This window comes from Berghia stephanieae, chromosome 1, assembly GCF_034508935.2.
Source record: "Berghia stephanieae isolate SIO BIC M18660-M18661 chromosome 1, UCSD_Bste_1.3, whole genome shotgun sequence".
In the NCBI taxonomy this organism is placed as follows: Eukaryota; Metazoa; Mollusca; class Gastropoda; order Nudibranchia; family Aeolidiidae; genus Berghia; species Berghia stephanieae.
The window spans coordinates 62,318,136-62,450,635 of record NC_088360.1 but is presented as its reverse complement, the minus strand read 5'-3'; the positions used below and the strand labels follow the sequence as shown (position 1 = coordinate 62,450,635).

The following is a 132,500-nucleotide window of genomic DNA, read 5'->3' as shown; positions in this document are numbered from 1 at the left end:
AGTTTCTGCAGGAGTTTTTTGGTGGGACACAGTATCAAATGCTTTGGAAAAGTCGAGGATGCCGATGTCTGCCTGAGTGTTGGCATTCTGGAGTCTCAACAGGTCGTTTACAGTTATTAGGAGTTGGCTTTCACATGAGTATCCTTTGCGAAACCCGTGGTTCAGGTCAGTTAGGATGTCATTGTTCTCAAAGTGGTTCATCATGTTCTTACAGATTATATGTTCTAATAGTTTGGATATTACAGACGTCAGTGAGATTGGACGGTAGTTCTCTGCTTTATTTTTGTTGCCTTTTTTTTAATACAGGTGCGATGTTTGCCTTCAGCCAGTCATTAGGGAGCATCCCGGTGTCGACCGATTTTTGAAAAATTATGCATAATGAGGGGGCCAAACTCTCAGCACACTCCTTTAGTACTGTGTTGGGGATGTTATCTGGACCTGACGCCTCAGATGGATCGACGTTTTTCAGCAACTTTTCAACTCCTGAGATGTTTATGTTGATATTAGTAAGAGATTGGTCACACCTATGTGATGTCGGTGGGGTGGTTGTATCGTGTGGATCATGAGGGGTAAAGACAGATTTAAATTGATCCAAGAGGATCGTTGCTTTATCCTTCCCCTTAATGTACAGGGTTTCATTTTCTTTCAATGTCATCAGAGATCACAGAACAGCACAAAAACGGTATGGATGTAAATGAAATGTGGAGCCATTTTCAGTTCTTCTTCGAATTTTTAAGCCCTTCTTCGACAGAACGAGGAGAAATGCCTTTCACAAAGACATAACACCCATAACACCAACTGTTGAGCAAGACATCTCACAAAGGTCGGACAAGACATGTCACAAAATCTCACTTGTCACCCATCGGTTACGCTACGTATTCGCCATTCTTGAATTATGTTAGCTAGAAGGGGCGGGGGGGGGGGGGCGTTTTGAATTTATTAATGTGAAATATCACTGAATGTAAACTTCATTAACACCAGATTCCATGTAAGTATTGTACAGTATAACCTTTCAAAGACCGCAGTTTTTAAATACAAGAGATACATAATTAAGATGAGATAAACATTTATTAATTTGACCTCTCCCCTCTGAGTTCCTGGTTGTAAGCCATACTGCTATTTGCCGCATGCCATGAAAAAGAATTCCGCGCTTTCGCCTATCTGGAGAAATACATGTAAATTTTCCTCTGTGACAAATGTGTATGTTTAATCCATATTTTTTTTTTATCAGTTTTTATGAATGTAGAATGGGAGCGATCTATATTCATGTTTTCGTCCAACCGAATCATCAATCACGTGATTTGTTGCTGTCCAACGAATGGACAAATGTAAACATGCTGCTTTGTTTATGAAAGTTGTAAACATACCCATGTGTCAAGCAGAACACAATGACCAATCGTTATATTAGATAGTTCAAAATCTGGGAACACTTTTCACTATGTAGGCCACTTTGAGCACATTTTGCAATGTGACCAATGACCTCGAGCACATGGAAAGGGAATATAGATCATGCCCATTCACAACGTGAAGATGCGAATCTGGATTTCAAATATTAAATTGTAACAATTGCTTATATCAAGTGTGTTCAATGTGTACATTTTGCTGTGTCATTTTGAACTCAAGATGGCAATAATAGTGAATAATTTACATGAATCTCGTGAAATGGAAACCCCTGGTCAAGCCTTTGGACGAGGTTAGCGGTATTGTAAAAGATCAAAATGTTTACTCACCCCAGACCCTTCGTTTTTGATATACCGTAAAGAAGAAAAATTCTGAAGTATGATACTGTAAGCGATGCAAAAAATCGGCTTAATGTCACTAACAATTCGAGTGTTCGAGCCAATTATATTAAAGTCCATCAAAAAGTTGTGAAGATATTCACGTCAACACGTGCACACGGGCTGTGGAATGGACTATAGCACCTTATTGTCACACTCGATAATCGGTTGAGACATAACCCACGTGCTAAAAATGATGGCATGGCGTCTGTTTTCGATGGGATTTGACGCAACATTTCATTTGTCAATAGTATTATCACAACGTATAATTAATCTCATAATATAACTAGCCATCTTTATGTCAATTGTAAACACCATGCAACATTTGGTGATGATTAGCCCAGTGAGTGGTCTCCGAGTCGTACTGTTACCAAAATAATCAAGTGTGCCTAATATATAATAAGATAATATAGGAGTCCATGTTGTTTGTGTTTTTTTGTTTGTTTGTTTTTTGTTGTTTTTTTTTGTTTGTTTGTTTGTTGTTTTTTTTTTGTTTTTTTTTTTTTTTGGGGGGGGGGGGGGTTTCCCCATCTCTTTGTTAAGACCATGTAACAGCGTTCTGTGGCTACATTTTATGAGTATGAAATTAATATAATATTCATTGTGACTGGAATAGGGATTGGCGGCATGTCGGCGTGATGTCCATTAAGGGAAATCCCGATGGCTTTTTTCCATCGCCGTTTATCGTGGGTGGTACCGGAAGCGGCGATCAGGACTTCTGGCATCTGTCAGTGCCAACGACAATAGAGAGCGTCGTATAACAATCATTTCGCATTACCCCTCGCGAAATATTCCATTATTCACATTATAAATGAAGGTGACACTACACCATGAATTCCTCGCAAGGCAATCTCGCTAAGCACCTTTCTAGCACTTTCTATAAATTATATTCTACACCGCCCCAGTATGAAACATCGCTTGTCCCTCTGCCATTCCGGGTAATGGTGTATTCAGGTTGGCACTTGTTAACTCTGACATGACATTGTTAGCAGTTATTGTCCATTTCGATCAATCAATTAAAAAGTACTGTCGCCATTATTTGATACCATCTCTCTCTCTCTCTCTCTCTCTCTCTCTCTCTCTCTCTCTCTCTCTCTCTCTCTCTCTCTCTCTCTCTCTAACCTTTATGTTATTAACATTCTTAAGCTCGTCTCAACTACATAGTTTCATATTTCAAACTTCATCAAGTACGATCAATAAACAAGATATGGATAAATGTGCTTTTCGTACTGTTAGGTCATATCAACACGTAGGTAAAGGAATGTTTCGCTCAATCAACAGGATAGAGAGATATGTAGTCCAATAATAGTCTAGGACAACAGATGCGTTTGTTTGTTGTTGTTTGGGGTTTTTAAAAATATTTTTGTTTGTTTTTGTTTTTAAGAGTTATACGGCGCTTTCGACACATTTAGGTCATTTCAGCGCCAGTAAAAAAGAAGAAAATAGGATAGTGAAAAAAAAAAACCAAAAAAAAGGAAAAAAACCTCTAGATTTACAGTAAAAAGCACACAAGAAAATTAAAATAAGGGGAATGGTACAAATAGGTAGATTCAGATTCCAAGTGTATACTATCATTGTGCATAATTTAAGATCACCTTAAAGTCTTACCAGCCACAAGCACAGGATCCCCTAAGAGGAACACACTCACATGCTTACAATAAAATTTCAAAACAACAAATACCTATAACAATACAAACAGAGAGATGATCGAGAAGCGGAAAAAAAGGAAAACACCATCTCCCAAAACTTTGACTATATTATTTTTTAATAATCACCGACCCTTTCATTCCAATCGAGCACACCGTGTCCATAACACACAGCGGTGTTCAGGGTGTCTGATTGTAGCCGTCGTAAACTTATAGACAGTCCAAGTTGACGTCACTCGGGTCTTTGTTATTGTTTTTTGCCATCCGCGTTTTTGAGTAACTCTCACTAAACTGTATTAACCAGACTATAAACGTTCAAGGTTACGCATAGTTTTGTGTGTTGGTCCGTTATACTTCCGGTGGCAATGTTCTGAACTCCTCAGCCAAGCGCATACTATCTATAGCCTGACACTGACCAAAACAATGACGTCAAACGACAAGTCTTCGACACAAAATGAAACAAATCGTGAGTTGTATTCAATACTTTAACTAGTGGGAACACTATTTTCCTTGAGCATCATTAACGATAACACGCTTTACGGTGCACTAACCTATAAATATAAATCAAAAGACAAGTCACAGTGTCAGGCAAAAGTAAACAAAGGATACGCTATGACTACCAAAACATGTCAACGACACTCACAACAACATGCCAATAGATAACGACACATCAATATCCCAACAAAACACAATGACAATACGCTTCAACAGTCATGACGTCACTTCCCTCGTAATGACGCATAGTAACTTAGCAACTGGCTCTAAACTATCGGAACAATGGCGGAGGCCCTCATGAAATATTTCTCCTGCGAGCATAAAAGTGCATCCAGAGCAGAAACACATTATAAATATGATCATGTTTTGACTTTTATACATTCTGATCACATTACATATGAAACGTTCTAGCCAGCATGAAGAATAAAAAGTACCGATTTTATTTGTTTAGAACCACGCTGCTCGCCGTTGCTGGGCGACGCGACATCAAACTATTTAATCCAATTTCTGATCATATGTATGGTAGGTATTCAGGGATTAAGTAAATATATTGAGAACGTGACATCTGAAAATAAAACAATAACAACTAAGGGGGAAAGAAGGCCAGCATGAGGCAAAGTGAAATAAAAAGAAGCAACAACCAAATCATATCAGATAATTACACCCTTTAACATAGCAAAGAAGCAAACTGACAGTGGCCAAAATGGTAAACTGAGAAATATGTTTAATACTATGACCGTCAACTTTCAAAATGTAACCCCAAAACTACCCAGATTTTGGAAATTAATATCAGTCATAAAACCAGACATAACCACAGGTTACATTCTGACAATTAAATATTTCCAGGAGAAATAGATTTCAACGTTTTCAGAAAAGACAGAGAAGATGTTATATGGTCGGGTGTTGGTTGCAACAACTACAAACCTCTCAGTACTGTACTAAAGGTTGACATTCAAAGAAAATCAGAATCGGTGGTCGTAAACAGACTGCGAATAGTAGATAACGTTCGTATTCGTTATTTGCAGTAGTACTACAAATTGTGGATATCATTCATTTCAGTTATTTGCCGTAGTACTGCAAATGCCGGTTCGTTCTGTATTTCGAGGGGTGCCTGCGCAAAGGCCGTAACGTCAAAAATTTCAATTTTTCGTTTTTTACATAAATCAACTTGGTTTGGAGTAAGGTTTATTTCTACCAAAGAAAATATGCAAAAATATTAATTAATTAATTTTTATTAATTAAAACCCGAACACCGTAACGTTTTTAGACAAATAATGTGACTGCCCAAAAGCCGTAGCTTGAAATACGGCTATAAGATTCTTTAAACAGTGCCTATCAGCCACTGCCCAAAAGCCTTAACAGTAACTACCGTTTTACCGCCTGACGAAAAGGTGGAAATGCAAAGGTAAAGTTGACTGCCCAAAAACCCTATCTAACAATAAGGCGTTTGGGCAGGCATAAAGTTATGCCACCGTGGTTACAATGGCGAGCTCAATGGCCTTGACTGACTTTACGGTCTTAGAGCAGTGAAAAATATGGGGTTGGAAATGAGAGTTAGATCAACTGGAAGACCGTAATGTGACATTGTATGAGATTCTACAATGACTTTGATGCAATATTGTGTTACAATCTTGTAAAATTCGACTTTTAACGTTCAAGATTGATGGTGAAATTCAATTGGGTAACACTTAATCCAAGTCTTGAAATTCCCTACCTGCCAGTATCAATTACAGGATAAGACATCACAACTTAAGGGATGGGTCAAGCTCTGGATTATGAGACGGTTTTTTTTTTTCCTTTGGCCACCAATGAACTTGATAAGTCTAACTATTACTTGATTGAATCTGTGTTTTGATGATTAAGGAAAGCAATCCTGATCATTGCTTTGAAATGTAATTTTCACCTCGTCTGCATAGATCTCATCATAGGGAAAGAGAGAGAGAGAGAGAGAGAGAGAGAGAGAGAGAGAGATAGAGAGAGAGAGGAGACAGAGGGAGAGAGAGAGAGAGAGAGAGAGGGAGAGAGTTAGAAAGGAGAAAAAGAGAGAGAGATAGAAGAGAAAGAGTGAGAGAGATTTAGTGAGAGAGGAGAACGCGAGAGTGAGAGATAAAGAGTTAGTGAGAGAGAAGAGAGAAAGAGAGAGAGAGAGAGAGAGAGAGGGGAGAGAGAGAGAGAGTTGGTTGAGAGAGGAGGAAGGGAGAGAGATATTTGGTTAGCGAGGGGAGAGAGAGTTAGTAAGAGAGGAGCAAGAGAGAGAGAGAGAGAGAGAGAGAGAGAGAGAGAGAGAGAGAGAGAGAGAGAGAGAGGAGTAGTGGTAGCGTATAGCTGCAACTCCAAATTCATTTCATCAACCCATCTTGGGAAGTCTTCCTCCGCCCTAAGAACTTTTTCATAGCCACCTACAGTTCTCGTTACTGGACCGTGGAGGACGCTGTGATTGCTGGTCTCTGGAGCTGCCCGGCACTTTCACAGGCATCACTGTTGCCACTTTTCCATCTGCACATATTTGATGCAGTTCTGCCATGTCCTGTTAAGGCGATTTGAGGAAACCCAGTATTTCCTGGCATTTTGGAATGCAGACATTCTTTTGGTGGGATCTTTTATGATGTATCCTCCTTTTGGTGTTTCCCTGTTCCACATTTCTCTCCAGTTCTCTTTCACTCTGAAGTCTACCATTTTTGTTAAGTGGAAAGGTCTTCTTGATTTGAGTGGTTGTTGTTGAAGGTGCTCCCTTTATGATTATTTGTATAGGAGTGTTATCCGTGGCTTCATCAATTCTTGCATGTATCCTTTGATTAACGTCTTGTCTAAGACTTGGCGATGCAATGACCGCTCAGTGTTGGGAGCCACTGAGTTGGAGTTGACTTGAGACATCCTGTTATTATTCTCATTGATTCTCTTCATCGGATGTCAATGCGGCTTACATGTGGGCTCCTCATCCAAAAGGCATTCTCACACATAGTAGCACAGTGCCAAAGCAGACATTCTCAGTACCTGTGGTGAGGCTCCCCAGGTGGTAGTTGTGAGTTTTCTCAGCAGGCTGTTTCTTCTTGCGATTCTCTTTGCAGTTCCCTCAATGTTTTCGGTAATCAGATGTCTGTCAAATGTGAGGTATTTAGGATTGGGATTTGAAGGTAGTATTGAGTTACCAACTATGATTTTCAATTCATTTGTTGCTTCTCGATTATTCAAGTGGAAGATTGTGGATACTGATTTGGTGGTGTTCATTTTTAGGTACCACCTATCCAAGTATTGTTTCAGGCGGGAGGTGTCTTTGAGTTAAACTTCTTCAATCTCTTTACAGTTTTTCGATTGATAGGCTAAGGCCCAGTCGTCAAGGCATCCAAGTTTGAGTGCTTGGAAGTTTGGCATGTCAGAGATATAAATATTGAAGAAAGTTGTGTTAAAACTGAACCTTGTGGTGCCCTGATTTTAATTTGATATTTTGATTTTGTTTCCCCCAATATGACATGACATTGTCTTGTCCAGTCATGGTAGACAGCAGTTTAAGCGTTTTTCAACAGGGAATCATTTTTGAAAGTTTTAACATCGTCCGCCTATCCAAACAGATTCATGGGCTGCAGTTAAATCTATTAGGACTGCACCAGTTTTCTGGGCTTTTTTCTCTCAAAGCCTGCTTCAATGTATGAGGTCAGTGCAAGGACCTGTTCACGTCTGATTCTTTGTAGTCTAAAGCCCGCTTGTTCTGGTGGTATGCAGGGATTTACAAATGGGTTGATTCACTCTAGTACAATTCTTTCCAGGAGCTTGTATAAGCAACAAAGTAAAGATATTGGTCTGTAGCTGGATGGTTCAGTCATTGGTTTGTCTGGATTTAATATGGCTATTACTTTGGCATGTTTCCAAATTTGTGGATATGTGCCCTTGTCCATGATGTCTGTCATAGTATTTGCCAGCCAGTTTATTGTTTCTGGTTCAAAGTTAGTAATCATGTCGGGGTATAACTCATTAATGCCAGCAGTTTTGCCATTTTTCAGAGAGAGAGAGGGGAGAGAGAGAGAGAGAGAGAGAGAGAGAGAGAGAGAGAGAAACGAGAAAGAGAGGAGAGAGTGAGGGAGAAAACAGAGAGAGGGAGTTAGTGAGAGAGGAGAAAGAGAGAGAGAATTTGTGATAAGGAGAGAGAGAGAGAGAGAGAGAGAGAGTTCGTGAGAGAGAAGAAAGAAAGAAAGAGAGAGAGAGAGAGAGTCAGAGAGGAGAAAGAGAGAGAGAGAGAGAGAAAGAGACTTTGGAGAGAGAGAGAGAGAGAGTTCGTGAGAGAGAAGAAAGAAAGAAATAGAGAGAGAGTTAATGAGAGAAGAGAAAGAGAGAGTCAGTGAGAGAGGAGAAAGAGAGAAAGAGAGATTGTTTGTGGAAGAGGAGAAAGAGAGAGAGAGAGAGAGAGAGAGAGAGAGTGTGTGTGTTAGTGAGAGAGGAGACAGAGATAGGGAGTAAGAGATGAGAAAGAGATAGTTAGTGAATAAGGAGAAAGAAAGAGAGAGAGAGAGAGAGAGAGAGAGAGAGAGAGAGAGAGAATGAAAGAGAGAGATAAAGATAGAGAGAGAGAGGTTGTTAGTGGGAGAGGAGAAAGATAAAGAGAGAGAGAGTTAGTGAGAGAGGAGACAAATGGAGAGAGAGATAGATAGATAGATAGAGAGAGAGAGAGAGAGAGAGAGAGAGAGAGAGAGAGGGGGGGGATTGTTGATTCCCTCTATGGACGAATTACGATTAATTGCATCAGAATGAATATTTACTATAATTTGTAAAGTCAAAAATGTGTTTAGAGCTCTGTTATTTTCTTTATTTTCTCAGTGTTACGGTGTCATTTCGTATTTTTTAAACAAAGTACATCAGTCATTCACTCCTGCCCAAACACCGTATCGCAAGTTACTGTGTTATGGCAGGCCAGAATTACGCTTAGTTGTGGTTTTTATTGCACCGTATCACTAGTTACAGCTTTTGAGCAGAATGTGTTCAGGGTAATTTCTCTTGACAGCTCTGTCTTATTCCCGGTTACGGCTTTTGGGCTGCCAAACCTCCACCTGAGAACGGGATAGGCGGCATGCACTATGCAAGTAACATGATATACGGTAAACGGGCAGAGCGATACTGTGGCATTTTTCAAAAAAATGTCCCTGCACAAAAGCCGTAATGAAAATAGCTACGTAAAATGCGTCGTTTTATTAAAAATGACAATCTAAAAGTGACCGGGGTCCTGACAATCAAGCAGACTATATAATCACGGTTGAATTGGTATAAAAATCATCACGATAGTCTTTGGTTAACTATATAAATTCCATCCGCAAAGTTTTGATTTGCTCTCCTGAAAAATCAACGAAACCATCGTTACGGCTTTTGCGCAGGCACCCCTCGATTTACAGTAGTAGCCTACGATCATAGAGCTTTATTGTATAGAGGATTGGGCGCAAAATATAAATAAACTATATTATTATTATTATTACTATTATTATTATTATTATCATCATCATCATCATCATCATCATCATCATCATCATCATCATCATCATCATTATTATTATCATTATTATTATTATTATTATTATTATTATTATTATTATTATTATTATTATTATTATTATCATTATTATTATTATTATTATTATTATTATTATTATTATTATTATTATTATTATTATTATTATTATTATTATTTTGCGTTTCGTTGACGATGACAATGTGTCTGTCCTTGTGTAGTGATGGTGGTGTTGATGTGATGGCTGTGATAGTAGTTGGGGTGGTAATGATGTAGTTGTGGTAGTGCTGAAGACTATAAGGATAATGATGACGATGTAATGGTGGAGGCGGTGCTGTCGTTTTGATAACGATCGGGTACCTGTGATAGTGGCAGTAATGGTGATGGCGTGATGGTTGTGGTTGTGGGAGTGGAGGTGGTAGCGTTGATGACGAGGGGACGGATGATTATGTAAAGGTGATGGTGGTTGCTATAGTTTTGATAACGATGTGGAGATTGCTATGGTAGTAGTAGTAATGATGGTGCGGTGGTGGCTGTAATAGTAGAGGTAGTTTATTGATGAGAACTTTTATTATTTGCAGGAGCACTGAGATATGAGTCATGAGCAACGGTGAGTGTGTGTGTGAGAGAGAGAGAGAGAGAGAGAGAGAGAGAGAGAAAGAGAGAGAGAGAGAGAGAGAGAGAGAGAGAGAGAGAGAGAGAGAGAGAGAGAGAGAGAGAGAGAGAGAGAGAGATTCCAGGAACTTTATAAAAAAATATTAAACTAACTGTAGATATAACAATATACGGGGACGGAACTATTTTCATGAACGTAATCTGACAGATAAGCTAATAGATTTCAAGATGTGAACGAGTGATCAAGATGGAGAGTTGGGGAAGGGGAAATTTACATGGATTGAATTGGGGTAACAAAAACAAAACAGACTTGAAGGAAAAGTTGAAATGTTCAAAATCTCAATTCGCAGTCACACAAAATGTTTCAATCATCCCTCATTTTCTTTCCCTCTCAAACTAACAAACTCATTCAAATTCAAGCCATTCAACAAACGCCATTTTGAACCGAAAATACAGTTAGGGGACAAAGACTAATTTTCAGAGACGGGAGAGCGCTTCTACTACAGCGAATAGTGATTTCACCGTGAATTCACTATTTGCAGTAGTGCTGCGAATAAGCACATCGTTATATTAATACCTAATCCCTTATATTTTGTATTTATTTCCAATTCCATTGTATTTATTTTCAAAACATAGTCTACACTTTATTTTATTTCACTTTCTATACTGCACTAACACAGTTTCTCCCCGCCTCCCCTCTTTGGACTTAATTAATTCCACAACTTTTACTTTTATAAATATCTAGATATTGTTCTATTTTAATTCGTGCTTCCTTACAAAGGAGCGTACTATTTTCTGCCCATCAATGTTTTTGTTTATTTATCTTAACAACGCCACTACCACATAGTAGTAGCGTATGGCTACACCTCCAAATTTATTTCGTCAACCCAGCTTCTAAAGTCTTCCTCCGCCCTAAGGACGGTTTCGTAGCCACCTTCAAGTTTAGTGACTGGGCAGTGGAGGGCGATGTAATCGCTGGTCTCTGGGGCTGCCTGACATTTCTGGCAGGTATCTCTGTTTCGAAGTTTCCATCTGCACATATTTGATGCAGTTCTGCCATGTCCAGCTAAGAGGCGATTTGAGGAAGTCCAGTATTTCCTGGCGTTATTGAATGCAGTCACTCTTTTGGTTGGATCTTTAATGATGTTTCCTCCTCTTGGTGTTTCCCTATTCCACATTTCCCTCCCGTTTTCCTCCACACTGAAGTCTGCCATTTTTGTTAGGTGGAACGGTCTTCTCGATTTGAGTCTTGTTGTTGAAGGTGCCCCCTTTACGATTGATTTTATGGGAATGTTGTCTGTGGCTTCGTCAATCCTTGCATGCATCCTTTGGTTACCTTCTTGTCATCTAAGACTTGGTGGTGCAATGCCGCTCAGTGTTGGTACTACCACATTATCTCATTCATCTGTACTGTTTCATTAATCCTGTTTTGTTGATAAATGTTAAACCCGAAACGTCCATTTTATCTGTTTTCGTATATTAAATTGAATCTTACATTCAATTTCATATTGTTATTTATTTCTTCGAGCTTCGAGCAGCAATATTTACATTACATGTAATACCCTACAAAATGGGGAGTGATCCTCCATAATATTGAAGGATTCCAGAAGAAGAAGAAGAAGAAATGAACTGTAAAACAATGGAGGTTATCGATTTAAAATGTTTGCTCCATAACGCCGTGCTTATGTATATTCTGTATACACCGACCACCGGCCAACAAGAAAAATAAGATTACGCTCCTGGAAGTGAGAAAGTAATTAAATGAACTTTAAACATTGCAAAATACACGTCCCGGTCAGTCCATCATCCTCTGGGACTTCAATTTTCATTATAACATCGTTAACACAACGAAGATTCGCAACTTATTGTTCCAAAACAAAATTTTCCAAATTGCAACATCACCCACTCATTCTGCTGTTCACATCCTGGATTGGGTTATTGTTGAAAATTCGCGGTCACAAAAAAAAAAAAAAAACAAGAAAAAAACCAAAAAAAAAAACAAAAAAACAAACACAGCGCTCACGTCATTTATCTCCCTTTTTCGGATCATTATTAAATTCATTTTAACCTCGACATTTCGAAACCATCAAAATAAACCATCAAAACATTATCCAGTAACATCAGAGGTATCAATTTTGAAACTTTTGAGGGCGATTTTCAAACAACCGTCAACCACGACTCGATAACACCTGATGAGTGGAATACGTCTCTTCAAAAAATTAAAACAAATAAAAACGCCGGACAAAAATGCCTCTGTCCAACCAAGGACAATTACAAATAGGAAGTATGCTGGTACACCAATGACGTTAAGGAAGCGAAATCAAACTGTCGAAAGGTGGAACGGCAATACTGACAGTACATCGTCAGGCATACTTTTGTCGAACATGGAAAACAGCAGTAAAAAAAAGCAAAGATTTCATATTTCGTAACAAGATTTCAATATTCAAAATCTTGCAAACATGTTCGCATATTATGCAATGACTTACTCGGTCGTGGAAAATACACTGCTTCCCCAATTATTTCAAACGAAAATAATCTACCAGATAAGTTTGTCAATTTCTTTCCGAAAAAAAAATCCAAGACATTCGATTGCAGTTAGAACAACATGACATACTTTTGGATGAACACACCTCAACAGCAACCCTCTCCATCAGTTCCATTGTTTCCACGGATTGTGAGAAAAATCTGATAATGAAGGCGTCGTTCAAATCTTGTGACCTCGACACCTTATCAGCTCATGTATTGGCTGAGTGCATTGATACGCCTATCGCACCAATAATACATACACCACTGCTGACTGGAAATGTTGTATCCCGTAACAAAAGTTCTCTTGTTAAAATTATCGTCCAATGTCAAACTTTCCTTTTTTGTAGAAACTTTGGAAAAACTCGTTCTTTCACGATTAACTCCCACCTCAGTGACAACTTGGAGCAACCTTTCCAGTCAGCCTACAGAGAATTACATAGTACTGAGACAGTGCTTCTCCGAGTTTTTAATGACCTAATAATTAGTGCTGATCAGAACAAAATCAATTTATTATGTCCTTTAGCTGCCTGTGACACAATTGATCATGACATTCTGCTAACAAGAATAGAAAATACGTTTGGTATTGCATTAAAATGGTTTGCATCACACGTAAACGATTGCAGACGGGCTCTTGTGATCAGCAGCGGTATTCGATCGGAACAAAAATTGCTGAATTTCGAAGTGTCACAAGGCTCAGTTCTTGGTCGTGTCCTTTTTACCATTTACATGCAACCACTTTCCAATGTCATCTCAAAATACTATCTTAACTACCTCTTTTATTCGTATGACACCCAAATTTACGATTCTTTCCCTTACAATTGTGTACATTGATTTTCTGATTGTTTTAATGAAATAAGTACAAGGATGTATCAAAATAAATTAAAACGCAATGATGAGAAAACATATCTTGGTGTGTGATAGCCCAAATATTCTTCAGTATGCAAACAGATTACCAATTACTTTCGGCAATAGTACCATTGATTTTTCTTCTCAAGCAAAAAACTAGGTGTTTCAAATGATCAAGATCTCTGTATGCCCACTGATGTAAATAGTACCCTAAAATGTATGTACATAGAAAAGAAGAAAATTAGTAAAATTCGTCATTAAACTACAAAAAGAATATCAGAACTTTCAGTTAACACTTTTGTTTTTATCAAATTTAGATTATTGGAAATCCACAATGGCCATCTTAACGAAAGAAAGTCCAAACGGCATAATTTTATATCACCATATTATCTCCAAAAAGACAGAAAAAATTGCCAGACTCCTCGTAATCACCGCGTCTTCGCGGCCATCCATCGACTGTCATTAAGATCAAAGAACAGGCCTCCAACAAGACATATGACCCGCGCTAGAAACGACGTTCATGACGCCGCTGAAATTACCCAGCTATCCAATTCTACCTAGGATTACCACATTTATAACCTTGCTAGTATCCGACCAGAATGGACTGTCAAAGTCTAAGGTCTAAATCAGTGGTTCGTAAACTTAGTTGGGTCATCGCTCCCCTAGTGCTGAATGGTCCAGTCCACGCCCCCCCCCCCCCCCCCCCCCACCCGTATCCCGCTTTTTCATCATCAACACAAAATGAACAAGGCAGACAAAGACAAAAAGTTATATTAGTTTTGTGCGATATTATTGTTCAAATCTCTCTCTCTCTCTCTCTCTCTCTCTCTCTCTCTCTCTCTCTCTCTCTCTCTCTCTCTCTCTCTCTCTCTCTCACGGATACTGTCTCACTCACTCACACATCAATGGCACTACAAACGAATGTCAACTTGGTGGTCATCCCATTTAATGAGATGATTTTGGTGAGCGTCCGTGAGTTTTTCAAGGTTTGGGGTCATGGATGTCAGCCGTAGTCGCAGATCCCCTCTATATATATTTTGTTGAGACAATTTCGGGACATTGAAAGAATGTGTGTTACAACGATGAAACCCCTCTCCATCATATATGACGTCGGGACAGCGATGAAAAACAATTTAGTCTAGTTCCAAAGTACAGGAAATTTGCAGCAAATTGCTGCTCTCAACCAGATATCTTGATATTTTCCCCGCTTGAACAGGGACCTTAACTCGAAATCATTTTGCAACTCAGGCAGTTGAGTGGTGGATCCAGAAAACTCAGGATACATGCTGGCACGTCGAGACCAATGAGGTCCTGGAAGCGATTTCTCATATTAATTTCAAATTTTTTCAATGTGATATGTGAAGATCCGAATGTTGTCATCAGAGATATGTTCTGCAATGTCGTTGGGGTTTTGATATTTAGTGAAGTCTCTTCGGCAGAGGGAGCGCCTGTAAATAAGATTTGCTATAAAGCTGGATACAGCAGATTTCGCTTGGATAACATTGATGTCATTACCTTGTAACTGTAGGTTTAGTTCGTTGAATTTTCCGTAGACATCAGACATGTAAGTTACTTTGTCTTTGATGTCGATGATTGACTGTAAAAACTTGACAACAGAGTTGAATAGTGCAAATAATCTAGCAAGGCAGTTCGCTTTAGAAAGCCATCGAACCTTTACGTGAAGCAGTAAAATAATATTGAACTCCTTGCCATTCTCCACGCATAGCTGTTTGAAAAGGCGCGTATTGAGCACTTGCACTTTTAACTGTTTATGCAATGGCTGGGTAAGATTTTTAGTTACAAGATGTATGTGAATCACGCAATGTACTGATAAAATGTTCGACACAGACTCTTTCAAAAATGCTGTAAAGCCAAGTTAACGCCCAACCGTGGCAGTTGCCCTATCAGTTACACACGCTACGTTTGGCGTAGTTGCACACATATGGAGTGGCTTATGATCGTATAGTGGCTTTTGATAGATGGTAATGATATTCCTCAAAAAGTTGTGAGAAAAATATTGGTGATAACCGGCAACATATAACTAACTGACATGATAACAATAGTACTAACTGTGATGTATCATTCAGAAACACGGTCAACAATTGATGTATGACATGTCATTTTCAACATCATTCATGCTTGAGAAAGAAAAAAATCAAAATATTACAACAAAAGGAATCGTATCCACGTATTTGTCCAAAAATCGTACTAAAATATGATTAATCGTACCGGTTGACAGGTCTGAAACAACATATACGAGCTCGACACCAGCACCTACAAAAACTCATCCGAAACAGCATCACCCAACTCATAAAAAAGCCCCCGCCAACGCCAAACACAACATCGACTTGGAAGCAAAACAGATTGCAACCAAACTCGACTTAGAAAAGAGGATAGAGTGCATCGCACCCAAAGTGGCTTTCATGACTAATAACACGAAAAGACCACAAAACAGACTTCAACAACAACCCATAATGCAGACTAATAAACCCAACTAAATATGAAAGACATCAACAACACAATCAGACAAAACAAACATACAACAATGGACGAACACACAAGCAGTCGTCAACTGGTTTAAAACCCTTACCAATAAACGCAATCTACAATTTATACAGCCAGACATATAATCTGATTTTTACGCCAGCATAACAGAGAAACATTCACGAGAGCTATCACATTGGCAGCAGAGCACACCGACATAAATGAAAATACCATAACCATAATCAAATACGTAAGGCGTCGCTCCTCTTCCATAACGGAGAAATCTGGACCAAGAAAAAAGGCCAATTTGACGTCACTATCGGTGCACACGACGGCGCTGATTAGAAAGAACCATGGGGGTAGCTGCAGGAGATTGCATTTATTTATTCTCGGTTGTTGTCTACAAAACCACTGTCGTTGCCACTCATGGGATACATATAAAACTCAGGGGATATCAGCAACAGATTGATGCTATTTTTGGTTGTTATACATAAAATGCGCTCATTTATTTAAGTACTTTAATGTCATAAGAGAATGGGTTTGATAGTAATATTCGGGAAAATTCTTGTTGTTTTTAATATACAAGTTGTGTATGATTCGCTCTTGCTTTAAAAGGCAGGTTTTGAATATTAATGTGGGAGGTCAAAATCAGTAGTAGGAGTGGTTTGAAGGAATTGTGGGAATGGTTTATGATAGGGGATAAAATAGAGTGATTCTATTCTCTTCTAATCTATACTATTCTACTGCACAATGAGCTGCACACTTTAAACCTTTTGTGATCACCATCATTGATTGCATTCTAAGGACTTAGAAATATTCCACGTATATTGAAAATGGTTACATAGGTAAAAATGACTTCACATTTGGATTGATTTTTTGATTTGGAATTTATGAAACTGATTGAATTATGACCATACTATTTGATTTGGATTTCGGATTTATCTCAACAAATAAAGCAGTAAGAAATGAAACTTGGAATCTGGACTTTTATTTGAACTCTTTCGTCATTATTAACATCTACAACACATTTAAGCTTTTACTGCTTGTTAAATAGAAAATTTTAAGTGAAAATTAAATTTAACTAGCATCTTCGGTAATAAAGCTTTCAATTAAAAACTGTATTGCTGATAAGCTTAAACATAAATGGATTATTCCCCTTTATAACTAATAAAATTACTCTATTTTGTTTTTAAAAATGTAATGATCTTTTTTTAAGATTTATTATTTTGTATGAGTGATATTTTTTCATTACCAACTGGGCAGCTTTAGGAACAAAATGGTTCAAAATGAATCCTCTAGAAGTAGTTAACTTGCCTGTGATATGTGTGAATTTACCATCATTTGACCAACAGCAATAGTATTAGTATGTAGTAGTAGCAGTAGTAATAGTGGTAGGAGTAGAAGTATTAGTGGTAGTAGTAATAGTACTAGTCTAGTAGTGGTTTAGGAATTGTTGTAGTTGTAGTAGGAACAGTAGTAAATGCTATAAAAAAGGGAGGGAGAGATAGAGAGAGAGAGAGAGAGAGAGAGAGAGAGAGAGAGAGAGAGAGAGAGAGAGAGAGACATGGATCATTTGATAACATAATGGAAACTATCTTGTAACTGCTGCAAATTGTCATCTGAAGACCACTCTCACAAATATTTTATCTCAAAACCTTCAACTGGAAGATGTATATCACCATCACAACTTCATTTGGGACATCAGCATCATCATCTCATACCATCACCACGGTTACAACCACCATCACAGCATTGTCACTGCCACAACCACCACCACATCACTTCTTCCATCACCACCACCACTAGAGCACCATCGCTACAACCACCACCTCCTCTTCTCCAGGCACTAGCATCAATACTACCAACATATTTGGGGTCTTTTGGTCATTTCTTTGAGTGTTTCGAAAACAATATCCTTAGATATTGCAATTCCTGAGCCTTATACTGATTTAAAATGGTCATTAAGTTTTAATTTATCGATAAACCGATAATTTTGTAATTACTAGTGATTGCTGCAAACGAATGTTTGAATGAGGAAGATCGGAGTTTATTTTTGATTTGGGTTTGATGATAGCTTTTACATAAATTTTTGTATTTTGCGCACTTTTATTTTCCACACATGCGGACAAAATACCTACACTTTTTTGCTAAAAAACACACTTATTAGGATCATAGAATACACTTTTCATTCTGGGATGGTTGGCAGGTCTGTTGTTTGTCTTTTCTGCTGATATGAACAGGTTTTTAGATTTCTTAATTTCAGTCACGTCCTTGGTGAGGGTGTTTTGGAATTTAGAGTTGTTGTTTTCTTTTTAATTGATGGTTGGAATTAGGTCGAATAAGTCGTATTAGAGAGCATTTAGGTCTTTGTGGGGTGGTGGGTAGTAGGCTGTGTTAATGTTAAATCCAAAATTTTATTTTATTGGTGGATCGTCATCTTCCTCGTTTTTTTCGAAGTGGAACACCTTCCATCTCATGCATCTCAGGAAATGTTCCATTTTGTTTAGGAGCTCTTTAAGATCAGTGTATTTGTTTGGGTTGGGACGTTTTCATCGAATAGTCTACGGTTTTTTCCTTCAATGTTGTCATGTTGTGAGTGGTGTGTTGGCTACCTGTGTCGAGAATGCTCAACTGTTTGGAGCTTGGTATTTATAAGTGTTGGTGGGTACTTACTTGTAGGTACGAGAGTGATCGAAAATGTTGGTTAGAGCTAATATAAAATATAAATGGAGTCACTCACTTATTTGTGGCCGAAACACATGTTTCTGTGATCTCCATCCACGTCGTCCGTTGGCATATTATGTCCGTAGAATGATTTTGTTCCATTCGGTGGTTCAAAGTTGATGTTCTTGCGTCCTTACTTCCGTTTTGTTGTTGATTAAGCGGTGATTATGTTGATGTGTAGTGACATGTTGTAGTGTGCATTTAATGCGTGCATCTGTATGTGTGTATGATAATAATAATGATAATAATGATGATGATAATAATAATAATAATAATAATAATAATAATAATAATAATAATAATAATAAAATAATAATAATAATAATAAAATAATAATAGTAATAATAGTAATAATAAAATAATAATAATAATAATAATAATAATAATAAAATAATAATAATATATAATAATAATAATGAGTAGTCATAGTATAATAATAAAATGAATGATGATGATGATATAATAATAATAATAATAATAATAATAATAATAATAATAATAATAATAATAATAATAATAATAATAATAATAATAATATAATGATAATAATAATAATGAATATATATGATAGATGATGATGATGATGATGATGATGATATAATATAATATAATAATAATAATAATAATAATAATAATAATAATAATAATAATAATAATAATAATAATAATAATAATAATAATAATAATATAATAATAATAATAATAATAATAATAATAATAATAATAATAATATAATATATAATAATAATAATAATAATAATAATAATAATAATAATAATAATAATAATAATAATAATAAAATAATAATAATAATAATAATAATAATAATAATAATAATATAATAATAATAATAATTAATAATATATAATAATAATAATAATAATAATAATAATAATAATAATATAATAATAATAATATTAATATTAATTATTATTATTATTATTATTATTATTATTATTATTATTATTATTATTATTATTATTATTATTATTATTATTTTATTTGTTTTGTTTTTTTTTATTATTTTTTTATTATTATTATTATTATATTATTATTATTATTATTATTATTATTATTATTATTATTATTATTATTATTATATATAATGGAAATAATAAAAGTAATAATAATTATTATAATAGACACGGGAGGGGCGGGGGGGGGGGTTATTTAACCGTTTTTGTTTTGAGCTTGAATTTTTAGAGTGTCTGCCCATTCAAAACAAGATACAACAATCACAAAGCCTCAATACCACACAAAAGCAAAGCAAAAAGTACCAAATTAGCAATGCACTATTGGGAACAGATAAACATTAATAAAACACCAACAATAACCTGAGAGATTGTCAGGCAAAGCAGCCCCCACAGATGCGGTGCTAGAAAATGCAACCTCTGCCTGGCAGAGAATCTGGAAATACTATTACACAATCGACATAAGTCATATAACTCCACATTGTATTGACACATTGCTTTATAAGATATAACGATAAAAGGCTGCCCGGGCATAATCTGAAAAAATGTCTCTCACAGACCTTGCGAGGGGAGATAACTCTTCCAAATGTCATAGTACACTTCATTAAAAAATTAATTGCAAGAATGTGAGGCATGCTAGAAACAAAATAAAAGCTGTTTTGGAAAGAAGAATGAATGGCCTTTAATTTGATGTATTGTTTTGGACTATTGATTCATATTTTGATTTGAAAAAAAAATGTTAAAGTTGAAAAATATGTAATAATATTAAAACACATGAAACCCATTGTCAATGTCATCAAAATGCGCATCCAACTCAATGTCTGATTCAGTGTCTGAATGAGTACTATCATCATCACTATCCATTAAAAAACGTTGATAACGCCCGAGAATTGAGGAATTCAAACGCCATTTCAGAAAAAAAAAGAAAAAAAAAAGGACGTTACCACAACCGGTTTGGTCGACAAACTTCAAAAAATCACAGCAGACAAACGAATTGAGATAAAAACAATCGGGAAACGGCTAGTTTCGCTTTTACTCTTTCTCTACTTTCGTTTTTCAATTAAAAAGAAGTGGTTCTACACACATTTTTAATATACGGGTTCAATGACACTGGGTACCTTGCGGGCGATATCGGGCGATCCGGACTTATGCAGATGTTTTTTTAGCGGGCGATTACGGGAGATTTGGGCGGCAATGGGTTAAACATACACAATAAGTTGAAATAAGAGAGAGATTTCTAAAAATAGAACAGTTCATTCCAGTAACTGTAAATAAATAAAACAGTCAGTAACAGTATCCTGTCAATATATATTGATAGTTCGAAGATGACGTCACTCGGGTCTTTGTTATTGTTTTTGCCATCCACGTTTATGAGTAATTCTCACTAAACTATATTAAACTGACTATAAACGTTCATGGTTACACACAGTTTTGTGTGTTGATCCGTTATAATTCCGGATGGCAATGTTATGAGCTTCTTAGCCAAACGCATACTATCTATATATAAAATATCGTAGCTGACTTATTGCAACACGGAAGCATATAAAAGATACTTAAGTCTCGCTAAGGACTTGGAAATACCCCAGGAAAGATTATTTTCATGGTGCGAAGAGAAAGTAAAAGAAGAAAAAGACCATGTAGTGGTCGTAGTAGTGGTAGTGTTAGTTGTAGTAGTAGTAGTAGTAGTAGTAGTAGTAGTAGTAGTAGTAGTAGTAGTAGTAGTAGTAGTAGCAGCAGTAGTAGTAGTAGTAGTAGTAGTAGTAGTAGTAGTAGTAGTAGTAGTAGTAGTAGTAGCAGCAGCAGCAATAATATTACTCTTGCATTAAGAATATTTCATGATTATATAAATCTTATGTAAACAAATCTCATTGTACAGTGAAAACAATCATTATCGTCATGTCGTAATTCTCACTAAACTATATTAAACTGACTATAAACGTTCATGGTTACACAGTTTTGTATGTTGATTCATAAAATGTGAATTATTTGAGTTTTTTTTTTTTTTTTTTTTTTTTTTTTTTTTGGAAACGTAACAATGATGGTGATGGTGGTATTGATAATGGTAATGGTGAAAGTAGTGATGGTGGTGGTAGTAATGATGATGGTGTAGCATCTACTTTACTGGAAACAACAATGAAAGCAATGTGTAGTGAATTTTATAAATTTAATGAGTTCTCTCGTGTTTACGTTTTTTCTGATCTGGCGTGTAGAGTAGTCTTGCAGTCAGCAGTATGTGGTAAGTCTTCGTAGTTCGTAGGAAACGGAGATCGCCACACATGCCCCCCCCCCCCCCAAACACGGACTAGTCATCTTCGTAGTACCGAGTTCGTTTAATGGTACGTCCTGAGCGAGATAGCTTCTTAGTAGGCACAACGTTAGTATCATCAGAAGCAGTACGGGAGTTTTATATGTTTCTGTTCGATAACTTTCTGTTCGTATTCGGTGGGCGTCCACGACGAGGTGGGGTGTCAAGGGAAACTGGTTGCGTAGAATCGACAAATGCAGCTTTAAGTCGGTCGATCGAAATCCGTTCTGCTTTGCCACCAACATCGATCAGGAATTGTTTATCTCCAGGGGTTATGACAACATACGGCTTCTGAAGGGGTCCTCGGTGGGTGTCAACACGGATGTAAACATATTTCGCTGACATCAAGTTCTTGGGTAAATTTGTTTGATGATAGCCGTGATGATGTGTTGGCCGTGGTGAATGAAGGGACACATTTTGCCGAAAGGTTGCCAAAAAGTCTTTAGCGTGGAAGTCTGAAGGATGGTCAGGTATAAACTCTCCAGGGATTGTTAAAGGTTCTCCGTATACTAATTCAGCTGAAGAATGACCGATATCATCCTTAGGTGCAGTTCTTAAACCAAGCAGAACCCAAGGTAGCTCATCCACCCAATTTGGAGTTATTAGACGAGCTTTGAGGGATGATTTCAAGGACCGATGAAACCGTTCAATCATGCCGTTGGACTGAGGGTGATACGCAGTTGTGTGATGAATCTGCACACTAAGTTGACTGGCCATCTGTTTCCATAGCGTGGATGTAAATTGTGAGCCCCTGTCAGAAGTTATATCAACAGGAATACCAAACCGCGAGATCCAATTGGAGATCAGGGCTTTTGCACATTCTTCTGTTGTGGTTTGTAACGGTATTGCCTCAGGCCATCGGGTGTTCCTGTCAATTATAGTAAGGAGATGGGTGAACCCCCTTGACTGAGGTAATGGTCCAACGAGGTCAATGTTTATATGTGAGAATCGCTTTCCTGGGACATGGAATGTTTCTAACGGTGCTCGTATATGTATTTGAATTTTCGAAGATTGGCAGTTGTGACATTGCTTAACCCATGCTGACACTTCTTTCTTAAGACCATGTCAGATAAACTTCTTGCTGATAAGTCTGACTGTGGCCTTAACTCCAGGATGACTCATATTGTGAATAATTTCGAAAACCGGTCTTCTGAAGTCGGTAGGAACGATAGGTCTTGGGTAGCCAGTTGAGATGTCACAAATTAACTCTGGACCCGAGTCAACGGATGTTTTGACGATTTTGAGGCTTGTTAATGCAGTTTTGTAAGCCTGTATGTCAATGCTATTTTCTTGGGATTCCGCCATAGCTTGATAGTCGATGCCAATTGAGACTGAGTTTGTAACTGCTCTTGAGAGACAATCTGCGACAGAGTTGTTTTTTTCCAGAAATGTGTCGGATGTCAGTTGTGAACTCGGATATGGCAGATAAGTGCCTTTGTTGACGAGCTGACCATGGTTCAGTTGATTTGGACATGGCATGGATTAATGGTTTATGGTCAGTAAAAATAGCGAATCGTCCCCCTTCAATGATGAAACGGAAATGACGGATGGCTAAGTGAATGCCAAGCAACTCCCTATCAAAGGTACTGTATTTCTGTTCAGGTTTACGTAACTGCCTGCTGAAAAATGCCAATGGTTCCCAATTACCTTGATGATTAAGTTGTTCAAGGACAGCGCCCACAGCTTGGTCGGAGGCGTCAGACGTTAAAGCGAGGGGTGAGTTCAAGCAAGGATGGGCTAACATTGTAGCGTTACTTAGTGCATTTTACCGTCAGTAAAGGCTTTCAACATTTCTTGCGTCCACGTAAGTGCTTGACGTTGTTTTGTTTTTTTGACTTTCAAAGCACTATATAGGGGTCGAAGTATTTCAGCTAGTCTCGGAATGAAACGATGGTAAAAATTCAACATCCCGAGGAACTCTTGAAGTGACTTGATGGTTTTTGGTTGTGGAAATTGTTTAACAGCCTCAATTTTTGTCGCCATTGGGACAGATCCAGAATGCAAGATGTGATGGCCAAGGAAGTTAAGAGATCTCACACCGAAAAGACATTTCTCAAGACGGATAACGAGGCCTTGGTTTCTAAGTCTTTTGAATACGATTTTGAGATGTTCCATGTGTTCTGCCTCAGTTGAACTTGCAACCAGAATGTCGTCTAAATAACAATATACGCAGTCTAAATCTTGTAAAATGGAGTCCATTAAACGTTGGAATGCTTGTGCTGCATTTTTTAATCCAAATGGCATTCTTAAGAACTCCCAAAGGCCGAAAGGGGCTATCACTGCCGTTTTTGGGACGTCTTCTGGAGCGACTGGAATTTGGTGGTATCCTCTGACAAGGTCGATCTCCGAGAAGATGATCATACCGTCTAAGTTTGCTGTAAAATCATGAATGTGTGGGACAGGATATCGATCTGGTATAGTAGCATCGTTAAGTCGACGAAAATCTCCGCAGGGACGCATTGTGCCATCAGCCTTGGGGACCATGTGTAATGGGGAACCCAAGGGCTCTTTGATTTTTGAATTATGCCCATTTTCTCCATTTCCAAAAATTCTTTTTTTTGCACACAAGAGTTTTTCTGGAGCCAGGCGACGAGCACGTGCGAATACTGGGCGACCTTTGGTTGTGATGAAATGTTGCACGCCATGTTTCACAGTTGCCGTTGAAAATGTTGGTTGAAGTAGTTCTGGATAGTTATTCAATAATTTTCTGAATGTATTGCAGTTCGGCTCGAGTGGTGAGAGTTCGGCGTTTGCGCAAACTGAACTTACTGAACAAGGTACGTGCGAAAACGTTTCAGCGTCGATAAGGCGTCGACCACGAATATCCACAAGCAGATTATGATGACGTAGAAAATCTGCTCCAAGTAGGGGATGCTTGACATCAGCTTTGATAAGTCATGCATTGAATGAACGCGATCCAATACGTATGTTAGTTTCGAAGCATCCGTATCTTTTCATTGTAGAACCATTAGCAGCTTGTAATGCGAGATCAGAGGAACCCAAGCTTTTGTCTGGTGCAGAGGCGGGTGTGACAGATACTTGAGCTCCAGTATCTACTAAAAAACGTCGGTTTGAATTTTCATCGACGACGATGAGTTGGAGATTTTTTGATGTGGGCGCGTTGGCTGAGTAAGAATCCGGGTCGACAGCAGGATTTACTGTTGACCCGACTTGGCGTTTCCCTGGTTCTTCTTGTTTTTCTTGAATGAATTGAAGAGTTTGCATGTTTGTGCACATCGACGGGCATTTGAACCAAACCGTTGATGGTACCAGCAGAGGGAATCTATTTCACTGGTCATGGTTGGTGTGTCAACTTCACAAGTAGTATGAGAAATTGAAAAGGAGTTAGAGTTTGAGTGAGCAGCGTAGAAAAAATTGTCAGCTTCTCTGGCAAGTGCCCTGTAATCATCCAGGTTGTACGAGTTTGCTAATGGAAGTCTGATGTTTGCTGGAAGTTGTCTTAAGAATAACTGTCTGAAGAGCAGACAGGGCTTGTGTTTGCCGAGGAGCACTAACATCCTGTCCATTAACTCAGATGGCTTTAAGTCGCCCAAACCATTCATGTTGAGTAGAGATTCCGCTCTCTCTGTTTCCGAAAGGCCGAACGCAGACAGCAGGAAGTTTTTGTTTTTTTTGTTTTTTTGTTTTTAAGGGTTTTACGGCGCTTGCAACACATTTAGGTTATATCAGCGCCAGTAAAAAGGAAGAAAATGGGATAGTCGAAAGATCTAGAATTACAATTAAAGCTCTAAGAAAAAGTAAGACAAAGGGGAATTGGGAACAAATAGGGATCAGATGTAGATTCCAAGAGCATACCATCAATGTACTTAGCTTGAGATCACCTATAAGTCTCATCCGGACACAAGCACAAAATCCAACAAGGAGGAATACACTCAGATGCTTACATCATACATTAAAAATAAATATAATAATACATAACAGAGAGATGATTTACAAGGAAAAAAATATCATCTCTCAAAACAATAACTATGCATTTGACTGTTTCCCTCCCAGCCAGGACTCGGGCCAGGGCAAGGACAAAACCAAGTAATCTCATTCCAAGACAAAGACAGAAAGCATGTTGGAAAACATATATAAGGGGATAGAAGACACAGTATTTACCCCCCTGCCCGCTATGGGAGGTCAGGATCCCCACCCAGCAGGAAGTTTTTCAGTATTTCATATTTACCTTCCTTGGGTGGTGATGATAGAATAGCAAGGGCTCTAGTTGATGTGTCTGAGTCTAAGGCAGCCACTACATAGTAGTACTTTGTTTCATCGCTTGCTATATCGCGTAAGGCAAATTGTGCCTCGCTTTGTGCAAACCACGCTGAAGGACAAGTGGTCCAGAATGTGGGCAATTTCAGTGCTACGGCGTCGATAGACATGTTTATTATTATTATGTTCTTGTGAAGAGTTGAACTGGCAAATAGTAATAATAATAATAATATATACCTATCTCTTAAGTTGTTTTAAGTCGGGGTCATCAATGTAGCATCTACTTTACTGGAAACAACAATGGAAGCAATGTGTAGTGAATTTTATAAATTTAATGAGTTCTCTCGTGTTTACGTTTTTTCTGATCTGGCGTGTAGAGTAGTCTTGCAGTCAGCAGTATGTGGTAAGTCTTCGTAGTTCGTAGGAAACGGAGATCGCCACAATGGTAATATTATTATTGCTATTATTGTTAGTGTTGTTATTATTATTATTATTATTATTATTATTATTATTATTATTATTATTATTATTATTATTATTATTATTATTATTATTATTATTATTATTACTATTATTATTATTATTATTATTATTATTATTATTATTATTATTATTATTATTATTATTATTATTATTATTATTATTATTATTATTATTATTATTATTATACATCATCATCATTATTGTTATTATTGTTGTCATTATTATTATTATTATTATTATTATTATTATTATTATTATTATTATTATTATTATTATTATTATTATTGTACGTATTGGTGGTATCACGATTGTTGTATTTTTATGGTTATTAGTGGTAACAGTTTATTTTTTCGTTCCATTTACCATTCTTTTCCACTTTCATGTATGTTGTCATCAAATTGTGCGATTTATTGGCGAAAGCCTAAGATTGGCACTGGCTTCCGGCGACAACAGACGTGTTGTGAATGTTTACGTATTTTCTACACATAATTTTATTCATTTGTCATTCAATCGCCGGAATTTACGCCTAATTTTTATTCAAAATGGATGTGAAGTATATATTGTTCCTGATTTTTATATCTATTTGTATATTTATAAGCATAAATGGTGTTTTAGCCTGTGATTTTGCTGCAAAAAGCCTATCGATAACATATACTCCAGAGACTCTCCGATCCCTCCAACCCGTGTGACCCCCACCACCCACTATTGACACATCGTTTATTAAAGTAAGAAAGAGGGGTAGAAAAGGAGGAATAAAAACAAAATTCAACAGACGGCCTTTTCGTCCATTTTTATCCTGTGTAGTGACTGGTAATGTAAGATCACTGAAGAATAAAATTGATGAAGTTTTCACTGTGTCGTTACAACAGTGACTATCGTCAAGCCTCCATAATAGCTTTAACAGAGACTTGGCTCTCTCCTCACATACCATCATCATGTTTTGATATTGAACAATATTCAATATTTCGAGGAGATCGGACTAATGTAAATAAACGAACTGGGGGTGGGGTGTGCACATATATTAACAACAAATGGTGCCATCCCAATAACTGTCAGATAAAGAAAATGTATTGTGACGATTACATTGAATTTATTACTGTTTCGTCACGACCATATTATCTACCCCGGGAGTATACTCATGTCATCATCATCATCAACGTCTACTTTCCACCATCATCAGACAACACCACAGCGAAAAATATTTTGAGGAAAGAAACACAGGACATTCAAATTAAGTCACCCGATGCCGTATTGATGGTCACTGGCGATTTTAACCAATGTAACGATTTCACTCTCCCGGGACTTCATCAATACGTGGACTGCGAGACAAGGGACAAAAAAAAACATTAGATTTATTCCTGTGTAATATTTAAAATAGTTATAAATGTTTACAACGTGCCCCATTAGGTTTATCTGACCACTGCATGCTCTTGCTACTCCCCACCTACCGCCCTGTTTTTAAACGTGTAAAACCAGTAAAGAAAAGTGTACAGATCTGGAACGGAAGTGTGTGTGTGTGTGTGAAGATTTGCGTGGTTGTTTTAAATGTACTGACTGGAATGTTTTTATCGAATCATGTGATAGTGTGGATGAGCTGAATGACTGTGTGAGTGAGCATTTAAAATCCTGTGAACAGCTAGTGTCTTGTAAAAAAAGAAATAAAATATTATCCTAACAACAAGCCTTGGATAACAAAAGATCTAAAACTTTTATTGAACCAAAAGAAAACTCTCTTTACTAGTGGAAACAAAAACGATCTGAAAACAAAACAAAAAGAGATAAAGAGAGTAATATCTAGTTGTAGAGACAAGTACAAAAATAAAATTGAAAAATGCTTTTCTTCTGGGGATATACGGGACACGTGGCGGGGGCTTAAAACTGCTGTTAACTATAATCCAAAGCCAACGATTATATCAGAAGATATCGAAATTGAAACTCTAAATAAATTTTATTCATGTTTCGACACAGCAAACAAATTTGATATTGAAAATGAAAAACATATATTAGACAGGGCTTTGGAAGATGAAATGACTATTGAGGTCAGTGAAAAAGAAACGAGATTCGTATTTTCGAAACTAAACGTGAGGAAGGCTGCTGGGCCGGATGGATTGAAAGGAAAATTATTAAAAGAATGTGCCCATCAGCTTTCCCCCATGTATACACATATTTTTAACATGTCCCTCCAATGCGTTTCGATCCCTGAAATTTGGAAAACTTCAAAAATTATTCCTGTTCAAAAAAAAAAAAAAAAGAAAAACTTGAATCTATGAACGATCTCAGACCTGTTGCACTGACTTCAATAGTCATGAAATCTTTAGAAAAACTTGTTCTTGTTAAAATTAGGAACCAGTTTACGCCATTGAGTGATAGTCATCAATTTGCTTACAAACCAGGACGTGGCGTAGAGGATGCCATTTTGCTGTTTACAAACAACATCTACAGGCATCTAGATCACGCTAAGAGCTATTGCAGATTGCTTTTTGCAGATTTTTCTTCAGCGTTCAATGTAATGCAACCTCGGTTGGTTGTTCAAAAATTGACTAGTCTGAATTTAAACAAGTATATAATTGCTTGGGTGCTCGAATTTCTAACGGAGAGAGAACAATATGTTCAATTAGGACAAAACATATCTTCCTGTATAACTACAAATACTGGTGCTCCTCAAGGTTGTGTATAGTCCCCTATATTATTCACAATATACACTTATGACTGTAGAAGTCAAAACCTGAGTGTACCTTTAATAAAGTTTGCAGATGACACCGCTCTTCAAGGCCTCATAACAAATGGCAACGAAGTGGCTTATAGGCAAGAAATTGATAGATTTGTGTCTTGGTGTGATGCCCGCCACCTAGAGCTTAGCATAAGCAAGACAAAGGAGCTAGTGATTGACTTTAGGAGAGTGAAGGAACCGATAGAACCGTTAAAACTAAAGGACCAATTCGTCCAGCGAGTTCCTCACTACAAATACCTTGGTGTAACAATTGATGACAGGCTCAAGTGGGATGAACACTTGAAAATAATTAGGCATAAGATGTGCAGACGTAGATATTTTTATCAAAACTCTCTCAGTTTAGAATAGATAAAAACCTCTGCACATTATTTTATAAAGCAGTAATCGAAAGTGTTTTGTCATTTTGTATAACAGCTTGGGGAGGCAATTGCTTAGCAGTGGAAAGGAACAAAATAAATTCAAATATTTAAAAAATCCATTAAACGCTATATAAATGATGTTGACGATGTAGATCTATTATACGAGAGATTTTGTATAAATAAAATAACTAAAATATTAAATGACCAGTATCATCCACTAAGACCATCAATTATTATGTCAGAAAGAAGTGGTCGCCCTTTCTCTATTTCAACGAAAACAGAGAGACACCGAAACATTTTTCTGCCGTCCAGTATTAGGCTTTATAACAACAAACAATAATCATTTTATATAATTATTTCGCATTTTTACTTTCAAAAAATGTAAATATTAATTTATTAATTTATTTGTTTTGCAATCTTTTCAATTTTCAATTTATAGTGACAGTTTTAACTATTTTACAGTGTTGAAATTATTCATATTATAAAGCGCAGCTCTTGGTTATGGAGCTGCTCCTTTTTTATATATACATCCTATTTCCATTGTATTTTTTATCTTATTGTGTAAATTTTAACACGTCTGAAGAAAAATTTCCTTTTTGGGATGCAATAAAGTATTATTATTATATATTATTATTATTATTATTATTATTATTATTATTATTATTATCATTATTATTATTATTATTATTATTATCATTATTATTATTATTATTATATTATTATTATTATTATTATTATTATTATTATTATTATATATTATTATTATTATTATTATTATTATTATTGAATAAACTTTGAACATTTTAAAATTAATAACAATAATACAGATAATATAAACCAGCAGAACAGCAGAAATCTGGCTCTAAAGAAATAATCTATTTGCTTGAGCACCAATTAGTATCAAAATTAAACGAAAGAGTGAAAATGGAGCGGCTTCGTATAGGAACTATACAGACAATGGACGTTTCGGGTTCAAACCCTTCGTCATCACAACAATACACAAATTAACGTGGAAAACAAAATAAAATAAAATGCAAAATAACTTGTATCGTCGGGACTCAATGGTGGTTGCAGTAGTATGAATGAAACGTTAGCGTGGCGTGGGTAGTCGGTAGGGTTTTCCAGGGGAGTGATCGGGGTGGAAAGAGAAGTCAGCGTGTGAAGGAACAGGAATCTACTAGAAAATAATGGAAGAGAAAAGACATACAGTGCAACCCCTGGATTATGACATCGCCCGAGACCGGAAAATTATGTCGTTAACCAGGGGTTTCAAGATGGCGTGTCGAGACCCGCGATTATAGTGCCTAGGGGAAATACGTCTAAAAAAAACACGTTAGAATGCGTATTTCTCCTGTTTACAAAGGGTACACCAGTTACTCTTTAACTCTCCAATGTGTATTGTCATCATTTTGATCGTAAACAGTGCCCGAACACCATTTGACGAAACTAAAAATAAATAATAAAAATCAAGTGCCAGCACGATAATACCACACAAGAACACAATTTAATTTTGATTTTAACTCAAGTCAAAGTCATGCGATACTGTTGATGAGTTTTGAATACCAAAAAAATTATTTAAGTGCATCAAAATTCACAACCACTTAAAAATTAGTAAATCTACATCTTGCGATATTTTTTAAAAAAAACAAAAAACAAAAAACAAAACAACCTAGTATTAACCACAATAAGATAAAATTTGGACTGATGATTTTAGAGAAACAACTGACTTTTCAAATGAAAATAATAACAGTGAAAGAGGTTGTTATTTTCTCCGCTATTCCAACATACCATTAGACCATAAATATCCATAATTGTCCCCATTGGACACGGCATTGCCTGATATCAGTTCACCTCCACTGACCTCAGACAGGTAGCTAACTTTTAATCTTGATATCACTGGAAATTGATATTGTAATATCGATCTTACAGTTTTAATGACATTTTAATATACATATCGTCCTATTTTAAATTTTTATTCACAACAGTATAAATTGTCTTTACCTATAAATTCGGTGACACGGCGATATTACATCGACGACCATTCTATTATTATTGAGTCGAGTTCACGCATATGAGAGACCTTACCTTAAGATTGAAAAGCCTAAACAAGTCCCACCCACCCGCTGACACCATCTCTCTCCTAAAGCAATACTCTTCAACAGTCGTAACGTCACTTCCTTCCTAATGACGCATGGTAACTTAGTAACACTGGCTCTAAACTATTGGAACAATGGCGGACGCCCGTATGAAATATTTCTCCAGCGAGCATAAAAGCGTATCCAGAGGAAAAAAAACCCCATAAATTTGATTATGTTTTGACTTTTACACATTCTGATCACTCGGCATATGAAATGTTCTAGTCAGCATGAAGAATAAAAAGTAATGATTTTCTTTGTTTAGAACCAAGATGGCCGCCGTTGCCGGGCGGCGTGACATCAGACTACTGAATCCAATTATGAATATATAAGAGATCACATGTCAAAAGAGGAAAGAGGGGAGGGCGCAAACAACAACAACCCGTTAGTGACACTGACTAACTAACCATTTTATCACGGAGCCCAAACATTACTCAGTCAGACAGTTGTGAGGCCACCAAAGCACAACCGGTAACTAAAACAAAGAGTGTAGAACAACTCAAAATCTTGATAATAAATTTCCAAAGTTTAATGAGAAAACAAGGGGAGTTTACAGTTATGTTAGAAACGATTAAACCTGACATCGTATTTGGAACTGAAACCTGGCTGTATGAAGCAGTGCTTAATACCGAACTGCTTTTTCATGACCACTACAAAATATACAGAAAGACAGGAAAACGAAAGGGGGATGAGTAATTATCTTGGTCAAAAACACAATAAAAAGTACCCTTGTCGGAGAAGGCAAAGATCACGAATCTGTGTCTTGTAAAATTGGCGGACACAACAGTCCAGCAGCAGTCATAGTTGTTGTTTACAGGCCTCCTGACAATTCAAACGAGGAAAATAATAACATCTGTAACCACATACATAAACTCAAAATCAAATTAAAACAAAAAAAAAAAAAACAAAAAAATTCGATCAGGGGCGAGTTTAATCTCCCAGATATAGATTGGACAGGAAACCAAATCATCGGCAACCAGTATCCAAAGCATCTCAATGAATTGTTCCTTGTTACTTTCAAATATGTCGGTCTTCAACAACTTAACTTCGAGCCATCCCGAAAGAAAGTGACCCTTGACCTTTACCTCACGAATGAGCCAGACATGGTAAAACAATGCACAACAGTACCCGGACTAGGTAACCATGACTCAGCAATTGTTGTCACCTTTCCGCACCTCTATACCAAAACAAAAGGCACCAAAACGCACAATCCATTTATGGAAATCGGCAGATATGAATAAAATTAGAGATGACTGTAATGTCTTTTGTCAAAAATTTCTGAAAAATCACAAATCAACAGACTCGGTCGAAGACACGTGGGCTAAAGCAAAGAAAGAATTATTAAACATCATAGAAAACAATGTTGCGTCAAAAACAACATCGCCAAACTGGAGTAAACCTTGGATTGACGGTAGATTAAAACGTCTGATTAGACAGAAGCAAAACTGGTACAGAAAGATGAAGAGAACAAAGTCAGATAAAGCAAGCTCAAAATTCCAAGAATTGAAAAGGATAGTACAAATAGAATGCTGGAAAGCACATATCGACCAGGTGACAAATCTTATTAATGGAGGCAATAAAAAATGTTTGTTTTTGTTTTTAAGGTTTTTACGGCACTTGCAACACATTTAGGTTATATCAGCCCCAGTAAAAAGGAAGAAAATGGGATAGTAAAAAGTTCTGGAATTACAATTAAAGCACCCAAGAAAAAGTAAGAATAGGGGAACTGGGAACAAATGGGGATCAGATATAGAATCCAAGAGCATACCACCGATGTACTTAGTTTGAGATCACCTATAAGTCTCATCCGGACACAAGCACAAAATCCAACAAAGAGGAAAACACTCAAATGCTTACATTATACATTAAAAATAAATATAATGATACATAACAGAGAGATGATTTACAAGGAAAAAAATATCATCTCCCAAAACAATAACTATGCATTCGACTGTTCCCCCCCCCCCCCCCCCCCCCCCAAAGCCAGGGCTCCGAACAGGGCCAAGTAATCTCATTCCAAGACAAAGACAGAAAGCATGTTGGAAAATAGATATAAGGGGATAGAGGACACAGTATGTACCTCCCTGCCCACTATGGGAGGTCAGGATCCCCACCCAGGCAATAAAAAACAACTTTTTGGATACATTAAGGCGAAATCGAAGGGCGGAAACAACACCATTGCCGAATTGAAAGGCAAGCACGGATATTACCATCAAGACGCTTTAAAAAGTGCAAATATCCTCAATGAACAATCTTGCTCCGTCTTTTCTTGAGATTCACACGACGATCTACCTTATTAATATTACTAATATTATTACTAATATTATTACTATTATTATTATTATTATTATTATTATTATTATTAGTAGTAGTAGTAGTAGTAGTAGTAGTAGTAGTAGTAGTAGTAGTAGTAGTAGTAGTAGTAGTAGTAGAAAGTTGTTGTGGAACAGTAGGGGGGGGGGAGAGTGGAAAGGTCACGGGGTGGGGGGGGGGGGGGGTAAATGGGCAAGGTGTTAGAGCAGCGGTCGAATCTTCGCGAAGGAAATACAAAAATACCGAACGGTCGGGTATCGATGTGACAGGAAAGTGGAGTAGATAGATAGATAGATAGATAGATAGATAGATAGATAGATAGATAGATAGATAGATAGATAGATAGATAGATAGATAGATAGTTTGTTTTTAAGAGTTTACGGCGCTTGCAACACATTTAGGTTATATCAGCGCCAGTAAAAAGTAAGAATATGGGATAGTAAAAAGTTCTAGAATTACAATTAAAGCACCCAAGAAAAAGTAAGAATAGGGGAACTGGGAACAAATGGGGATCAGATGTAGATTCCAAGAGCATACCATCAATGTAGTTAGTTTGAGATCACCTATAAGTCTCACCCGGACACAAGCACAAAATCCAACAAAGAGGAATACACTCAAATGTTTACATTATACATTCCAAATAACAAATATAATAAAATAATACATAATACATAACAGAGAGATGATTTACAAGGAAAAAAATATCATCTCCCAAAACAATAATAAGCATTTGACTGTGTCCCTCCCAGCTAGGACTCCGGCCAGGGCCAAGACAAAACCGAGTAATCTCATTCCAAGACAAAGACAGAATGCATGTTGGAAAACAGATATAAGGGGATAGAAGACACAGTATGTACCTCCCTGCCCACTATGGGAGGTCAGAAACCCCACCCAGATAGATAGATAGATAGATAGATAGATAGATAGATAGATAGATAGATAGATAGATAGATAGACAGGGGGTGGGGGAGGAAGTGGGGGGGGAGAGGGGGAAAGGTTTTGAGAGAGAGAGAGAGAGAGAGAGAGAGAGAGAGAGAGAGAAAGAGAGAGAGAGAGAGAGAGAGAGAGGGAGAGAGAGAGAGAGAGAGGGGGGGGGGAAGCGAGAAAACAGTCGGGTCTTGGTCTATATGTATATAAATGGGTAAATAAGTGGACGAGTAGACACAATAGAATATGAAAACGATAGATAGCTAGAAAGGTAGATGATTATGAATTAGTAGATAATCAGTAGAGGCAGCCCCTACCGTTTTCTATCAAAATTGAACACAACTTAGGTTATAGACATCTGGATTACAATAGCTGAAAAAAAAGATGGAGAGGCGGTTTATTTTCCTCCAGCGAGCTTTAATCATAAAAATTTATCATAAAACAAAATCACTCAAATTGATGTGCAGATTGCAAGAAAGCTGAATTGACATTTCAAGTGAACACCAACTGCCCAGTATATCATGTCAATAACATCCAACTTTTCAAAAATGAAATAAGAACGCCCCTTTGGTCCAGGACGAGTGGACGACTATCATGATGATCAATGTGTAGAAAAATCCTACCTATATGGCATGAAGTCATCCAAATATGTAAAAAATACACCTGCTCATTCATTTGGAAATCATCATTGTGACTTTCCATTGAAACGCAACATATAAAAGTCAGCCTTTTAAAGTACAACTACTAATACTAATAAGTTTAAGATGACAGAGGATAGTCCAAATGTTGCTTAATTATCAGGTTTAGTCCAGCATATTTGAATCGTTATGAAATAACACTTTGTAAAATGAGAGCAAAACGTCAGAACAAAGAATCCAACTGCTTAAATTGTTTGTTTTTATGTTTTTAAGGGTTTTACGGCGCTTGCAAAACATGAAGGTCATATCAGCGCCAGTAAAAAGGAAGAAAATTAGATAGTAAAAAGTTATAGTTAGAATTATAATTAAAACACCCAAGAAAAAGTAAGACAACGGGGAATTGGTTCAAATAGGAATAAGACGTAGATTCTAAGAGCACAATATCAAAGTACTTCGTTTGAGATCACATAAAAGTCTCATCCAGACACAAGCATAGGTCCCCACTAAGAGGAATACACTCAACTGTTTACAAATCAAATATAGTATGTTAATAGAACATAATGCAGTGCATAAGAGAGATATGATTTACAAGGAAAACAATATCATCTCCCAAAACTACTATACATTTGACTGTTTCCCTCCCAGCCAGGACCAGGACAAAACCAAGTAATCTCATTCCAAGACAAAGACAGAAAGCAAGTTGGAAAACAGATATAGGGGGATAGAAGACACAGTAAGTGCCTCCCTGCAGACTCTGGGAGGTCAGGAACCCCACCCAGAGGTGCTTAAATTAGATAAGGACCAAAACACAAGCACAATTGTAAAATAAATTAAATAACTTAGGATATTTAGAATGCATAATGCCAACCCTGGTACATCAATTTAGAAAGGGATTTTGGGATAAAAATTTAGGAAGATCGGCCAAAAAATTGCATAATTATTTTCTTTGATGTAGTTCAATGGTCTTTCAGTATGTGTTCAGCGCTGGAAGGCTGCTTTTCACAGAGCTCTTAAAATTACTTCATTTTACGGCTGTTGTAAGTGTTATTTCTATACAGGACGAATTTTATTTCATATTCAGAGGATTTCGTATGACTTTATGCTGCTTTTGACGAAAATTCGTGGATTTTAAACAATTAATTTAGCAATACTTTAAAGTTTTATACATTTTTGCAAGGATTATACCATCTATAAAGACCATTTTTGTTTACGTTTTACGATTTTAAGGAAAAACACAGTGAGCTATTTTAATCTTATTACAACGGTCGACGATGAACACCGAGAATGACAACATCTAATTATTGTTATAACTATTCACCCCAACACCAACGTACAATACGACACACAATTAATAATACACCGAATTTAGAAATAGTGAACCTTTTGAGATCTATTAAATTATTCAAGGCATACAGAAAAAAAACAAAAAGAGGAAATAAAGGTGGAAGGAAACAAAAACAAAAACAAATAGAGGCCAAAGAAAACACCATAAACAACGCAGTCAAATTAAAATGCAATAATTTAAATTCTACTAATAACAATCAAAAAATTCTAACAGTGAACTGTTGTAGCATTGTATACAAGTTTCAAAGTTTTCAGAGTTTATTCAATCTTAGGCTTTCGCCAATAGATCAACAATTTGATGCCAACATACATGAAAGTGGAAAAAGAGAAGAAAAAAAAAAGGTAAATGGAACCAAAAAATAAACTGATACACCACACAAAAATACAACAATCGTAATAACATCAATACGTTCAATAATAATAATAATAATAATAATAATAATAATAATAATAATAATAATAATAATAATAATAATAATAATAATAATAATAATAATGATAATAATAATAATAATAATAATATATACTAATAATAATAATAATAATAATAATAATAATAATAATAATAATAATAATAATAATAATAATAATAATAATAATAATATGATGATGATGATGATGATGATGATGATGATAATAATAATAATAAAAATAATAATAATAATAATAATAATAATAATAATAATAATAATAATAATAATAATAATAATAAGAAGAAGAAGAAAAAGAAGAAGAAAGAAGAAAGAAGAAGAAGAAGAAGAAGAAGAAGAAGAGAAGAAGAAGAAAGAAGAAGAAGAGAAGAACAACAACAACAACAACAACAAGAATATCAATAATAATAACAATAATAATAGTACCATCATCCCTACACCCCGATCATCACCGTTACCACCACCACTATTACCATTATCACTACCACTATCACCATCACTTTTACATTTCCAATCAGTTTTTCTCATTTAAAAAAAAAAAAAAATGATAATAATAATAAAAATAAAACATTGATACCCATCACAACAGACCTCCTCACTACCACGAAAATTCCCGTAGTACTACGGCTAAATCCCGGGCTGGATATAATAAAGGTTCTTAATTAAATGTCATTTCTTGAAAACGAAGTTCTGGTGCCAGAGCTATCACTATCACATAGAGTTAATATTTTTCCCCACGCATTATAAGGACAAACTGGTGGTTTTTAAGGGTAGTTAAAATGTCTACGATGTTATTTACCCTGAAAACTACTTATTACATTGTCCTATTTCAAGTAGGCAGGTCTGCTATGATAAGTATCAGTTACATAGTCAAAATAAGACAAACAAAAAAACTTTTATTTTAATCAATAATCCATACAATTTGATGACAACAGACATGAAAGTGAGAAAAAAAGGTAAATGAAACCAAAGCATAAAATGATACCATAAATAATCATAAACATACAACATTGTAATACCACCAATACTTACAATAATAGTAATAATAATAATAATAATTAATAATAATAAATAATAAATAATAATAATAATAATAATATATAATAATAATAATAATAATAATAATAATAATAATAATAATAATTGTAAAAATAACAGAAGCGCCGCAGCAATAATATCTAGTATTGTATTTGTAAATGAGGACCACGCTTATATCCCATTCGTTGACAATTAAGAAGTTTGGGATTATATCATGGTAATTCTGTTTTGGATAATAAAGTTATTGACTTTTAGTAATACTAGGTGCTCCAAAATGCTTTGGTCTGGGTGATCTTTATCTTCGGGGAAATTCCAATATAATAAATAGCCCACCACTTATTTAACTCATTTCTATCGTTGATTAAAGTTCTAGAAGAATGGGATTTTGCGAACATTGCCTAGAAGTTACAGACATATTAGTTTAACGTATTGTTTGGTAGAATTACAGAATGAACTCCCAAAGACAAATAATTGAATCTTTTAGAATATCACAAACATTTAAGTAATTTTCCGTACTGATATAGTCTAGAGCGAAACAAGCTTGCGTACTTCAATTATTCCATGTCAAGGGTTGGTGTCTGTGTTTTTAAGAATTTTACGGCGTTTGTGACGCATTGAAAGAACAGAAAATGTATAAGGTAGTCTAAAAGTATACTTTTCTCAAAGGCACCTGAGGATAAATAAGGCAAAGGTAAATGGTGCGGATAGGGCACCAAGAGCACCCCTCGGTGTACTTATGTTATGTTTTTAAGGGTTTTACGGCGCTTGCAACACATTAAGGTCATATCAGCGCCAGTAAAAAGGAATAAAGTGGGATAGTAAAAAGTTCTAGAATTACAATTAAAGCACCCAAGAAAAAGTAAGACATAGGGGAACTGGGAACAAATTGGGATCAGATGTAGATTCCAAGAGCATACCACCAATGTACTTAGTTTGAGATCACCTATAAGTCTCATCCAGACACAAGCAAAGTTCCCCACTAATCATATATAATACAAAGAAAACATAATACAGTGCATAACAGAGAGATGATTTACAATGAAAATAATATCATCTCCCAAAACAATAACTATGCATTCGACTGTTTCCCTCTCAGCCAGGGCATCTGGCCAGGACCAGGACAAAACCAAGTAATCTCATTCCAAGACAAAGACAGAAAGCAAGTTGGAAAACAGATATAAGGGGATAGAAGACACAGTATGTACCTCCCTGCCCGCTATGGGAGGTCAGGATCCCCACCCAGTCGGTGTACTTAGATTGAAATCGCTTAGAAGTCAAAGATACAAGCAAAGGGTCCTAACAAGTGAAATACAACACTTCTTTTACAAATCACATCAAAACAGAAGAACCAAGAAAGAAATATATATATATATATATATATATATATATATATATATATATATATATATTTATATACATGGTTATATATAATGTTGATAATACAACTTATGATATCAATAGCTATAATAAAACAATAAAAAAAAATAATAATAATAATAATTAATAATAATATAATAATAATAATAATAATAATAATAATAATAATAATAATAATAATAATAATAATAATAATAATAATAATAATAATAATAATAATAATAATTAATAATAATAATAAGCCAATTGTGCAATCGCAACTAATCTTTATCATGGTAAACTATAATACAATATTTTAATATCAATGCCCAATTCCCCCCCCCCCCCCCCCACTTTCTCACACAAATACACACTCACACACAGACACACACACACTTAATTATATATATATATATATATATATATATATATATATATATATATATATATATATATATATATATATATAACATGTCATATTTTGTATAATATACCACATCTTAGTATCAGAACTGCAGTTACTAAACAGACAAAAACAAATGAAAACAAACAAACAATCGCATTATTCCCTCTATCATCAATTTTAATTAGTTTTCCTTGCCGTGGAAACCACAATTATACTTGTAAATATTTCTTGTGTTCGATCTGTACCTTAAAGCAAAGTCTACCTAAATCACCTTGCTGTCTACTGTCTCTGCATTTCAAAATTTGATAAATTCAAACATACTTGGTCTATTTTTCACTGTTTCCGGCAGGCAATTTCTACTCTCATGCGTATACCTCGAACATTCAATTAGACAATGGTATTCGTCTTCTATTACGTCACAAGTAGGACATTTACGATCATTTCTATCTACTTTTCTTGTGCCCCATCTACCCCTTTCTATATAAAACAAATGAGAACTCAATCTGATTTTTGAGATGGCAACTCTGTAAGATTTATTACACAGTTTCATATATGGTTCTAACTCAAAGGTGTCTTTAATGTGTTTATACAGCCGTCCAGACGTCGTCATCGACATCTCAGCGTGCCACTCTTGTAGAAACATGTCATCCAAGCGTTGTTTTAAAACCGCCAGAAAGTAATTTTCATTTTTCACATTTTGTTTAACCCAATAATGGCCCATTCCACTCCTATCCAGCAACTGCTTCACCAGGCTTACCCAAGTTGTTGTGTTTGGTTCATTAATATTCAATTGCACAAGTTCTTTGTATACTGCATGAGTGAATGAGCAATCATTACTTCCTGGGCGAATAAGTTTCAACCAATACTTAATAACTTTCATTTTTCTTTCAATATGCAAAGGATACACCCCCAATTCCCCATAAACAAAACAGTTTGGTGTGCTGTGCTTAACACATAGAATGGATTTAAGAAAACCGAGGTGAAATCTTTCAATTGGATCAGCTCTTCTTAAACCCCATATTTCTGCCCCATAATTCAGTATGGGTAAGACAGTACTATTGAACAGTTTCATTTGCCTCTGTGGTAAAATTTCTGTGTTAGTGTTAACATACTTTCTAAGTGAAAATAGTGCTCTTCTGGCTGAGTTTGTTACTTCTTGTGTACATTTTGTAAGAGATCCCGATGCGCTAAAATGACAGCCTAGATACTTGAATGACGAGATTACTTCAATACTTTTACCCTGATATGACCATTTGTCTTGTTGCCCAGTTTTCCCTCCCTTTTTAAATACTACGATTTTTGTTTTACTGATATTTACCTTTATTCCCCATTGCATGCAATATTCTTGTAAAGAGTCTAAACCGTTCTGCAAACCTTCTTTTGTTTCACTGATTATTGCCATATCGTCTGCAAACATGAGCAATTTAATTGTAATATCCTGTATTTGTAATCCTATGGAATCGTCACTTAATTTACTTTCAAGATCATTAACAAACAGCGAAAACAAAAGTGGCGAAGTGCTTTCACCCTGTAATAATCCGCTGTTTGATTAAAAAAATTGTTGTTGACCTTTACCTCCTGTGGCCAGTCAACCTTTGAATACATGTTTCTAAATAGCTTGACAAATTTTGAGCTCACACCGGATTTGATCAATTTTGTAAAGAATGCGGATCTGTCAATAAGGTCAAATGCTTTTTCATAGTCGATAAACGCACAATGTAGCTTCTTCCCTTTAGATAGCAATATCTCGATAATTCAATGTAGAATAAAATGGCAATCTGCTGTGCTCCTTCCCTTTCTAAATCCATATTGAACCTCGTTTAACACATTCTCTCCCTCCACCCATACATTTAGTCTTTCATTCATCACTCTTGTAAACAGTTTTCCTATACAACTCATTATTGTTATCCCTCTATAATTGTTCACATCTCTTTCATCTCCCTTGTTAAAAATCGGCACAATTCTACCCTGACTCCATATCAAGGGGAAATATTCCAATTCCAGTATCTTATTGAAAATCGATAAAATCAGTAATTTGATTTCTGAAGTTGCATTAATAATAAATTCATTTAACATATTATCCACTCCAGTAGCTTTGCCGCGTTTAAGAGCCTTAATTGCTTTGTGTAGTTCCCCCATCTCGATTGGCTTATCTACAATTCTATATCTATAATATTCCTTCCCACTTCCTTTTCTACCTCTGCAATCTCCGCCCTACCCATCTCTCCAACCCCTGATTCTTTATTAGCTAAAGTTTTAAAATGGTCGTAGAAGTTTATATCTGGCAGCTCTCTTCGTGATACTGAATTTCTTTTTATTTCCTTCCAAAAGTTCTGGGGTTCATGCTTACTTAAATCCAATAAATGCTGCGCTTTTTTGCGACTGTTGTTTCTTTTGTTAATCCTACATACCTTCCTGTATTTATTCCTTTCCTTACACATCAATGTCCTGTTTTCGCCTGTCCCCATCTCTATAAACGTATGTGCTCGCTCAGTGAATACTTTGCGTTGGATCTGACAAGCTTCGATATACCATGGTGCTTTCTTTCTTCTCCCTTTCCTTTGTTTATCCCCTCTCCCCTCTATCCTAACTACATGATCTATCCCTGCTTCTGTTAAAATATCTGTTAACTCGACTATATTACCCTCTAATACCTCTGGATCTGTGTTAGTTTGTACCAAATATATTAGATTTCTCACCTTATTATGACACACTTCTGTATTTAATAATGTAACGTAATTCTCCTCCTTATCCTCTTTCCACTTTGTCAACATAACCCCATCTAAACCGTCACTTACCTCCCGTTTATGCTCACTATTATTTAATTTCAAAATAAACGATATTATCTTATGATCTGACATTTCATTTGTTTCATGGACGTTAAAACCACACACATTTCCTATAACCCGCTTCTTGCAAATAACATAGTCGATTGTACTCTCCCCTTTTTTTATTGTCAAACGTTGTGCATCCCTTCATTTTATCCTCCCCTGTTCTCCCATTTAATATTGCAAGGTCACATGTGTAACATAATTGGAGTAATTTCAGTCCATAGTCATTTACTTTTTTGTCCTTATTAAAACGTCTAACTGTCATGTCATTACATAAGAAATCTCTTTCACATAAAACATTCTATACCGAAAGCTCTTCTGTCTGGTTCTCTCTAATGTCAACAGTCAAACAATCCTCTCTCTCCGCCGTCCTTGCATTCATGTCTCCTGCTACTATAATCCATCCCTGATCGGTCACTTTTGTCAATTGATTTAACAGTTCATCAAAACAACTTACATTATCGTCAAAATCGCTACGCGTTGATCCATACGGCCTCATGTAGACAAATAATAAATATACACTTTCATTCCATCCAAAATGTTCCTTATCTAATTTAAAACACATACCATCTTCATACTCCCAATCTACAACTGACACACCCTTTTCCAAACGCTTCCTGAAATAACACACTAACCCATCCGAATCCCGTTTGGCCCTTGATTTTCTTTTACGGTGTTTGCAGAACGGTTCACAGTAGCCATCTAACATTAAATTACTTCTCTCATTCGTCCACGTCTCACTTAACAAAATTACATCAAATTTATAAATACTTTCAACAAATTCAGGACATTCTTTCTCATTTCCAAACTACCATTGATATTAAAAACACAAAAGGACACATTTGAAAGGTGGCTCCGCGGCGCATCTTCCTATTGTCGATCTGTTGTCGTCGTCGGTCTCACTGTCCGCACTTCCCTGCCGTCCACAATCAGCCTGGCTGGGTATGCTATCCAGGCGTCTCTTCCGGCATTCTTGGCTGCCTTCAAATCCGCCATCAATTGGCGTCTTGCCTCCCGGATCTCAGACGGAAAGTCTTCACTTACTCCAAGTCCAGGAGGCAGATGCTTCCTCCCCAGTTTGACTCGTTGCCTGTCATTGAAGTCAAGGAATTTGGCAATGACAGGCCTTCTTTTGTCACTCGTTCTTCTACCCATCCTGTGCGCTCTTTCTATCACCACCCTTCCTTCCACTTTGCACTTTCGCACCAACTCCGCCACCAGTTCAAAACAATTCTCTCCCTCCCTCTCCTCGACACCGTGAAACACCAAGTTGCTCCTCCTGCTTCTGGCCTCACTCTCAATCGCCCTCGCCTCTACAACCTCCACTCGCCTTCTCAACACCCCCACATCTTCCTTGACAATTCTCGCCTCACTACGTTGCATCTTTACCTCCTCCTCTATCCTGTCTAACCTCTCCTCTTGTCCTTTCATATTTTCTAATATCCTGTCCATTTGATCTTTAATGGTACTGAGCTGTCCCAACACCGCTAAAACCGAGCTAACGCTGTCTTTAACTCCATCAATTACATTCCTCAATTCTATGAATTCCCTTCTCAATTCACACATCTCGTCAGTAACACTCGGTAGGTAGATCGTCGCTATCCCCTCTTAATCTCTTTGCATTGGAAGCTGGGGTAGACATGGTTTGGTTACTTATTATCAAATATGTACGTTGAAGAGAGAGAGAAGGTTGGGGGGGGGGGGGGGGGGGGGAGGGGGGTTACGGTTGGGAGAAAACAGTTCACGATTCTTGTCACAGAGTGACAAAACAAACAGTGACACGGAATGTTTACACAAAAATCACAATCCAGATAATCAAAACAACCAGGGTTTACAGGTGAACAGCGACGATGACGGTGACGGTGATAGTGAATAATAATAATAATAATAATAATAATAATAATAATAATAATAATAATAATAATAATAATAATAAAATATAATAATATAATAATAAAATAATAATAATAATACAATGATGAGATGATTTAATGTCTCGAATGGTGAAATAATGGCAGAAGTTGAAGAATTTTTTACTACCTTCAGTTTCAATTGAAAATCCTGAAAACACAATACACTTAAACAGTCCGGAATATAGTCCAAAAAATAAAGGGAAATGAGACGAACAGACCAATATAAATTTCAATCCAAGACAACAACAATTACTTGAGAAATATAGGATAATATGCACGATAACACCACAGCAGATAGAAAGACGTCTTGACACCTTGACACACAAAACAACTCACCTGAATTCTGAATTCTGTGCACTCATTGACAAACATGAACCAGACATTGTCTGTGGACAAGAGTCGTGGCTAAATGACAATATTAAGTCATGTGAAATCTTCCCCAAAGAATACGAGGTATTCCGAAATGAAAGAAAACTACCTAGAGAAGAAGCAGAAGATGAAGGAAGTGGTGTCAAGACGTCTTTCTATCTGCTGTGGTGTTATCGTGCATATTATCCTATATTTCTCAAGTAATTGTTGTTGTCTTGGATTGAAATTTATATTGGTCTGTTCGTCTCATTTCCCTTTATTTTTTGGACTATATTCCGGACTGTTTAAGTGTATTGTGTTTTCAGGAAATGAAGACGATGAGACCAGGCGACCGGGAGGTGGAGTATTCATACTCGTTGATAGAAAGCTCACAGGCAATGTTCAAAACTGACTGTGAGATAATTTGGGTAAGCGTGAAAATCCAAGGCCATAAAAACATCCTTGTTGGATCGTTCTACATGCCCCATCGAAACGAAACTGACATCGTAGAAATGCAAAAATCGCTTGAAATAATCAACTCAGAAAAAACTCCAAACCAAAAGATTCTAACAGGAGACTTTAACTGTTTGTTTGTTTGTTTTGTCGTTTGTTTTTTTTTTTTTTGTTTTTAAGATTTTTACGGCGCTTGGAACACATTTAGGTTATACATATCAGCGCCAGTAAAAAGGAAGAAAATGGGATAGTAAAAAGTTATAGAATTACAATTAAAGCACCCAAGAAAAAGTAAGACATGGGGGAACTGGGAATAAATAGGGATCAGATGTAGATTCCAAGAGCTTACCACCAATGTACTTAGTTTGAGATCATCTAAAAGTCTCATCCAGATACAAGCACAGGTCCCAACTAAGAGGAATACACTCAAATGTTTACCAATCATATAATATAATATGTAAACTAAACATAATAAAATGCATAACAGAGAGATGATTTACAAGGAAAAAAAATATAATCTCCCAAAACTATTAACTATACATTCGACTGTTTCCCTCCCAGCCAAGGAGCTCCGGCAAGGATCAGGACAAAACTAAGTAATTTCATTCCAAGACAATGACAGGAAACAATTGGGAAACGGGTATGGGGGGATAGAAGACACAGCATGTACTTCCCTGCCTACTATGGGAGGTCAGGATCCCCACCCAGACTTGAATCGCTTGAAATAATCAACTCAGAAAAAACTCTAAACCAAATGATTCTAACGGGAGACTTTAACTGTCCTGATATAAACTGGGGCGGTTCAAAAACGTTATCTGTCTGTCCACAACGTGCAATTGTTTGTTTGTTTTTAAGGGTTTTACGGCGCTTGCAACACATTTAGGTTATATAAGCGCCAGTAAAAAGGAAGAAAATGGGATAGTCAAAAGTTCTAGAATTACAATTAAAGCACCCAAGAAAAAGTAAGACAAAGGGGATCTGATAACAAATAGGGATCAGATGTAGATTCCAAGAGCATACCACCAATGTACTTAGTTTGAAACCACCTATAAGTCTCATCCAGACACAAGCACAAAATCCAACAAACAGGAACACACTCAAATGCTTACATTATACATTCAAAATAAAAATAATAATACATAACAGAGAGATGATTTACAAGGAAAAAAATATCATCTCCCAAAACAATAACTATGCATTTGACTGTTTCCCTCCCAGTCAAGGACTCCGGCCAGGGTCGGGACAAAACCGAACAATTTCACACCAAGACAAAGACAGAAAGCAAGTTGGAAAACAGATATAAGGGGATAGAAGACACACAACGTGCAATATAACAAAGCCTCGTCGACATTACAGCAGTAGCGCACCTCACACAAATTCACGAAGAATGCACACGCGGTGACAATATTGTAGATCTTGTTTTCGTATCCAATCCATCACTGATCCATTCAACAACATCACAACCAGGAATATCAGATCATGCCTGCGTTGTTACTGAAACGACACTAAACCCCAATTATATGAACCAACCCCCAAAAACACGATACCTTTTCAAAAAGGCCAACTGGGCCGCACTACGAAAACGAATCGAGGGACTGTCATCAGAGATCACAGAACAGCACAAAAGCGGTATGGATGTAAATGAAATGTGGAGCCATTTTCACTCCTGCCTACTCAGTGCAATCAAGGAGTCAATTTGCCAAAAAGTAAATAAAAATACAAGAACGCCGCCGTGGATGAACAGGAAAATACGAGCATTACTAAGACGCAAAGCAAAAGCATTCAAGCGGGCTTAACTGAGCGGAACCTGGGATACATACAAATCGTTGCAGCGTCAAAGAAGGGGTGAAATAAGGCAAGCAGAATAGACTCACATTAACAATGTTATAGAAAAAGGACTTGAAACAAACAATACCAAGCGATTTTGGAACTATAAAAAGCAAGAAAAACGATTCCATTGGTGTAGCCCATTGAAAGAAAATGAAACCCTGTACATTGAGGGGAAGGATAAAGCAACGATTCTCTTGGATCAATTTAAATCTGTCTTTACCCCCCATGATCCACACGATACAACCACCCCACCGACATCACAGAGGTGTGACCAATCTCTTACTAATAACTAATATCAACATAAACATCTCAGGAGTTGAAAAGTTGCTGAAAAACGTCGACCCATCTAAGGCGTCAGGTCCAGATAGCATCCCCAACACAGTACTAAAGGAGTGTGCTGAGAGTTTGGCCCCCTCATTATTCATAATTTTCCAAAAATCGGTCGACACCGGGATGCTCCCTAATGACTGGCTGAAGGCAAACATCGCACCTGTATTAAAAAAAGGGCAACAAAAATAAAGCAGAGAACTACCGTCCAATCTCACTGACGTCTGTAATATCCAAACTATTAGAGCATATAATCTGTAAGAACATGATGAACCACTTTGAGAACAATGACACCCTAACTGACCTGAACCACGGGTTTCGCAAAGGATACTCATGTGAAAGCCAACTCCTAATAACGGTAAACGACCTGTTGAGACTCCAGAATGCCAACATTCAGGCAGACATCGGCATCCTCGACTTTTCCAAAGCATTTGATACTGTGCCCCACCAAAAACTCCTGCAGAAACTAGAAAATTACATAATTCGTGGCTCTCTACACACATGGCTTTGTAATTTCCTCACAAAACGTACCATGAAAGTAGTCCTAGACGGCACGTCATCGGATGAATGCCCAGTCATATCAGGAGTACCACAAGGAACGGTGCTAGGACCCATACTATTTCTTTGTTTTATCAATGACCTACCTCTACGAGTAAAATCTCAGATTAGGTTATTCGCCGATGACTGTCTAATATACTGACCAATAAAATCTGCAAATGATCAAAAATTGCTACAAGAGAATAGTCTCGAACAGTGGGCTAATGATTACTTACTTACTTAATCCTCTTCGGGCCTTGAGGCACATAGGGCATCCACCAGACATCACCATTTTTTGCGATCGGCTGCTTTTGCGGTGGCTGTATTCCAGGACAGGCCTGCTTCCTTTAATTCTTTCTCCATGGTCCTTCGCCAGGTTTCTTTGGGTCTTCCCCGCTTTCTCTTCCCATCTGCTGTCCAGTACAAGGCTGTCTTGGGAAGTGACCCTTTTTCCATTCTGGCCACATGACCCAGCCAACGCCATCTTCTTCTTTTTATTTGGCTTTCAATGCTAGTGCAGTCAGCTTTCTTTAATAGATCGACTGTTTTTATTTTTGAAGGCCAAAATAAATTTAAAATTCTTTTTAAACAGTTGTTCTGAAAGGCTTCTAGTTTCTGTATTAAGGAGGATGTCATTTTCCAGCTTTCACTTCCATAAAGCAGTACACTTAAAACATTGCTCTTTCTCATTATTTGCTTTGATTTCCAAAAGTTTTTCAGCATGGTTTGCCTTTTGAATTCTGTGCTTGATATCATGTTCTGCATTTCCGTCATCTGTTATTTTGGATCCGAGGTAGGAGAACTCTGTTATATGTTCATCTATCCTAATTTCACTGTCATGTTTTGGGTTCACCCTAATGTACACAATCTTATCGAAATTTATTTTCAGTCCATTTTTCGAGGTGTTCTTGTGTAGTACGTTTAGTTTCTCTGAGGTGTCTCTGTGTGTACTGGAAACTAACGCGATATCATCAGCGTAGTCTATATCTTCCAGAAAGGATGTCAGTGTCCAGCGAATGCCTCTCTTCTTACCATCAATTGTATTTTTCATGAGCCAGTCTAGAGCCAGGATAAACAGAAGCGGGGAGAGTATGCAGCCTTGTTGTACACCAGTTGTTACATTAAAGCTGTCTATTAAATTGTTACCACAGATCACTTGGCATTGGTAGTTGCTGTACATTGCTTTTATTAAGTTGACTATCTTCATCGGTATACCATAATGGCGGAGTATTTTCCACAGGGACTCTCTGTGTAAGCTGTCAAAGGCTTTTTCAAAATCGACAAAAATGGTGTAGAGGGGGCTGTTCCATTCAATGCTTTGCTCCAGGATTTGTCTCAGGGAAAATATGTGGTCACTGCATGACTTCCCTTTTCTGAACCCTGCCTGCTCTTTTCTAAGAATGTTTTCAAAATGAGGTGGATGATGCCTCTCTGCCAATCCTCTGGTATTTCTTCCTTTTCCCAAATGTTGGTGAACAATTTACTGAGCATTTTGGACATTTCTTGCGAGTTCGCTTTAAGCATTTCCGTACTGATTTTGTCAATACTTGGGGCCTTGCCATTTTTTTGTTGTTGTATTGCCTCGTGCACCTCATGCTCAGTGATTGGACCAAGATTAACCTCTACGTCCATTTCTGCTTCTGGGATATCTGTGTAAGAAGATGGGTCTGGTCTGTTCAGAAGGTTTGCGAAATATTCTCTCCATCTTTCAATTTTCTCCTTTTCGTCTGTTATGACACTACCATCTTGGGATTTTAATGGTTTCTCTTGACCATAACTTCTGTTTCCAGAGAGCTTTTTTGTGATTTTGTATAGCGTTTGTGCGTCTTGTCTTACAGCTGCATTTTCTGCTTCAGTTGCTAAATTTTCTGCAACATCTCTTTTGTCTTTCCTTGTGGATTTTTTCACTTCTTTATCCTTCAATGAGTATTCACTGGATAGCCTTTCTTTCCGTTGTGGGGATTTAGCGTTCAAGAGATTTAGTTTGATTGATTTTCTTTGGTTTTTGAGCTCCCATGACCTTGCTGATATCCAAGTCTCTGTATTGGATTTATTGTGTCCTAAGTGTTCAGTGGCAATTTCCTGCATGATGTGGTTGAAATCTTGGATTGTCATGTTTGTAATATCTTGTATTGCACTGAATTTGTTTCTTACTGAGATATTGAAATTGTTTTGGATATCTGAATATCTGTTTTGCTATCTTTGTTTTCATCAATTAAGTAGAGATTTTGGCTGTGACAAGATGGTGGTCACTTCCAATGTCTGGCAATCGTCTGACTCTGACATCGTTTAAGCTGCTCATCTTGTTGATAATTATATGGTCTATCTGGCTTTCTGTTTTTCCATCTGGTGATTTCCAGGTCAATTTGTGTATGTTTTTGTGTGGGAAGAAAGTTCCACCAATACTGAGGTTGTGTTCTTCGCAAAATTCTGCCAGTCTGCTTCCATTGTTGTTCATCACCCCTATGCCTTCCTTTCCAACGGACTGATTTGTTTGTTCTTCAACTGTATTGCCAACTCTTGCATTAAGGTCTCCGATGATCATGAGCATATCATATCTTGGAATGTTTTCAACGGCCATTCTTAAAATATCGTAAAATTCTTCTTTGTTTTCTTCATCTGAATCCTCTGTAGGTGCGTAACATGTGAGGATTGATAGTTTGGTGTATTTTGAGTTGTGTCTTGTGTATAAAATTCTTTCACTTATCGGTTTCCATTCCAATAGTGACTTGTTGTTTTGCCTGGCTATCAAGAGGGCAACACCTTCTCTGTGTTGGTCATCCTTTCGTCCTGACCAAATGATCAGGTCACCATTAGAGAGTTGGCGCTTCCCAGCTCCTGTCCATCTTGCCTCTGATATGCCTAGTAAATCGATCTTGTAGTTCAACATCTCGCACTGGGCTTGTGCCAGTTTTCCTGTTTGATATAGGGTCCTAACATTCCAGCACGAGACATTGATCTTGCGTTTTGGTGACAACAGATCTGCAATCTGGTCGGGGGCGTCCTTTCGGCTTTGACCTCCTACCGTCATGAAGCCAGTATTCTGGTCCCCTTCTCTGCTGCTGCCGGTTGTGGATTTACGTCTGGTTTCTGTTTCTGTAACAGTTTGCTTTTTATGAGGTGGGTTGTTAACCCTACGCTCAACCCCCATTCCTGGAGGGCCGGTGGATTACTCTTCGTCTGATCTCTCTCCTTTTTCTCTTATTGGAGGTCCGAGGTTCGAGATACGCAAGCCCTCCCACCACGACAAGGTGATAATCTATCGGGAGGGGGGCTAATGATTGGGGAATGAAATTTAACGCAAACAAATGCTACATCCTCAGCACAGCTAAAAAGTACAATGTGACCTACAAGTTAAACAACACCATCCTGAAACAAGTCGACGATAACCCATACCTTGGCATCACCTTCTCAAAAGACTTGAAATGGGGGAAACACATTAACAAAATAACCCAAAAGGCAAGCTGCACCCTCGCGTTTCTCCGCCGAAATCTTAGCCACGCCCCAACTTCATGCAAACAAAACGCCTACCTCACACTTGTGCGATCACAATTGGAATATGGAGCAGTTGCTTGGGACCCCTACCTGAAAGAGGATATTCAAAAACTTGAGAGAGTCCAGAGACAAGGCACCCGGTTCATAACTGGGAACTATAAGAGCAGAACCCCAGGATGCATGACAAAAATGTTATAAGAAAGAAACCTCATCAGCCTCCAACAAAGAAGAAAAGAAACCCGTCTGTCATTCATGTTCAAGATTATAACAGATCAAATACCATCAATAAAGGCAGACTCCTTTTTCACGCCACGACCAAACAAAAGAAAAATCCGAGCACTCACTTTTGCCAACCACATAACCGAAAACCCCATTGAGAGATACGCCACAAACAATTCGAACTGCTTCAAAATCCCACAGACAAGAACACAAAACTACAGAAATTCTTTCTTCATTAGAACTATCTCAGAGTGGAATGGCCTGGATGAACTGGTCATCATGGCACCACACCTAAATGATTTCAAGGCCCGACTGACATGGGCCCGCGCCCAATGAGGACGCCGCTGAAATACAACCAGATCATTGGTTTCTTCAGCGCCAACCATACAGATACAGATACAGATAATAGTAGTTGTGGTAAATTGAACCCCTAAACATTGAAGAATTCCTACCTATTTACTTTGACAAGATAAACACACCTAAAAATGGACTATACTTATTTCTTTTGAATCTAAACTGTTATAAATGCTCGGTTTAAGAAAAAAAAAATCTGAATCAGATCAATTTTTTTTTAAAGGATCAAATTTATATTTCATAGATCAATAAAGGGAAATAATCATTTTAATGCTCAATCTTTATAAGCAACTAATTTCTTTATTAATACCTTCCATTCAAAGATGTTGATTTAATTTTATTTTTAATTAACACAATATTTGTAACAATTAGTGAAAGTATGAATGCTATCTGGAGAAAACTAAAAGTATATTCGATGCTAATAAGCATATCATGGAAAGTTTTAGTAAAAAATCAGGCATCATATAATCAACTGAAATTTTAAATGTTGTTGAAAATCATTTAAGATAGAAAGGTATGATTCAAATTAAAGAGCATTCAATGCCTGCTCATCATCTCTGACCTCGTTGAACACCCTGAATTATAATAATAATAATAATAATAATAATAATAATAATAATAATAATAATAATAATAATAATAATAATAATAATAATATTAATAATAATAATAATAATAATAATAATAATAATAATAATAATAATAATAATAATAATAATAATAATAATAATAATAATAATAATAATATTAATAATAATAATAATTCATTAGGCTTGATTACCACAAACCAGTCAAAAATTACAAAATACAGATTTTGAGCTAAATACAGACTTACGGACCCAGGAAGCCAAATACAGAACAAATTCCAGTTTTTACTGAATGGTTAGTAGTGGCTATGGAATAATCTAAAATTAGGCTACAACATTCTGCTCAGCAGAAAACCAGAATGCAAAATCGAAGCTCATAATTGTTAGTGAGTAAAGCAATATAAAGAGGAAAATATTGAAAATGGTGCATCAGTCTGTTGTTAAGAAATCGACACAGGACCCCCGTAGCCTTGGGATTGGTATTCCCAGGAAATCTCTTAGAACTGGTCAAGAACAAGTATTTTGACATCATCAGGACCAAAGTAAATTGTCGATAAAAGCATCATACCAATTACAGTGATGATAATGACAATTTGTCAAAAAGTAGGAAAATCTATCGGCCCATCTGTCAAGCCCAAATCTAATGTAAAAAATAACATAGCTATTCATTGTTACTTAATATTACGTAATATATTACTAACTTCTAAAACACATTTATTCTGATCATTAGGTACAAAGTAATTTTTTGTATATATAATTTAACGAAATGTCATTTCCAATTAACCATTTTAGAGCCATATAAGGTCACACACTATATCAAGAGATGACAAACTTTTGGCCAAAAGGAGATATTTGTTTTTATATTACAAACCCGGCTAGTGTGTGCATTACTGGAAGCTTGTGGTTAGGCAACTCATAAATAATCTTTAAACAATTTCAAAACATATTCCACCAAAAGAGCGTATTTACATTAAGCCTTTTAAAAAAATTATTACTTAATTATTACTATACTATATTATACTTTTTGTTTTATGTTTTTAAGGGTTTTACGGCGCTTGCAACACATTGAGGTCATATCAGCACCAGTAAAAAGGAAGAAACTGGGATAGTAAAAAGTTCTAGAATTGCAATAAAGCATCCAAGAAAAGGGAAGACAAAGGGGAATTGGTTCAAATAAGAAACAGGTGTAGATTCCAAAAGCACTCTATCAAAGTACATCTCGTCCAGATACAAGCACAGGTCCCCGCTAAGAGGAACACACTCAAATGTTTTACAAATCATATAGAATATAAAGAAAGCATAATACAGTGCATAACAGAGAGATGATTTACAATGAAAAAAATATCATCTCCTAAAACTAACTATACATTCCACTGTTTCCCTCTCAGCCAGGGCATCTGGCCAGGACCAGAACAAAACCAAGTAATCTCATTCCAAGACAAAGACAGAAAGCATGTTGGAAAACAGATATAAGGGGATAGAAGACACAGTATGTACCCCCCTGCCCACTCAGCCTAACTTACTGTTACATTATATCCCCAAGTGATATCTATAAATATAATTTGAAGTTAGAAGATTGGATGAGTAAAAAAAAACATGGAAAAAAAAAAAGAGAGAGAGAGAGAGAGAAGAGAGAGAGAGAGAGAGAGAGAGAGAGAGAGAGAGAGAGAGAGAGAGAGAGAGAGAGAGAGAGAAAGAGAGAGAGACCATTCTGAATGACTTTTTTTGGTTGTAATTGGACATAAGTTGTAATGAATTCAAAACAAAGCTAAAGGGTACAAAAATATTTACACCCATTTGCTCCATCCCCTTCCCTTTCGATCATCTTTTCATCCAAGGCCATCATGGGAATTGTGCCACTTGGCACATTTGGCTCCAGTGTGTTTAGACTAACATCATGGGCATGGGAGTATTCACCAAAAATCATGCAGCTGAGCACAGGTGTCAAAAAAATGACACAAGACAGAACGGTGATTTTTCAGCTGAATTACCACTTGGCAGAAAATGTTTGACACAGCAAAAACAGCGGGAAATTTCTGAAGAAATCCTAAAATCCTGGAATTCCGCGGATCCGCGGAAGATTATCATCACTGCAATTATCAGTCCTTCCAAAAATAGAAAGGGAAACAAATGGAACATGCAAGATATCAACAAGGGAAGTTAGTATGGATGATTTGGTAGTCATTAAAATGGCCGATTTTGAAATTATCACATCTCATTGTATTTGAGTTTTAAAAAGTCAGTTATTATATTATCTCCTTTCATGGAATCTTAAAATAACAGCTACCAGTAATCAACATGTAAAGCAGACATTAACATATTTCACTGAATCATACAATTTTTAAAATAAAAAAGAATCACAGATTTTAACTTCCAACAGAATTCTACTTGCAAAAAGAAATATAACAGCATGTTTTGACAAACAAAGTCACGAAAGATTAAAACCCATATCTTAAAACATTAAACAAAAAATAAAAAAGACAAAAAAAATATACAAAATAATAACTTTCTCATAACAACAGCACTGAATGTTTAAAAATGTGGTTTGAAAAAAAAAAATTGCAAGGGAAGTAAAAAAAAAGACCCAGCAAAATATTAAAGAATAAGTTCAAGATTCACTTTTGTTTGTTTGTTGCTTTAGGTCTCTTCCAACACAATTGAGGTTATATGAGAGACCGCTGAAACAAAAAAAACAAGCAATCTAACAAAAATAGTACAAATGTCAATCAAAAGCATAACCTAAAGATATCATAAGCTAAATTATAAATAACCAAGAACAAACAGGCAGAGGATTTACAGGAAAAAAAATATCCCCTGTCAAAAATACAATCACAAACCAAAGAAGCGTGATAGGCTAGTAAAGAGAAGAAGAAACGACATCACTATCGGATCGTACACCCATGCGAACATCATAGGTATATGATTCAAGGGTGATGCTCCCATCCAACCACCCGCTCATCAATCACTAACACGATAATAATAATAATAATCAGGTAGTGAAGCGGATAGATAAATTTTCATTTATGTACAGTGCCGGCCTCACTAGTTTCTCGTCTTCACAACAACAACAAAAGCAAACAAAACAAAAAAAAAACAAAAAAAAAACAAGCTCCTCTTAATGATTAACTGGTGGCTAAAGTTCAAAATAACCAAATTTGTGTGGTGTGGGGGGATCGCAGGTCCAGATTCAAATGAAAATAGAAGAGGATCCTGTCCACCAAACAGTGATTTGGTAGCTGGGTCTGTTAGAGCTAGATGAAAGTACTCTGTGATGGACCAGTGTCTATCCAAAGGATAGAAAGCAATTGTCATTGTCCAATAAAAACTCCTGCCCTATGGCTCCGAAGGATTTTTTTAATTGTTCCCAACAAACACATAATAATAACAATGAGGGTTGATAACTTTGCTACTTGATAATATCACAAAGCCGTAATTGTTCACAACAAGCACATAATAATAATAATGAGGGTTGATAACTTTGCTACTTGATTATATCATAAAGCCGTTAACTTGACACTACATGCTTTTGTAGTTATTTTGTGTTTGAATGCCTATGACAGGACCGGAGTAAGATGGGAGGGGGTTACTTAAGCAACTGATGTGTTACTGGCAATCACCTCCCTACCCATTGTCACAATTGATTTTGTTTCTCAATATCTTTTTTTTTTTCAAAATGATACAATTGATAAAATTGCTAAGCATGCCGTTAATAAGGTCCATGAGCTTTAATAGTGATTGTACAATATTTCAAATTCTCTTATGTGAAGATGGATTAGCTAATTTAATAGGGTAAAAGTTATTGAATGACATTATGTATACAAAGACCCGAAATGTTTTTGTTTTTATTGTTTTTAAGGAAAGGTTGGGGATAAAGTGAGAAAGGGGATGGGACTAGACTAATTGTTTTACGGCACTTGCAACACATTTGGGTCATATCAGTGCCAGTAAAAAGAAGAAAATGGAATAGTCAAAATATTCTAGATTTACAACCCTAGAAAAGGTAAGACAAAGGGGAATTGGTTCAAATAGTTTGTTTTAGTTTTTAAGGATTTTACGGCGCTTGCAGCACAAAAGTTCTAGAATTACAATTAAATTGAATTACAATTAAAACACCCAAGAAAAAGTAAGACATAAGGGAACTGAGAACAAATAGGGATCCGATGTAGATTCCAAGAGCACACCACCAATGTACTTAGTTTGAGATTCCTTAAACTCATCCAGACACCAGCACAGGGTCCCACTAAGAGGAACAAACTCAAATGTTTATAGAATACATAACAGAGAGATGATTTACAAGGAAAAAAATATCATCTCCCAAAACTTTAACTTTACATTTGACTGTTTCCCTCCCAGTCAAGGACTCCAGCCAGGGCTGATACAAAACTAAGTAATCCCATTCCAAGACAAAGGCAGGAAGCAATTCGAAAAACAGATGTAAGGGGATAGAAGAAACAGCGTGACCTCCCGCCCACCATGGAAGGTCAAAGGACCCCACCCAGGGGACTAACTAAATAAGAAATAATATTTTGTAAGATCAAAACTTCATTATATTCACATTGATGAGAAGAATCAACAGTTGACTGAATATATGCCTGGTGGAAACTCAAGTAGGAAGATGCATAGCTAGATTGGACTCACAGTTAAGAAGATGGAAAGGGTTCTTGCAATAAAAAATAATTGAAAAGAGGTAAAGATGCTGGTAACCCTAAAACATTTTTTTAACACAAAATCTACATATCCGTCATTAATGAAGACAATAATATTAGCAATGACTTTCTGCTCCTTTTTTTGTTTGTTTGTTGCTTTAGGTCTCTTCCAACACAATTGAGGTTATATGAGAGACCGCTGAAACAAAAAAACAAGCAATCTAACACTAACAAAAATAGTACAAATGTAAATCAAAATCATAACCTAAAGATATCATAAGCTAAATTATAAATAACCAAGAACAAACAGGCAGAAGATTTACAGAAAAAAAAATATCCCCTGTCAAAAATACAATCACAAACCAAAGAGGCAGGATAGGCTAGTAAAGAGAAGAAGAAACGACATCACCATCGGATCGTACACCCATGCTAACATCATAGGTATACGATTCAAGGGTGATGCTCCCATCCAACCACCCGCCTTTCTGCTCCTAGACGCCAAGCTTAAATCAAATTGCTAATATATAAAAACAAAACAAATCCCGAGATTTTGGAAGAATAGCATTTCACTTTCACTTTAAGATGACAACCAGCTAACCTGAAAATGGCTAAACTAAAAAGATAGATTAAACTTAAACAATTGCCTTGACATTTGTTCCACTTTTTTACTGTTGACAAACTTATAATAATGCTAATATTTTAATCTCATACTATGGCAAACAAAGTGAAAAAAACAACCCAAAAAACCCCATAAATTCAGTTTAAATGTAATGCTTCAAAAGCCAGCTATCAGTAACAATAGAGAGGGACCCTGGACACACAGTGGTATTAAGTGGAATAAGCATATTGACAACACAGCTACTAAGGCAAATAGAACCATGGCCTTGCTCAACAGACAAATCCGCCACTGCCACCAATCTGTGAGAAAGAAATGCTATGAAGCATGTGTCGGGCCCCTACTGGAATATAGTAGCTCAGTGTGTAACCCACACACATCACAAGAAATCAACAAGCTAGAAAAAGTCCAACAACAGGTGGCCAGATTTGTCAGTGGAAACTATGAGTGGGATACGAGCGTAACCCAGCTCATAAACGATCTCCAATGGAAACCGCTACATGAAAGAAAATCCATCAACAAACTCCTTGTATTCCACAAAGCACAAAACGAAAAACTCGAAAATTCAAACTAGCCATTTGAAATGGAACAACGAAACAAGAAACTTAGCAGTTAATTTTGAAATTCCACACTCAAGAACAAACCAGCATCTTTACTCTTCTTTCTTCCCGATCCCCTTCACCATAGGTGTCTGGAACTCACTACCAACCACTTGTAAATAAGGCCTTTCGATATAAGACTTTAAAAACTCGCTCCCTACATCCCTCTAAAACCCCTGTTACTGAAAAAAAAACAGCCGTTCAATCTTCAGCCTGAAGCTTTGGCCTTAATGGAAGAAGAAGAAGAAGAAGAAGAAGAAGAAGAAGAAGAAGAAGAAGAAGAAGAAGAAGAAGAAGAAGAAGAAGAAGAAGAAGAAGAAGAAGAAGAAGAAGAAGAAGAAGAAGAAGAAGAAGAAGAAGGGAGGAAATTCAGTAATTAAAAAATAACTGCTGATCACCCTTGAATCGTATACCTATGATGTTAGCATGGGTGTACGATCCGATGGTGATGTCGTTTCTTCTTCTCTTTACTAGCCTATCCTGCCTCTTTGGTTTGTGATTGTATTTTTGACAGGGGATATTTTTTTTTCTGTAAATCTTCTGCCTGTTTGTTCTTGGTTATTTATAATTTAGCTTATGAGTTAGCAACATCTTTTGATATTCTTGATATTTTCAGTTAATATTAATTAAAAACATGTCTAAACTGAGAAAGATAATCAAGTCTCTTGAATTTCAGTTTGACTGGTTTCTATTATAGATGTGAAAAAAAAAACCCAGCCTGAAAATGCCATTCAGAGAATTGATAATGTAGCTTCACAAATAAACAAAGATCATCAAGGCAATGCATACTGATCATAAATAAATGTGAGGTGGTGCTGAAAAAAAACACTCAAAAGTCACACATGGTGTAACAAATATACAGGCAATTGTTTTGTTTTTAAGGGTTTTACGGCACTTGCAACACATTTAGGTTATATCAGCGCCAGTAAAAAGGAAGAAAATGGGATAGTAAAAAGTTCTAGAATTACAAATAAAGCACCCAAGAAAAAATAAGACATAGGGGAACGGGGAACAAATAGGGATCAGATGTAGATTCCAAGAGCACACTATCAAAGTACTTAGTTTAAGACCACCTATAAGTCTCATCTGGACAAAAGCACAAAATCTAACAAAGAAGAATACCCTCAAATGCTTACATTATAAATTCAAAATAACAAATATAACAATACATAACAGAGAGATGATTTACAGGGAAAAAAATATCATCTCCCAAAACAATAACTATGCACTTGACTGTTTCCCTCCCAGCTAGGACTCTGGCCACGGCCAGGACAAAACCAAGTAATCTCATTCCAAGACAAAGACAGAAAGCATGTTGGAAAACAGATATAAGGGGATAGAAGACACAGTATGTACCCCCTGCCCACTATGGGAGGTCAGGAAACCCACCCAGAAATATACAGGCAAAAGATAAATTCCATGGAACTGGGCTAGCAAAAGTTTACAGCCTATCTCAAGAATAAAACAACTCATAAATCCTTCTATTAATTCATTAACAAAAATTACAGGTAAATTCGGAGCACAAACACCAGTCTTGAAATATGCTCTTTTCCAGCTTCTATGCCATTTTCTCACCAACCTTATAAACTATAGATAAATAAAATACAAAATATTAGCCATTAAAGTAGGAATATCACCCAATATTTAGCTATAAGCCATTTTTGGGACTTTTGAGAGGGCACATATGCCACCTAACAAATATAAGAAATTTATTTGATGCAAATTTAAAACAGTGAAAAGGATTCTAAAAATAAAAATCACATCTATTGCACTTATTAATAAATAACTCTCTCTATGCTGTTTCAAAATCACATGTTTCTGGCATACTTCCACCTGATTGGAAAGAGGCTCAGGTAGCACCAATATTCAAGAAAGGAGAAAAGACCAAATTAGGAAACTAACGTGCTTCTGTTATATATAATGTCATGGAAAGTAATGTCAGAGACATGCTTGTTTTTAAGGGTTTTACAGCGGTTTGCAACACATTAAGGTCACATCAGCACCAGTAAAAAGGAAGAAAAAAAAATGGGATGGTAAAAATTTCTAGAATTACAATGAAAGCACCCAAGAAAAGGTGATAAAGGGGAATTGGTTTTGTTTTTGTTTTGTTTTTTAACGGTTTTACGGGACTTGCAACACATAAAGGTCATATCAGCGCCATAAAAAAGGAAGAAAATGCAATAGTAAAAATTTCTAGAATTACAATTAAAGCAACCAAGAAAAGGGAAGACAAAGATCAATTGGTTCAAATAGGAATAGGAAAAAGATGTAGATTCCAAGAGCACACCACCAAATAACTTAGTTTGAGATCAGCTAAATGTCTCATCCTGACGTTAAGAACAGGTCTCCACACCAAATAACTTAGTTTGAGATCAGCTAAATGTCTCATCCTGACGTTAAGAACAGGTCTCCACTAAGAGGAAGACTCAAATGTTTACAATCATATAAAACATGTAAACAACACATAATACAGTGCATAACAGAGACTGTCTCCCTCTCAGCCAGGGTATCTGGCCAGGCCAGGACAAAACCATGTAATCTCATTCCAAAACAAAGGCGGAAAGCACGTTGGAAAAAAGATATAGGGTGATAGAAGACACAGTAAGTACCTCCCTGCCCACTATGTCAGAGACAGCATAAAAAAACATTTTAGTCAACAAACTAAGACCTGCCAAATTGAAAACTTCAAATTTAGTCATTTCTAGTCTATGTCAATTATTAGTAATTTGACAAGGAAATTAGTAATTTCTCAAATCGTATAAGAACAACCACAATTTGATATTGATGATCACTTCAACATTGCATTGCCATGCTTATGCACTGTAAAAATTCTTTATTATTGTTATTATTATCATCATCATCTTAATTATCATATTTATTACTGTAGTCATTATTATTATTATAATCATCATCATATAATCTAAAGGTGAATTTGTGTGCCTTTATTCGACTTGTTAGTGATGTAATTTGTGTTAGATAATAATCTGATTGCATGTTCTTCCGAACAAATGGTGTTTTTCGTAGAAGGAATGAATAGAATAGACAGTATTCCCGCAGAGATGCTCCAATGCTGGTGAGTGACTAGTTATTGATATATTTTTTCACCAGTGTTTACATTAAAACCAGAACTGAACACCCATTTAATTTTCGCTGTATGGAAAACGTGAAATCATCGCAAATTAATATTGCGAGGACTATCTTCGAATATTAAGACAACCAATCTTATCAAGGATTTAAAGAAAGAAATCTCAATATCGTATGCCTTCAAGAAACGAAACGACCCGAAACAGACCAGATCATTAAAGGCAATAGACTAATAACCTTTCAACATGAAAACAGACAGGAGGGCTTAGGATTTCTAATAACTCAGGCATGGCTACCACATCTAGAAACATATGGGATCATTCATGATAGGCTAGCAGTATTAAAAATTAAGAACTCTGCAAATATATTAAATAACAACAGATCTACAATAGTAATCAACACTCATATGCCCATCGCAGTATCAACAGTTATTAACGCTGATGAGAAAGAAAAAATTTAAGGTGAAATAGAAAACCTCATAAACAAAAATAAAAAAGAAGATGTCATACTAGTGGGGGATTTTAACTCAAACATAGGCCAGAAATCTGAAGGTGAATGTTGTTTAGGCAGCTATTCCAAAGGCAAAAGAAATGATAATGGTCAACACCTCATTGATTTTTGCACAGAAAACCTAATGTTCATTGCCAATTCGGCATTCAAGCATCCATCTAGACATATAACCACATGGGAAGGATCAATAAAAGTGGATGACAATATCGTAAAGATTTATAACCAAATTGACTATGTTGTTGTCCCAGAACATTACAAAAAACACCTAAACAATGCAAGGACATATTCTGGAACAAACGTAAACACTGACCACAGGCTGTTAGTAATTACTTTCAAGCAGTCAGTTAGTAAAATAAGATTTTATAAACCCAGACCAAAACCAGCAACAGACTTTACTGGCCTAAAAGATGAAGATATACGTAATACATTCAAAAACAAACTGACAAACAAACTTGAGCTTATACATATCAATGTGGAAACAGACCCTGTCCTACAACACCAGAAATTGATCGACAGTATTATTTCGGTAAGAAATGAAACTCTTCCAAATACAACAATTTCAAAAGGAACTTCTGTCCAATCATGCAACAACTTTCAGAAGAACAAAAGCAACTTAGACTCAATATTAACAGTAGCCACGATGAAGAACTAAAACGAGAATGAAAAACACAGAGAAATCATATGATGCATAAAATCAAAGCACAATCTATTGTCAATTATAAAAGCAAAATCGACAACATAGCAATGGAAATAGAAACAGCCCCAGACAGCATGAAAATATTCAAAGCTGTTAAAAACATTAAAAAGAAACATAAAGGTCATCTTATAATATCTGATGATGAGAGTAAAGTAATCTGTGATGACAAACAAATAGTTGCAAGAGTTAAAAACTTCTTAGAGAATAAGTACAAAGGGGACCAACAGATAGAACCATTCGAATACCCCGAATCAAGACTGGAAGAACCAATAACCGATCTTGAGGTTAGTGCAGCTATTTACCAACTTAACAATCATAAGGCACCGGGAATTGACACCATCAAAGCAGAGGAGCTAAAATGTCAAACTGAACCACACCTAGTGGCCATTGCTAATATGTTTAATGGAATGTTCGAACATAAAACACATCTTGATCTCGGCTCTGGTAAACTAATTTTGTTGAATAAACCAAACAAGAAAAAAGGACCACTAGAAAATCTAAGACCAATTGTTCTTCTTTCAACACTTAGAAAACTGCTCAGCGTATTAACACTCAACAGAATAAGATCGCAATGACTATGAAAATTTTTGTATTCTATTTTTGTAGTAAATACTACTCTTAAATAAAAGCCTTATCTCCAACGAGTAAAAATCTTTTTGAATTTTGAAAATCCATTAATATATAACAAAGTTATGCAGTTTCAAAGGTGTCATTTATTTGGATGACTCACAAAGAGAAAGAAAAATATGGAAAATATGGGACGCTTTTTCTGCATTTTATTCTGGTTTGTGGCTGTATCTCGTTTAATACTTGGAATTAGATATCAAAACTTGGCAATTTTATGGCAAAATTATCAGAAAATATGATGAAGAAATCAGAAGAGTTCTAACTTGTATAATTTTAGAGCTGTACTGTATGGCTAGGGTCAACTATAATTTTGTTTTATAATATACATAATATTGATCATTTGGAACTATTCCGAAGTGTAATTTTGTGTCTACAACCCATACACAAATGACATGAAAAATGCCTGCTAAATTATTATCAATCAGTCCCGTGAGACCATGGCTTATGTTATTTCTAGTATTTATTTGAGAGAGAGAGAGAGAGAGAGAGAGAGAGAGAGAGAGAGAGAGAGAGAGAGAGAGAGAGAGAGAGAGAGAGAGAGAGAGAGAGAGTTAATCCCTATGACATAACAATGAAACAATACCTTAATTTTTTTTAAGCGCGCAAGGATTTGTGTCATCAGTCATCGCGAACAAAGTTGCCAGATGGCCACGTGTGTGGTCAAATATATAATGTTGTTTCTTTTATTAAATTTTATTCATCTATTTTTGTCTCAGTGACATTTATCCTAGTCTAATCAATTTTCTGTTTGTTAAAATTTAGTTCATTTTAAGTGGGCCAGTCTTAATAGTGAAAGCCATATGATTTTCTATTTAGCCACGTGCGATGGGGGAGCAAGATGGCCGTCCCATATTTTCACTCATTGAAATGCAAATTGGGTTGATGTTTTTTGAGCATACGGGAAAAGTACTTATCATAATCCAATGAAATTTGAAATATAAATAGAAGAAATGTGCATATATAACTTTATGAGTGACAAAATCTCTCCTCTTTGTAGTTTTAGAAATATTGTACTCCAAAGAGTAAAAATCTATTTTTAACGGTCTTCTGGTAATCGCACAAGTTTTGTCGCATGACATAATCTAAAATGACCTCTTTTCTAACTGTGTGCCAACTTTCAGTCATATTCATCGATAAACAGCGTCGTAATTAATTTTTTAAAATAGCATGTATGGAACGGCTTCGTCCCATATTTTGTCGCAAATTTGGGCACTTCGTGAGCAAAAAAGAGGCCCAAAGATTTGTGCGGGATAGTCATTGCTAAATAAGATCAAAGGTGGAGGAATATCTGTCTCCGGCAGAGAGCGGATTCAGAAAAGATATGAGTACCAGTGACATTGTATGGGCTCATAGGTGGTTGAAAGTCAGAACTGAAAAATTCAAAGGAGAGTTCATTATATTGGGCATTGACATGATCTCTGCCTTTGATACAATCTGCAGAACAAAACTTTGAAGGTACTAAATTCATTTCTCGAAAAAGATGATATCCGACTAATAAGATCACTACTGGCAAACACTACAATTACGTTTACATCTGGTGTGGAAACAGACATAATTTCTACAATGTCCAGAATTAACTATTTATGTTCGCTGACAACAATGCCAGATGCCATCAATATCCTAAGTTAAATAAATCAAGATGTAACACATCACTCAGACAGCATTTCTTCAGTCATATGGAGATTGATCGTTGGAACACACTCAGTTTCAGTCGCTGAAGCTCCAGTCAGTGGCGCCTTCAGAAATTGTTTAAACAGCCTTTTGTCAGATTATATGTTCAATTAAGTTGAGATTCCAATCAAACTGAAAGTGATCAAGGAACCAATGGAAGGAAAATTATGTAACTGCAAAAGACAAAGTTCAAAGGAGCTGTCAAGGATACGAAATGGTACATGAAGTTGGACACCCAAGACCAGCAAAGGCATTAAAAGCTTAAGTCGCTATACTTTACTAAAACAGTATGAAAACATATGAATTTGAAGATTTGAGCATTTAAAAAATATCAAAGTTACACTCAACCTCCCGTGTAATTTTTTGAGAAACTTTCTCACGACTTATGTTTTGAAGACATCAATAATGGATGTTGACAAAATTTATTTTGAAACAGAGAAATGAAAAACATCCGACTCGGATAGAAGTGATAAATAGAGAACTTGAATAGTATGTCATTTTATGATATTATCCCACATGATACATCGTTGCTCATGGTTGTATATATATACAGTGCAGCACAAAAATCTTGAAATCATGGAAATCTAGAACAAATCTCAATTCCCTGTTTTAATCTCTCTATTATCATAGTACCAGCAAAACGAAAATCTCGAACATTGTTGAAGGCAAACACGGAAATCTCGAACAGAATAGACCTTAACATTCACATACGTAGATAAAATTCATTTGCATCTGTTTCTATTGAATGGAAACGAAAGCTGTCATCGCACTCCCTTAACTGTACTAATGTGTCTTCACGTATATTTGTGCATAGAGCATGAGTGTGTATGTGTGTGAATGGAGGGAGGGGTTATGGGAAGTATGTTTGACCAGTATCTTATGCATACGGCACTTCACTCTATCTAATGTGTACCAGTACCAGCATGAGACTGACCAATATGTATTAAAATCAAGGAAGTGATCAGGGATGGGGAAGATAGGGTGAAAAGAGGGGTGCCGGGGAGATGAGTGGCAGTGGTAGTGATAAGGGGGCTGCCAGAATCGTAAAGATAAAGGTGTCAAGTGCTGCGTGTGTAATCAACAATACTGACTTTGTATTTTTATTATTGTACACTGAAAGGGGAACATAATGCCATCTGTTATTGAATGAAACAAGACGCACTAAATGCTGCAACTCATTATAATGAGAACTTTAAGTTACCAAAGTCCATGTGTGCCAGCAACTGAGGGTGCCGAAACCTGAAATCCAGATTTGGTCAACTCTCGAAACTTCAAAATACTTCCCTTCATAAAGGGGATCTAAAACCTACTTTTCATTGTATCCTTTGCTACGTAGCTGTGCCATGCATGCAGGGTTGTATATACTGTACAAAGCCTAGAAAAATCTGAGATTTCAGAATAATAAATCATAACAAACTATAATAAATAGGTTGTGGTGGTTTTTGTAATAGTGGTTGCAGAGATGATGATGTGGTGGTGGTTGTTGTGGTAGTGGTGGTAAAGATGATGTGGTGGTGGTTGTTGTAGTAGTGGTGGTAGAGATGATGTGGTGGTTGTTGTAGCAGTGGTGGCAGGAATGATGACAATTGTATTAGTATTGGTGGTGGGGATGATGATGTGGTGTTGGTGGTGGTGGTTGTCGTATTGGTGGTAGAGATGATGATGATGATGATGATGATGATGATGTGGAGGCGGTTGTTTTAGTAGTGGTGGTATAGATGATGTGGTGGTGGTTGTTGTAGTACTGGTGGTAGGAATGGTGATGTGCTGGTGGTTGTTATTGTAGTGGTGGTAGAGATGGTGTGGTGGTTGCTGTAGCAGTGGTGTCAGGAATGATGACGGTTGTATTAGTATTGGTGGTGGGGATGATGATGTGGTGGTTCGTGTCATATTGGTGGTAGAGATGATGATGATGTGGAGGTGGTTGTTTTAGTAGTGGTGGTATAGATGATGTGGTGGTGGTTGTTGTTGTAGTACTGGTGGTAGGAATGATGATGTGGCGGTGGTTGTTACTGTAGTGGTGGTAGAGATGAGGTGGTGGTTGTTGTAGCAGTGGTGGCAGGAATGATGACGGTTGTATTAGTAATGGTGGTGGTGGTTGTTGTCGTATTGGTGGTAGAGATGATCTGGCCCTCCAGAAAAATGCGCGCCATGCGCATATTTCGCCTTCCATCACATAGTTTTGCATTTTTATGTTCCTCTGCATATGCACACATATTGCTTTAAAAAAACGAAATAATTTTAACAATAAATGCTAAAATTATAATAAACAAAGCAAAAAGGTAATTGCGAGTGGCTTCCCTTGCCAAAATGACTTAGTTTAAAGACGCCTTGCCTAGCCGCTGAATACTGAGAATAGGTTCTATTTCATAAAAATGTCTAAGAACGGACAAAAAACAAGTGCTGGGGATCGCCACAGGCAATTTCCGAACGACACGTTCGTTTCGTCAAACAGGAAATTACTTTTCTGTAAGGCGTGTAATTCGGTGTTGGATCACCCTAGAAAATCCAGCATTGACCAGCACATGGAGACCGAAAAACACAAGAAAAGGAAGGAGGCTTATGAAGTTGAGTCGACGTCTAAGAAGAGACAGTGCGTCATTGACTTGACCCAAAGTCAATCTCGTGCCTCTACTGTCGCATCGAAAGGTAAGTAGAATAGAAATTAATCAAGTCCCTCCCACTCCCGCCCAAGCCCAATCCCCCCTGTCCCTGTTCCCATCTAACTCAAACTCTAATTCTAACCACTTCTAACGTCCACTTTTTCTAGATCTAGATCTATGCATATTAGATCTAGATACAGATATATTTCTAGATCCAGATTCTACTAAGCCTCATGTCTGGTAGAAGTTGAGGAATGATGGTTTTAATTATTTTATGCATTGCTTTGCTATTCGGATGACCTACTACTAGATCTACTAGTCTACTGCTACTGCTACTACAACTGCACTAGACTACTATTACTTACTAAAGTTTCATTTGTGCTTTTACTTGATTTATGATTAAAGATTAGCATTCACTTTCAGTCCTTTTTTTCTCTTTACCATGTACAGTAGTTAAGTTTAGTGAAATAGAAAAAAAAAGCTTTTGGACTGGCATTCTGTAGGCCTGTACTGTATGGAATGTTATCCACCTTTTTTACTATATGACGAAACACAGTGTATTCTTCTTTCAGAACGAACTGAAGTATGCCAAGAATGGGTGGCAATGTGTGCGGCTGCCACTATTCCGTTATCTAAAACAGACCATCCTGCTGTGCAGCGCTTCCTCCAGCAAAGAGTGGTGAATTGAGGATCCATCCCTCACTCCGAGCAACTGCGAGAATGCTACCTTGCACGTGAATATGGAGCTAGAGTTGCCGAGATGAAAAATTTGCTCAAGGACAAGCCTGTAGCAATAATTACTGATGAGATGTCAGATGATAATGGAAGGTAAGAATATTTTTATTATTATTTTTTATATGCAGGACTTGTAGGCACATTTGCTCTAGCATATACTAACTATACTGACAAGATCCTCCTCCGAGGATTCAGTGGGGAGGAACTGTGTGGGTGGAGGAAAGGAGTGGGATCAATTTTAATTTACTGACACTTTTGTTATTAACTTCTACAGGTATGCCCTAAACATTCTGGCTGCCCCACTGGAGCTGATTGGAAATGAAGAGGTAGTGAAAAGTATGTTGATTGAGACGGTCTTCCTGGAAAATACAAATCACTCATCAGTGTCCCAAGCTGTTGTTGCTGTCGTCACAGCATTTGGTATCAGTTACAACAACATTTTGATCATCAATACAGACAACGCAGCTTATACTTATATATGCGGAAGGCATTTAAAATTGTGCTGAGTGGCCTCTTTCCCAACCCAGTACACATCACTTGCCTGGCCCATGTCATGAATTTGTTGGGTGATGCATTTAAGAAACCATTCAAGCTAGTCAACACGTTTGTGAAGAACATGAACGCTATGTTCTATAAAGCTGGTTCACGGAAATCAAGGTTCCTCGCCCACATGAAGAATTGCATGCCAGGGAAGACTGTGACGATGCCCCCCAATCCGATATCCACAAGGTAGGTTTATAATATCGTGCAGGGAGTTTATCAAAGTAGAGCAGTAAATTTGGTGGTGTTCTAGGTCATATTGTGTGTCATTAGTAATGTCAGCTAGGCATGCTGGTCCCTCATGATCAGCTCTGTATTTCTGAAATGCAAGGCAGAACTCCTACCATCTCATCTCCTACATTCTGAATTTGTGTTCTACAGCATTCCAGAGATCTAGACAATAATAAGAAATGGTCTTTTACTAATGTTACTTTATAAAATACAGTAGAATTACTTTAATTCAAAATATGCTAAACTAAAAAATATTATACACCGCAAAGAAATTAAAAAATTGTACGAGTTGGTTTTAAGCCTTCGTGCAAGGTGTGTGGTCTTGGCCTTAGCACTGAAATAATCAGTGACAAAGCTGAATAAGCAAATTCTTCACATTACCGTCCGTGAAAAACAGGGAGAGAAAAAACTTCCTTAAACTGAAATCATTTGCAAGGTCTCCAAAATTTCAGTTTAAAGTAAATATACTGTAGTTTATTGACTGACTGATTGTAAGAGGTTGTCAACTATTTTTTTTTCTCCTGGTATAGGTGGAACTGCTGGTTTGATTGTGTCAAATACCATGTTTTGCACTTCAACCATTACGATACCTTTGTGTCATCAGAGATTAATCTGAGCAAGTCGTTGGCACCTGACTCTCTCAAGCAGCTGATGGACATGTTTGCAGACGACCGCAAGGCAGCACTTCTCCTTCAGCAGATGAAGTTTGTGGTTGAATAGAGTGAAATTTTCGTCACAGCTTTGAACATATTTCAGAGTCAGCAGCCTTGAAGGTATGCATTGTTATATCCTTGTGCGTGGTAACCATGAACTATAAATTCCAATTACTTCACTTCTGAGCTGGCAGTTTAATGCGGCCGCAATGGCATAATGTGGTCGCATAATCTGTTATTTTCCTCACATTTCAGCATAATTTAGACAATTCACCATGGTTTTATGCATTTTAGAAGTGAAAAATATGCGTAAAGATTTAGTTTTAGAAGGTTGAAGGTAACGGGTCATAGGTAAATCAAACCGTAATGCGCACCGTTAGTGTTGCATTCCTTCTTGCCAATGCGATCAGCATCAGATTTCAAATAAGAAAAACAGAAAACAATAATGATCTCTCTCTCTCTATCTATTTATACATCTCTCTTTCTCACTCTCTCCACCCTTTCTCTTTCTATACTATGTGTGTGTGTGTGAACTCTCTCTCATTCACAATTGGTTGGATGGGAGCATCACCCTTGGATCATATACCTATGTAAATCTTCTGCTTGTTTGTTCTCAGTTATTTATAATTTAGTTTAAGATATCTTTAGGTTATGATTTTGATTTATATTTGTCCTTTTTAAAAATCTTTTCCTATTTTAGGCATGGTCTATGCTGCAAGATCTTGACAGCCAGTTTGGTGCTGGGGGTTTGACCGCAAGAGAGTTGTCAACGTTTTTGCAGGAGGATTTCACCATGACAGAAAAAGTTGCCCTCCAAAACCTCTTCAGCCAGGCTTATGCATTTGTAAATGCAAAACTGGAGAAGTATATGACTGCTGAAGGACAACCAGGCATGGAGTTTCTGCAGCAGATCAGGTTTTTCAGCCCTTCTAAGCTTTTATTTTTCTCAGAAGTTGAAGAGTTAAGGGAACTGAAGCTCCTGCAGGATGTTCCCCAGTCGGAAATAAATAAGTATTTCAGAAACCTTGGCCCGGAAGCTTTGAAAAAAGCTGTTGGTCCAGTGAATATCCATCATTTTTGGAATTCTGTGGCAGAGGAAGTTAATGCTCTTGCATCAGTTGCAAAATAGTATATATGCGCCACCATCAACTCCGCTGATGCTGAGAGGAGTTTTTCAATATACAATTTTATTTTGTCAGACAGACGTCGTAGCCTGAATAATGACTCGATGAAAAACCTGACATTCTTGTGCTACAACAACTTTGTGGGTAGTGATTTTTTGTTGTAATTTTTTTTTTGTCATTGACTTCTTTTCGGACCACTTGTAGCATTGTGGCAATTTTTTAATTTATTTTTTTTTTTTGTCGTTTCTCCTGATTATGGGATTTTTGTACTAGGGAACATATTGATATCTTAGAATTATAAAAACATCGTACATTTCACATAAAAATCAACAGAAATGTCTAAAATTCGAACATTTATGACCCTCTACTAGCCATTGAAAAAAAAAAAAATTTCCCCAATTCAATTGCATATTTTCCATTTTTCGCTCGATTTTTAGGACTTCGCTTTTTTTAATTGTTCTAAAAATATTAGAATGGAATGCAATATACTAAGCATTTTCTTGTTTGCAACAATATATAAAATGTATGTTTCATCAATATGAACCCAGTTTATTGATATAAACGCATATTTCTCAAATAGCATTGTTGTTCAATCTTTGGAATTGATTTTCTCGAAACTTCGAAGCTAGAGCTTTGAGATTTGGCATATGTATGCTCCCACTACTGTTACAAATAACTGGCTATTTAGGTTTGTGATAAATGGCTTCTTTCTTTTTTTTTTAAAAAAATGGTTATATTCAGAAAGTTTTCACATTTTTGCATCTTTTTGGAGCAAATTATTCAAAATTTTCATAAAATGAAAAATCAATGAACTATATACGATTTAACTAGCCAGCTATTTGTAACAACACTACCAAGTATATTCCAAGTTAAATGGATCAGATTGGACAAAAGATGTTGAAATGGTGGAATTGTCTCTGGGTGTCGAGCCCCCTTAACCTTTGATGTCTGGTTGAACCCGCATGCAATTTTTTTGGCAATTTTTAGGTCGAGTGATTTGCATATTTTTTGCATATTTTGCTCCTTTTTGCATGCATATTCACTTAATCTTGACGCATATTTTTCACTTTTAAAATGCATAAAACCGCGGGGCCAGGATGATGATGATGATGAGTAGGTGGTGGTTGTTGCCGTAGTGATGATGTGGTGGTCGTTGCAATTGTATTGGTGGTGGGGACGATGGTGTGGTGGTGGTTGTTGTAGTAGTAGTAGTGGTGGTGGTGGTAGGAATGATGATGCGGTGGTGGTAGAAATGATGATGTGGTGGTAGTTGTTGTAGTAGTGGTGGTAGGAATGATGATGTGGTGGTGGTGGTTGTTGTAGTGGTGGTAGGAATGATGATGTGGTGGTGGTGATTGTAGTAGTGGTTGTAGAGATGATGATGTGGTGGTGGTGGTTGTTGTAGTGGTGGTAGGAATGATGATGTGGTGGTGGTTGTTGTTCTTGTAGTTGTGGTGGTAGGAATAATGACTGTTGTAATAGTATTAAGTGGTAAGGATGCTGATGTGATGGTGGTTGTTGTACTAATGGTGCTAGATAGATGTGCCGGACATAGTGGTTGCAGTTGTGGTGGTAGAGATGATGATGTGGTGGTGAATGTTGTTGTAGTGGTGGTAGGGATGATGACGGCTGTAATAGTATTGGTGCTGGGGATAATGATGATGTTGTGGTTGTAGTAGTGGTGATAGAGATGATGATGATGATGATGTCACAGTAGTTCATGATTGCATAAACTTCTTAATTCCAAGTAGTAATATTTTGGTAATTTTAAAAATTTCGGGACAATGAGTAAACTACCGTATTTACCAGGACATTACTTATTTTTCAAATCTCTGGTTTCGCAGACCTGTTGAATAACACTTGAAAAGTAGAGCAAATTTCCTTCCTCTTAAATTTACTAGAATTATTTTTTTTTCTTTTCATATATTATAAAACTTGAAACTGGAATCAACCCACTTTGGGAGCTGTGAAACTGGATTTCCGGCATATGCAAAGCCACCCATATTTACCCCCTCTCACATTCTTGATATTCTTTGTAATATACTCAACACAAAAAACTCGAAAACACAATCTTTAACAAATAAGCCTAGTCCCAACTTGTTCGAAATTCCCATGCTGCACTGTATATAAAACATTAAAAAACATGTATTACACAGCATAATTAGACTGGTATACTTCGATCTCTTTTATTTTAGGATATAAAGAATATCCCTACTTTTTTGTTGATGTTTTAAAGCTAAAATATTATCTTATTTCTCAATCAAATCCAACTCAAATTAAGATCCAAGAGGGTAGTGCAGATTGCAATAACATAGAAATTGATGATGATGTGATTGATCACCAGTTATTGGTTCAATAAATGTGTAATCAAGAAATGAAAGCAATATCAGAGACAGAAGAAGCAAAAATGAAACTGAATAAGATGAGTTCAGGAGGATGTCCATCCCAGAAATTGTATGAATAAATCTTTTACCTGGTGATATTAAGCCAGTAATTTAATATTTATTTGAAAAGTGTTTGTTGAGTAAGTTATAAAATAAATGATCAATTTCAATTAGTTTTTTTTAATTAACAACTAAAAAGCAACATAAGTTATGCCCACTCCCTTTTTTTTACTATTTTATCTTTTAAATCAAACCAATTAGTTTTCGTCATGAGGGGCATGGTAGATTAAGGGCTAATATAGTTCAGCTTTCTTTGACTTGATCCACTTTCTTATATCCAATGTGTGATAAAATACCACATAGCCAGTGATATGACATAAACTTAATAACAATAATAAAACAGAAATTTAGCATAAGTCATGCCAGATTATATAGGCCAGTAATTGGATATACATCAGTTGGCAGTCATCACATGGTCAACAGGTCTTTTTCTTTTGATTAAAACATTCAATTTACAACAATTTACAATTTACGACTTTACAACCAAAAAAAATTAATATCTGAATGGGTAAGAACTACAGAATTTCATCATTAAATCTATACTTGGAATATAGATCGAGAATGTAAATTTGATGAAGAATTGTTGGTGCTTTTATTTGAATTAGATCTTAACACTCCTGATTGTCTATCAGTTCTAGACTGCTCTTTAGGGGGAATCAGTGTAAAACTGTCCACTTGAGAATGTTGCCAATTTTGAAAGAGAAGGTGTCCATTTCCTGTATTCTTATTATTATCCCTTTCATCACCTTGGTATACGTGGCCATTACTGAGAAAATTGGCATCACTCTTGGAATGTGGTAAATGATGCACACCCACTGGATGTGTAAAATTATGTAAGTCATTAGTGCTGTGAACATATGGTAAAACCTCCCTCAATCGAATGGCTCGATTTTGGTCGTACTTTGCCTGGAAAAAAAAAAGATTTAATTAAATAATATTAGTCATGTATTCATTTATACAATGGAATTTGAAAAACTCAAATCAAAACTATCAAATTCGACGAGGAGAATAAAATCCACTATAATTCCCCCCCCCCCCCCCCAAACATATACACATATACATACAATTAATTTTGGGGTGGATGGGGCAACACCATGGCATTCAATGAGGTTTTTTAATGCCAAGAGATATGCCTCTATTTTGAGACATATCTCTAAATCATCAACTATCTGGCAGGTTAAGTATGATTGAGAGTTTGAACATGACTTTGTCATTGGACACATGAACAAATGTCCCCAGTTAAACCCTGCAATACATTATCAATCCCAATCCCCAAAATTTTCTGACCTCTCTATCCACTCTGCAATGGATTGATAGCTGGATTCAATGTCAAATCTGGTGGAATATATTCTGCGATAGACAAACATTTAACAAACACTTTAAAGTGTTTGGATTAATATGAAAGAATTAAAAAGCTCTACTAAATAACCATAAGGGAGGGGGGGAGGGAACAAAAGAAAAGGAAAGTAAACAAACAACGGAAAAGAAAAAAAAAACAAGAAAATAAAATTCCAACCAAACAAACAAAACCCATTTCCAGCGCAGAGCCTTGGACAGTCAAACAAATAATAAACACTGAAACAAAACAATAAAAAATGAAGAATAAAAAAAAGAACCAATACAAAAAAAAATGATATGAAAAATAGAAAAAATAACACACACACACACACACACACACACACACACACACACACTCACACACGCAACCATAAAAAATTATAAACAAAACATTTTTAAAACAGTTTGCTTTCTTCCCGTACATTGGAAAAATATAAGAGGATATAAATTATCAAAGACATGGTCCGGAGATGACCAGAAGGAGAAAAGAGAGAAACTTATGTGTGAGAGCCAGGCTTCAGACAGCTACTAATGATTATTACTTTATTTTAGGAGTAACCATGATCTACTCCAGCTCAAAAGTAGAAGTACCCCTAAAAGGAAATGTCCCTTGTAGCAATGCAATCAAAGAGATACCACTCACCTTGTTATATGTTAACACTCCAAATATGGCTACCAACATGCCAACAATATTCATTGCAGATACTGGGTTTTGCAAGATAATTAAAGAGCCGCTTATAATCACAATTCTCTTGGTAGCATTCGCCACAGCATAGCTCAAAGGTGACACCATTGCAAGAACAGTAAATGCAAATATGTTGTGCAATGTGTTGAAAAGCCCAGCAAGAAATAACATAAAAAAGGTAGGCAATACATTTCCACTGTTCATCTGAAACGAAATATGATAAGTTATGTTGACTACTACTACTACTACTACTTGACAGTATGCAGGGTGGTAACTGTTAGTAATGATGTAATGTTATGAAATGAAAAGTTTCATTAGTCTAAGAATGATGGAAGGATAGATAGAACAAAACAAATGTAGGTCTATTTTTCAAACAGATGATTGTTAGAACATTTCAATTTAAGTGTCAATTACAAGACAATGAATCCGTAGACATCAATTTTTTTTGTTTTATCTTACTACCAGCCATCTTACCCTCAATTTCGTTTGCGGCACTCATAGTTAATCCAAAAATTGGAGTAGTTATATCTCATTAGTGTGGTGGTAATAGTAGTAGTAGTAGTAGTAGTAGTAGTAGTAGTAGTAGTAGTAGTAGTAGTAGTAGTAGTAGTAGTAGTAGTAGTAGTAGTAGTAGTAGTAGTAGTAGTAGTAGTAGTAGTAGTAGTAGTAGTAGTGGTAGTAGTAGTAGTAGTAGTAGTAATAGAAATAGTAATAGTAGTAGTAGTAGTAGTAGTAGTAGTAGTAGTAGTAGTAGTAGTAGTAGTAGTAGTAGTAGTAGTAGTAGTAGTAGTAGTAGTAGTAGTAGTAGTAGTAGTAGTAGTAGTAGTAGTAGTAGTAGTAATAGTAGTAGTAGCAGTAGTGGTGGTGGTGGTGGTAGTAGCAGCAGTAGCAGTAGTGGTAGTAGTAGTAGTAGTAGTAGTAGTAGTAGTAGTAGTAGTAGTAGTAGTAGTAGTAGTAGTAGTAGTAGTAGTAGTAGTAGTAGTAGTAGTAGGTGTGTGGTGGTGGTGAGTGTGTGTGGTGTGTAGTAGTAGAAGTAGTAGTAGTAGAGTAGTTGTAAGTAGTAGTAGTATAGTAGTAGTAGTAGTAGTATAGTAGAGGTAGTAGTAGATAGTAGTTAGTAGTAGTAGTAATAGTAGTAGTAGTATATAGTAGTAGTAGTAGTAGTAGTAGTAGTAGTAGTAGTATAGTAGTAGTAGTAGTAGTAGTAAGTAGTATAGTGTAGTAGTATAGTAGTAGTAGTAGTAGTAGTTAGTATAAGTAGTAGTAGTAGTAGTTAGTATAGTAGTAGTAGTTAGTAGTAGATAGTAGTGTAGTAGTAGTAGTATAGTAGTAGTAGTATAGTAGTAGTATAAGTAGTAGTAGTAAGTAGTAGTATAGTAGTAGTATAGTAGTAGTAGTAGATAGTAGTAGTAGTATAGTATAGTAGTAGTAGTAGTAGTAGTAGTAGTAGTGTAGTAGTAGTAGTTAGTAGTAGTATAGTAGTAGAGTAGTAGTAGTAGTAGTAGTAGTAGTAGTAGTAGTGTAGTAGTAGTAGTAGTAGTAGTAGTTAGTAGTAGTAGTAGTATGTAGTAGTAGTAGTAGTAGTTTATAGTATAGAATGTAAGTATAGTATTAGTTAGTAAGTGAGTATAAGTTAGTAGTATATATATTTATAGTAGGATGATATTTTTTTACAGTACACTAGTATGTCAGACTGTTATCAACAACCTATCACGTATACTCTTAAATCTCTATTTCACGCAAGTGCCCGTTCCTCGAGTTTTGTTTTCATTTCCTCCTTAAATGTAATACACGTTATCATAACCCCCCCCCCCCCCCCCCCATGCCTCCACCAACCCCTTCGTATTGTTTAATCTCTCTCTCTCTCTCTCTCTCTCTCTCTCTCTCTCTCTCTCTCTCTCTCTCTCTCTCTCTCTCTCTCTCTCTCTCTCTCTCTCTCTCTCTCCATATTTACCCCATGTTTCAAATCAGACTGCCACTATCATCGCATCCCTCTCTTCCAAAGTACTTAAATTGATAATTCGATTACGATCTTTAGAGGACGTATAATGAATATATTTGGGCTCAGTCTCTACAAATATATTAAGGCTGTGCATCTCCACAAACACTAGTCACGTCTACACTAAAACAAGAAACCTATTTTCTCTATGTCCCTCACACAAAAAGTCTTTTCCCTAGCTTTTCTTTTTCTTTTGTTGATAAGGAGAATTCAGCACATATTCTACACAGTCTATCAGGTGGTTTAAATGAGTCTCCAGTGAATGCTGAATTATAAGTGATTTCTTTTATATCTGTTAATTATGTAATCTGATACTTTGTAACAAGCAAATAGTAAAACATGACTGTATGAAAACTTCCAGTAAAACACTTTACATAATAGATAAATATGGCACTAAATCGAAATATTTTTTCTAAAGCGGATTCTCCACAGAGAACACATTCAGATGATTCATTTGAGCACAAATGTGAACATTTAGCATTTAGATTCAAAATCGCTCATGCTGCTAACTTTTTTCAAAACTTATTGTCACAGTAAAGGTTGTTCACAATAATCTTATTAAATTTTATTTTATTAAGAACTGAATTCATCTCACTCCAGTTATATTTCGGTAGGCTTAGATAAACTTTACCTTCTAATATTAGATCATCTTTCCTTTTATAGCCTTCCCTCGAATTAATTTCTAATTAGTGAATACTTTTCGTTCTACATTCTGTCACATAGCTACTTATTATAAAAGCTGATAGGTCTAACATTCTACACTCACTTCTCTCTACAATCTATGCCGGACGGCCAGCCGCTCCATTCCTCATATATATTTGAAGATTTTTATCTTTTGGTACTTTGTGGATATTTTATCTCCACCATCAAGACGCCGGAGCTTTTACCTTTGACGGTGTAATCCTTAACAATTTAAGGATCAAACCTGAGCCCACTGTCGAAGAAATACCTGGATAAGCCCTTCCCAATTGCCTGTAAGTGGAACTTTACGAGCCTGAGCCCGTTATCGGAGGAATATAGAACCCACGCCTGTCAACTGCCTGGAAACGTAACCTTACGAACCTGACATTATATCATCATAAGTTACGTAATATATTCACATTTCTATTTGTAACTACCACAATCACTATTTATCTCTTTTAATTAAATTTCATCTTTCTTTTTATTTCATCTTAAACAAATCGTTAATTGTTTTTCATTTATAGTAACTAGTAAATTCTGGAGCCTCATTCTACATATCTTTATGCATAGTCGAGTAGCTCTTTACTCACTTGAGACCATGACACTTATATCAAAGACAAAGACTTTAAAATAGGGAACCGGTTAAAAAAAGAAAACTTCATGGATCCAAACCAGAGTTATTAATTAAATTAATCACATCACTCACATCAAATTTGATACCATTCCAAGAGCGATAATCAGTTATATTTAACTAATATTATTACCCAAGTTGCAAACCAAGAATCAATAAACATTGCACAGAAACAAACCTAAAAGTGACGATTAAATAAATAAAATAATAACGGTGAAAATAAAAAGAATCACTGAAATTAAATGGTTTAGGGAAAAATAGGGGGGTTTTTCCAAGGCAAAAATTGCACCACAATGATGCCCTGCACGCGCATGCTACTCCAACGCCCTGCCTGCATGCCTATCGTGTCACGGTCAGTTACGTTTTCCCCGAGAGCAAGGGTATCAGGTGTCAGGTGGTCAGCCTGGTGTGAGGCGATTGAAGTAGCTCTCAAATATGACACTGTGGCTAAAAGAGTGAAAACTTCCGATAAAAGCATTCATTCACCTTTTCATTAGAAGAAAAATATTTATTTCGCATTCATAATTTCCGGTTGAGTTTCAACCAGATACAGATAATCAATTGAACGCAAAAAAGAAAACCGGAACAATGTATGTGTCGGCAGCAAAATAGAAAGAAACGGCCCGGTCCAATATACGCTATGTGTGTTAGTTGATTACTGACTACGTTGTGTGTGATCGACAACTCGCGAACACGAGACACAATCAGCGACCGACACTCGGCACAGACAGCACAGTAGGCAGTGAATATGTGCACGTCCGAGAAATGTGGATGTCGTGATAATTAACCAGTAGATTTTTAACCAATCAAAACACGAGATTCGTGACACACCCTCAGAGCCCTGACCCGGATATGGCATTCGGACATGGCTAGGTGGTTGTTTATAAACAATAGTAATGGGTGTGTAGTCTTAGACTAAGCCTGATGCAGAATTCTTTAAATTAAAGAAAATATGGGTAAAAATTGTCAATGGGGTAGTGCTGGGTCGAGTTTGAAACGATCAAATCGAGCGGGTTTTCGATCGAGTCCTCTAAAATCGAGTCGGTTTCGGGCGGGTTTCGAGTCAGTGACGTCATCGAGCAGTGATTCGTTTGAAAAAAAAAAAACACGAGCATCTCGGTTGCCACAGGAAACTTCACAGTCCCCTCCCTCTCTTATGTCTGTGGCTGGCTTGACTGCAGCTGGTTATGATGGGGCTGCCAGATGGCCAAGTTCAAAATTGGTTACTAAGAAATGTTTTTCTATTATTATTCATTTTTTAAAAAAAATCTTTTATTTAAAAAAAAAATGAAAAGATAAGTTTTATCCAACTGTAGTCGATTGTTTTATTAATTAAAATCAATGAGTTTTTCAAGGGAGTCAGGATGATTGTGGTGTTTGATAATGTGAGGTTCTATTTGACTATTTGGCCAAGAAAAAATCTGGCTGTTTGGAAGCCTTGATTTTATTTATTTTAATTAATTTTTTTTTTATGATCGTTCGTCGCATCACACGCACACACCCACACACGCACGCACACACAGGCACACACACGCACACACACACACACACACACGCCATCAAAACTGCATCAGTTGTTGATTTGGTGATGGGGTGGCACGTCAACCCCCCCCCCCCCCCCCCCCCTAATCAGAGAAGGAATACAGCGATATTCACCTTGACATATTTCATATTTATGTCGCGCCAAAAGTTGTCGGGTGTAACCTACATAACCGCCCCCACCTCACATTTGTCACTGGTCGTCATCGAGGCGCGCGCTTTCTTGCTTTGTCGGTTACCTTTCATCACACATGTTCAAATCTTTATCTTATAGCCTATTTAATACTGCTATTAATTTTATTTAAACAGGTGATATTACGGTTGTTGCCTTTCCTGCTCTCGGCTTAGTTAGGTTGCTTTAAAATTTGGGCAGGAATATGAATATTTAACATTGTTACTTCCTGTTTAGTTTTTTTTGTGTATGTATGTATGTATGTGTGTGTGTGTGTGTGTGTGTGCTGTTGTTGTTGTTGTGGCTGTTGTTGTTTTGTTGAGTTTTGGGGGTTTTTTTTTTTTGGTTTTTTTTTTTTTTTTTTGGGGGGGGGGGGGGGTGCTTTTCTGACATCCAAACACCAAACCCGAGACTATTTATTTATTTACATTTAGTTACTTTGTTTGGTTTCTTTTTTTTCTCTTCATTTTGTTGTGTTTTTTTTTTTTTTTTGGTGTTTTTTTTTTTTTTTTTTTTTGTTTGTTTTTGTTTCCTTTTTTTGGGAATGGGAAGAAGGGGTAGTTTTATCCTTAGTCTTTTTAAAAGATGTATGGGATTACCTAACTTGGAACGCACAATAGGGATCGGCGTCGTTTCTGAGTTCAGTCAATTTGTTTTTAATTTTTTTTATTGCTCAGTCCATTAAAGTGGAAGTAGGTATGTAGCTGGGTGGACGCTATTTTAGATCAACGGAAAGCACTTTTCGATTTACTAGCATCCTATTAAAAGTTTGGGGTCCCAATAGCTCAGTAGGTAGTGCACTCGCTTAACATGCAAGGGAACCGAGCTCGATTCCGGGTGAAGTAGATACATATATTCTGACCCCTTGTCTACCTAGTAGTGATTGGGAAGCAAAGTCTGTTAAATCTGGCGGAAAGTTCCTTGCGATAGACTAATGGGCAATTGCTTTCGTAAGTTTTCCGATATGGAAACCGGACTGAACTCCGGCTTCATCGGGCCCAATAGCTCTGAAGAAGTACTTTTTAAAAAAAAGATTAAAAGCATGCATTTGTTGCGATCCTTAATGTTGTGATTATTAGTTGTTCTGTGGCTCAGCGGTAAGGTGTCTCTTCTTGTCATAAATCAAGCGATGTTAAGCGTTGTAAGTGGTCGAGTGGGTGACAGTGATCCTGGAAAATTCTGATCCCGAAGTTAAGTCCTTGTGTAAGGCACTTACCACACATTACTTTACTCGACTCAGGTGTGAATGTATAACTATCTATAAGCAGTGACGGATACTATTAAGAGTTTTAGTACAAAAAAGACCCGAAACAGGCGACTGGTACTTTATGAAATGGATGTAGGTTTGTATGGCCTGCTAGGGGGAAAATTGAATTATTATGAAGTTCATTGATCCGTGGAAATGAGCTTTGAATTCATACACCTGCTTGACCACTCCGATTCCAATATAAACGACTGATTAATGTTCCCATATTATAAACTATAGTTAGCTGAAAATCTTTCTCTGTCGGGTCCCCAAAAGTATGGAATAAATTAGACAAAGAAATCAAAGACGCTCCCGAGCTTTAATAATTTTAGGATTCTTTTGAAACTATTCCTTTTCAGATAAGTTAGCAATAGTATTTGTTTTGTTTTTTTTTCCTAGGTATTGTCTTTTAGGAGCAATTTGTGAATTCTGCGAGCTGTTTTGATTGATGATTACATTAACATGTGTTGATATTTATTTTATTAAGGTGATGATGATGCTGGGCTGCTGCTCCTGCTGATAATGATGGTGAAGATAAATAAATTATAAAAATAATGATAAATAAAATTCCCGTTATTCATCCCATAGGGGAGGTTTTTCTCTACGGTCTATTCTAAGGGAAGACTGGAATAACCCAGGCGTCAGCCACAGTGCAGCGCCGCAAATTGAGCTAGGACGAGGTGACTTGCTCAAGGCCACACAGTGCAGCGGCGGGTGATCGAACTCGGTACCTTTGGGGTGCGAACCAAAGACCGAACCGCTGAGCCACGCTGCCCCTAATGATGATGATGATGATGATGATGATGATGATGATGATGATGATGATGATGATGATGATGATGATGATGATGGGAACTAACAAATTACACAGGCATCTAACATTGAAACATTCCATATTCAAAGCTAACGTTTTACTTTACTGTAGGGTAGTGTTCATTGATAGATGGATGCGTGTGTGTCATAGAAATAGCCATAGTGTCTGTCTGTCTGTCTGTCTGTGTGTGTGTGTGTGTGTGTGTGTGTGTGTGTGTGTGTGATATTCAACCTTTAGTAGGTTTAATGAAGTCTTGTCACACACGCGTGATACACCTACACGAATTTCCCTGCCACCCAGACACACTAACATCTGACAAGAAATGAGGGCTGTGGAAGAACCACAGACTACCGTGTGCAAACGTTGGCGATTGGTATCGGATGGCAAACTGTGATCGTTTGATATGATTCGAAACACTCGTTACTCGTTACCCTCAACTCGCTCGGATCGTGATCGTCTCAAGTCTCAAGATCGTCTCAAGCTCGTCTCAAGTCTCAAGATCGTCTCAAGCTGGTCTCTACTCGTCAACTCGAATGATCGTTTTATCAACTCGCTCTTCCGGAATTGAGATCGGACGGTGACTCGTGGCTTCGCGCTCGGATGTCGATCGAGTAAAAGCGATCGAATAACCCAACACTACAATGGGGCCTTTGTGACAGCGACAGTTGATATCCGGAGAGATCGGGAGGCGTACGATTTTTTCCTTTTATCAAGCCGTGGATCGACAAACCTCGATGCAAGCGATGGATCAGGGCTTGCGCTCGCCCTCACAATCAGCTGAATTTAGCGAAGATCAACAAGAACCGTTACATTTGTTCTAAGGTAAGTTGATATTCAACACAGTTTATATCAATCATTATCATATTAAAATTGATTTTTTAATTTTTTTTTGCCAGAGTTTGTTTTATGATTCTTTCGGTAAACATCATTTCTCTCTTTCACTTTTCACGTTGACTTCGAGTCTTGACTCCCGGCCAGTTGGTCTAAGTCTAAGTCTTAATCAAAATCAACATTGTAGAAGTAAGTAAAACGATCTTAGAGAATACTTTATTTGAGCCGTTCATTTATTAGTACAGTTTAAGACAAGTAGATACGATGTTTATCTCTTATTTACCGTACGGTGATAGATAATAGCCTGACGGTGTGTGGGAGACTATTTTCACCGTACGGTAATATCTTGGTGGACGATTTTCACCGTACGGTGAGAATAGTGTGGAAGGTTATATTCACTGTACGGTGATAAAAGTGTGGGAGACTATATTCAATATAATGGTTAGAAGGCTATATTCACCTACGGTGATAATAGTGTTGGAGACTATATTCACTATAATGGTGTGGAAGGCTATATTCACTGTACGGTGATAATAGTGTGGGAGACATTAACAGTAGATGTTACTGTTGTTATTCTTCTAATAATAACAAGAAAACAAGAGAAGATACATGTTTTACTGATGCTGTCAAATCAAATAATTTCATTTTATCTTTCCAACTTAAATTGCAGCATTTCAACGATGGTGAGCCGACTAAAAGATTCCCCGATCCTAACTTGCTCAGTCAAGTTATCGATTGGAACTCAATATCCAAAGTCAAGAACAAAATTAACACCAAGCAAACGTCGGCTTTAACCTCTGAGGTGAGGGATTCTGATCAGGGAATGGTATCAGGGTGAGTTTTTGACCGTTATCTCATGTGGCTATGCGTTTTTAAATTCTCAGTGTGTTTTCTTATTAATAATGACATTTGTTTCCTGAATTCAACAAATCAGATAGCAGTAGCAGGTTTAGGTAAATGAGTTGAACCCTGCTTTACTGTTTGAAAATATCAAGGGTGATAGTGAGTGTTGATCAATGTGTCTGATTTTGATGATCAGGTTGAAAAATAAAATTTCCACGACCCCCAAAATTGAGAAAAGGAAAAGTAGTCTTTTTTTCTCAGAGCCATAGGACCAATGTAGCCAGATTTTATTACTCCAGTTTTTACAGTGCATGTCATCCTTCTGGTGGGATGCTGCTAGTTTATCACAAAGTACTTTCCTCAAGACTCAAGGCCTAACAGACCAACCATCACTGTGTGAACAAGAGACATGGGTCCAGAATCGAACCAGTTCCCTTTGCATGTAAAGCGAGTGCTTTACCAACTGAGCTATCGGAACCACATAATTATATGTAAAAAAAAAAAAAAGAAGCACAGAACAGATTATTTTAACAGAGAGAAGATTTACAAGGAAAAAAATATCATCTCCCAAAACAATAACTATGCATTTGACTGTTTCCCTCCCAGCCAGGATAAAACCAAGTACCTATGTATGTAATCTCATTCCAAGACAAAGACAGAATGCAAGTTGGAAAACAGATATACAGGGATAGAAGTAGAAGACACAGTATGTACCTGCCCACTATGGAAGGCCAGGAACCCCAACCAAGGAGTATATTTAGCATTTATTTGCTTATTGTCTTATGTTTAGCTTTGAGATCTCGGGGTATGACATTCTGACTTGTTTGAGTCCCTCTGTGACTGTGTGTGCAATAAGTTGGGTCCTTGGAAAAAAGCTCTTTACTTACTTTTTCTTATCATAAATAAAAACCTGGATCTTTTATAAACAGCAATCTCCACTAAACATGCCAAAAACGCTTTACAAGGGGTCGACAGCAACACTCAACATGTAGGATGAGACACGACACTTTGGCGATATTGCACTTTTTTTTTTGGACAGTGACAACGCTGCTGACCAGTTACTCATTTTACACCCACATAAGGTGAGAAAATGTGAGTAAAGAGCCTTTCCAAGGGCTCAACTTTACACCACCCGGGATGCGAACCCAGACCTTTTGGTCCAAAGGTGTATGACCTACTCCAGACCACATAACCGGACTTATAAAATAAAACTACCTGGATGGTAATCTTACAAGATAGTCATAGCGCCTTATTGTCGTCATGTCTGGTCTACATACTCAATGTACCCCCACCTGGTGGATAAAGTCTTACCACAAGACCATAAAGTGCATAAACACATCAATGTCAGAAACGTTTACATTTTGTTCTTTTTCAGAGACGGTCATGAAAGAACACTAATTTTGAAGCAACCAATCCCGAAAATGGATCCGCACCAGAACCTATGGATACTGAAGTGGTCAACAGGGAGACTGAAAACAAAGAAAATGAACTAAAGGATAACAAGGAAAATGAACAAAGGGTTATTCCAAATTTAGGTATGACTTTAATAACACATAAAAGAAATGACAAATTGTATAATTTTTACTATGTGGAAAGAGCACAGTGAGCCTGTTGAACAGTTGAATGTTCAAGATTTTGGGCATCTGAAGTGCTGATTAGATACATCCTGCCACTCATGACTATATTTCACCACGCTCTCTGGAGGATCAAAATTTATCAGACATGGAAGTGCCAAATCCCAACAACTGATAGAAGTTTCAGATGACACAGTCTTCTCACCAATGAGAGGAGCCTAGGAAATAAAAAAAAAGAAGGCATGAAAAGAATAAGAATATTTTTAAAAAATCAATGATTTTATGAACATGTGATAAATTTATTTTAACCGCCTGAAAAAAAACATAGATTGTCTGGAGTCAAACAACTTGCTGCCTTGAGCAATTTCTATTTAAAATACTTTTCCCGGGCCCATTAGAATAGAAACATAAATGTTTTCTTCAATACCCTTCCTCTTGACTTGCAACTATCTTTTTAAAAAAGGCATAGATGTACAGGTGTCAGAGTCTTAATCTGCATATCCAAAATGTTGGGTATTAGATATGCAGGCTACCAGTCTCTATGTAGCTGGACATAAATAAAACACTGTTCATACATAGAATACCTATGACAGAGAAAAAACAAACTCCTAACTGGATAGTACTGTTAATGCAATTCCAGACATTGTAAGTGGGTAAAAGTAAAAGTGGGTGGTCTCAATAGATTCAATATTCTTACCCAGATTAATTACAGTTTGTTGATTTAGTCTCTGCTGGACAACTAATTGCAAAAATAATTTCATTTTATTTCAGATTCTAACATGACACTGTTAGCAGTGGTTGCAGAGAACTTATCACTGAAAGAAGAAGTCTTTTTGCTTAAGCAACAACTGAAGGAGTCTAAGAGACTTCACGCCCAAGAATTATTAAAAGGAGAGGAACTAAAGAGGCTGCTGTTGTCAAAAAAAACCCAAAACGGACGCAGATAAATGCAGTCACTCACTGACCATTGAACACCTGCACCATCACGGACCGAAAGAAGCTGTAAAGAGTTACACTTGTTTCGTGTATGAAGATTTTGTAAAAATATTCATCTTTGTAATTTACCATATCAACACAAATGAAAGCAACATGTTGCTTGCCCATTATAGATCAATTTTTACTTGTTATGATGAAATTGCGTCAAAATTACACTTTCTTGCATCTTGCCAATTTATTTAAAATATCAAGAAATGGTGCAGGATGTCTATTTAGGGCATGGATCAATTACTTGTATTTCAGGCTTGACAGTTTGCCAGTATGGCCCGATCGGGACACCATTAAGAATAACATGCTACAACAATTTTTAAAAGATTTTCCGGACACACTAGTTTTTCTTGATGGTATAGAGATAAAGACAAACAGGCCCAAGGCCTTAAAAAATCAAAGTCTATTGAATTCAGACTATAAGCCTTTTAACAATGCCAAAGTAGGCACATCAGTATATTGTTCATGGGATCTTCTGTTCCCCCTTCGAACCATATCCCTTTGTCTTGCTTTTCCTTTGATACTTTCAACTTCAGATCTACAACTTTCCCCGTATCATCTGGCACTCAAATGATTTAATAGTGTCGCAAGCGCTGTAAATCCCCTAAAATCAAACAATCTACCCTTGTAACAATGCAGATTGTTTTGTCCCAATGATTTGAATGCATTTTATTACCTGCTGTTCTCAATAGCTGCCATGACTGGTCGCAGCTTTACATTCCTACATGGTTTGGGAATAACCATGGAGGTAATGGGCTCGGGATCAGTTCTTGGGCCACAAGGTTTACTCCATTGTTGTGGAAGGCTTGTGTGCAGCTTGGATCTGTAGGTATATCTTGTAATCCAGCTTGCAGCCAATTCTTCAGTGTAAGGATTACTGCAACAACATGGGAACATTCACCAGATATGCTGCAAGTAAAATTTAAAAACAAATGAAAACAACACTTGTTTGTAAAACCTGCTCGAAATGAAAATTATATCACATATTTAGATAATGAGTCATATTATTTTTAAAATGGTGTATAGGATGGCTAACCCCTTTTTAAGTTGAATTAAAAAATATTATGCCAAATCGAGCTAATGGATCACACTTGACAAAGGGTATTCGAGGTAAAATGATGCTAGAAAGTGAATTTAAAGTTAAAATAATCAAAAATATTTAAAATTTAGATAATCACTCTACAATAAATCAATAAACTACATTCACTCTCCGCAATTAAAAATTAATCTAATCCAAGTCTCATATTTTTTCGTGCGGCTATGTGGTCTTGTGGTATGACACTCGCTTTTGGATTGGAAGGTCCTGGGTTAGAGCCTCACTCAGCGCATAGTTGAGTCCTTGGAAAAGGCTTGTTACTCACATTCTCTCACCGTACTCAGGTGTAAAATGAGTACCTGGCCGTTAACAGGGTGTCTCTGTCCGAAACAAAAAATGTAATATTGCCTAACAGGCGTCATGACCTGTCCTAAATGTTAATTGTTGCTGTTGGCCCAGAACCCATTGTAAAGCGCTTTGAGCACGTTTAGTGGATGCTGCGCCAATAATTTTTAACAAAATTTTTGTAAATAAATTCAATTCTTTGCATCTACAAACGCACTTCCAACATATTTTCTCAGGCGGTGAGTCACAAATATTACTATTTTAATTTCCCGCATAGCTCAACTGACTTAGTAATTGATTCCCTTGAAATAGCATAAATAATAATTGGTCTCTAACTCTAAAGCATCATATTTTACCTGATGGCCCAGTCCACAAATTTTATGTTTGCGTTTTATAAATATAAATATAATAAAAAGCATGTTTCCTTTTTTTTCTTTCATTTCTTAATCTAATTAAAGTTCTCTGTACCAAATCCCTGAAATGATTAACTCAGAAAGACTGAAATGATATTTATTTAGGGCCAACTGCCTAGAGAAGCAGTTGAAAAATTATGGTGGAAAGAACTTCAGAGAAAACTAAAATTCCTTAACTGGGCATCAAATCATAGTCATTGATACACTAAAGATGCTAATAAAAAAAAAATAATAATAATGATAATGATATGATCATAATAAGAATGATAACAATAGTAATAGATATTTGTGAGACTAAATAATGCAAGAAATTATGGAATCGATGTAAAAATGAAATACTTTCCCATCATTTTGGCACTCATAAACTGAGAGAGGCAACTTAATGTGATGCAAATTAAAATTACTTTAAATTTGTAAAAATAGACTTTAGTGATCATTGTCATCATGAACTTAGTACTAGTAATTCTGATAAACCGGTGATTTAAAAAAATTAATAAGGGCACTTAAGTTTGTTTATTTCTATCAATAAAACAAGATATATAGATATTTTTTAAATAATCGGATTGAGCCGATGCTATACTGAGCCAATGCAAACAACAGGGGGCACACATAAAACACAACTCTAACTCGCCTACACATGACAGTACAACTCTTTTGTTCTCCCTTTACTTACGTTCGCTTAACTCCCATCCCCACCACTTTTTTATGTAGTAACGCTTTCTACAAAACTGAATTCATGAAGACCAAGATGAAAAAGACATACGTCACCTAACATTTAACATTTCATTGAAATTAATCTTGTTTCACAACCCACATGACTGACTGACCGATGAGATGACTTGTCGACATAGCGTCGTGATAATTTACACAGTGCAGAAGAGGACGATGCATAGAAAAATAGAAATCGATTGTAACTTTAAACAGTAGTTTTAAAAATGAAACTCAGCTAAAATTGAACACTTACCCTGCTTTGTATGAGCAGTAGGCATCCACTGCCTTCTTTTCCCTCAAAACTCACGTCGTGGGGCTTCTCGCTCTTCGGTTGGCTTCGATAAACAGAAGCAAAAACATCAAAAATTTCGTTCTCCTTTTTAAATATTTTAACATACCTTTATAGGCAAAAAGCTTCCTCTCGTGTTTTTTTGCCAGGATGTCAAATATAGTAAATAATTTTGAGAAATATCCTCAGGGAGCTCGCTGACTGCCATCGTGATAGTGTAAGATAAAGAAAGAAACCAACATGAATGACCGAATCCGTGTCATGACTGTTGTCAAAAGGGGGTCAAGGTCAAGAGGCGCGGTTAATTCCCCCTGCACTACCCGTTTATTGACAAGAGAAAATGATATTACAGATCTGCCAAACTGAAAACGTCAATTTTAATAATTTATATGCCAATTTTTTTGTAATTTGACAGGGAAATTAGTAATTTCTAAAATCGTGTATGAACAACCACAATTTGACATTGATGATCACTTCAACATTACATCGTCATGCTTATCTGCGGTAGAAATGCTTTATTATTATTATTATTATTATTATTATTATTATTATTATTATTATTATTATTATTATTATTATTATTATTATTATTATTATTATCATTATCATTTATTATTATTATAATAATAATAATAATAATAATAATAATAATATAATAATAATAATAATAATAATAATATAATAATAATAATAATAATAATAATAATAATATCATTGTAGTTTAGGAATGCTTATTTAATTTATTATTATTATTTTTATTGGGCGTCAGAATTTACCAGCAAAATATTACTGTCGGAAGTCCGACAATTGTCGGAAGATTTACAGTAAAATTATATGGATGTATGTCGTGTGGGTGTGTCTGTCTGTCTATATATATATTGTGTGTGTATATATATATATATATATATATATATATATATATATATATATATATATATATATATATAATATATATAATATTTTAATATTAATATTAATTATAATTAAAAATTATACGGATGTATGTCGTGTGGGTGTGTCTGTCTGTCTATATATTGTGTTGTGTGTGTATATATATATATATATATATATATATATATATATATATATATATATATATATATATATATATATATATATATATATATATATATATATATATATATTAGACCTGTAAATGAGCTCTATAAAAATTGACTGAAACTCTTCGTAATTCGTCGTAGTGGAAAAATCCAAAGAATTGAAATGAAAGGTAAACAGCAAGCTCACTTGAACAAAACAATGGAAGAAAACTAATTTGCGCGGGAATTAATTAGACTATGTTACCATTGTTCCTTATAATTAGGTACTCAATCAGTGAAGAAACTAGAAACAGTCAACCAGTTTGTTTACAATGTGAGGCAATAGAGATGTAATGTAGGAATCCCTAACTTTTGATTTGAAGGTGTCTACACAACGCACTTCCGGCTTTCGCATTTTACTTTTTTCATACTTTTACCTCCCTCCAGGTAAATATGGTCAATTTTGGCTTAGACAAAACAGTGAAATTTATCGCTCAGCGGCTCAGTTAAAATTGGCTACCGTTGGGATCACGACAGGTTTGGAAAGTGAAAATATAATTTCACGAAGGCTGTGTGAAATTACACTGGGATGTGTTCAGACACGGCAATTCTAAAAAGTGTCGCTTAGACTTGGCAGTATGTATATCTATCGTTAGTAATATAAACGGCCCATGAGCTATGTGTAGCGCAGCACGTGTGGAACATTCCTAATTACTTTATGGTCCAACTACGATTCATGAATTCTTTCTTTCTTCATTTCTTTCTTTCCTTTTTTAAAATATTTTAATTTGACGAATTGACTGATTGCAGTTAATTGACTGAGAATTTACAGGTCTAATATTATATATAATATATATATTATATATATATATATATATATATATATATATATATATATATATATATATATATATATATATATATATATATATATTATATTATATATATATATATATATATATATATGTATATTTATGAGTGTTGGTGGGTACTTGTAGGTACGAAAGTGCTCGATAATGGTGGTTAGAGCTAATATATAATGTAAATTTTCACTCACATTTTTTTTGCCGAGACGACTCGTTTCTGTGTTCCTTACTACACTTCCTCAGTCGGCATAATCCATTTGCAAATGGATTATGCCGACTGAGGAAGTGTAGTAAGGAACACAGAAACGAGTCGTCTCCGCAAAAAAAATGTGAGTGAAAATTTACATTATATATTATATTATTTATATAATTATATATTATATATTATATATATATATATATATATATATATATATATATTTATATATATATATATATATATATATATATATATATATATATATATATAATATATATATATATATATATATATATATATATATATATATATATATTATACATATATACATATATATATATATACATATATACATATATAATATATATATATATATATATTATATATACATTATATATATATCATATATATATAATATATATATATATATTATATATATATATATATATATATATATATATATATATATATATATATATATGTATATATACATATATATATATATATATATGAGCCAAGGTCAAAAGGTGCCAATATTTTTTCTCAAAATAAAAGTGACATAATAGTCCATTCATGTTTCTATATGTGTAGCAAAAACCCTGTACTTCATGAAACAAAGGCCCTTTAGATAACTTTAAGGTCTAACGCAGCATAATATCGTCAACAATGCCTATAGGTTGCTGGTGTCACCTGTGACCGGTGACACCAAAATGAGACAAAAAACTCAATAACCAAATGATTTTTGTTGAGTATCAAACTTTATTTAGTAAGTTATAGACAAAAAGACACAATCAACAACAATCATGGTACAATAATATTACCAACTATTGGAGAAAATGTTGCTTTTTAGTGTCATCGGTCACAAGCAACATAGAATGCAAATATATTATTTCATAAAAATATTTGTGCATTAACAACAACAACAATATTGCATATGCTTATTACCAGCAATGTTCAGAAACTTTTGGAATAAAATGTTGGGAAATAATGTGACCAAAGCATATCTTATTTAGCGATATTGTGTCACTTGTGACATTAGACCGATGACACCATTACTTATGTCACAAGCAATACCAAATTGCAATTTCGACAATATATCATTAATTTCAGTCAAACCAGTGTAATAACCACAGTTAAATATGGAATATAATAGTATTTCAGAAACCAAAGACTTCAAAAATAGAAATATACATGGAAATTAGAGCATCTGAATGTGACTTGTGACATAGACCGGTGACACCATTACTTATGTCACAAGCAACACCAAATCACACTTTTGTCCATAATATATCATTATTTTCAGTCAAAAAAAGCACAATAACCTACTCTAAAATGAAATTCAATAATATTTTAAGAAACTAAATACTTTCAAATTGGAAATATACTTAGAAATAAGTAATACTATTGTTGCTATTACTTTGGTCAAAATCGGCACTAGAACGCAATTTTGCCTCAATAAATCAAGAATAGCAACTGAACACATGTAATATAGCCTGTTAAAATGTAATTCAACGACATTTCAAGCTTTGAAGAACATGAAAGCAGAAATACATTAGAAACTTCAAACTTAAGTGTCACCTGTGACATTTTAACCAATGACACCAATGGTCACGAAAAGTACCAGAAGTCACACAAACTCTAGATAAATATCAGCCATGGTAATGAATTCATGTAACCATACGGTAACATCCGCCCTACTGCTCAAATCTGATAGTTTGTAGTAATTTAGTGTGTTAATAGTAAATCAAATCAAATTTCTTGACAACCCTTCTTTTATCTGGATTCGTCAAAAGCTTGAGTTTTGTCTTTTTCTTGATTGACACAACCCTGAAACATAAAAAAAATTAGAATTACAAGGAAATAATTAATTGTGTCAAAATCAGTCTTATGTGAGATGTCATAATATCATATTTGTAAATAGAATAACAGCTGAAAACATAATTTTTTGGTGGCACTTTGTAATATCCAATATCAAGTGTTGCTTGTGACAATGTAAAATAGCGATGACACCAAAGTTCAACTTACCTTTTCTGCCTGGAGCCACGCTGGAAAGACAAATGAAAGTGCTGCACTTCAAAGACTGGTAAGAAGGGTGGATCAAAATTGCGAATCGCCATTTAACGAAACAAACTTCTACGTGTTCACGCATGCCGTGTTGCTTGTGACAAATGACACCAAAACCAATAAACCTCGATATCAGCAAAACGGTATACATTTACTCCAAGATTTGAATTCAGATAGTAAATCTATGCTTTTTTATCATAATAAAACATTTTATAAACATTAAAAATGAGCTTTAAAGTTTCGTGTCGGGTCTTAGTATTGGGCTGTGTTTGATGACACCAAAGGTCACAAGCAACACCAACTTTTTAAGAACTCTATATGAAACTTAATCAGATATGTAATATACTGCAATTGTGTTTAAAAGTAAATTTTGACTTTATACTATTAGTCAAATTTCAATCACGTGTGCTAAAACATCACATTTAATTTCTACATGATTTCTAAAAAGGTGATGCGTTGACCTAGTTTTAAGCACATGCCAAACAGCATTCAAATTTGACTTTCAAGTTGTTTATTTCATATTCTGTTGAACAGAGTATGTTGAGCTATCTCATTTTATCTCTTCTTCATATTATCAATTGATTACAAGCATTAACCCAATGAAAACAGCCCATAATTAAGTAAAAATCAAATTTTCTTAACAGTGGTATCAGGCGGGCACCTTTTGACCTTGGCTCATATATATATATATATATATATATATATATATATATATATATATATATATATATATATATATATATATATATATATATATATATATATATATATATATATATATATATATATATATATTCTAAATTTATAATGTAAACTGTACTTACAAATTTTTCATCTTTTATGATACGTCGAAAGTCGTATATGAGCCACAATGGAAAAACACATAAACATGCTATCCTAGTGACATAGGTCAGCAACTCTATATGATGGTACATAGTTTCTTTCAGGCACTGTTGTCAAATTTTTGAAGGAAAATAAAATGAAATAAATGAAATCTCTGATATGTTTACTTTGAATCTAATGCTGATAAAGTGATCTACATTCTAAGATATGTGGTGGACTGTGTAAAGGTGCCCATTGCAAATATTAACAAAAGATGGAAAAAGCAGAATTCCTATTAAGTACAATGCGGTTTAATATCTTTATCACAGTCAACGTTATGAGCATTTATGTATAAACCATATTTCGAAAACAAAATAACTTAGAACATTGAATTAAAGTTTTATGAGTTTGTAAAAATAGAAGGTGGAAGTCTCTAGACACGCACAACACTCAATTAACTTCGGCTCTCTTAATGAACGCAAAGCACACACACACACACACACACACACACACACACACACACACACACACACACTCTCTCTCTCTCTCTCTCTCTCTCTCTCTCTCTCTCTCTCTCTCTCTCTCTCTCTCTCTCAATTCAAGGGACAAACAATGAGTCTATGATCCAAGTCTGAACATGGCAATGCAGTGTTGGAGCATTTAACAAACAAACTGAATGTGTTTGACACAGCTCAGACACAGTTGTTTTTTGAGTAGCAATGACTATGAAAATTTCTGTTTTCTATTTTTGTAGGAAATACTACTCTAAAATCAAAGCCCTATCTCCACTAACAAAAAATTTTTGAATTTTGAAAATCCATTAATATATAACAAAGTTATGCAGTTTCAAAGGTGTCATTTATTTGGATGACTCACAAAGAGAAAAAAATACGAAAAATATGGGACGCTTTTTCTGCGTTTTATTCTGGTTTGTGGCTGTATCTCGTTTAATACTTGGAATTAGATATCAAAACTTGGCAATTTTATGGCAAAATTATCAGAAAATATGATGAAGAAATCAGAAGAGTTCTAACTTGTATAGTTTTAGAGCTGTACTGTATGGCTAGGGTCAACTATAATTTTGTTTTATAATATACATAATATTGATCATTTGGAACTTTTCCGAAGTGTAATTTTGTGTCTACAACCCATACACAAATGACACGAAAAATGCCTGCTAAATTATTATCAATCAGTCCCGTGAGACCATGGCTTATGTTATTTCTAGCATTTATTTGAGAGAGAGAGAGAGAGAAAAAGAGAGAGAGAGAGAGAGAGAGAGAGAGAGAGAGAGAGAGAGAGAGGGGGGGGGGGGGGAGAGAGAGAGAGTGTTTTAATCTACTACTATCCCGATGACATAACAATGAAACAATACCTTAATTTTTTTAAAGCGCACGAGGATTTGTGTCATCAGTCATCGCGAACAAGGTTGCCAGATGGCCACGTGTGTGGCCAAATATATAATTTTGTTTCTTTTATTAAATTTTATTCATCTATTTTTGTCTAAGTGACATTTATCCTAGTCTATTCAATTTTCTGTTTGTTAAAATTTAGTTCATTTTTAAAGTAGTAGTAGTCTCGTTCGGCTACACTTCTATGTTCAAGGTATCAATCCAGGTTCGGAAGTCATCATCACATTTGTTGATGGTTTCAAATCCCCTTCCAGTTTTGTATGGGCAATCTAGTACGAGGTGGTTTGCATCTTGTGGTGCTTGGTTGCACTTTGGGCATGTTGGTGATTCTTGGAGCCCCCATTTGTGCATGTTGGCAGCTGTTCCTGTATGTTTTGACCGTAGTCTATTTGCAGCTACCCAGTATTTTCTTGGTTGATCCTGTAGACCTGGGAGACTTTTACAGGGATCTTCAATTAGTTCCCCTCCTGTTGGCTTATTCCTTTTCCATTCCTCGCACCAGGCTTCTTGCATGTTGTAGTTTTCTTTCTTTGATAGGTAGAAAGGTGAACAAGATTTTAGTCTTGATGTTGGGGGCGCAGTTTTGTATATGGTTTGAAGAGGAGTTCCACTATCTTCTTCAGCTCTGAATATCCATTTCTGTGTTGCATCCTCTCTCCTCAAGTGGGGTGGTGCTATAGCGCTCATGACTGGCAGCCATTGTGTTGGGGTTGATTTCAGGCATCCAGTTACTATTCGCATCGAGTCTCTTAGTTTTACATCAACAAGGTTTGTATGGGCACTTCTCATCCCAACAGGAGCACAATATTCTGCCTAGACCTGTAAATGAGCTCTATAAAAATTGACTGAAACTCTTCGACAAACTGAAGAGTCAAGTTTGTTTTTTTTTAATAGGGGCATCATTGGTGAGGAGAGTGATAAATACAATACATTAAAATAGTGGGTGTTATTACTTACTGGCACAGGAAGTATGACTGCCATTGATTTGATGTAGATGGAATGCTAAATAAGCATGTCATTCATATAAGTATATAAGTAAAGATGACTTCATCAAAGTCATATTCCTGCCTCTGGAATTTTTCTGACACAGTCAGAAAAATAATCACCATTATCATCTTTAACTTCTAGGGCCATGACCAATTGAATTTATTCCTCATATCTTTATCGATGCTCAACAAGTCTGAATTGCGATCCACGAACAGCTCAGGCATTGTGAGAACATTAAAATAAGTAGCAATGAGCAAACTTGATTTTCAGTCAGTTAATGACAGAAAAAAAAAAACTGAAATAAATATGACTTCTGGCCAATTACACTGAATCATTAAGTAGGAGAAGAAGTGAATTATCACCATATGAAGAAACTTCGGCAGGCGGGAAAATCCAAAGAATCTAAATGAATGGTAAATCGCCACAGTAAACAGCAAGCTCGCTTGAGCAAAAGAATGGCAGAAAACGTCCTAATTTGCGCGGGAATTAATTAGGCTACTTACCATTGTTCCTTATAATTAGGTACCCAATCAGTGAAGAAACGGTCAACCAGTTTGTTTACAACGTGAGGCAATCGAGATGTGCTTGTAGCAATCTATCCTAACTTCCGATTTGAAGGTGTCTACATAACGCACTTCCAGCTTTCGCATTTTACTTTTTCATTCTTTTACGACCCCTCATGTAAATGTGGTCAATTTTGGCTTAGATGAAACAGTGAAATTTATCGCTCGGCGGCTCAGTTAAAATTGGCTACCGTTGGGATCACGACAGGTTTGGAAAGTGAAACAATAATTTAACGAAGGCTGTGTGAAAATACACTGGCATGTGTTCAGACACACCAATTCTAAAAAGCATCGCTTAGCCTTGGCAATATATCCATCGTTAATATAAACGGCCCCATTGAGCTATGCATAGCGCTGTGGAACACTCCTAATTACTTTACGGTCATTCGACTATGATTTGTGAATTCTTTCTTTCTTCGTTTCTTTTTTCCTTTTTTTAAATATTTGAATTTGACAAATTGACTGATTTCAGTTAATTGACTGAGAATTTACAGGTCTATCTGCCACACTGTAGCAAAGGGCCAGGGTTGATGTTCTGAGAAAAGTTTGCGATGTTCCCCATCTTGTTCCTGCCAGTTTTCTGAGTCGACCATTTCGTTTCCCTATCTTTCTTGCTGTACCCTCAAGATGAGTTCTATAGGTCAGCCGTCTATCCAGTGTCACTCCGAGGTATTTTGGATTTTGATCAGTTGGTAGTGTTTGTCATCAATCTTGATCATCAGTTTTCGTTGTGATTCCCTGTTGTTAAGATGGAATCCAGCTGCAACTGTTTTTGTCGTATTCATTTTTAAATACCATCAGTCAAAATACCTTTTCATGGCCGTGGTGTCTTTGATAAGAGTTGTTTCTATATCTTCCCAGTTTCTTGATTGGTATGCTAAGGCCCAGTCATCTGCATATCCTAGTTTTGTGGAAGTTGTTTGAGGCATGTCGCTTAAGTAGACGTTAACCAATGCTGGTGCTAAGACTGAGCCTTGTGGTTCTCCATTTTCTATTCTTCTGACTTTGCTGGTGTTACCACCAATTACCACATGGAAATTCCTAGGTCCTGTCATGTATGAGAGCAGTCTCAAGATTTTTCTGCATGGGATTATTTTTGCAAGTTTCAGCATCAAGCCACCAGTCCACACTGTGTCATACGCAGCAGAGAGATCAATAAACACTGTGCCTGTTTTGAATTTCTTTTCAAATCCATTTAAAGTGGGCCAGTCTTAATAGTGAAAGCCATATGATTTTCTATTTAGCCACTTTTGAAGTTGAATTTGGTCAGGTTAAAGTCTGGCCATCTGGCAGCCTTGCCTCACTCACGTCATTTTCGTGTCGCGCGATGGGGTAGCAAAATGGCCGTCTCCATATTTTCACTCATTGAAATGCAAATTGGGTTGATGTTTTGTGAGAATACGGGAAAAGTATTTATCATAATCCAATGAAATTTGAAATATAAATAGAAGAAATGTGCATATATAACCTTATGAGCGACAAAATCTCTCCTCTTTGTAGTTTTAGAAATATTGTACTCCAAAGAGTAAAAATCTATTTTTAACAGTCTTCTGGTAATTGCACGAGTTTTGTCGCTTGACATAATCTAAAATGACCTCTTTTCTAACTGTGTGCCAACTTTCAGTCATATTCATCGACAAACAGCGTCGTAATTAATTTTTTAAAATAGCATGTACAGAACGGCTTCGTCCCATATTTTGTCGCGAATTTGGGCACTTCGTGAGCGAAAAAGAGGCCCAAAGATTTGTGCGGGATAGTCATTGCTACATTGAGTATCCTCGCTCAATAATTTGGTGGAATGGAATGCATCATTTTTGTCAAATTAAAAAATGACTCTCACTAGCAGCAAAATCCTCTGGGAAGACGGACCCGTGGAGTTTGTGCGATATGATCCAGAGACATATCAGGAGTCTAGAAAATCTGATTTGACAGGAGTGTGGTGTCCTTTTGACCACACCTTGTCTTACACCAGCTGCTAAACAATATTCGTCTTGAGTGAGTAAGAGAAGGGGAAGGCCATGAGGGAGACCTGAAATTTCTTCTTGATTTTTCGTTCAATGAAATTGGGAAACAAGAGCAATCTCAAGACATTTTTCTGTAACTGTGACCTCACAGTTTGGCATATTTTGATCAGTGCTGATGGTGACAAAAAGTGAAAAAGTAGGAAAATGTTGAACGACTGCCTTTAAGCACCATGTCTACTGCACTAAACCCCACTTTTAGAGCAATTGAGATGATAGACTATCATTGATACTCTAGCTAACTTCTGGAGAGTGGGAAACTGCACCTGTGTGTTCCACCACACATCAACTCTCTCATTGCTAGCACATTGTTTAGAGAAAATATAATTTTTAAAAGGAGGAAATTCCTCCCCTGGACTCCAAAATCGCGGATTTCCATGGATCCCAGGAAAACCATCAGCACTGTTTGATAGAATGTACAGATAAGGTCACAACATTATGAAACCAGGGACTTGAAGTCTCTGTTCTAGTCAGTCAATCCGCTTACAATTTTAAAGTATCTGCAGGAATGTGAACTCCAACAGAAATTGTAAATAAACATTTTTAAATAACAAACTATTACGGTTTTACAAAATTTTATTACAACAGTATTAACATAATTGAGCAGCTATGGCCCCTCAAGGCTGAAAAAACTTGATAAAAGCTAGAAACAGACGCTTAAATAACCTAAATAGTGTTGAAAGCGCTGTTAAACACCTAAAAAAAAAAAAAAACAAGACATTTTCATAATCGTTAACAACAGATGAGTCTGATTAAAGAAGACGGTCAGACAAATCAAAATGTGTGACAGCTGCCTCACTTTTCGCGTGACATCCTTCAACAACTAGAAAACGTGTTTTATTGCATATCACTTTTTTATCATTGTTCGCTGTTTGGAATGCAGGTCACTGTGCATGAATAAGCTTCCACCGAGTCAATAATACGACTGTGCATATCGGATAAACAAAATGAGTAACCGTGATAAGCAATAGTTGCATTTTCAATTTAATGTCCAGTGTGAAGTAATGCAACTGGTTTCATTTTTCTTTCAATTTTATATCATGATTTACGATATTAGATATCTTAAAGTCAATATCAATATCAATTTCTGAAAACGAAAATAAAACTCACGAATAACATTGTAACTAAGAATACTGAGAGCCCAATTGAACAGTGAGAATGATGTAGCACACAAACCTAAAGACTAAACCCGGAAAAACCAACTTTTAAAAATGTTCTGACTGACCTTGTTCGGTATTGGTGAGTTGATTTTTTAAAGATGAAAGCATTAGTTGTTTAGAGGAAACTGCTAAAGAGAAGATGGATGGATATGTCTCCTTTTCTATGATTTAAGGGTGATACCGATAAAGAGAAACTTTGCACGATATATTTTCATATATACTCTACAATAAAAATTTTCAGGCTTTTTTATTTTGGCAAAGGGCACCCCTGACTTTTTTTCAATTTTTGGTTATGGATGCGGTGTGTGCAAGTGCGGAAAGACAATGTTAGTGAGTGTGATGTTTGGATTAGTGTCATAAATCCCCTATACTTTAATGGTATGTTCCCGAAATAAGTGTTCGGATCCAGAAACAAGAATTTACAGATTATGGTGTACAAATAAAGAGGAAAAAATCTGTCCCCAGACGACCTGTCCGGATAATAAGACATTCGGATTGTGGAGTTCTAGATAAGAGACATCTGATTGTTTTTCAATAGAAGCACCGTTTTGAACTACATGCAGTTTGAATTTTGTAATTATTTTAATTAGGGCCCAAGTTATTCACATTTAAAGGGAGGGGGTCAAATTGTTTTCTTTTTAATAGAGAAAATTGCTTTTATGGAGATGTGATATTACGACATACGTCGCCTTTTAATTTCACCAAACCGACCAGCCTTTATTATTTTTATAACACAGTTTTTGGTCTCCTGTGTTATATTTAGTTTGTTCTGAACCGGCTAGTATAACACAGTTTCGGCCTTCTCTGTGTTATACTTTATTGGGACATATAGTAACAGATCTGCCTTCTCTGTACTATGATTTTATTGATCTTTTTTTTTAGACTAATATTGCATAAATTTGCCTTCTTAATGGAACGTTTTTGGTCACCCGTTTACGGACTTACACAGTACAATAACCTGCACTATGCCTTGCTATTTTCCAACGCTGAATGTACTTCACACAATCAACACTGCATTGTGTGAAGAATAGCAAGTGATGATTTGCAGCCTGCCATTGGTTTATATAACCATGATGAGTAGTATTCCTGACGACTGAGAGGCGTTGTCAACACAAGATAGCATAGAAACATGTTTGAAAAATAACAACTCGTGGTCGCCTAAAGCTAATATCCCATTGAGACTTAAGCTCGTTCTACAGTAATATGACGCAGCCTCACAAATTATCTATAAGTGTCAAATTGTAAAACCCTTTCATGAGATTGAAGTTGGATCGATATTAAAAATGATGAAGTGAAAAAATCTTGCGACATCCAATGGGTTATGGAACACCTCACATGTATTATAGCACACAAAAAGAATATAAAGCACCCTATATGATAGAGCAAAGCAACAAGACAATACAATGATAAATTAAAAACATTGTAAAAATCATTTAAGAATGTATCCCCGTGTGGCTGATAGAAAAAAAAAGTGACTGGCAGGGCTTTTGTCAAATGTGACAAAGAAACAAAGAAGTAGTCAAATCTCAAAGCATAGTTGCCAACTTTTCAAAGAGATAAATCAGGACACCCTAAAGGGCACTACCGTGATAACCCAAAATGGTAGACTGTTTGGATTATTATAACCTACAGAGATTTAGAGCTATACACTCTATTTTATCGGGACTGTTGGCTGCAATATAATAATAATAATAATAATAATAATAATAATAATAATAATAATAATAATAATAATAATAATAATAATAATAATAATAATAATAATAATAATAATCTTTATTGTCCAAATAGGCAATTAGTGTTAGGTTACAGCTCTTGTAATAGGAGAAAAAAGTAATTAAAATAGTGGTAATAATGATGATAATAATACTGATAGTAATGATGATAAGAATAATAAAATAATATAATAATAATAATAATAATCATAATAATAATAATAATAATAATAATAATAATAATAATAATAATAATAATAATAATAATAATAATAATAATAATAATAATAATAATAATAATAATAATAATAGCTTTTAAAAATTTTTAAACACAAGAAAAAAAAGGTTGGTCATTCAATTAGAGATCATACCTGAATTTTAAAAATTATCTGAACTTTTGTATTACAGAAAATTACCCTTAAATTGCAACAAAAACTAACCATAAATATCATCATGTCTTTTGTGTAATCTTACCTTTTTGGTAAATATTGTTTGAAGTGAAAAACACAGAGTTGCAAAGAGAGAGCTGGCAAGTCCGATGCGATCAAAGCTGAGCTCAGTAGCTGTGGCAATTATGACACCAGCAATGATGGGAAACAAAGATAAATATACCTGAAATGATGCATCAATATTTGATATATATGTTTGGCGCAGAGAACCAGCCTTCTTCGTTTTCTAATATATTAAAAAAACAAGTTTGTGTTTATTTTAACAAAATCATAATTCAACCAATTTGCAAGGGAATCACCAAAGTAAAATATTGGACTTGTGTATTTTTAATTTTTTTTTTTTTTTTTTTGCAAATGGAGATATTGAGACATACTCACAGTAAAGATTTGCTTTTCACCCAATATAAGTCTTGATAACAATACAGTAAACATAGGTAAAGTTGCTTTCACTGAAATATAAAATCAAAAATTAACATGTCAATAGTAAGTAGGTGACAATACTCATCAAACAATATAGAGAGAAGCTATCATGCTGCAATTAATGAAAACAATCAACAAAAGGAGGCTCCTACCCCTAATAGCCCAAAGAGGAAACAAATTACAACAAAAGCTGAATTTGAGACCAAAAAGTGGAATCAACTTACTGTAATTGACAATGACATGCTTTGTTGAAGATAATGTAATAATAATAGACAATACAAAAGTACTCAAATGATACAATATAAAATGCGTAAATGTTTGAAATCCATAAAAAATGATAAAGAACAGTACATTTTTGTCTGTGATTCTGATCAGTCATATTCACTGTCATGTTTTGACTAGATATGATTTTTAATTTCCCACTTTTGAAACGCGGAATTTTTGCCTTGGAAGCAGAATTATGGGATGTAAGCCAATTATGGGGATTGATTCTGCGAAAAGCAGAAGCCTCTACAACAAATGAATCACATTGAGAATGTTCTCTGTGTTATATTTATAATTTATGTTAATTTATTTCATTTACTTATTATCAATTTTTTTGAATCACTTATGTCTCTCCAAAATCAACATCTTTATTATAATTAATAATAATAATAATAATAATAATAATAATAATAATAATAATAATAATAATAATAATAATAATAATAATAATATAATAATAATAATAATAATAATAATAATAATAATAATCTTTACTGTCCAAATAGGCAATTATGGTTAGGTTACAGCTTTTGTAATAGGGGGAAAAAGTTGTAATTTCATTTTCACTATCATTTCTTAGTGTAAAAATTTCAAAGATAACAGCGACATTAAGCATCTTTTTACTCTCATTACTACTTGAAAACAATAAGAAACTTATTTTCGTTTTTTAACACAAGAAAACTTCTAGAATCTTGTAAATCTTGATTACCTGTATGTGCATATGACACAGACACTTTTAATATACTAATATATGATGAAACAGAAGAGACAAATTTTCCAAGGGCGAGAGGGATGATAAACATGTAAATGGTTCTCTTTTCTAAAGCAGTTCCACTGGGCACCCCCATGAATCGTTTGACTGGTCCCAAACATACAGCAGCAGTTGTCAGGTGAACCATTGTCATGGTCATTGGATAAGCAAAATTCGAAAGCACCACCTTGCCCAGAATATTATCACTTGTACTGCATAGATACCAAAGTATACATATCAGTACTATCTTCATAAAATCTAGATAAGCTTTCCCATCCATGGCACTTTTGTATTCTAATCCACTCCAGATCCTGAGGATAAAAAAAATACAACAATATAATTTTAAAAATTAATATGAGTTATAATTTCCAATAATTTTGGCATTTTAAAATCATATTTCCTACATTAGTAAAGCGAGATTACCAATTAAATTCAGGAGTTTTACATCATTACATTCCCTTATAAGAAGAAAATTATAACATAAATTAATGATGCTCTATGTACTTTACACAATTACAGTCTTGTTTTAATTGATTTTAAAGCTAAGTTACAATAAATTCAAAACTTGAAAGAAAGACCTTTTATGTTAAATAAGAATAATTTCTATCATTTCAGATCATATATATTCCAACTGACAACGGGTCAGGTAAGAACGACAACCATAATCAAGGAATAGTAGAGACTACAAATAGAGGCCACTGGCATGAAGTGGGTAGGAAAAAGGTAACATAATGCTAACCATCAATTACATGGTTTTAACGGCAACGCTAACCATTCTCACAAAAAGAGCAATAAAAGTATTATTAGTTATTTGATTGAGTTCAGTACTGCTTGGTGATAACAGTAAGATATCACTTTGGAGCAGAATCAAGTTATACTGCAGAGTGTTACAAGTTGAAATTTTAATTTACAAATTATCTCAAAGTGTCACAGTATTAATTAAGCATAAGCAGAAATAAGGTTTTGTAATAAGGGAACTAAATCTAGAGCAAATGAGTTCAGTACATCAATGTGAACATTATTGCCATAATCACGTTATACATGGTCAAAATTTCCAGAAGGTATTGAGATTTGTATTAGTAAAAAATTTGACCCTTTTTTTTTTTCATTAACCCTGGAAAATTCTATTGGGTTACGATGACCTAATGTGCCATACAAAGGCAAAGAAGTTAGCATAACTAAACGATGCACTGGCTTGTGCACCATTAGAAAAAAATCAGACGTTTCTACTTGAACTTTTAAATTATCTTACATTAAGTAAGGGTAAGATTGCGTGACTTGGCTGAGAGCACTTCTTTACAAAAGACCCCTATATCTAATTTTTAAAATGGTAGGAACTCACTCAACCCAAACAACGACTACACCGTAGTTTACCCAGGTTACTTTTACCCCATGCCTTTTTATTACATTTTTATGAGACAAATTATAGGTGTAGTATGAAAGCTAATGTTTTTAGTTTTTGCATGTTAATGATAGTTGAATAAAACTATCCATGTCCATGCTCATTTTAATACATTTTTTTCAAATTTTGAAAAGTAGCAAGAGTGAGTTAAAATCGATTATTAGCCCAGCAACTAGATCACCGCATTGGATATCTTGTCGGGTTTTTTTTTCTTTCTTTCCTTTACTTCACCAAGGAAAGACAAAATGAAGGGAATTTTTTTTTTTTAAGTTTTCTTTTAATAGGGAGGGGGGAGGGGGCTACCAATCCATACTTTCTCAATCTAAACTAATTTATCGCAACATTCAATTATGACCACAATATTACAGGGTTTCTACAGCAATTCCATTTTGAAATTCAAGAAGTTTTCAATGTGATTTTTGTTTAAATTCAAGGATTAAAACAACAAATTATCACTTCAACACTCAGTTTCTCCGCAGTTGTAGTTGTATTAAATTATTTCTGATTTAACAGGGATTAATATTTACTTTCTGAACCTAATCTATCCCTAAATAATGTGCTACAATCTACCACTACTTCTACTATCCATTTCTTTTTTTAAAAATATTTTTAAAATTATTATTATTATCTATCGAGTTGTCAGGAACTTTAACCCAACTATAACAGGTAAAAGAGGCACTAATGTCTTTGGGAAAAACGATCTAACTCTAACTGCTATTTGTCTCTACTTCCTTGCCACTTCTCCTACATGACGCGACAATATTGAGGGCTTCATCCAGGATTATACTAATAATCTGCAATTTTATCCAATCATTTTGATAGTAAATATAATTGGGGGCTTGTATAATCTGTGGTAGTAATTAACTTACAAGTTTAAACAGTTACTCGTAATTATAATTTGAATACCTCATCACATTACATAAAAGGCAATCAAATTCATCTTCTTCACTAAGTTACTCAATTCAATTGATGTTGTAAATCTGTTATTATTGTGATGTTATCATTATTACATGCATATTTAATATTGCCAGTTAGTTATAATTATTGAATGTATTGAATGCACCTTTATCGTGTAATTATCCAGCCCATTACAAGCCTTACATATTGAGATAAAGCAAATAGTATCTTTCGGTTATTTTGTAAAAAAGGACTTTATGATAATTTACACCCAGGCTTATTACAGGGTGACAGGCTTAGCCTTTTGTAATTATTACTTACATATTTATCCATAAGAATGCATACTTAAATAGAGAAGGATAAAATGCTTGACCTTTTCCGCAACCGCCATTATCCTGAATTCATATTAAAGCAAGCGGTTGTACAAAATCCAAAACATCTCAGGGAAGCTGCCATGAAACCAGTTGACAACAGTGACAGCAAAACAGACAGACCTATCCTAGTCATCACTAATCATCCACACAACAAGGAAGTCATACAATTTTTTTTAACTAACTACCATCAAATTCTTCAGGAGCATGTAGAAACGAGGGATATATTCAACAAACCGCCGCTAATCACCTACAGACGGGACTGCAATTTGAGAGACATACTAGTAAGGAGCCGCTTTACGATGGTTATGGCCGGTAATCAACGTAAGATGGAGCCTTGTGGACGTTGCAGATGCAGGACATGCCCTCACTTATTCGTGGAAAATTCCATCAAATTCCCGGACAAAGTGGTACATCCAACACCCATTCAATTATTTCATATCCTTACACTTGAACCTCTGAGATGTAGCAAACAACAGTTGTTAGTGTGAGTAGTTGTTCTTAAGAACGCCTTTCTTATGCGCAATTATAAGCCTTATTTTCTCAACAGAGTAATCAAATATGTTTAAAGCAGTGGAAGTCAAATATGTTGAAAGCAGTGTTCTTGTCATCAACTATGCCTTTATATATTGCTTTTATACCAGGTACTGGAAAAGAGGGAGTTTCACCGTGCAGTTCCCCCAAGGAATGACGGGAAAATTTATTTATGCATATGTGCATAGCAGAGTGTGTGTTTGGTATATTGACATATATTCCTGGGTTGTTGTCACCCGTTTTGAAAACACAATTGAAACCAAGGACCCATTTCTTTTTTCAAAGTTGAAATGAAAGTTTAAAATATTACCAAAAAATATATTTTCGTTATTTGTCTCATGTAATTGTCCCCCTTGTTGTGTAATAAAGTTAGTTTCAACACAAAGTACAAAAAATATTCTGTTTGTTATTTATTTGAAACAAGTGGACCTGTGACATGTATTTTGAGTCATTTGTCACTTCACATTGTTAACATTTCTTTTCATTTTGCATTTCCATGTAAATCAGGGTCACCATTGATTGACCTACACAAATTCTGAATCCTCATATATTGTAGATAAAAGATGAAAATTGACAAATATGGGCCTGTCAAAGTAGATGATTTCAGGTCAAGTCTGTTTTCCGCCATATATATAAATAATCAAACTAATTCCACAATTGGAAACTGCGCAGAGAACTACATGTTCTGGCAGAAGAAAGGGGAATTGACAGATCAAATGGAAATAAATCAGTTCATACAGGAAGAATTGGAGTGGATGCCAGAGAAAAGTAAGAGAGGAAATGAGAAGAAATTAGAAGAGAAGAGAAAAAAGAAGAAAGGAGAAGGGAAGAGGAGGAAAAGAAACGTGACTATGAACTAAAAATGCGCGCACATGAGCTACAAATGTGCACACATGAACTGGAAATGCAATGAGAGAAAAACAAACAAAAAAGAGTTTGAGATGGTGACAAGAACTAGAGCACTGCCAACTACCCTGTCGTCACCTGACAGTTCACCTTCCAGTACCACACCCACGATTGACCCCAGGCTAAACTTCCACATGGATCCAATCAACGAAAAAGAAGGCCATTGGATGAATACATACACCGCTTTGAACGGATGGCAGCAAACTACAATCTAACCCCAGACAAATGGGCGTTAAAATTGTCAACTTTACTCAAAGGAAAAAGCATACCAGCTATACAGCTTACTGACACCTTCGGCACGGGAATCATATACACAAATAAAAGAGACCCTTTTCCGTCACTTTGAAGTCAACGCCACTTCATACAAGAACCGCTTCCGATCAGCCAAGAAGCAAACCAAAAGTATGAAACATATGCTCAACTGACGGATCGACATAGATTCTTACTTCAAAGATGGCTACAAATGTCACAATTTTGAGAAGACTGTGATGGACTCACTCATCTTATCTTGCTAGAACAAACCCTGGACCATCAGAAGTGCGCAATTTTGTAAGACAAAATGGAGCTACAACCTTAAAAGATGTCACAATGTATGCCGATTGGTATTGTGAGGACCAAGAGGAAAGCAAGGTAGAGTCGAGATCTGACGAAGAATGAAAATGCAAGACCTGCGATACCCGAAGTTACTGGAAATGGCAAAAACAAGCCAACACATAGACCACAACCTGCCATACATTACAAATCAAAATACTGCTCTCATTGCAAGACAACAACCCACAGCACGGCGGATTGCTGGACTAAAACTAAAATAGCGACCTGCGGGAGATTACCATGCAAACTAGATAAATCGGAAACTGGAGCTACCCCAATGCCTTACTCAACTCTACAACTGGACCAGTTATCGTGAATGGCGAATCATGCACCACCCTTTAAGACATAGGAAACCACAGTGATGAAGGACTACCCAATAATTATCAGAGCTCAATATGTCTTCATCGCGGCACCCGCAGCGCCAATCCAAGCCTGTCCTGTTATCGCAAGATCTCAGCATAAACAAAATGAGGAGACAAACCTGACTACAAATCCAGTGCCTGGAGAAATGAAAGACGCTCAAAACAATGACCCAACATTACAATACTGCTTTAAAAAGTTGAAACAGACTGCAGACCCTCCTCAGTGAGGCGACTTTATTGTTTTAAAAAACTATTGTACCGGGTCACCACTGAAGGCTGACATCAATTAGTGTTGACAAACCAGTACTGGACTCAAGTCATGTAGATTGGACACATCGCCTTCTCTGAACACATGGGAATTGGAGCCACAATTCAACGCACATCTTACCATTATTATTGGCCTGGATGCGATATAGATATTAAGCGCTAAGTCAAGTCATGTCATAGCTGTCAAACAAAGTCAAATCGCTCTTACACAATATCTGCACGCCTTGGAGAAACCCCGATAATCAGCACACCTTTTCAAGGCATCAGTATTGACATCATAGGACCCTTGCCTATGCAGAGATGCCAACTTTAAATTTGGCTCACAGGAATTTCAGGCACCACTCGTAGGAATTTCAATGCCGAAAGAGGAATTTCTGTACACAAGAAAAGGGAATTGGGATGGTATTTGGCATTGTGTTAACATATTGTATAGTTCTAAATAGATAACTGATTAGAATTATATTACGATAATATAAACAATGCCAAATACAATCCCAAAGTTTCCTTATTTCAATTGAAGTAAAGCTCTAAAACCTAATGGTAGTGACTGTAGTACTGGTGGAGTGAGGATGATGTGGTGTTGGTAGTTGTTGTAGTAGTGGCAGTGATGATGATGATGTGATAGTGGTTGTTGTAGTCGCAGTGGTAGTGATGACTATGTGGTGGTAGTGGTGCTGGTGATGGTTGCAGTTGTAGTAGTGGTAGTGATGATGATGTGGTAGTGGTGGTGGTTGTAGTTGTGGTAGTAGTGGTAGTGATTATGATGCGGTGGTGGTGGTGGTTGTAGTAGTAGTGGTAGAGATGAAGATATTGTGGTGGTGGTTGTAGTAGTCGTAGTAATGATGATGCTGTGGTGCTGGTGGTGTTGTAGTTGTAGTAGTAGTGGTAGTAATGATGATGTGTTGCTGGTGGTGGTGGTTGTAGCAGTAGTGGTAATGATGAGGAAGATGTGGTGGTGGTGGTGGTTGTAGTTGTTGTGGTTGTGATGATGATGTGGTGGTGGTGGTTGTAGTGGTAGTGATGATGTGGTGGTGGTGGTGGTTGTAGTAGTAGTAGTAGTAGTAGTAGTAGTAGTAGTAGTAGTAGTAGTAGTAGTAGTAGTAGTAGTAGTAGTAGTAGTAGTAGTAGTAGTAGTAGTAGTAGATGAGGTGGTGATGGTTATTTTAGTAGTAGTGATAGCGATGATGATGATGTGGTGGTGGTTGTAGTAGTGGTGGCAGTGATGATGATGAGGTGGTGATGGTCGTTGTAGTAGAACTGGTAGTGATGATGATGTGGTGGTGGTGGTTGCCGTAGTAGTGCTAGTGGTGATGATGTTGAGGTGGTTGTAGTAGAAGTAGTGGTAGTGATGATGTGGTGGTGGTGGTGGTTGTAGTAGTAGTAGTCGTGGTGATAGTGATGATGATGTGGTGGTGGTTGTGGTAGAAGTGGTAATAATGATGATGTGGTTGTTCTAGTAGTAGTGGTCGTGATGATGATGATGATGTAGTAGTGGTGGTTGTGGTAGTAGTAGTAGTAGTAGTAGTAGTAGTAGTAGTAGTAGTAGTAGTAGTAGTAGTAGTAGTAGTAGTAGTAGTAGTAGTAGTAGTAGTAGTTGTAGTGATAATGATGTGGTTGTGGTAGTTGTAGTAGTAGTGGCAGTGATGATGTGCTGGTGGTTGTAGCTGTACTTATAGTGATAATGATTTGGTGGTGGATGTTGAAGTAGTGTTAGTTCAGATGATGAGGTAGTAGTAGTAGTAGTAGTAGTAGTAGTAGTAGTAGTAGTAGTAGTAGTAGTAGTAGTAGTAGTAGTAGTAGTAGTAGTAGTAGTAGTATGGTAGTAGTATTAGTAGTAGTAGTGGTGGTAGAGATGGTTATGTGGTGGTGGTGGTTGCAGTAGTAGTGGTAGTGATGATGTAGTGATGGTGGTTGTAGTAGTAGAGGTAGTGATGATGATGCGGTGGTGGTGGTTGCAGTAGTAGTGGTAGTTATGATGATGTGGTGGTGGTGGTTGCAGTAGTAGTGGTAGTGATGGTTGTAATAGTAGTGCTAGTGATGATGATGTAGTGGTAGTGGTTGTAGTAGTGGTAATGATGATGATGTGGTGGTGGTGGTAGTTGTAGTAAGTAATGGTAGTGATGATGATGTAGTGGTGGTGGTTGTAGTAGTTGTGGTAGTGATGATGTGGTTATGGTGGTTGTAGTACTCGTGATAGTGATGACGATGTGGTGGTTGTAAGGGGTGGGGTGGGGGTATCCTTGGTGAACTCACCAGAATTTGACGGAAGTTGCCCGTAGCCCGGAATTTTTTGCTCCAGACCAGAGTTTTCCAGTGAAACCAGAGTTCTGGCATCACTGCCTATGTCACGGAAAAGAAACAGAATCTTACTGATCTTGATCGGCGTGTGCAGTGGATGGGCCACTCAGACAGATAGACACACAAACAGTAGTCGACAGCTCGATGAAGATATTTTCTAGGATAGGAATTCCTTAACAGATACTTTCTGACAACGGATCTCAGCTCTGTGGGAAATTATGAAGGAAGTATATCATTTGCTACGGATCCACCATATGACCACCTCTGTTTCTCATCCCCAAAACAATGGACAATGTGAGAGACTAAACCGAACATTGATTCAAAAGATAAAAAAACTTGTCAGTGACCAGCCCGATAAATGGGATGACTACGTCACACCCGTCCTATATGCCTACAGAGACAGTCCACAGGAAAGAAAAGGATACTTTCCGGCCACTCTTATATTTGAGAGACCATTAGCAGGACCACTGGACGCACTGAAAAGCTACTGGACCGACGAAAATCTTGACGAAAAGGAGCAAAATGCATCGAAATATGTTTAAGATACCGTACCTTCAACACAGCTGGAAAATTGCAACTGCAACTTTGAAGTGGGCTCAGGCAATACAAGCTTGAAACTACAACAAACACACACGGGAGCGAAAATTACAAGTCGGAGACAAAGCCTTACTGATACTACCCTCTAGAGATAACAAATTACAAATTGCATGGCAGGTCCATACACTATCACAAGACGCTGTCCAGAACGAACTGTCTAAATGACTAAATGTGAAAGGAAAACATAAGACCTATCACATCAATTTACTGAAAAGGTATTTTGAGAGAGATGCACAATCTACCTTGATGTCCTTACTGGTAGCTGAGGAGGTGGAAAGTAATGAAACCTTCTCCCCAGACCAGCCTATTACTGAGTCAGAGAGGCACAGCAATGTAGACATCGATTCAGATCTCGACCTGGAGTGAAAAGAACAACTGCGGGACCTAGTCAGCCGTCACAAGACCTGCTTTACTAACACACAGACTTAGAGGAAGTGAAATTAATCTTTCTTGACCATACTCCTATTCGATGCAAGCCCTATCCAGTCCCTCTTTCTAAGGAAACAAAAAGATAGAAAAGGAATACAGACCATGCTAGATGCAGGCATTATAACGCCTTCTACATAACCTTACAGTGCACCTACAGCAGACCTGCCATACATTCTGGATTTTCTGGGATTATCCCGAATCAACATCCCGGAATTGAGCTGATAATCCCGGATAGTCAATGCCGATGTTTAAATTTTTTTTGTTTTGCGAATTTTTAAATTTATGAAGACACGTGCGATTCAAGGGTATTCGATTACAGAAAGAGGTAAGGTATCGGGATAAACTTTTTACTCTTAACTGTCCTCTTTTGGGTACTAACCGGCAATACTATATATCGATTACTTTCTTAACATTTTGGATCCACTGCTCAGACTGCATCAATTCAACTTCAACCCATAGATTTATAAATAGTGTCAGATACTCTCCCTCCCTCCCTCCCTCCCTCCCTCCCTCTCTCTCTCTCTCTCTCTCTCTCTCTCTCTCTCTCTCTCTCTCTCTCTCTCTCTCTCTCTCTCTCTCTCTCTCTCTCTCTCTCTCCTGGCTTAACTTGAAAATTATAACACAAAGAGGAAGAGTTTGACAGACTGTTTAGTGGATCCATAAATGATGTCTTTTTTTAGCAGAACAAAATTTTGACCTTAATAATATTGAGGACTAATTTCCAGGATTATACATTAAAGTAAAATCAATAATCGTCAAATTGATAATAATAACAAAATTAATAATAATAATAAATTAACATATAATGATGATGATGATAACAAACATTTTGATAATGCTATGTACATATTATGGCTCACAATTTAATTTGCCATAGTTAACAATGCCTTTTCTTCTGATGGATAATACAGTACACATAAAATATAATATGAAAAAAAAAAAAACAATTAGAAATTCTATTTAAAAAACGGAGATTGAAATACATTTTTTGTATTCTACACAATTATATAGCACAGTCCCATGAATTCACCTTGCTCGATGTGCTACACGTTCCGCTTTTTCCCCTCAACAGGCCATATCAAACCTTATTCTTATCTCATACAGCATAAGTCATCTGTTAGGCATAGATTTTGCTCAAACACTTTTATAAAGTCTATCGCATGCTGCCTATGGCCAGGCTCTTATTTACAAAAGTGTATGAACCTCATCCAAGGACACACAGAGCAAGTTTTGTAATAATTGTCACCCATTTAGTCTATGATCACCCTCACCATTGCTTGACATTCTTAATCAGTGGTGCTGTACAGTACCAATACCAATAACTTTGGACATAGACAACCACATATGGCACTAAGGGGACTTCTGAATTATTCATTAGATTTGTGTAAAAAGCCAGTTGCAGGGTGAAGGTGTTTATCAGGGATTCGAACTCTGGACATTGTCTAACGATCAATCAAAGCCAGTATAAATACACTACATCACATAAACTGAAAGCAGAACCTATATAAACTATCTTTTATTTGCTGCCATAGAATTTATCTTTATATTCTTATATTATATCTGCTTGGGTAGTGTGCTGACATGGCGGTTTTTTTCCCAAAAAAAAAACCCCAAATTTTGCAAGCTAAAAACAGCAAAATTTGCAAAAAAATTTGCAAAAATTTTGCAAATAGTTGCGATTAATTTTCCTAAAAACCTATAATTCGTTCATGACAGAGAAAGGTATTTGTTTGTTTTTAAGGGTTTCACAGCGCTTGCAACAAATGTAAGGTCATAGCAGCGCCAGTGAAAAGGAAGAAAATGGGATCAAGTAAAAAGTTCTAGAATTACAATTAAAGTACCCAAGAAAAAGGAAGAACACGCTATCAGTATACTTATTTTGAGATTATCTGTTTCATCCTGACACAAGCACAGGTCCCCCAGTGATGATAATGAAAATTTGTCCAAAAGGAGGAAAATCTACCGGTCCATCAGTCAAACCCAAATCTAATGCAAATATAACATAGCTCTTCACAGTTATTTAATATATTATTAGTCCTAAAGCACTTCTGATCATTAGACACATCATGACCTTTTGCAAATATAATTTAATGAATTGTCATTTCCAATTTAACATTTTAGAGGCCTATAATGTTGCCCACTATATCAAGTGATTATGATAAACTTTTGGTCAAAAGGCCAGGAGGTATTTGTTTTTACATAACAAACCCGGTTAGTGTCTGTATTATTGCAACCTTGTGATGATGCAGCTTATAAATAGGAATCTTTAATTAATTGCAAAACATTTTCCATCAACAAATCAAATTTAAATTAGCCTTTAAACAATCGTTTCTTAAATTGATCAGCCTAACTTATAATCTCTCTTTTACCAAATGATATCTATAAACATAATATGAAGATTGAAGGGTGGCTGAGAGAGAAATATGGATATGAGAGAGAAAGAAAGAGAGAGAGAGAGAGAGAGAGAGAGAGAGAGAGAGAGAGAGAGAGAGAGAGAGAGAGAGAGAGAGAGAGAGAGAGAGAGAGAGAATTGATGAATTATTTTTTTTTAATTGTTTTATAATAAGACACAAGTTGTATTGAATACTATTAACAAATTCAGAACAATCAAACAAAAACAAAACAAAAAAATCAAAAAGGAAGAAAATAAAAAGACAGGTTTATAAAACTTATAAAATCGCCAAATGTACTATCATGCTACAGCTAAAAGGTACATAAATATTTACACCCATTTGCTCCATCCCCTTCCCTTTCGATCATCTTCTCATCCATGGCCACCATGTGTCTTGTGCTACTCTTGACATTTGGCGCCAGTGTGGCTAGACTAACGTCATACAGTCCAGTCCAGATAATTCGAAATCTGATTAACCAAATTTCTTTTAAATCGAAGAAAATACGATGTAATGAATTATTTTCTTCTTTTTCTATATAAAATATTCATGGTTAATTCGAATTCGAACAGTCGTTATTCTCTTTATTCGAAGTTCAAGTGCTTGCCCATCGCTAAAAAAAAAACTCTGGAAGGTCATAACGAACTGCCTGTTCTCCGTATCCACCCTCCCACGCGTTTTAATGACTGAGCTGACTAATAATAATAATAACTAGACCCCTGAGGCATGTAATGGCGTGTTGTTCCCTCTCCGTCCCACCCGCCCTCTCTCTTCTTTCTCCAAATTGACCAGCTGTCTCGCGTCATCCCTCTCTCCTTCTCACGCTCTCATCACTAAGACTAACTTGTGGTCTGCTGGCCGCTGGCTAACAAAGGGGGTTGGTTATAAATAGATCTAACACACAGTGATAACCACAAGCTGACCAATAGAGGAGTCAGGTTTAGTTATTTCCCTTGTTTGGAGACAAATCGAATTCTGATAAATAGAAGTCATTTGCTTTTCCCACCCAATTCGAATTATCAGGACTGCACTGTAAATAAAGGAGTCACCAAAATTCATGCAACTGAGCAGAACAAAAAATGATAGAAGGCATTTTTCTTTCATGAACTACCACTTAGCAGAAAATGTTTGAAATGACAAAAACAATGGAACATTTATGAAAAAATCCGCGGAAAATTATCATCACTGGTCCCCACTAAATGTTCTTTAATGTTTTGTTTTTTTTCTTGTTTTTTTTTGGGCAAAATCTCGAAAATTTGCAAAAATTTGCAAAAAAATGCAAATTTTGCGGCCACAATGCAAATCAGCTATTTTTTGCCATTTTTTGCGGCTGCAACGCGGCTGCAAGCGATGCAAAAAACTGCCATGACAGAGTGTGCTTAAGATTACAAAATGATGATATTATCAGCATTTCGACTGGCATTGTTTTGCATTATATGTAGCAATTTTTTTCTACTACTTTGAGTAGTTGAACTTGTTCTTTCATTGAAACTTAAAATTTATCCTCGGTAGATTCTGCTTCTCTTTTAGACAATTTGATACCAATTTATCAATGTAGCATAAATAGGGACAAAGTTATCGTGAATCCAATTTCTTTGATGTAGGAGTGCGTTATGTAATATTATGTAATCTGCTTTTTTTTTGTAACGAAGGTGTCCAAAAATAATTAATGTCCATTTTAAGCTCATTACTTTTCTGAAGTTGTCTGCGAAAAAATAAATGAGCTAACTTTAACCCTATAAAAGTTATTGACATTTTAGTGCGAAATCAACGGTTTCTTGGTCATAAAGTTCGGGAATAAATTACAAAGAAATATAAAATAATGGGAGCGAAATTTGACACCCGAACTTCGGGTGAATTTTGTCACCAGATAATTCGACACCCGAAATTCGGGTGTATATTGTCACCAGATATTTCGACACCCGAAACTTGGGTGTCTCTTATCACCAGATAATTCGGCACACTGAAAAGATGAGTCTTAATTTTAGTTTGTTATTCTTGTTGTTGTTTTCTATCAATTTTGTCTATTAAAAAAAAAAAGCAAATAAATTTTTTTTTTTAAACTCGCTATTTCTATCACTCTCGGTTTCTCTCCCAATACACGAACATCTCTCTCTCTCTCTCTCTCTCTCTCTCTCTCTCTCTCTCTCAAGCTCTCTCTGTGTGGATATTTTAAAAACATTGTTGTAAAGGGCAATATTTTGCTTTCGATTTAAAATACATGTTTTTCCATTGCAAAAATGAGCTCATATCATGAGACCTGAAATAGGCAGGTATTAGTGTTACCTGCTAGGTCGTGCTAGGTGTCGCTCAGAAATTTTCCTAATGATTGTAATGACTTTCATAAGTTCACTATTGTGACAACAATATTGTTTAATAATAATAATAATAATAATAATAATAATAATAATAATAATAATAATAATAATAATAATAATAATAATAATAATAATAATAATAATAATAATAATAATAATTGAATAAAATGATAGAAGTAGAAGGATAATTATAAAAAGAACAATAATATATAAACAAATCAATAAATAAGATTTAAAAGATAAAGGAAATAAAAAAAATAATAAAATAGATAGAAGGGAAAAAAAAAGTATTGAAAAAAAAGGTACCCCGTTGGGCTTTGAACCCAAGAACTTCCAATTAAGAGTAAAGCAGCTCAACCACTATGCTCTTCTCTGCACACTGACACTAGGCTTTCGTGTCATTCAGACTCCATCCAACAAGGAATGCACACGACATTCTGTTTATAGGTTTAGGCAATTTCTATACGAACGAAGAAGGGTTTATATTCGAATTGTTCATTGTTTGTATCATTTAATTCCTAAGCATTTTACAGTGATGATACTCACAAAAAGTCAAAAAGGAGGAAAAGTCTCGGAAAAACGGAAAACTCACCTAGAACATTCTTGCACCACAGGAAAGTAGGCAGGATGACTTCTTTTGAGTACAATTTTAAAACGCCCGGAGTCCAGTAAAAGGAGGAAATTTTTTATATATATTTTTTTTTTAAAAGGAGGTATTTTTTAAAGATTTATTATATAAAAAAAAAGTAAAAGGAGGAAATGAAGGAAATATCCGCGGATCGAGGATCTGAGGAGGAAAACCGAGGAAAGGAAAGAAAACCGCGGATTTCCGCGGATCCGCGGAAAAGTATCATCACTGATTTTAATTAGTCCCTGCCTTCAGACAACCATTTAGCCCTACTAGCATCATGCTGATAAATTCACACGACGGAAGTCGTTGAGGGTAGCTAATTCTCAACATGCACATGCGCGACTCGGGTGTCGAATAACCTGATGACAAGATACACCCGAGTTTCGGGTGTCGAATAACATTCCGTAAAATAATAAGGCGTATTTTTCACCCAGTTATTGTTACATAACTTTTTAACTATTTATCCAATTTTCATGAAACTGGTACTGGTACCATTGGAATTGTGATGCTGAGCTTGATCTTATGAGTATGAGTATGAGTTCATCGTTGAGGGCCGGTGGCCCGTTGATGGTCTTTGGATCGGTCTCCACCAACTTGTGGAGGTCGAAAGGCTGGCTTCAATTGGAAATCGGTGCTGTATTTTAGATCCTGCAGGAAACTGTTAATTTGGCTTTTAAAGCTGTTTATGCTTGGCACTATAACTATTTTTTCAGGCATGCTATTCCATGTCTCAACAATTCGCTGACGAAAGAAATTTTTTCGGATGTTTAAATGGCAATTTTGTTTGGCAAGTTTAACAGTGGCCTCTTGTTCTTTTGTCCTTGTTAAATGTGAGGTAATCTTCTACATTTACTTTGCAGAGACTGTTGGTCAATTTGTAAGGTTCAATTAGATCTCCTCTGAGTCTGAGTCTTCTGTACATGAGGCTAGGGAGGTCTAATGCTCTGAGTCTATCTTCGTAGCTGAGGTTTGAAATTTCGGGAACAAGTTTGGTGGCTCGACCTTGGACATTTTCAATTAGTAAAGCATCTGATTTATTGATGGGGGACCATACAGTTTCCATATTCCAAGTGTGATCGTATTAGACTTTTAAAAAGAGTGGTTAATATGGGTTTGTCTATATAGATAGAATTTGAAAAGATCCTGCAATTTTGAAAATTCTATCGAAGTCCCTACAGTAAGTCACACAAAATGTTTCTATCATCCCTCTTCTTCTTTCCTTCTCGATTCTTAAACTAACACACTCTTATTCAACTTCAAGCCATTTGACAACACGCCATTTTGAACAGAAAATACAGTGTTGTGTTCAGGTAGGGGGCAACGACTAATTTTCAGAGACGGGAGAATGCTTCTACTACTGCGAATAGTGATAACACTGTGGACTCGCTATTCGCAGTCCTGTCTATATCTAAGTCTATCTAGAGATAATAATAATAATAATAATAACAATAATAATAATAATAATAATAATAATAATAATAATAATAATAATAATAATAATAATAATAATAATAATAATAATAATAATAATAATAATAATAAATAATAATAATAATAGATCTTTATTGTCCATAAGTATGGCAATTTGTCATTTAGTTACACTTGTTATAACGTTATATATATATGATAACTATAACATTGAACAGATATTTCACTCCTACTTATCTTCCTCTCTCTCTCTCTCTCTCTCTCTCTCTCTCCCTTCTCTCTCTCTCTCTCTCTCTCTCTCTCTCTCTCTCTCTCTCTCCTCCTCTCTCTCTCTCCTCTCTCTCTCTCTCTCTCCTCTCTCCCTCTCTCTCTCTCTCTCTCTCTCTCTCTCTTTCTTCCTCTCTTTCTTTCACGCGTGCGATATACACAACATAAACATATTTATTTCATTTTTAATTCGTTAGATTTGTGGCAATTCGACACCAAATATTATCATCATTAACAATTGGTCAATTAATCTAACATTAAATAAATTAATCAGTCAATCAGTCAACGCATCAATCCTTGGTTTTGCTGTTCCATATGAAATATTCAACATTTTTATTGCTGATGGAACGAACGTTGATTTATACTTGTAAGTTCGACATTTAATCTGGCAAAACCTTCTCCCAGATGGTAAAAGACTAAATTCATGGTATAAAAATAAAATATGTTTTTTATTGTTGGTAATTGAGAATGCTTTCCTTTCTTTTGCTTTTCCATGAATTCTTTCTACTCCATCAAGAAGATGGTTTATTATTTTTGATGCCTGCTTTGATTGATTTTGAAATTTTTGATTTATCTTTAAGTTGGCATACGCCAAAAAATATGGTGCAGCCAAACGCAATTACACTTTTAATCAATGAGTCATAAACTCTTAACATAGTTTTCTTCCCTACTTGAAATGTTCTCAATTTCCTTAGGATGTATAATCTTTGGGCAACTTTCTTAGATATTATGTTAATATGTTGAGAGAAATTTATCTTTTAATAAGCCAAGAATAGCAGTATCATCTGCATATTTCACTATAAAACAATTTTCAAAGGATGGTCTGCAGTCGTTGGTGTATAAGATGTACAGGATTGGGGAACTCCATCCGTTCGACAACGTTTTTTTGTTGGAGATATTTTCACCCAATTTTACACATTGCGGTCTATGGGTCAGAAACTCTTTATACCATTTAATAAGGTAGTTTGGAATATCCATGTTGCACAACTTTTGAAGCAAAATATCTGTGTTCATGGCATTAAAAGCTGACGAAAAGTCGACATACAGGATTATGGCGTAATTCGAGGGCGTTTAGTCAAGGTGTTTTGAGATCAAATTTGTGGAGGTTAACAGTGCGTCTTCTACACTGAGATGTTGCTGGTATGCAAATTGGTACGGATCTAGCAATTTCAGGTCATGACATTTTTGTAGGAGCTCATCTTTTAATTTTTTTTCTAAACATTTCATTACAATCGATGTAAGTGCCACTGGACGGAAGTTGTTCAATACGGCTGGGCAGCGCTTTTTTGGAACTGGAATGACAATCGATGTTTTCCAAAGTACTGGCACTGATTGTTCATAGATTGACCTTTGAAATAGTTTTGTATAAGGTATAGCCAGTTGTTGGTGACATATTTTCAAAATAGTTCCGGTAATGTTGTTCGGTGCTTTATGTTCTTTACATCGCCGGAAGAGGGAGCTTACAGTTTCTTCTTCTTCATCTGGAGGTGGCTCATTGTTATTTGACAAACCGTTGTGCACAGATGGGAGCCAGTCAAAACGACAGTAAAAATAATTTAATTTGTTGACAACAGTTATCGTTTTTCCTTGTGGGAATGTTTGTTTCTTTTGGTCTACTCCTCCCATTTGCTTTATCATCTCCCATGCTTTCCTTGCACAGCCCGATCTCAGTAGTCGCTCCATTTTGTTTTTGCATTCAACCTTTTCTTCTTTTACTGAATTTCTGATCTTTCCCTTTTCAAATTCTAGTTTAATGTCACCACAATTTTCTTTTCGTTGAGTATATATTTAAGTCGCTTTGTAACCCATCGTTTATTGTTAGGAAATATCCTAATTTCTTTTTTTTCCACGCATAAATCCACACAAAATGCAATATAACATGTCACAGTTTCAGTCCATTCATCAATACTGTCTCCTTCTCCCAGTAACATCTCCCACCGAGTACAGTCAAAACAGCTGTTCAGACGTTGGATTGACTCTTGAGTCCAGATATGGCGATATACTACAGTTGGTTTCTCACTTTTAAATTTAGAGATATACGTCGGTACTAAGTGAATTGTATTATGATCAGATGTGGCTATCGGTTGTTTTTGTAGCCCTTTGTAGGCATTCTTTATATCAAGCGTGTTGTTTCCTCATGTTTTGCAGATGACGAACTGTTCTAGTTCTAGTTCAGCTATGGGAAGCTGACAGTAATTAAAATCACCAACAATAATAAGTGGACTGTCCGGGTGGCGTAGAAGTGGTCATCACATGCTCATTTATTAATTGGTATGCTTTGTCAATTTTTTGCGCTAGGTGGAATATAATTATAAACATTAACAATGGTCACAACCCGAAACTCCCGAGGCAAGTAGTGTGGACGTAGAGACAAAGAAAGTAGTTCAATATTAGGAGTGTCGATTTGATCTTTTATATTTACAATTTTACACCATCTCTCATTCACATTTATGCATAGACCTCCCCCTTTGTTTTTCCCTAATGACGTGTCTCTATCCTTTCTGACTTTCTGTACAAAGTACAATTTGCCAAATCAATACTACTATTAGGCAGTTTAGTGAGCAGCAGCAGTGGCAGTCAAATTGTGACCCAACTCACCCATAGGAAAGTTGTGACTGGAAATTGCTGTTCGCGTTTTGGGGGGTTCAATTAAAGATGCATAACTTCATTATAAAGAGGAATATTGCAGATATTTTGGTATCATTATTGTCGTCTTTCAATTAACTTTTAAATGGTGCCAATTAAGTAAAAATCCATTAATAACTCCAGAAGTTATATGAAGTTAAAATTTGGCAATTTTCAATTGTATTTATTTTTTTATTTACCGCGTGTGTTTTTAAAATAAAAAGACATGTTTTTAGAATAATATCTAAACTTTATTCATGCCAAATTTCAGGGCTCTATATCTATGCGCAGATACTTTTTAACTCTGCGCCGAAATGCCATGTTTACATTATCTTCTCATCATGGCTGCCCGACAATATCGATATTCGTATCGATATTTTAAATTTAGTTATGTATTATAGCTTTTGTTTTAAAAGTTTGTATATTTCTTCTCTTTGTGAAATCCGATACTAATAATATCGATATTTTAATAATATCGATATTTTAAAAATACCAATTGCTTTAATTTTAGGAACTGTGTTTTCAGTCCACCGGTGGACTGAAAACACAGCTGTGTATTCAGTCCACCGGAAATAAAAATATTTAAAACAGACCAATTATCGATAATGACGACATTGATACTGAGCCTATTGTAAGGTAGTCATCATCAAAAGTGGATAGGCATAACATTTATGGCAATTTGACGGCTTAATAATATCATTTACAGCGTTTTATTTACTCTCGGAAAGTCCTGAGTGAGAGTTGTTCGAAATAGGGAGCCTGAAATAGATCTCATTTCTTTATACAATGGTTGCCAGATAGCCATTGGTCTGGTCAATTTGGCCAAAATTGACCACACAGAGAATAATGTATCTATAAGTAATCTAAAATTGACATTTATATCTATTTTTTAATGTTTCCTAGTCCGTTATAGTTTTTATGATTACCAAAACCGATGAGTTTTCCAAGGAGATCATAGTTTAAGTATTGTTTGCCCACGTAAAGTTCTATTTGGTCACTTTTCACATCGATCACTGGCCTCGGGCACGCCTGTGTACTCCCTTGGCAAAAAACAATTCTTAAGTTTCAAGTTCAACACGTTGCCGCCATTCCTGGTGACTCGAGAAGTTTGATCGACTTTTAATTTTGTAAAAAGATGATTTACTTTTACTCACTTTTAAGATTATTCTTTTAATTTAGAACACAGTGAGGCGTCAAAATGTATTGCCTTGTGTATTTCTTGTACGTAACAATATGAATCCGGAGAAAAACGAACAAACAAAACAAAAACAAAACAAACAAAAAAATAAGATAAAAGAAAAATAGAAAACATCTTTATAGTTATAGGGTCTTGAATGTGTTTAAGGGAGCGTCAGAGAGAAAAGGGGGGTGGGGGTGGGAGAGATTGGAGATAGAGTATAGATAAATAGACAGATAGAGAGAGATAGAGAGAGAGAGAGAGAGAGAGAGAGAGAGAGAGAGAGAGAGAGAGAGAGAGAGAGAGAGAGAGAGAGAGAGAGAGAGAGAGAGAGAGAGAGAGAGAGAGAGAGAGAGAGAGAGAGAAGGACTGCTTTGTAGCTACTTGTACTCGATTTTTATTTTTTATTTTGGTTCCTATCCTTATTTATAAGGTTACAGCTTGGGACACTTTGGTGTAGACAATACCGACGTGAGCAGCAAGGAAGATGACTCTACATTCTTTTAAGGACTCTTTTGTTTTTAAAGGGTGATGGCGCTTATAAAACACTGAGGTCATTTTAGGGCTAGTAGAAACGAAAAAATGGGATGCCAGTCAAAAAAAATTACAGTTTTAGAAGACATGATAGACGATGAACAATAGACCAGCCCTACAATTCAAAGGACAAGGGATGATTTTGAAAGAAAAGAATCTTGGAAGAGGGGGAAGGCCTCGAAGCACAGCTGTACTCGAGGCCAGTGATCGATGTGAAAAGTGACCAAATAGAACCTTACTTGGGCAAGCAATACTAATACTCTGATCTTCTTGGAAAATTCATCGGTTTTGATAATCACAAAAAAATTATAAATGACCAGGAAATCACAAAAAAAATTCTAAAGGACTAGGAAAAATTAAAAATAGATGTAAATGTTAATTTTAAATTAATTATAGAAACATTATTCTCTGTGTGGTCAATTTTGGCCAAATTGGCCAGGCCAATGGCTATCTCGCAGCCACGGTAAGAATCTCGTCAATGTTTGATAAATCAGTTTCGAGAATTGAGATCTATTTCAGGCACCCGGTTTCGAACAACTCTCAATCAAGATTTCCTGAGAGTAAATAAAACACTGTACTGTAAATGATGTTATTCAGCCGTTGAATTGCTATAAATTTTATGCCTGTCCATTTCTGATGATGCCTATAATAGGCTCAGTATCAAAGTTGTCACGATCGATTAAGGTAAGTATAGACGATAATTGGTCCTTTTAAAATATTTTTATTTACGGTGGACTGAAAACACAGTTCCTTAATTTTATTTTATTTTGCCATCAAGTCATCAAGTTTCTTTCCCATATGCTTAGATATGTTTGTTATCATTTGTATCCAATTCTAAAGGCCTTAGCCTTAATAATTATTATGTTAAGAAGTTCTATTAGTTATAAATTATGACACCCCCACACATTGAGAGAGAAGGGGGGGGGGAGTGGGGGGAATAACATTATATTGTCAGTTCAAATGATGTAATAGCAATAAACCCAAAGCGGTTCAGCATAATTTTTTTAAGTGTTAAAAGCCAGAACTTTCCTTCTAACTAAAATAGGGAATCCGTTTCAATTTATTTGAACTTTTTCAATCTACCATTTTATTTATATGCAATTTGCCAGAGGTAAAAATAAACTCATTATGTTATTACGCAACATGTTTATATCTTTTCATTTAAATACTCTCAAACCCTTTTTTATTCTCTATGTATTAAATCATAGAGGGGAATTATTTGCAATTGTTTCAGTGAGATATTGGGGATAAATCCAGAAGTGATATAGCAGATTGTTTCTCACGGCTAGCCGAATTTTTAATTCCGTTGGAGGTGTACAAAAACGCACCGTTTTTATGCACCTCCATTGGCGGTGATGGTAAATGAAAATGTTGCATACGTCCATGAGGTTTAAATAGTTATAGATTGTAGTTTAGCACGCTGCTTAGTGATTACCAATATACAATGATAATAAATTAAAGAATAATAACAATAATTTAAAAAATCAAATGTCAAAAGAAGCATGGCACACAAATACTGATCTCAAATATCTAAATAATATAAATAATTTTAGAAAATTAAAATCGAAGTTTTTTAAAAACATGATAAAAAGTTTTTGAAAAAAAAAAAAAAAAGAAAGAAAAAAAGCAAACAAAAACAAAGTAAATCAAAAAAAAAAAAAAAATGTCAACAATCAACAATGGGAATCGAACCCGGTACTTTCAAGGTTGGAATCTGAGAGCTTGTCCACTGCGCTACGGATCCACCTGACTGTTCATCACATTTAATAAGGTCTTTCTAAAACTAAAACATTATTTTACCTTCAATGCAACTTCTATTTTCTGGTTTTATATTTCGATTTTTTTAATTATTATTATTTTTATATAAATTTATTAACAAATACATCCTACATATGTCACAATATTACTTTCGCCATGTCCAATTACAGAAACACAATATCGCTAATGAAATTGGGTGGAATGCGCATGCGTGACGGAGGTGTATAAAAACGATCAGTTAAGATACACCGTCAACGGAGGTGTATAAAAACACTACGTTTTAATTATGTAACATTTGCGTCATATTATTAAGTAATAATGTGTTAATTTGAAATGTTTATCTTCCTCTTTATTAATATAAATGCATCGTCCTCGATAAGTTAATAAGACGAACATTTTGGTATACAATATATAAGAACTCCATATTGACTGTTTTAACCATTTTTTATTAATCACGCGATTTCGTTCGGTCACAACTTTGCAATGGTAATTTTGGGGTAAAAATCGGTCTGAAATTTCAGACTTTGAACTGCCGTAACTACATTTCGAATCAAGATAGAAACAAAATTCAAACTGTTTTGTAATCTGTGTTGTCAGCTCTTTTATATATTCATATGACATTGGTTTCAAGAGTCATTTAGAATTTCTGTTAATAAACTTAAACTCCCTAGCCTAAGTACTACTGTCGGTGTCCATAGACGAAAGCCATGTTTCCGTAAACAAATAATACATGCATTTTTATAATCATAATCAAACTTGGAGAGAGCAGTGAGTGGGTCTATCTTATTACGAAGAGATAGTCTATATCTCTAACATTGGAAAGGATTATTGAAGTTGAAGGGAGTGGTGGTTTTGAGATCCTCGTCTCTGTTAGTTCTAGACAAGTAGCGCCACTAGCGCGAAAAGCTTTAGGAAGGCTTTCAACTGTATTGTAAAACAATGCGACAGTTGAAAAGTATACTTACTATTACTAATGTTTTGAAAAATTAATCAAACAACGTTGAAATCAAATATATTATTATCTAGATCTAGAGTAGATAATAAATCTGAAATTCGCACATTTTTGTTTATAGCGATTTAAATATTTCGTTTTTCGCATTACCACGTTGATAACGGAAGTGAGGTAATAAATTTGTAATAGCCGAGAGATGTCAAAAGGAACTGTGTATGGAACTGTGTTTTCAGTCCACCAGTGGACTATGTTTTCAGTCCACCGGAAATAAAAATATTTTAAAAGGACCAATTATCGTCTATACTTACCTTAATCGATCGTGACAACTTTGATACTGAGCCTATTATAGGCATCATCAGAAATGGACAGGCATAAAATTTATAGCAATTCAACGGCTGAATAACATCATTTACAGTGTTTTATTTACCCTCAGAAAATCTTGATTGAGAGTTGTTCGAAACCGGGTGCCTGAAATAGATCTCAATTCTCGAAACTGATTTATCAAACATTGACGAGATCCTTACCGTGGCTGCGAGATAGCTATTGGCCTGGCCAATTTGGCCAAAATTGACCACACAGAGAATAATGTTTCTACAATTAATTTAAAATTAACATTTACATCTATTTTTAATTTTTCCTAGTCATTTATAATTTTTTTGTGATTATCAAAACCGTTGAATTTTCCAAGGAGATCAGAGTATTAGTATTGCTTGCCCAAGTAAGGTTCTATTTGGTCACTTTTCACATCGATCACTAGCGTGAGTACAGCTGTGCTTCGAGGCCTTCCCCCTCTCCCCTCCCTCCCTTAAAATTAACATTCACATCTATTTTTAATTTTTCATAGTCATTTATAATTTTTTTGTGATTATCAAAACCGATGAATTTTCCAAGGAGATCAGAGTATTAGTATTGCTTGCCCAAGTAAGGTTCTATTTGGTCACTTTTCACATCGATCACTAGCGTCGAGTACAGCTGTGCTTCGAGGCCTTTCCCCTCTCCCCTCCCTCCCTTAAAATTAACATTCACGTCTATTTTTAATTTTTCCTAGTCATTTATAATTTTTTGTGATTATCAAAACCGATGAATTTTCCAAGGAGATCAGAGTATTAGTATTGCTTGCCCAAGTAAGGTTCTATTTGGTCACTTTTCACATCGATCACTAGCGTCGAGTACAGCTGTGCTTCGAGGCCTTTCCCCTCTCCCCTCCCTCCCCCCCCCCCCCCCCCCCCCGGGCAGTCTTGACTTTGTCTTCTTCCAAGATCCTTTTCTTTCAAAATCATCCCTTGTCCTTTGAATTGTAGGGCTGGTCTATTGCTCATCGTCTATCATGTCTTCTAAAACTGTAATTTTTTTTTTTTTTTTGACTGGCATCCCATTTTTTCCTTTCTACTAGCCCTAAAATGACCTCAATGTTTTATAAGCGCCATCAACCTTTAAAAACAAAAGAGTCCTTAAAAGAATGTAGAGTCATCTTCCTTGCTGCTCACGTCGGTATTGTCTACACCAAAAGTGTCCCAAGCTGTAACCTTATATATAAGGATAGGAACCAAAATAAAAAATAAAAATCGAGTACAAGTAGCTACAAAGCAGTCCTCTCTCTCTCTCTCTCTCTCTCTCTCTCTCTCTCTCTCTCTCTCTCTCTCTCTCTCTCTCTCTCTCTCTCTCTCTCTCTCTCTCTCTCTCTGTGTGTGTGTGTGTGTTTCTCTCTCTATCTATCTATCTATCTATCTATTTATCTGAACTCTATCTCCAATCTTTCCCACCCCCCCCCCCCTTTTTTTTTCTCTCTGACGCTCCCTTAAACACATTCAAGACACTATATAACTATAAAGATGTTCTCTATTTTTCTTTTACCTTTTTTTTTTTTGGGGGGGGGGGGGGGGGGTTTGTTTGTTCGTTTTTGTTTCGTTTTTCTCCGGATACATATTGTTACGTGCAAGAAAGACACAAGGCAATACATTTTGACGCCTCATTGTGTTCTAAATTAAAATAATAATCTTAAAAGTGAGTAAAAGTAAATCATCTTTTTACAAAATTAAAAGTCGATCAAACTTCTCGAGTCACCAGGAATGGCGGCAACGTGTTGAACTTGAAACTTAAGAATTGTTTTTTGCCAAGGGAGTACACAGGCGTGCCCGAGGCCAGTGATCGATGTGAAAAGTGACCAAATAGAACTTTACGTGGGCAAACAATACCTAAACTATTATCTCCTTGGAAAACTCATCGGTTTTGGTAATCATAAAAATTATAACGGACTAGGAAAAATTTAAAAAATAGATACAAATGTCAATTTTGGATTACTTATAGAAACATTATTCTCTGTGTGGTCAATTTTGGCCAAATTGGCCAGACCAATGGCTATCTGGCAACCATAGTATCGAGAATTGAGATCTATTTCAGACTCCCGATTTCGAACAACTCTCACTCAAGACTTTCCGAGAGTAAATAAAACGCTGTAAATGATATTATTAAGCCGTCAAATTGCCATAAATGTTATGCCTATCCACTTTTGAGGATGACTACCTTACAATAGGCTCAGTATCAGTGTCGTCATTATCGATAATTGGTCCGTTTTAAATATTTTTATTTCCGGTGGACTGAATACACAGCTGTGTATTCAGTCCACGGGAAATAAAAATATTTTAAAAGGATCAAATGTCGTCTATACTTACCTTAATGGATACTGACAACATTACATTGATACTGAGCCTATTATAGGCATCATCAGAAATGGACAGGCATAAAATTTATGGCAATTCAACGGCTAAATAATTTCTTTTACAGCTGTGTATTCAGTCCACGGGAAATAAAAATATTTTAAAAGGATCAAATGTCGTCTATACTTACCTTAATGGATACTGACAACATTACATTGATACTGAGCCTATTATAGGCATCATCAGAAATGGACAGGCATAAAATTTATGGCAATTCAACGGCTAAATAATTTCTTTTACATCGTTTTATTTACTCTCGGAAAATCTTGATTGAGAGTTATTCGAAACCGGGGGCCTTAGCTATTGGCCTGGCCAATTTGGCCAAAATTGGCCGCACAGAGAATAATGTTTCTGCAATTAATTTAACATTAACACATATCTATTTTTAATTTTTCCTAGCCCTTTAGAATGTATGTGATTATCAAAACCGATGAATCTTCCAAGGAGACTAGAGTTTTAGTATTGCTTGCCCAAGTAAGGTTCTATTTGGTCACTTTTCACATCGGATAACTGACCTCGAGTACGGCTCGGCTGCCTCTCTAATCATCCTTGTCATTTCCTTCCACTGTTCATGGTCCTTTGCTGTGGATGTCTTCCTTTGATTTTAATATTTTGTTATTTCGAAGGCGTTTTAGGTCTCTATTGAGGACAGTGTGAATTGAGCTACCTTGATATTTCTTGTGTCCAGATGGGGTGAAAAAAGTATTCATGGCTTTATTAACTGGTATATTTACACCTCTTCTGAGTATATGCCCAAAAAGCCGCCATCTTGCCTCCAGAACTTGAATGGATAAGGGTCTTTCATTGCATTTTTCATACAGTGTTTTATTGCTTATTTTTGTGGGGTATCGTATGCATGACTCTTTTCAGTTGTTTTCTATGGAATCTGTCTAATCTTTGCTCTTCGGTTCCAGTCAGTGCCCATGTTCCGCAGTTGTATATAAGCACGGATTTTACAAGGGCTGTGTATAACTTGATTTAAGTATTTAATTTTATTTTATCTTTTCTAATCCATATATGTAATAATTTATTTAGTGCAGCCGTAGATAAGCTTTTTATTCTTTCTAAGTCTTCCTTGTCTCCTATGAATGATCCTACTTTTTTCGTGGCTCTCCATTCATCTTTCTTCCTTGACAATAATGTTACATATGTTTTGTCAGTATTAACGTACAGTTGGTGATTTTGTAAGGCTCTTTGGATGTCATTTACATTGACTTGTTTGAGGCCGATAAAGTCAATGTCGTCTGCATATGCAATTTCCATGGGGAGTTCGTTTTAAAAACGTAATTGGACCGAAGGATCAGATTTACGCACATCTTTTAAAGCGTTTTCTATGTAAATGATAAATAAAAAGGAATGATTTATTCTCTGAGGCACCGATTATTTTGGTCGTTATCCAGGTTTCACTTATAAGGAATCGGATTAATCTAACTTCATCTTCTACAACTATTCCTTTCATAATATTTAACAAGGATTGGCGATTGATAGTATCGAAGGCGACAGACATATCTATTCCAGTTATAACTATTTCTATTTTTTTTTTCTGACAGGGTTTTGGCAGCAAGCCATTTGTGGGTCCTAACTACATCTACAGTACTTCTCTCCGTCCTGAATCCGATTTGACTATGTGACAAATATTTTTCAACAATCGGTCTAATTCTATTCAGTGTGATCAGGGAGAGTGATTTTCTAATTGTGTTAAGCAGAGTAATTGGTCTCAAATTATTTGGAGGGCCTTTTGTTTTTCCTGGATTTTGTATTGATATCAGCTCCCCTTTATTGATATCCAAGTTCTGGTGGTGTTCGAACGTTTGAAAATGTCCGCTATGTGTTCATCTAATAAGGGTGGTCCATATTTTGGAAGTTCAGCACATACTCCATCTTCTTCCGGTTCCCTGTTGTTATTTAGACTTTTAAAAGCATTTCTCACTTCTCTTGGTGTAATAGGTTTAAATAGTGTAGGGGGATCTCTCCCAAATGAGCTGACGTGTGGCGTTTTGTTGTATTGAAATTTTGTTTTATAATATTCAAAAAGATCATTCGAAATGTCATTGGGGTTAATAATTAATTTGCCCGAGTCGTCCTCTATCTTTGGGTTCTCAAATGGTCTTTGATTTAATAGTCTCACCACTTTGTACATTGCTTGATCGTTGTTGCAATTACTAATATTATCAACTTTTTTTTATATCCAACTCTTCATTTCTAATTTCGGTTACTCTACGTCTTATGCGGTATATATATATATATATAT

The 132,500-nt window shown here is 35.9% G+C and overlaps 1 protein-coding gene and 2 long non-coding RNA genes across 3 annotated transcripts; 1 reads left to right on the top strand and 2 right to left on the bottom strand.

The window, feature by feature from the left end:
* Positions 1–72,197: 72,197 nt before the first annotated feature.
* LOC144979013 (solute carrier family 35 member E1 homolog) lies at positions 72,198–127,694 on the bottom strand. Its single transcript, XM_078925632.1, has 7 exons — positions 127,546–127,694; positions 104,757–105,109; positions 103,742–103,812; positions 103,389–103,526; positions 95,059–95,184; positions 75,916–76,161; positions 72,198–74,840 (listed from the first exon to the last, which is right to left on the bottom strand). Exons 2-7 carry the CDS (start codon positions 105,076–105,078, stop codon positions 74,472–74,474), a joined length of 1,272 nt encoding a protein of 423 aa, XP_078781758.1. The 5' UTR covers positions 105,079–105,109; positions 127,546–127,694; the 3' UTR covers positions 72,198–74,471.
* On the bottom strand, positions 83,209–90,543 carry LOC144978999 (uncharacterized). The gene is made up of 3 exons (XR_013646634.1): positions 90,030–90,543; positions 87,948–88,180; positions 83,209–86,505 (listed from the first exon to the last, which is right to left on the bottom strand). It is a non-coding gene; the product is annotated as an uncharacterized LOC144978999 (long non-coding RNA).
* On the top strand, positions 86,155–87,272 carry LOC144979005 (uncharacterized). Its single transcript, XR_013646635.1, has 2 exons — positions 86,155–86,248; positions 87,059–87,272. It is a non-coding gene; the product is annotated as an uncharacterized LOC144979005 (long non-coding RNA).
* Positions 127,695–132,500: the final 4,806 nt, after the last annotated feature.

Coding starts and splice junctions, on each gene's coding strand:
- LOC144979013 (XM_078925632.1), bottom strand. CDS start 105,078: ATGGATGGGAAAGCTTATCTAGATTTTATGAAGATAGTACTGATATGT. Junction 103,813..104,756: donor TGTGTCATATGCACATACAG/GTAATCAAGATT, acceptor TTTATATTTCAG/TGAAAGCAACTTTACCTATG. Junction 76,162..95,058: donor TCATAAAAGATGAAAAATTT/GTAAGTACAGTT, acceptor ATTTCGTTTCAG/ATGAACAGTGGAAATGTATT.